We start from the raw sequence: 144,179 nt of genomic DNA on the forward strand, positions 1-144,179 counted from the left end.
TATGAGAGGGAAACCTGAAAGGTAGCTAGAGGACACGAAGCGTCTGGCATTGGGGGAAAAGGCGGCAGTCAAAAGAGCTACATTAGGGGACAGTGAGCTGAGAGGAAACCACTGATGGCGGACAACCTGGTGTGCCAAAAGTTGAGGCCGAGGAGAACTGAAAGAAACCTTCTAGGCACCCAAGTCCCTACTAAGGGAAGATTGATCTTCATGTGACTTAAGCATGCAGCAAAGTGAGTCTAACAGGCAACCACAAAGCCCCAAACCACTACTTAACCGCACTGCCTCAACCTGCATGCAGACAACCCGACAAAAGAAACTGGCCCTTTTGTGAGCATCCATATCATGAGCTTCTGCTTCATATCTGGGATTTAAATAAAAATGATCACACATATGAAAATTTAGAAAGTATGACTCTCATCAAGGAAGATATTGTCAAGTTTTTTATGCATCTATCTATTGGATGATTATGTTTTTGTGTCCTTATTCTATTAAAACAGTCTATTGCATTAATTGATTTTCAAATGTTAAAATAATCTTGTGTTCCCGAGATAAATCTCACCTGGTCATAGTGTATAATCCTTTTTATATGTTTCTGGTTTTGGTTTGCTAATATTTCAGAGGATTTTTGCGTCTGTCTTCATGAGGGCAATGGTCTGTAGACACGTGGGATGGCTTTGTTTAGCCTTATATTTTGGTATTAGTATTGACCTCATAATTAGTAAGTATTCCCTCCTCTCTCTTTTTAAAGAGTGTTTGAATGACTACTATCATTCCCTTTTTAAATGTTTGATAGAATTTCTAGGAAAGCCTGGGCTTTTATTTCTGTGATTTTTGATCACTGATTTAATTTCTTGTTATAGATTTATTTAGATTTTCTATTTCTTCTTGACTTAGTTTGGCAATTTGATTCTTCCCTAAATAACACCTAAGCTATTTAAATTTGTTGGCAAAAAGTTGTTTATATTACTTCCTTCTAATTATTTTCATTTCTATAAGGTTAATAGTGATAATTGCTCTTTCAGTCTTAATTTTCATAACTCATATTTTCCGTTTAGATATTTCCAGTGAATTTTTAAATATTTTTTTAATTTTTTATTAACATATAATGTATTATTAACCCCAGGGGTACAGGTCTGTGAATCGCCAGGTTTACACATTTCGCAGCACTCACCATAGCACATACCTTCCCAATGTCCATAACCGAACCACCCTCTCCCTATCTCTCTCCTCACTCCAGTGAATTTTTCACTGTAATTTTTTTTTTCATTTTTCAACACCAGAATTTCTATTGGCTTCTATAATTTCTACCTTTTTATTGGTATCCACTCTTTAAGGAGTCATTCTCAGACTTCCCTTTAATTCTTTAAAAGGTTTCTTTTAGTTCCTTCAACATATTTGTAATGGTTTCTTTGAAGTCTTTGTGATGTTCAACATTTGGACTTGTGCAAGCAGTTTATATTGGGTCTGAAAAACAAGAGGTAAAAGTAGCAGTGGCCCCATGATAGGGCTGCTATTTAAAAAAAAAATGCTATAGACCAGCTGACTTAAATACAGATATTTATTTGTTACAGTTCTGAAAGCTAGAAGTCCAAGATCAAGGTTTTGGCAACTTTAGTTTCTTCTGAGGTCTCTCTCCTTGGCTTGCAAATGACCACCTTCTTGCTCTGTCCTCATATAATTTTTCTTTGGCCACACACAATTTTGGGATCTCTTTTTGTGTCTAAATTTCTTCTCCTTATAAAAATACCAGTATTATTGGGTTAGGGCCCATCGTAACAGCCTCATTTTAACTTAATTGCTTCTTTAAAGGTCTTATGCCCAATAATGTAACATTCTGAGGTACTGGAGGTTAGGACTTCAACATATGGATTTTGGGGGGTACAATTTAGCCTCTACTACAACCCCACTTACCAATTCCTCTGACTATCCACTTTAGGAATTCATGGATCTCTTCCCTAAAATCCTAGTATCTGTTAGTTCAGAGGTGCTCATTTTCCAAACGATGATCCTTCTAACAGGAGACACAGTAAGACTAAATCTAGGGCCGAAGGAGGGTCACTTTGGACTCTTTCTGCATGTATACAATCTCACAGGGATAACCGACCCTGATTGTAATCAAAAGGTAGGACTTCTGCTTTGTAATTAGGGAAGGAAGAAATATAAGTGATACTCAAACAATCCATTGAGGCAATTGGTGGTACTTACATGCCCAGTATTAACTGTAAATGAGCAAGTACAACATCCACATCTGATAAGTACGTGGTATCCTGAGGCCCAGACACCAGCATTCTCCAACATCTGGTCTGGGTCATTCTACATTGCAAGCCTCCAGTCCAGCAGAAGTGCTACACAAGGGTGAGGGCAAGTTACAGTGGTAGTTCCAACTTTGGTGCTAACTGCAGTATCCATGCTGGTGGGCTGCAGGTTCTCCAAGGAACTCTCTTCTTGTAAATTTTCTCAGGAATTTTGACCATAGAATTCTGGAAAAGCTACGTCTGAATGATGTCCCCACCCATCCACTCCAGATTCCCTGTCCTGGTTCTGCAGTCACGATCCATTTTTGAGCTGCTGTGAATGTTGACTGCTACTAGTAGTAGATGCCGCACTTTCTATGGAATTAGTCATTGGCTGATTGGAACTACCTTATAACAGAAGTATACACACCTGCACAAACCCTAAGGGATGCTCACAGCCCATGATACCCTGATACAGGGTTTTAAATGCTGATCTTTTGCCTCTTTTTGTTAACAAAGCAACAGAGCAGTATATGTAAGTCAGGTAAAGCCTAGGCTTAAACTGAACTCAAATTCTTGTCATGTTTCCCACTTTTATTATCCTATTCTACTCCCTTAAGTTTTTCTTGAAAAGTCCTTCATTAATAACTAATGGCACCCAGACCTCTGTGGCAGGCCTTGTGCTTCAGAAATGTGATCTAAGACATTTACACCTGGGATGGAGGCAATAGATGAAGGAAAGTAGAGGGCTTCTGTTTTCAATGATGGGAAAACATCAAGTAGTATATGGGCTCAGGTGAGAGAAACATGCACAATTTGTAGCAGATTGTCTTAATGAATACTTACTATTTATTATATCAAACTCAGTGTTGATCAGAAAGTTTTACAACTACTACTTGTCAAAAAATATAATAGATATTAAAGTAACTTCTTATTATCTTTTGCTCATTCTATGACTGCATATCTTATTACATCAGCTCTGTGGACATTTATGCAAACTGTCTACCACGTGCATCAGAGCAACTAAGAGTGAGTCATAGGCCTTTCTTAGGCAGTGCAAAAGGAGCAGAGTGGTAGAATGCAGAGCAACAAAATGTGGAATGGCTAAAATCCATGAACAATCAGGAAATTAGTAGATGGGGCCAATGTTGACACTTCAGTTCTTAATTATCCTAATTAGAGGCCATCAGAACAGCAAAATAATGTTTATTGAGCCTGGCAAAGTGAAACACTTTCATTGTGCTTATTGCTGATTTTGGCAGCCATATTACATTGTTGACTCACAGGCTGTGTAGTTAACAAAATCTCATAAGCCATTTTATATGAACTGTAGTTAAGCTAGGCCTATTCTTCCTGTCCTTGTAAAATTGCTATTTTGAACCCAAATATAAGAATTTACATTTTCCATCTACTCTTTATCTTACTAGTTTTATTTTATTTTTTTATTCTTTTTTTAATTTTTTTATTATTTTTTTCTCACCATACCACATACTCTCCCCAATATCCATCATCCAGCCACCCCATCCCTCCCACTCTCCCTCCAGCAGCCCTCAGTTTGTTTCCTGAGATTATAGTACATAATCAAGTCCATCTCTTAGTTGATTTAATTATGAATAGTATTTCTTTATAAATAACATCAAAGGATGAACCTCTTGTCTTCAAGGTTTCCACAGTCTAGAAGGAGAAGGTAACATTTAGATAGATTCTCATAAAAATCTCGTAAAATTTCATAATTCTCATACTCATAAAATGAAGCATGGAGGGGTGCCTGGGTGGCTCAGTGGGTTAAGCCTCTGCCTTCGGCTCAGGTCATGATCTCAGTTCCTGGGATCGAGCCCCACATTAGCCCTCTCTGCTAAGCAGGGGGCCTGCTTCTGCCTACTTCTCTGTCTACTTGTGATCTCTCTCTCCGTCAAATAAATAAATAAGATCTTTAAAAAAAAATGAAGCATGACAGAATTCTATGGGAGAAGGAAATATTTAAATTGAGTCTTACAGGATGAGAAATATATATATTTCTATGTAGTATTATCTTTTCTTAATAACCAATTCAGCCAAATTATTTGACTCAACATCCTATACTGAATTACAGATTTTGCAGTTTCTTCCATAATTATTATTTTTATTAGGAAAACAATAATAAAAAATAACTTACATATCATTACGGCCCTAGAGATATATTGATGTGAACGATTTGGGTTTGTAAAGCATCTCTGCTCCTCAGAGTTCATGAGAGACTCAGGTTTCTCTTAAATTCATTTTGGCATTGAGTTTACTAAGTGGTAGGAACTGGGGAAGGAAAGGGTATGGTGAACAAGGCATATCTAAATGTTGTAGGCCACAGACCAGTACACATCACATCTATTCCTAACTCACTATCAAGAACTTAGTCACATGGCTTCAGCTAACCCCAGCAGTGGGGAAGTATGTTGTGGCTAAGCAGACATTGGGCCAGATACAAACCTGATACCATAGTAGAACCTAGCAGTCTCCATCACAAATAGGGGATTCCATGGGTTGCTTTTGTTTCCCTCACAAACGCATACACAGTGTGCTAGAAACACAGTTGTTTCTATTAAATAAGTCCATAAACATTATTAAGTGTATTTTAAATTTCAGTTTTGAAAAAAATGGTCATCTCGTTCTCATTCTTGGCAAGTAACCTATTATGTCTGACAAGTTTCTAGAACTTTACCTTTATTGCTGTAGTCTATTCATTTATTTTACTCAGGCATTTTCTGTGCACTCTTAATCTAAAAAAAAAATTGGAAAGCATTCTCTACTTTTTTTTTTTTCTTCACCTGGCTTTTTTCTTTTCCATTGAACTTTTATTGTTTAGTTATAAGATTCTCTATATTTGTCTTTCACATATTTTTTATTTTCACTGACAATTCCCAATCTCCTGTATTTTTGTTTTGAATTATCGAGCACTCTCTTAAGTATTAAGTGTAGGGCAATGAGCAAAAATTTTTCCACTCCCACAAAATGATGCACTTTCTTTTTAAGATTTTTTATTTATTTATTTGATAGAGACCACAAGTAGGCAGAGAGGCAAGCAGAGAGGGGTGGGGGGGGAAGCAGGCTCCCCACTGAGTAAAGAGCCCAATGTGGGGCTCAATCCCAGGACCCCGGGATCATGACCTGAGCTGAAGGCAGAGGCTTTAACCCACTGAGCCACCCAGGCACCCCAAGGATGCACTTTCTTATAACTTATAGTAGGGTACTATAAATAACAGATATGAAAAATATGTTTGATGTCAGATAATCATAAATGCTCTGAAGAAATACAAAGTAGGGGAGGGAGGAGGGAGTGCGGAACAGAAGCAGTTACTACTTTAGGGCAGTCAAGAAAGGCATGACTGTGAAGATGACATTTGGTCCAAGGCTGAGGTAGGTGAGGGAGCCACTCAGGGATTTCTGGAGAAGCCAGCAAAGGAAACGCCAAGGACCTGGAACTAGGAGCGTGGCCAGCAGGTGTGAGGATGGGAATGAGCCATGAGAGAAGAGCAAAAAGGTAGTGGTGAGATAAGTAACATGGGCCAATGCATGAGATACTTTGGATGATTAGTAACAATGAGTTTATAGCGTGTAGTGTTTAAAAAAAAAAAAAAAAAACACTAAAGACTTTTGAAAAGAGCAGTGATTTGATCTGCCTGATATTTTAAATGGATCACTCTTACCCAACGTTGAAGATACACTGCCGGGCACATAGGGGAAACCAAAGGGGCATTTAAGGAAGTATGTTAATGCCAAGTGAAAGAAAAACACTGTCTGGCCTGGCTTATTAGCAGTGGGGAGGATGGTTAACTTTCTATGCATTTGGAAGGCAAGGCCCAAGTGGATTTGCTGAATAATTAAGTAGAAAATGTGAGAGAAAGAAGTATTCAACCATTAAGATTCAGCAACTGTTTGAGTACCCATTAGCATTTGGGAAAGGGTAGGGTCATTTCCCACAAGATGGAGTCTATTTTATTTTGTTTTTGTGGGATCTTTTTCCTCTTGATTTCTTTACATTTTGCATCTTATCCTGGTTTGTTTTTATTACTTCCAAAAATTGTTGTAAAATTCTCAAATCTCACATTGCAATATTTATTTGAATCATCACAATTTGTATCAAAAAATGGTAAATTCTCTCTGGTGTCTTCAATTATTTTAAATGTCCTATGAGTAACATATTCTGATTCTGTGGCTGGGTTTTTCTCCTTTGAACCACTAAGACCCCTTAAATAGTCAGTTTTCTTTACTTATTTATTTTTGCCTACACTTTTTTTTATTTTTCTTGGAAATACGTGGTTACAATCTAATATGTTTGAGTGACAATTTTGGCCTCATCTTTTAATTATGGATGAAATTATTATTTATATATTAGCTATAACAATGCTATTTATAGTCATAGTTATAGCAATGATATTATTGTCTATGTATGTAAGAAAGCTAACATAAAATCATCTTTGTGGGGCACCTGGGTGGCTGTTGGTAAGTCCATCTGCCTTTGGCTCAGGTCATGATCCCAGGGTTCTGGGATTGGGCCCAGTCTTGCAGTTTGCTCTCTGCTCAGCAGGGAGCCTGCTTCTTCCTCTTTCTCTGTTGACCCACCTGCTTGTGCTCTCTCTTTCTCTATATCTCTCTGTCAAAGATGATTTAAAAAATCATCTTTGTTGGTGTCCATTTTAATGATAACCACCAGCACTGCCAGTAAGTGTGATTTCCCTCAACATACATGCGGATCAGGCTTTCGATCATGATCATGTAGTCAACAGCTGAGCCAATAAGCAGTGAGGGGTCGGGAGATTTGGTTTTGTTTTTCCTCCAACCTCTCAAATGGGCTAGAATCCTGTTACTTCTCCATTTTGGAGTAGTTATAAGCTAGAATTCCAGATTGGTGTTTTTCAGGTTGTGTTCCTAGATCATCAGCCTCGATGTAACCTGAGGATGATTTAGAAATTCAAAGGGGGCACCTGGGTGGCTCAGTGGGTTAAGCCTCTGCCTTCAGCTCAGGTCATGATCTTAGGGTCCTGGGATCGAGCCCCGCATTGGGCTCTCTGCTTAGCAGGGAGCCTGTTTCCTCCTCTCTCTCTCTCTGCCTGCCTCTCTGCCTATTTGTGATCTCTGTCAAATAAATAAATAAAATTAAAAAAAAAAAAAAAAAGAAATTCAAAGGACCCTTCCCAGACCTAATGAATCAGAAATTCTGGAGATGAAGCCCAACAATCTGTATATTAACAAACAGCCCAAGTCACTCTGTGCATGCTAAAGTTTGAGAAGAAGCTTCTCTGGCTCTCTGCTACTCAAAGTGTAGTTTGTATAAATGGCAGCAGCATCACTCAAGAGCTTGTTAGATGTACAAAATCACGGCCCACCCCAAACGTATTGAATCAGAATATATATTTCAACAATATCCTTTGGTGATTTTTACGTATAATAATATCAAAATGCACTCCCTAGGTTTTCAAGCTTCTCCGGGTGTGAGCCAACAGCACACATCAGGAACAGAAGAGGGTAATACTTCAGTGACCAACGTAGTCTCTGTCAGCAGAAGCAGAAGCTCTTCACTAGAAGGCATCCCGCATGGTCCTCTCCCTGACTTCATATCTGAGACATGGAGGGTTAGGAAAGTCCCTCCTGCCTTTTTCTCTTAAAAGGCAAAAGTTTCTGTCTTATAGCTGAGTCACTCAGACAAGAAAGCTATGGTAGCCACTGATAGAGAGCAAGGCCAATAATTTGCTCTTTTAGTTACGATTGCTGAAATTTTCAAGAAATCCTGTCATGTACTTGGGTAAATTTACCTCATTCTATAGTTCACATTGAAAAACAAAACAGCTAGAATAGCCAACACAATACTAAAGGGCAAAAAGTTAGAGGACTCTCACAAGCTGATTTCAAAACTTTTTTCAAAGATACAGTAGTTAGGACAGCACAGTACTGGTGAAAGACTAGATATAAAGAACAAGGGAACAGAAGAGAGGGCCCAAAAATGCCCACGCAAGTATAGTCAGCGAATCTTTGACAAAGGAACGTTCAGTGAAGAAAGTCTAATCTTTTCAACAAGTGGTAATGTAATAACTGCAACTCCACATGCAAAAAAATATGAATTAACCTGGACACTAATCTTCCAACTTTCAAAAAAGTCAATCAAAATGGATCACAGACCTTAATGTAAAATGCAATTCTACTAAACTTATGGAATACAGCATAGGAGAACATCTATGTGACAAAGAGTTTGGTGATGAGTTTTATGGCTGTTATGGGTTAAATTGGGTTCTCCAAAATATGTATGTTGAACTCCTAGTTCTTAGTACCTCAGAATATGGCCTTACTTGGAAATAGGATTACAGAAATGTAATGAGTTAAGTCAAGATGAGGATATACTGTGGTAAGAGAGACCTCTAATCCAATATGATTGGTGTCCTTATATCAAGAGGGAATTTGGACATAGAGGGAGTGCTTGAAATGAAAATTGGAATTTAGCTGTCACAAACCAAAGAACTACCAGAAGCCAGGAGAAAAGCTTTGCACAGAGCCCTCCCTAGCACTTAGAAAACACAGCCCTACTGACATCATAATCTTGGAATTCTAGACTTCAAAACTATGAGAGGATAAGTTTTTGTTGTTTAAACTCCTCAGGTCGTGGTACATTGTAACAACAGCCCTAGCAAACTAATACAAACACAACACCCAAAACACAACTGAGGAAAGAAAAAATTGATCACTGTGCTTTATTGAAATTAAAAACTTCTCAGCAAAGACATTATTAAGAGAAACAAAATATAATCACAGACTGTGAGAAAATATTTCAAAATCACATATTAGATGAAGAACTATATACACAAATTATATAACAAGCTGTCAAACTCAACAATAAAAAGCAAACAACTCGGTTTAAAAATAAGGCAACAGCTCTAATAGATACCTCACCAAAGAAGATATATAGATGGCAAGTAAGTATACAAAAATATGTTCATATAGTTTGTTGTAATAACTGCAAATTAAGACAACTATGAGATACTCCTGAATACCCTTTCAATGACTAAATCCAAAAATCTGCAATTCCAATTGTTGATAATCATGTGAAGCAGAAGGAACTCATTTTTATTACTGATGAGAACACAAAATGGTAGAACCACTCCAGAACACAGAGTGTCAGTTTCTTATAAAAGAATTATAGTCTCACCACACACTCTAGCAATCACAAATCTAGATATTTACTCAACAGATCTGATAACATACCCACACAAAAATCTTCATACAACTGCACATAGTGCTTTACACATAATTGCTCAAAAAAAAAAAAAAATTCACAATACCCAGGATGTCTAAGAGACATAGGAGCCCACTGAAAGAGCTTCCAATGGTTAAAGATGAAACACTTTGAGCAACAAAATATAGTATTAGAACAATACTGAAATTATAAAATAATTATCCATAAGGTCATACTGATAGAAATAAATGACTGAATAAAGAAGTGGGGGGAAACAGATATACCTACTACACAGAAGAATTCCAAATAATTTATATAGATATTCTGCCCTCAAGGAGATTGAACATAGCTTCCCTATACCTAAGTGTAGGATGTGGATTTTGATATCTTTCCAAGAGTACAACGTGGAAAGACAGAAGAAAGAATAATTTTACAGATAAGAACTGACAAACACTGTCTTACCCAGGCAGTCAAGATTAACAGTAATAGTTAGAAATCATACTTATTTTATGTACTCGTGATATAATCTGATCTTATTAGCACCTCAATGTGTTCTACTTCTCCAAAATGCATATTTGCAGTCCAATCATAAGAAAAGCATTCAATGAAACCCAACTGAGAGATATTCTACAAATGCTTAAAGCAATATTCCTCAAAAACTGTGAAGGTCATAAAAAACAAGGGAAGTCTGAGAAACTGTCCCAACCAAGAGGTATACTATATTAATACAAGATGTTACTAATAGAAATTGGATGTATAAAGTATGTGGAAACTCCATACTACCTTTATTATTTTCCTATAACTCTAATATTGCTCTAAATTACAATGCTTATTTTTATAAAGTTAAAAAAGTATGGGTGAGTAACATCATTAAGATGGCAAAATAGGGGGGCACCTGGGTGGCTCAGTGGGTTAAGCCTCTGCCTTTGGCTCAGGTCATGATCTCAGGGTCCTGGGATCAAGCCCCACATCAGGCTCTTTGCTCGGCAAGGAGCCTGATTTCCCCTCTTTCTGCCTACTTGTGATCTCTCTCTCTCTCTCTCTCTGTAAAATAAATAAATAAAATCTTAAAAAAAAAAATGGCAAAATAGGTTGTTCCTGACTACACTCCTGCCTCTCCCAAGAACATCCAGCAACTATTACAGAACAAGATACCACTGAGAGAATCCCAGAACACAAGAGTGAGGCTGAAGTTCTCCCTGCACCACTGATACTGGGACAGACAACATTAGAAGGGTAAGGGACGTAGCTACCCATTGACCACATTGTTCCTTCCTCAGAGCATACAGCACCATGCAGAGAGGACTCCTCTGAGCCTCTGGTTCCTTTAGTGGGAAAAGAGAACCCATGGATACAACCATCCCTGTCCCCCCCAGTGTTGGGGTCACTTTATGGGAGCTCTTACTCTGATCTCATGCCACAGAGATTGCAGAAAAATCTATCGGACTAATCCACTGGGGCTCTGGCTGTGACAAAGAAAAGGGGAGGGCCTTGCAACAATTAGCATATGGATCCTGGCAGAGCAAATACATACCTACAGTGCCCAGGTAATAATCCTGACCAGTAGTTTTGCTCATCTGCAGAACCAGCTTGGCGGCACATTCTGACCATGGATTTGGCCAGGTGCAGCTCTACCTTATTTGAATCTTCAAATGAGGAATTTTGCTGGTCCTAGAGCCAGTTTGTCTACTCCTTAGCAAGGAGCAGAGCCACCACCTTCCACTCTGTAGAGAATGTCTTCTGGCCCCATCTGACCAGAAGAACTTGCTACAAGTCCTAGAAGCTATGCAGCCCCATGGTGCTCCAGCCAAGAGGTGGGTGGCCAGAGCAGTTATCACCAAAGCAGAGCCATTGCCAAGCATGAGGAGTCCCCATGCTATGTATAGGCAAGGGGACTATTTGATATCATCTCCCAAGCAGAGATACTGTTTTGGAAATTAAGAGTAACCTGGAGCAGCCTCTCCCCGCTCTTGCCCAGGCAAAGGAGCTGAGACAAAGTACTACCCACTGTGGAAAGAGTCTTCCTACCCCATCTGACCAGAAGGGCTGAGGGCAACTCCTGAAATCGGTGTGGCCCCACAATGCCTCTGCATGCTGCAGTGAGCCCTGAGGAGGACAGGCTGAGCCTATAGTTTGCAAATCAGAGATAGTGACCCTATTCACCCAGAGAACTTGGGCTGTGGGTCAGCCTGAGTTAAAACAACAAACGAAGAGTTTTACCAGCATTAGAGCTGCTTCTCCTCTTGCACCAGGGCAGACAATCTAAATCAGAGCCCCACTTATCTCTGAATACAGACATTAGCATGCACAACCAGGGAACCTAAGAAGAGCACATGAGAAGATGCACAGCCATTCAAAGCCCTACATACAGTGACACTTGAACAGAGAGCATAGCCTGTGGCTTCCCTCATCTGTAGAGCAAAACCCATGGCCTCACCTGGCCAGGGAACCCGGTGCACACCCTGGCGTATTTAAATCATACCAAGTATCTTCTCTGACCACAATGGCATGAAATAGAAATCAATAGCAAGAGGTAAACTGGAAAATTCATAAACACATGAACCACTAATTTGAATACAGTAATTCAAAACACCAACTCGAAAAGATATTATCTGCACCTCCATGTTCATAGCAGCATTATTTGCAATAACCAAGATATTAAAAACAACCTAGGTGTGGATTAGTAGATGAAGAAGTTGTGGTATATATACAAAGGAATATTATTCAGCCATTAAAAAATGAGAAAAACCCTACCATTTGCAACAACTTGGATGGACCTTGGAGACATTATGCCAGGAGAAATAAGTCAGACAGAGAAAGACACATACTGAAGGTTCTCACTTACCTGTGTCAGTTAAAAACAAAACAAAACAAAACAAAAAAACAAAAGCCCACATAAGCCCACATAAAAGAGATCACACTGTGATTCCCAAAGGCAAAGGGTTGGGGGGAGGGGAATTGTAAGAAGCTGGTCAAGATAAAAACTTCCAAATACAAGATGAATAAGCAGTAGAGATATGATGTACAGCGTGATGACTATAGCTAACACTGCTGTACGATATACAGGAAACTTGCTAAGAAAGAAAATCCTAAGAGGAGAATGAGAATTTTTTCCCTTTTTCTTTTCTCTTTTCTTTTCTTTTTATTGTACTATATGGTAAGGTAGATGTTAGATGAACCCACTGCTGTAATCATTGCACAATAAATGTAAATCAATCCATCATGCTGTATACCTTAATTTTTTACAGTGATGTATGTCAATTATTTCCCAGTAAAACTGGGGAAATTAGAGTATGGATAAATACAAGAAAATAGTGATACATTTTATTCTGTAAGTATGGATATTTTTAAGTATTATTTTCACTTTAGTTCTTGAGTTACTATTCTGGTCAAAAATTTTTTTCTTCAAATATTTTTAAAAACCTCAACTTCAGAGCTTCAATTAAAAATATACAACCATAGTAAACAGAATGATGTACAGAATAATCAGCTATCTTGGAGATATCAAATTATGTCCTGTGCTTAAGGCTAACTGAGTACCATAACTTTTTTTAATTAATAAACTTTATTTTTTAGAGCAGTTTTAGGTTCACTCCAATAACTTTAAAATATAATTTTGCAACTGAAAAGAGACAATAACAGTTGCTTGCTTCGTTGATTACATGATAAATATTTTGTTCCCTACTATGTAACACTTACCAATAAATGTCAATAATAATTGCAACAAAATCTTTTGCTTTTAAAGCTGTGTAAAAGGCAGAAATAATCATGTAATCATCTTGTAATTATATGGTACTTACTATGCAATTACATAGTAAATACATTGTAAATTCAAAATAATTACATGGTTATTTGCATTATGCATAGTTTCTAATCCAATTTTGACACATAAAACAGTGGTAGCATCCAAAGGGTTACCCAAATTTCTCCCACCTACACCACAGGATCAGGAATAATGGAAGTAATTAAAGGAAGTCCTTGAACAAATGCTTGATAGTATATGTTAGAAACTATCTATTCATATTTATGACATAGGTAGAATTATAAATTAGGGCAGAATGGGATTAGCAATTAGACTATAAATTATCAATTAAAATTTATGCTAACAATGACTTTGGTGTTGGTGATATCAAATGGTACTTTATCAAGAACAATTAAATACTGTTCAGGATTATAAAATTAACAATAATGGCATTATATGTGTTTCTTTTGGTTGATAAAATGCTGTCATTTTGCATTTTTAGTCAAGATATTCATTTTGACAGAAACATTTGAATTTAATAATATTTACAAAAGCTTGTAATATATTTGAGTACTTAAAATGTTTATGCCCTCAAATGAATATTTTGTTTTTTGAAAACAGAAACAAAATATTGATCTTTAAAAGTAAGTTCTTTAAGAGACTGATTTCTTCTGAAATGGCAGAGTAAGCTCGGTCAACTCTCTCCAACAAAGTGACCGTTCATTTGCAGAAAATTATTTTTAAAAACACAGCTATTTTAAGTCTTTGTTAGTTGTTCTGAGGTCATAGAGCAAATTAAAAAAAATTATTCAGTAAAATCTACTGAATTTTAGTAAGAACAGTGAGGGTCTGTGGCATTTAAGCTACAACCCATTGCCTTCCCACACTCAAAAGCTTCATCTTACAGGGTTTTTCCTCTTCTAGTTCCCAGTCTAAGAAACTGTATTACCATGAGATTTGCAGACCACTGGTATCACATTTCCCCAACTCCACATTGCTGAAGCAGTGTTTTGGGCCAACATAGCCAAGAGAGCCAAGGCTCCCTTCTGTCACCCAGTCCCTACTCACAAGGCAAAATCTTTATTCCGGACTTTACAAGACCAGAACACAGCACCCTAATCCCCAACCCATCTTGCTTCTAGGGTGGAGGTTCTAAGGAAGGGAAAACCAATAAGGTGGGAACACTCCTACCTTCTGCACAGCCCCTAGTCATAAGGCAAGCAAGTCACTCCAAGAAAAATGGGTCATTGTCTCTGGCTCCAGATTTTGTGTGTTACACAAAGGTTATACTCAATGGGAAGGATGCAACATAGAGACAAAAGGATTTAACAGTTTTGCCTGAGAAAACTGACTTTGTTTGGGAAAGAGTCTGAAGAACTCCATGCCTCTGGGAGAAAGGGGAGATGTCATAAACAATGGTGATCTTGGTAGAGAGCAACTAAAAGGGTATACACAGCTTTACCAGTAGCAAAAAAAAAAAAAAAAAAGAAAGAAAAAGAAAAAAGAAAAAAAAATTGAGATGACAGAGCAATCATATACTTTAACAGAGATAACCAGATAAAGATATCTGTAAGAAGAACTACTGGGATCACATTTGACCCTGGGACACAGAAAGGTTCTGCACAAGCTGAATGAACTGCAGAGCAATTAAAGCAGAAAAGGGGACAGAAATGAAAACTTTCTCCCAGTTACATACAGATCTAAAGCAAAGAGCAAAAGCTTCACGGAAACTAGGAGCTTAAGCATAATGTCTATCCAAATATTGGCTGAAAAATAAGCTATGACTCAAAAGCAATTACTAATAAGCCAGTTTTAACAATAAGATCAAACCCAATGCAGGCAATCTGTTCCAAGCAAAAGGGTTGGAGAATAGGGGGCAAAAATGTAAACTCCTTGAACTACGATGACAGCAGTCATCAACCAAACACACATGGAATTGCAAAGGGTAAATATCCAGCAGGCCAAGGGAACTTTCGCACAACTTTTGCCCAATAAGTGGCTTATGCTGACCTGGGACAATTCCTAGTAGTCAGGCAAAGAGATAAAAACAAGAAAAGCAACTGCATATTGCAAAGGAAATAAACTTCACAGAGTTAGTTCAGTAAGCTCACTAAACAGATAAATGATAACTAAGCAAACCATAGCATCAGCTCTGAGGAGGTAGGTAGAGTTAAGATCCTGAGTTGTTATATTACCTAAAATGTCCAACTTTCAAGAAAAAGTTAGGAGACATGCAAAAAACAAAAAACAAAACAGAAACAAAATGGGAAAAAAAGGAAAATCTGATGTGGGGAGAAAAGGCAATTCAATGAGGGAAAATACAGTCTTTTCAACAAATGGTGCTGAGACAATATCCACGTGCAAAAGAATGAACTTGGACTTCTTCTTCACACTATAAAAAAAATTCACTCAAAATGGATCATTGATCTAAATGTAAAAGCTAACATTATAAAACCCTAACAGGAATACATAAAAATAACTCCTTATGACCTTGGGTTAGATAATGATTTCTTACATATAATACCAAAAACGAACAAACAATAAGACAGATAATCTAATTTTAAAAACAGCAAAGGACTTGAATACCCATGCCTTGATAAGCTTACAAAAAGATGTACAACATCATTAGTCATCAGGGAAATGCAAATCAAAACCACAATGACTTACTACTTCACATCTACTAGGATAGCTATAGTCAAACAAAAATAAAAAACATATTGTCAAGAACGTAGCAAAACTGGAACCATCATATGCTGTAGGTAGGAATAGAAAATGGCTCAGCCAATTTTGAAAAGAGTTTAGCAGTTTCTTAAAAAGTTAAGTACAAATTTACCATATACCAGCTTCTTAAAAGTTAAGCCCAATTTACCACACGATCAAGCAATGCCATGTTTAGAGTAGACAAGAGAAGTGAAAAGATATGTCCACAAGAAGATTTCTGCATGAATGATCACAGCAAAAATATCTGTAATAGCTAAACAGTGGGCATGTGTCCATAAACTGGTGAATGTGGTTATCCATACAATGGAAGATTATTTGGTAATAGAAATGAATGAAATGCTGATACATGCTACGACATGGATCAACCTCTAAAATATTATGCTAAATGAAAGAAGCTGGATGCAAAGACCATATTTTGGATGATTTTATTTGTGAAATGTCCAGAAAAGTCAATCTTAGAAGCGTAAGTAGATCAGTGGTTGTTGGAGGCTAAGTTTAGGAACAGAGGATGACTACAGTGGGCACCATGTATCTTTCTGAGGTAACAAAAATTTCCTAAAATTAGGCTGTGGGAATGTTTGTAAAAGTCTGTCAATTTAAAAACCATTTAATTGTACTCTAAAACCAAGTGAATTTATGATATGTGCATGATACCTCAATAAACTTGTTTTTAAAAAAGTAGGTTCCTTTGTAAACAACTCTAGTATTCATGTCTAACATCTCAAGTCACAGATATTCATGCTAAATAAAAAATGACATAAAACATATACACCCTCTCTTCACTTCCCAAGTCATCATACCTTGTCTCATTTATTTGGAAAGTATTGGGTATCACTCAGTTGCCATAAAAAACTGAAATATAATCCTATATTATCTGTTTTAAGCAATGGGAACAAATCAATTTTAAGCATATTATAATGGTACTCAAATTTTATATTTTAGTTTCATAGATCCTAGTTTTCCTCCTAGATGTTAGATATATTTCCAAATTATATGAGAATTGCTACCTGAAAATTTAAAATACTCTGTTATCCTTGGGAAGAATTTTGCACTTAACTCTAGTAAGCAAGGTGATCTAATATCAACTTTCAGTTGGATTTTTGCTGCTAACTTAAAAATACATCTTGCATAATGTATTATAATATGGATTGAATCAAAAGATAGAATGTTAACATCCAACCCTGATGTTTATTCAAGTCAATCTACTTATATATACAAATCTGATATTTACCTCTTAAAATATTTAACAGGCATAAGTGCCCATAAATCAGTTATGACAATCATTGTTAAAGCAATCAATAGTAGGGAATATGCATTAATTCAAATAATATTGATAGGCTCATGAACCTGCATCAGTCTTCTGTGAAGTAAGAAAAATGAGACATCTTCCAAAAAATCAATATCTTCCTTTTTATGTCATTCACTTGAAGATTATCAATAATACATTACTTTTTTACCTTAAGTGTCAATGGTCTAATTTTTAAATACAGGCATCTCTACATTTTAATGTAAAATGATAATCTACAAAGAACTGAGAGACTAAAATTATATGATGGAAATATTTTTTGAAGTTTAGGGCTTAAAAACACATATACATGGATATAAACGCATACACACCTATATTCACTTAAACATATATTTGTACATGTACTGTTGATATATTTTTGTGTGCAGTAGTCTAAGAAAGCTTTGTCTTTTAAACTGCACACAAAAAATGCTTGTTTCATTCTGAAGGTGTATTGCATGAAAGAAATAACAGAAATCTCTGTACCCATCTTTTTTAGCCCTTGTGAACTGGGATGTTATACAGGTATATACCTAGGTAAAAATACAAAATGTGAAATTACAACACCCATTCATCAAAAAAGAAACATTTTAATTGGTTATAGGTGGAAAATATCTACTTGACAGTCAGTTTCTCACTTTTCACGTAAGTACTTTGCTGCTTGGATGCCTAATCTTGTTTAGTGTAGGAAAAGTAATTTGACATGAAAGTACCTAGATGGCTGCCGAAAATTAATTGCCAATTAAAAAAGAAAAATGTTTGTGCTACTCTATAAACAAGCCAACATATAAACCTTTCAGTCTTGTTGCTTTATTTATGTCTTTATAGATCTGGTTTCAAGCTATTTGCATACAATTTACAAATTCATATTATAATTCTCCTGTATATTTATGATTTTATAGTTGTATATATTTTACCTCCATGAGAAATATTTATTTCTGTATGCTTCCGTTGCTTATTATTTAACAAAAACATCACATTGCATTTGATAGTTTATGTATCTTCTTTAGAATAAGACATTTTTATTGTAAAGGAGAAAGAAAATATTTTACAACCACCAATGGGCATAGACGAGCACACGTGTGTGTGCACACACCATACACACATGTATATGCACATGTTCACACACACACACACATATGCCACAGAAACCTTATTTTAGGAAATGCTTCATATCCTTCATCTCTATGTTGGTCTCCAAAATATTGATAATAATTTTTTAGAGGCAAGAGGAAGAGATTTCCCATTTAAAAGAAACTTTGAGAAATCAGTGGATTCTGAGAGGTTTCAGTACTTGAATACCGTGTAAACTAATATTCATTGGGGAATCTAACCTGGGGAAAAGGAAGCCATTCAATTTCTATCTCTTTCAAAGGAAAATTTGAGGTTGAAGGTAAAATCTAGAGTCATTCTATCAAATCAAATGAAGAGTAAAATATCAGTATTCTAAAAATGTCAGAAGGGAATACAGTATAATATATATAAGATGTATATGTATTATAAAAAGGATAAGAACTATTGAAGAATATAATGATGTTTGAACCCACATGTTTCATACTTCCCATTTGAAATTTTGGCAGCTCTTTCCAGCTATGTAAAATTGCCAGTGAGATGAAAGGTAGTCATTTATTCCACATCAAGTATTCATCAAAGCTATCATACTGCAGCTGGGGGGGGGGTGATGAAAATGATTTTTCCAAAATTTTTTCAAATGGTTTCCAAAAATAATAACAGAAACTGCAACATTTTACTTTGTTACTTAGAAACAAAAGCAAGTTTCCTATTTGGACTTGAATGAACAACATGTCTTTTTTCACCTTTACCAGCAATCCAGATCTAATTTTTGGACATATTGTTCTATTCATTTAAATATCTTTCCTCACAACCATCGTTTCCAAACTACGGATTATCGTTTACTTGTCTCCTATATTGTATCAGGACTTGCTATATTTCAAAGCACAATGCTTGACTCACGTTAACTTTCACTATATATTAACTGACTAAACAGAATTCTGTAAATAATATATTTGTTCCATCTCTAGCAATCTGTTCTGTCTTTTTTCCCCCAATATCTCTGGTTGTGGAGGCTTTGGCAACTAAGATGGCTATACTGATATGGTGACAGAAATGATGACTTTGATGTAGGACTGAGAGTTGGTATGGTGGCCATGGCTAGGTGGAACTGGTGTTGTAAGTTCAGGGTTTTTTGGTGGTCATTTGTATATTGTCAGCCAAAAATGACATGGCTAGTTTTTTACCACTAAACCCAATACTAATTAATATCGATATTTTGAATCAAATAAGAGCTTGAGACAAATCTCCAGCTTCAGTTGTCATTTCCTAGGTAGTAGAAAGGGCAGTGAGATGGTTAATTGTTCACAGAACTCTGCTTTCAGATGGATCAAGTTGTGTGCTCTACCTGTAGAATGTGTGGTGTCCTGGTTGTACCACTTCATAGCTGTGCAATTGTATTTATGTTTTCATAGTCCTATCTGCAGTTTCTCATTCACAAATGTTTCATAAGTATTAGCTGAATGAATGAATGAATGAATACATGAATGGAAAATGATTATTTGATTAGTAGCAGTCTCCTTTCCTAAACTGTAAGCTTTTTCAATGTAGGAGTAGAGCTTTCTGTAATGATCATTGTTTGATTGCATTTCCAAGATTCAACTGGAATTTGGCATGTCAGGTACCATATATATTGAAAAAAATGTATTCATATGCACACACTTACAGAAACACTTAGATCTTTGTACTTTGCCTGTTCACTTTTGCTTTTAGAACATTTCCCTAGAATGTTTGTTACAATGCTTCAGGTTATCCTACCCATATATATGGTTTATCATACGAATAACTCAATTATCACCCAAGTAGGAAGCCTATTGTATACTCATTTTACCCCATCAAGCCCTGAAAAATAGATACTTCCTGACGTTGATTAACCTAAGAGCAAATAAGTTCATAGCCAGGTTGAATTTATCTAGAAGAATTTTCACATACTTAACCTTTAATGAAATTATGACATACATTAAACCTTTATGAAATGTATCCTTTCAACGTTCTCACAAGAGCACAGGTGATAGAAAGAAGTTTGTAATTAGAATCAGAAAACTTTGGTCTAGGTCCTGGATCTGCTACCAGAAGATGTGTGTTCATGTATGAATCAGTTAAATTCTTTCACTCAGCCTTTACCTTTGACCTTGCAGAATAGACTGTTTGACCTACCAATATATCTGCATTGTTGTGAGGAACAAATGAGATCATGTGTGACAAAATGCTATGCAAATTATAAAGCGAAATATATATATGTTTTCCTGTCACTTGGTGGTTCCTCGCCAGGCATACTCCAGATAGTTTGACCAGTTATTTTGGAACATTTGACAAGTTCAACTTCAAACAAAAGATATAAATCTAAAATGGGCCCCTTTAGACATCTGTACATTTCTTCTTTCTAACTACTGCCATATTTGCTAATGTAGCAGTGGGAGCAAAGTCTCCCTTTGTCATCAATTCCCACATTTTTCTTTCTGAAAAGAGAAGAGAAATTTTCTCCAAAGGTGCTCCACTTCTCCTCTCTAGATACACCTACCAGCTGGAATGTTAGATTAGCGAGCATAGATTTGTGCTGACGATGAATTAATCACATGCTCATCTAACAGTCTCTTTTTTGCAAATTATCGATCTATATTTTGCTGCTATTCTATGTTCATGGTTGATACCATGAATAAACAGGTCGTAACAAATTGTTTTCAACATTTTCAAGTTATAATTGTTTTAATACAAAAGAAATTTACTATTGTGACGATGGCAGACACTTTAAAGTTGCTTATTGCTTAGCTCCTAAGAATAATGCATATATGCTAGGGAATCTTAACAATCTTTGAAAACCAGAGAATTAGATGGCAAGGCTCTACTTCCAAAAATAGTATTGAGGTTGTTCTGAGTTTTCTCTATTTTTAAAAGTGTTTCATAATTGATTCTGATGGCTCAGTGTCAAATATAGATTCAGTGTGTGTATAGTATCTGAGAACCATGATCATATACGGCACATATTATTTCAAAGCACATTATTACAAATATACTTTTGTAGATTTTTTCCCTTAGATATATGAATTTGGTGTATGCAACCTGATATTAAGAAGATAAAACACTTTAAATCTATGGAAGTACAAATGATATATAACTTTAAAATATTATATACTTAAATTTTACTTCATGAAAATGTAGTAATTTTATTTACATGTATCAATAATGTATTTAACTGATCACATGCCCTTTAACAAGCAGTTCGGACTGAGGTAGTGGAAGACACTAAAATATTTCAAACAATGTTGTATTTCTCAGATATCAACCATTAACGGGCACTTGAATATTTTAAATATGCTATTTTAACTATCTTAGAGAGTAAAATTCAATTTAGAACATTAAAACTATCTCTCCCTACTAAATAAACCATAGGTGTCCCCTACACTTCTGACACTAATGTAATTATTATTAGCTTGCAATTCTTATCTGAGACAGTTATATAGATAAAGTAAGCCCTAAGTAACATTAAATCGGCCAACTTGACATTCTTCTCAGTAATGACCCTTATATGGCTGTTTTGCTGTAGAATGCGGGTATGATTAAGTAATAGCAGGTGGGTCTTTACTGACATTAGTTATTTACAAGTCACTTATTCTTACTTTATCTGAGCTCATTAGGTCATACATAATGAACATTTATTAAACTCTTGAAAATTCTAAAGATTATCTATAGATACAAAATATTTGTAGACTCCATTCTATCACAAAAAATACTTGACAATGAGGATATTTCACAAAATTGAAGTCTTATATAACCAAAATATGTAAATCTGTTCCAATCAGAGACATTTTTCTTAAATTGTCATTTAGAAATTAAAGTTTTCTATTGACAGGGTGTTTTTTTAAAGAAATTATTTCCTCGTTATCTAAAGGAACATTTCCCACATTCTCACTGGCCAAAACCTTAACATGTTCCTTTTCTTATTTGCTTATGGTCTGACTCCTCATTGTTCTTGATCTATAAAATGGAGTTATTAATAATATTTTCCTGATTATTTTATAATATTCTTGTAAACAATAAAATAATAAAGGCATATGAAAATACTTTGGAAACAAAAAAAGTTTCTACTATAAATTAGGATTAGAAGATTTCCACTGTAGAACTTTAAGCATAATCACCCAGAAACTGGATTAGCAATAAAAAAGCTTCACTTTAATAGATATTGTTAGTGAGTTCCCTTTTAATTTGGAGGTCTTGAGGTTGGAATGTAATTTCCCTGCTTAGTGAACCACATTGTGGACACCGAGGTATCTGTCCTCATATAATACATGTATGGCTGAGGTGAAGAGAAATGTCACACAGCATCCTGAAGAAGGAACCAGATTTGAACACTGAAAATCACACCCAGTTTGGGGAAAAAAGCTTCTGAAAAATTCCTTATTCAGAATAATTTAGAAACTAGCTCCCATGAAAACTCAGACATCTGCACCTAAGTACATTGTTTATTTGTCCTGTGGTCTGGGGCACAAAGTCTCCACCCATGTATTAGTCAACCTGTGTTGCAAGAATTCTATATAAAACTGGTTCTAAAATCATAATGACTTACAACACATGCATTTGCTTTGCTTGCACATAGATACGTGGAGTGGGTGTAGTGTCGGTTTCAGGCTGTAGTTCGAGCTCCAACCAGCTCTGCAGGTTTTCACTTCAGGACCAAAGCTAAAGAAGCAGTCATTATTTAGAGTGCTTTTATAACTTACGGTGCAGAACAGGATAGCTAGAATGCATGTTAAACCAGACACATCCATACTAGCACATTTAAAAACAACTCAGCTTCCACTGAACAAAGCAAGTTATACCGCCAAGTCCAAAGTCAACGAGGCTGGGCATTATATTTTTCCTGCTGTGAACTATGGCAGGGGTGAAGGTAAAGAGAAAAATCACCTTCGCCTCCCCCTCCTCCCCCTCCTCCTCCTCCCCCTCCTCATTCTTCTTCTTCTTCTTTTTTCTAAGACAGAGAAAGAGAGCACAATGGGGAGGGCAGCCAGGGGCAGAGAAAGAGGGGAAGAATCTTAAGCAGTCTCCACCCCAACACGGAGCCACGGAGGGGCTTGATCTCACAACCCTGAGAGCATGACCTGAGCCAAAATCCAGAATCAGTGTCTTAACCGACTGAGCCACCAAGCACCCCAAGAAAGAATTCCAAATAAATAATACAATCTGTTAAACCCTCCAAGCTGAAAGACACGTTAATGCATCTGTGTATCCCTTACAGTAAAGAAAAATTCAAACTTGTGGTATGACTTTCAGGATTGAAGAGGCAACGTAAGTTACATTTGATGATAAGATTTTAAAACAATTTAGTGAGTAATCTGAAACGGTTATCTTTCAGGGGAGTCATTGGTGGGGGACAAATCTCTACTGGTCTTTTGAATTTCTTTATATCATGTAAACAAAACACTGACTGCCCTTTGTCCAGAAGTTCATTTTAAAGAACTTTTGTAGAGCAAACAATGTTGGAAGAGCAAACAATGTTGGAAGATAGAGATAGTGTCTCTCTCTTACATAAGTCTTATAATAACATAATATCCTTATTATTTATTACTTTTCAGGATTATATGTATAAATAAAGCTTATTAATTATGTTGTCCAAATTATTTATATCCTTACGGATTTTTGTCTGCATAATCCACTGAGAGAGGTATATTAAAATCATCCATTCTGATGGTATATTTGTCTACTTTTCCCTGTGATTATATCTCTTCTTGTGCTCTATATTTTAAGTTCTAAACAAAAGTTTAGAACTGTAATATTTTCCTGTTGAAATCAATGTTTTGATATTATTTAAAGACTTTCTTTAACTATAATAAAGCTTTTTATATTGGTCTTTTTTTCCTTCTTTTTCTTGTTAGCCCTGCATCTGAATTTCTGTAGCATCTATTTACAAATGTACTTGTCTGGTTCTAAACTTGCTGTTGTTGTTGAGTGGTTCAACAGTCCTCCCTTATCTATGGGGGATGCATTCCAAGAGCCCCTTGGATGCCTAAAACCAAATATAGTACTGAACCCTCTATATGCTGTTTTTTCCTACACATATATGCCTATGATAAAGTTTAATTTATAAATTAAGCACAGTTAGAGATCAACAATAACAAATAATAAAATAGAATAAGTATAACAATATACTGTAATAAAAGTCATGTGAATGTGGTCAGTCTCTCCCAAAACATGTTATTGTAATGCCCACACCCTTCTCTTCTTGAGATGATGGGAGATGATAAAATGTCTATGTGTTATATTAAATGAAGTGAGGTGAATGACAAAGACACTGTGACATAGCATTAGGCTACTACTGACCTTCTGTCCATAGATCAGAGGAGGATCATCAGCTTCCTGACCATAGCTGATCACGGGTAACTGAAACTGGCAAGGGAAACCATGGGTAAGGATGAACTACCATGTAAAACAATACCGCAGATGGTCAGAAAACATCAGGCAAATATTTATTTTTCTGGCAGAGGTCATGACAGTGACAATATAATCCAGAAGCCTGAAGTTGTGATGATAGTTTTGATTCTTCAGATTTCAGAAGTCATGGAGCTTCCTCTGGCCTCATGCCTGGATTCTATACTACAACAAACAACAGTTTTAAACAATTTCATCTATTAAATCCTTTTTGTAAAACTATCAGAGTGTATTCCTCCTGTCCCTGAAACTCACACAATACAGTAATCGATAACACCATTTTAGTGATTGGAGCCTGGGCTGTATGCTGGGTTGCTCCTGATAGCAGTATATGAATTGATTGCCAAATAGAAAAGCAATAATACCTACCTGCAAATTGAAAAAGAGTTGCCTAAGTTATCCCTCTTGATGCCCCTTCAGCAGACCAAATGGATGCTGCCATACCACAGCACTAAGAGAATAAGGAATAAAAGATCATAAGAGTGAATGACTATTTTCATGCATTGGAGAGTTTCAGCTGTTACAACATGATAGGCTTTAAGTCTTAAGCTCTTGAATAAAGATATGATAGAAAAAAGAAACTTTATATGATCGCCCTAAAAGAAAATCAGAGCTGGATGTTCTGGGTTAAGAAAATACAAAATACATTAAATTCTGAGAGTCTTCTGGTATCTTATGTACTAATTGGAGCACACACTGAGAAAGGATTGAAGACTGATACTGAGAATAATGATATTTGAAAGGATTTATTTGCTTCGAATTACCCTCCATCTCCCACTCCCATTGAGCTTCCCTTGCCAATAGAAACAGGCCTTGTGTACAGATCCTGGAGGGATATTACCTCATGTCCATTCTCCTCTACCTCTCAGAGACTCAAGGGCCCTTCACCAGAGGCAGATTCCAGAGGACAAGATGCTCCCACACCAAGAGAAATGCAAGCCTGCGGTAAGTTATATTGGCAAAACAACTCAAAATATCTTGTGAGAGTAATTTCTGAAATGCAAGGCCAAACAAGCAAATGAACAAAAACAAAAACACAAAAACAAAACAAAAAAAGCCAAAGCATATGTCTCTGGATTGATTTAAGTTATCATGAATATATATATTAGACCTTGTCCTGTCCATTAGAAATGTAATAAGAATTATATATGTGATTTTTATATTTTAGCTCCTACATAAAAAGTAAAACACAATAAATGAAATGAATTTTAGTATTATATTTTATTTACCCAGTATGTCCAAAATATTGTCATTTCCAAACAAAATCTATATAAAATATTAAGCATATATTTTACTTTACTACCTTTTCAAAATCCAGCATGATTTTACACCTTAGAGTATATCTCAATTCAGATGCCAAGTTTTATTTCATCAGAAATATCTGATTTATTTAAATATAATAAAACTTACAGTTGAGAAAGTCAATTTACATCCTCAAGATTTATCGAACATACTTTAAAATTTTTAAATAACAGGGACGCCTGGGTGGCTCAGTTGGTTAAGCAGCTGCCTTCGGCTCAGGTCATGATCCCAGCGTCCTGGGATCGAGTCCCACATCGGGCTCCTTGCTCAGCAGGGAGCCTGCTTCTCCCTCTGCCTCTGCCTGCCACTCTGTCTGCCTGTGCTCGCTCTCTCTCCCTCTCTCTCTGACAAATAAATAAATAAAATCTTTAAAAAAAAATTTTAAATAACAAAATATAATTTTCTATAAATATTTACATCAACTTTAACAATATTGGTCCATCAAAACTACAAGAATTATTTTGACCTAGAAGAAAAAGCATATGATTTTCAAAAGTATTACTATCCAAGTTAGATAAATTCAATAATTCTTGTGCCAATATAACATATTTTTATTGATTTGCATAATGAAAAGTTTCAATTTCAGCATAAATTTGTGTACCTGTCTAGCTAAGACACAAATAAACTCTTCCTTTCCTTGAAGCTTTAAATTTAACTTGTTCATAAGCAGTATGATTTCATGAGTGAAAATGTAAATCACACTGCCATTTTTTTATTATTGAATATTTAATAAGCATTCCTTTTGTTTCAAGAAAATCTTGAATTGGAATGAACAGTATAATAAAACTTTGTAAATAAGTCTTCTATGACATCAAATAAAGAGCATTGGTAAAGAGCACAAGATTGTTAAATTAATCACCACCTATTTTTTTAATTCCATAAACTAATGATGATTCAGAACATTTGCATGTATATGTATGCAACCTAATAATTTTTTTTTTAAAGATTTCATTTATTTGACAGACAGAGATCACAAGTAGGCAGAGAGAGAGAGAGGAGGAAGCAGGCTCCCCGCTGAGCAGAGAGCCGATGCGGGGCTTGATCCCAGGACCCTGGGATCATGACCTGAGCTGAAGGCAGAGGCTTTAACCCACTGAGCCACCCAGGTGCCCCTGCAACCTAATAATTTTGACAATTGTATCCATTTGCACCTTTCATAAAGGTGGCTTCAGAAAACTGAATACAGATATTTCTAATATGTAACATGCAGAACAATGAAACAAAAAAGAGAATGTCAGTCTCTTGTACAGAATTACAATGAATCTAGATTTTGACCAAATATAGATAGAGTACTGTGTGTAAAACTATTTTTTATATATAGCTAAAATTCTTCCTTGAAAAATAAAAAGATTAAAATGTATGTGTATGTATATAGAAGTATATAATACCTATTCATATGTGTGTATATGTATTCACAAGTTTTACTTTTTTATGCCACAAATTGATTGATAGTTTTATAAATCTGGAAGTCTTTGAGATAAAACATACCAAAATATTAATTAAGAGTCTCTTTTCTACCTTGTGACTATTCTTAAGTTAATTAAAAGCCTTTGGAAATTTTCCAATTTTGATTCAATTGATTTTTAATATTTTTAGAAATCTTTGATTCTATGGATAATTTTTCCTAAGTTTCTAACATATACAAAATTTCAAAGTTTATAAAAAATAATTTCTTACAATTTTTCCCACTAAAAACATATTTCCTGGTGCATGTATATAAATCATTTTATAGTTGAGTAAATTTTCCAGTTCATATTCTTTTAAAAGCTCTTCAAATATTTTTGTTGGACATTCCATTCAAATTTCAGGAGAATAATTTTATTAATTAATTATTTTTTGAGCATTAAGAAAAAGAAAAAAAACCCTTTTATCAAATGAACTACGCTTTTGGTAAGTATATTTCTTAATATTGCTCACATGATTCCTTTGATGTTTGGTTTTTGTTTTTTTTTACAGGACAAAGAGCTTTCTCATTTTGTTCTACAGCATCAAATTGTAATTGTCATTTGTAGCAAAATTCACAACATGTTTTTTTTCCAGTGTCTTTTTCTCTTTACTGTTTGTGGCACTAGTTTCTGCATCTCCACCTAATTCTGCACCAGGAACCTATATCTATTTCAAATTTATAAATTTGTTCATAGCAATTATTTAGAAAAATAGTTAATGGCATAACAGTTAAATAATAATAAATTTTACATATTACAAATACTACAAATAAATTAACTTAGCAATTATGATTTACCTAGATATCACCAGCTTGTATAAAATATTTACATAAGTATATTCACTGTTACATCAATGTGTTAAAAAAAAAAAATTATTCAACTAAATCAGTTGACACTAACTTGACCAGTGACGGATTTCTGCGTAATACTAGGAACTAAGCCCAAAAGAGGTATACTACCATATCTTATAGAATGCAACAGTTAAAGCAAAACATAATCCTCTCTAAACAGTGAAATTGTTTTTTACACAGAAAAATATCTTATAGTTTGTGCTTTGACATTTAAATTGAAATTAAACAAAACTAAATAAAATTAGACATTTAGTCCCTCTGTCATACTAGCAGAGTCTCTAGCACTTAATAAACTCATGTAGCCAGTGGCTACAAAACTGAATAGTACAATTTTAGATTCAAGTTGGTTTGAGCAAATGACAGAGTCTCAGTCACTTTATCATTTGTTTGACTAAAACCTGGTTTTGTGGTGACAGATGGCAATGAAGTTGTGATAGGCAAAGCAATCTAAAGAGTTTAAGAGGTGAGGACATTGGATTAAATTTATGTCATGTCTCAAAGAGGAGAAAAGAAGATACCCCCTTCATTATGGCAATGGAAAATATATTGATTAAAGGAGTGTGTCTGTACTTTTTAAGTCAGGAATGACAGTGAGACATAATGCCATTGAAATGGACTCCCTGATCTGAATGGAGATATGGGATCCTGGGTCTAGAGGACAAGCAAAGCTTATAATTAAAAAAGGTAAAGTGGACAGGATTATCATGATAGACAAGTGTGTAAGTGTGGCATTCAGAACTTGGTGAAATTCATTCATCTTTGGCAGTAATTAATTGCTTATAGGCCTCTTTGAACTAAAAGAGTTGGACATCCCCCAAATGACCAAAATAACCATAGGTCTACAGAACAGAGAGGCCTGACTTAAAGTCCCCTCCCTTTTAAAGAAGCATGGCCCTTCACCCAGTTCCTAGACCTAAGTCTTAGACCTCCCCCATAGAAACACACAAGCATTTAGAATAATCGTTGTGCTCTAGACAATGGGAGATATCATTATTTCTCTGGCATATTAGAAATTTGCTATTTGATGATATGAATTTCTAGGGAACCAAAACACCACTGTGGGACTCCTATCACCGTCAAATCCTATGCTCAATGGAGTTTATGTCAGTCTGTCTCACAGGGCACTCAGTGGTTTCTTATGGATTTATTCTGTGATTATTTGTACAGTTCCTGTATTGTTCAGTTGGAACAGATAAACTCAGCACCAAGAAGAACTTCACCATTGCCTCTCCAGAGAAATGCTTCATGGTAAGAACAGAAAAGTAAAATCTGCCTATGGAAATCTCCCTCTGTACAAAAACAAACAAACAAACAAACAAAATTATATCCTTGAAAGAATAGCAGACATTAGTGCTAGCATCAAAGATCAGAAAGATTCACAGGGAGTATTTGATATTGCCTCCCAAATAACTCATCCCCTTGACCTTTGTGGTAGACAGTGGGGCCTTGGAGAATGATAATAGTTACCGTAATCAGATAGTAATTCCAAATGCAGCTTCCATTGCAGAGATAGAATGGGGAAAAGCAACTGGGGCCTTGGCATCTGAATTGCTTATACTGCTACATCAAAAGCATTTTTATCTCTTCCAATGAACAGAGAACAGCAGAGGCAATTTACTTTCACTTGAAAGAACAAGTAATACTTGTGTATACTGAATTGCCATCATTGACTACCAGCCATGCATCTACCTGCAGCACCAATCACAGACTTGGAAGATGACTGATTTTCTTTTTTTTTTTTTTTAAGATTTTATTTATTTATTTGACAGAGAGAGATCACAAGTAGAGAGGCAGGCAGAGAGAGAGGGGGAAGCAGGCTCCCCGCCGAGCAGAGAGAACCCGATGCGGGGCTCGATCCCAGGATCCTGAGACCATGACCCGAGCCGAAGGCAGAGGCTTTAAGCCACTGAGCCACCCAGGCGCCCCGATGACTGATTTTCTACCATGCTTCTCATACCTCATCAATTTTGATCAGATATTTTATTTTTGAGCAAAAGATATTAATCAGTGGGGCTGATGATACTCGTGGGATTCACCTGTATTACAAGGCATCCTATCACTAGAAGCCAGGGGTCTCTCGCAGGGGCAGAATAAATAGCCTTTTAAAGACTCATAGTCCCAGATGGGAGATAAGATTTCAGGGTTTGTGGTACAGTCCTGTAGCATGAAGTATATGCTCTAACCAGCAGTCAGTATTTGGAACTATTTCTCCCACAACCAGAACACATGTGTCTAAGAATCAAGGGACTCTTCTTACTATTAATTCCTAATGACCACCATGCGAAACTTTTTGTTGCTTATACTTCTGACTTTGAGTTCTGTCTGCTGAGGTGTTCAGGATTAGGAGAGAAGTGCCTACTAGGAGACCCAAAAGTCATTGTGTTGAATGAGAAGTCGAGGCTTCCACATTACTTATCTCATATAAAAAAACAAATACTTGTATAGTATAAATATATATTATATAAATATAGATTATACATATAATTATGTATTCTATATTATATAGATTCCTTAGAATGAATAAATATATAATCTATACTATAATATAGAAATATAAAATAGAAATATAATATATAAATATAAAATATATATATTATAAATTTTTATTAAAATATATATTTTATAAATATAAATATATAAAATAGAAATATGATGTATTTCTTATTTGTATTTATAAATATATTTATATTATTTATAATAAATATAATATATACTTACTCATTCTAAGGAATCAGCCCACACATTCATGAAGGTTGAGAAGTCCCACAATCCACAGTTAGCAAGCTAGAAACCCCGGAGTATAGGGCCAGTATGAATCTGAAGGCCTATCAATCAGGAATACTACGTTTAGAAAGGCTAACCAAATGGTGAGACAGGAGACAGAGAGTGAATTCTTTCTTTCTCCACCTTTTTTTCTATTGAGCCCTGCCACAGATTGAATAATGCCGATCTACATTGGGGTGGACAATCTGCTTTTCTAAATCTACTTGATTCAAATGTTCCTCTCAGCCAGAAACATGTCACAGACACACCTGGAAATAATGCTTAACAAAATATCTGGGCAGCTCATGATACAGCCAAGTTGACACAAAATTAACCAGCACAATGTCAAAGTTGAAATGTATACAAACATACAAACAAAAACCCCCAAGTATTATTTAATATATTATCATATACTTACCATAAGAAAACCTTATACTTTGGTTCCTCTTGTCTAGAATTCATTTTGAATTAAAAAAAAAAATCATGTTTTCTATGTCCTAATTTTTGTATTTTATATACATAATACATTTTTAATGGATTTCAAAAGTTCTATTTTTCTTTCCCCTCTGTTTTGTTTGTCCTAGAAAAACAGAAGTAACAACATACATTTGAAATTAATGGCAAAGTACCTTCACATATTTTTACAAAGCAACAATAATTTTAAAAGCTCTCATGTGAGAATCTTCTCTTCAAGTGAGAAACTTTAAAAAAAGAGAGAAAAAATGGGGTAGGAGGGACAACCAAACCACCCAGAAAACAAAGACAGTTAAGTTGAAAACTGATATTACATAGCAGAACTTCCCCAAGTGTTCAGAATTCTAGTGTATTTTACCTAAAGAAGCACAATGGAGTCAACAAGTCCCAAATCAGTCTTTCTATATTAAAAAGAGACAAAAGGGAGAGTCTAATGAGCTTCGACTCATAGCCACGTGGATAATGAGAGCAAGAGACCTTGGTCTGTTAGCAACAACTCCCTTTGTTTCATGTTGAATACCCTTATCTAGTTATTCGTTCTTCCTCTGGTAATCTGTCAAATAATGAGGGACTCGAATTGTAAAAGGTGCATCTCCACAGAAAGCAAACTAGTGCTGAGCCAGTGAAAAGGGGGAGATGATGAGATTGACATTGCTGACACTGGAAATCTGGTGATATAAAGATTAGTTTACAATCAAATTACTCTCATATTCACTTATAGCCAAATAAGTAAAGAGGCCACCTGTGAAGTATTTTCCCCACGAGTAATGGTGTGGAGACTATTATAATAAACACATGTTTTAGGCAGAAAGGAATTCAGTGGAAGTTGCTAGACATCCAGGTTGTTTAAGATGAGGCAAGATCCTCCTAAATGAATGATTCATCCATAGTAATGACACTAATTCATTATCGAGTTTCAGTTTATATCTATTTTCATTTTTTCCAATCTGTTGCAGTGCAATTGAAGTGGTGGTTTGTTGTGTTGTTGTTCTAAAATGTTGTTTTAAGTACATAATTTTACCCCATTTGTGCCAGGAAAATGCCCAAACACCTTCATTAGGAATAAAGGAAATCTGTTCCACAGTACTCTGAACAGCAGGCACTCTATGCTTTATTGAACAGAAAAGCTTTAACAAACCTTATCTTGTACAATGTTCATTCTGCCTGGGTCTGTTTATGTTCTCGAACTTCTGAAAATGTGGGTGCGACAGCAAAGTAGTGTTTAGCTACCCTACTCTCTCGGCCAGGTGGCTGATTGTATGGTTTGGCATATTTTTTGCAGGTGGTATACAAAATCATATATACCAGCTGTTCAACCCACTGAGTAATACTCCGCTAAATGACACAGCCCCAGCCATACATAACAACATATAATGATGCTCAAATGATATCTTCACTAGATTCATTTAGCTCTGAAAAGAATTCTCTAAGAAAGACATTTCCTTGCCTTCATTTCTGTCTCATGCTGGGTAATGTTGGCAAGAGTTATTCATGGCACATGTGAGCAATTAAAAAAAAATATATTGTAGAAAAACAACAAGGCAGCTTTGCAGAGGTGCGCTATCTGCTTGATGACTTGGCAGGCCGCCCCTGGTGCTTGGCACGGCACCCTGGCAGCTGGCACGGGGGATGTTATATATACTTGCCATTGGGCCTCTCCTATGCTACTCGCTGTGCACGATCAATATCGACCAACTGCATAAACAACCGGATGAACCTTGTATCTGAGGAATGGCAAATAGCATTTGAATTATTTTACATAAATCTGAAAATGTAATCGCAGTTGACATTCCTATTAGTATTATATCTGAGTGCGATGATCATAATTGAGTAACATTAAATTTAGTTTATTGAACAGCAGTCCACTGCCTGCTTTACTGTGACTATGATCTGTGTAATGAAACCAGCAGTATGAAAAATTCTCTCAGTTGGTACACTTCCTGGACAGCAGCCAAAGTATTTATTGCTATTTATGCAATTAATGGCTATATTGATTCCTTTTTTTTCCCTAGTAAATAGCAGATAAGTTGTGCTATGTTTTCTTAGCTCTTCAAGGTTTGTTTCAGCTGTAATTAATGTGACTATAAGAATAATACTCAATTGTTCTTAGTAACTGGTTTTCATGTCTGCGGCATTTGCAACGTACACATTGCTTTCTGGTTTGAGATGATTAAATTGATAGCAGCTCTATTGCCAAAATAGTCCCATATGCTGAAGTATGATTTATTAATGTTCAAAAATCAGAAGGTAAAACTTCACTAGCCAAAAGGCTGTGGTGGTTAATCATCTGTTCTTCCAGCTAATTCCATAATCCTCAACGTGACAATCAATTCATCATGCTGAAATAGCAAATTCATATAAATCATATTTCCAAGTTCTACATGCAGTCAATAAAATATATTGCACATTTCCCATAAATTATGTGATATAATGTTAATTTATTTTTCAAATTAAAATCCTTAACTACCCTATGTGTTTTTCCTTTGTGCCTGTAAAGGGATGAGCCTCATTCTGGCACATCTAGAAGATCACACCATGCACAGGGAAGAAGGGTTGAAGGCTTCTGACTTTGGAGGAATTCGTAGGAATATGGGACTTTCTGTATCCTCTAAGACAAACAAATGTTCTAACATTTTTTTTTTTACTTTGTTCCCACTGCTTACTGGCAAGAATTCAAAGATATTTTCTTCGTATATTTTCCAACAAGGAGGAGGTGGGTAGAAGGAAGGGTCAGAGTTGGCATGATTTTTGGATCGTTGCTACTGAAAAATCCATCCCATCCTAGCATATATGCTCCTCTTTTCTTTTCCTTTATTTCAGATCCACACATCTGTTCTATTTTCATGAGGGTAAACTCTACAACTCCTTCCCTACATTTGGTGTCCATAATAAGAATGGAAATATAGTTAATAGAGACCTCCTAGCCACTTTAACAGATCACATGATTCATATCCTTGGTTTATGTCCATAAGTAACAGAAGTGTGAAGGGAAGGAGCTTTCTGCCTTGAGTAGGTACAATCCTTAAATTCCTAAATATGAAGTTGGCATGGCAAGATAAGTCAGTCTAAATTTATTTGATAAATAAAACTAAGTGTATTAAATTATGCAGCATTTCATGATCCTGAATCCTCTCTAAAGGAGAATCTGTCTGAACATAGTTAGGGCTCGGAGAATCAGCAGAAAGAACATTACATTTAAGGAAAACAGTCTGGACCATAGATTTATTCCCCTCCTTCTTCTGTCTTTTGTCTGCTTCTGATAAGCCCTCTGTACTATAGGACTTTGCTTCTGAATTTTAGATCAATTTTTGTCCTTCTAAACACAGTTCATCATTTGATCTATCTGATCCTAATTCATCCTCTGCTTCAATGTTCTGGTGGTCCTTGGATCTGATATGTAATCCCTCTTCATGTGAGGACAGCCCATGACTCAGTTTCTGCCAAGTTCCTTTATGGAAAAAGCAATGCAGCATCTGTCATACACAGCCTCATTTTGTTGACAATAAAAAAGAGGAAGACATTATTTTAGACCTGTATGTCCATCATTGACTGTGCAATGAACATTTTGGTGGGAGCACATTGCCATTCAAAAAATGGTGCTTTAATACTAATGTTTATACATAAGAAATATTTTTTTCTGGAAAAGAAAACTTGTCTTAAAGATGCATTGCCTTTAAGGCTCAAAACCATTCTGTTGCAAGAGTAACATTTACTTCAGTCAGTTCCTACAATGTATACAAACTGGTAAAGGAAGACGGTTCAGAGGCAAGAGTCAGGCAGAGGCTGATAGAGCAGTTAGCATTCGCCTGGGCACACTGGGTTATGGGCACTAACCTCTGTGATGAACAGAAGGATGGAGACGTTTTATCTCAGCCCCAACTGGAGTATAAGCTGATTCTTGGTAGCACTGACTGAACTAGAAAAGGTCATGGACACAAGCTCCTTACTGCAGGAGAGATTAACTCTATAACAGGACATGATTTTGGCAATATCAGAGATGAGGCGAAACCATATGCTTCATTCACGGATTCGTTTCAGAAAGGCAAGGTTTTCATAAATATAGTTTCCTATGGATATGGTTAGGAAAGGCCAGGTACACGTGTGTGAACCTCTTTCTCTCTTGCTGAAAATATTCCGGTGGCTCTGATATCATTTGTCCTAAACTGTAAAGACCTGCAATTTCTTTTTTCTTTCTCCCCTCCACTCCCGCAGGGATTTCAATCATAGCAGAAACGAAGGGGCAGGAAATAAAACTATATTGGGCTCAAGGTTCTAAAATTTACCAGAATTAAGTTAATATTATTCTGAGGTGTGTGCATGGCTCAATTGGTGAAGCATCGTCTTTGGCTCAGGTCATGATCCTGGGGTCCTGGGATGGAGTCCTGCATTGGAATTTCTCTGCTCAGCAGGGAGTCTGCTTCTCCCTCCCCTTCCGTCCCTCCCCCTGCTCGTACTCTCTCTTGCTCATGCTCTCTTTCAAACAAATAAAGTCTTTTTAAAAAATGTTAATATTATTCCGAAATAGATCGTGATAACATAAAATGAAGATTGTATTCTCAAGAGCAACTATTAAGAAAATAAGTCAAAATTATATAGTTTAACATTCAACAGAAGAATAAATTGTTACAATAAAAATATATTTGCTATAAAACAAGGCAGTAAAGAAGCTGTAGAAGAACAACAAAGATATACCAATTGAAAACAAATACTGAAATGGCAGATGTAAATTCAACAATATAAATTCAACAATATAAATTAAAAAGCAGAGATGGTCAGACTGGTTTAAAAAAAAGACTTAACTAGATGATATTTGCAAAGAACACACCACAGTTTCAGAAACACAAAGAAGTTGAAAGTAAAAGGACAGCAAAAGATATATATTCAAGGTAAAGAACATCCATAGGAGAGCTGGACTGGCTGTATTAATATGAGATAAAATAGACTCTAAGACAAGAAATATGACTATAGACAAAGAATGACATTTTGTAACGATAAAGGGATAAAACCCATAAGGAAGATATGCTTATGCATTTAATAACCGAGCCCAAAATATTTGAAGCAAACACTGACAGTTAAAAAGTACAAATAGGAAATTCATCAGTAATCCCTCAGTGAGTTCAAGTTCCTTACTCTAAATAGTTTATAAAACAACTAGACATAGATCATCAAAATATAAAAGATCTGAACATTATTAGGGGCGCCTGGGTGGCTCAGTGGTTAAAGCCTCTGCCTTCGGCTCAGGTCATGATCTCAGGGTCCTGGGATCGAGTCCCACATCAGGCTCTCTGCTCAGCAGGGAGCCTGCCTCCTCCTCCTGTCTCTCTCTGCCTGCCTCTCTGCCTACTTGTGATCTGTCAAATAAATTAAAAAAAAAAAGATCTGAACATTATTAACCCAAATTGATAAATTATAAAAATTGATATTTTTAAAACAATTCACCCAAAGCCTATAGGATACTAATTATTTTAATTGTGCATGAAACATGTTCCTGGATGGACTACATGCTGGGCCACAAAACAAGTCTGAATAAATTTTTAAAGATTGAAATTGTACAAAGTATTTTTTCTGACCAAGCAGGACTGAATTAGAAATCTACAAAAAGAGAAAGTAAAAGTGTATGATTCTATTTTGATTCCCACCAAAAACCTGTATCTGTGAGCAAATCACAAGCCAGCCTGCTGAAACTGGATTTCCGTATTACCTTATTGAAGTACTAGAGGGAAATCTAAAAAGGCAGGCTGCTTAGAAAAAGAGAAACAATTTCTATGTAGAGCAGTATGGCAAGATTCAGTGGCATAATTTTGAAATTTGGGCTCCAGGGAATATTGTGCTGATGCTCCTTACCTAACCAATCTGCACCCAGAATTGTCCTTCAGTTGCCCTTTGCACCCTGGAAATTTCCTGAATTCTGCAGGGAACATTGACCAATACAGTAAAATTTTTGATCAGAATAAATAAAGGAGACAAGTTTATCTCTGTTAACGAGAAGTCCTGTTGATTTACAGGTACGTTGTATGTAATGCTAGGAACTCAAAGGATTTTTCTAAAGATCCAGTATACACCAACAACTATTTGTAAAGTTTCTGGTTGAGTATTTTTTTTTTTTTTTTTTAAAGATTTTTATTTATTTATTTATTTGACAGACAAAGATCACAAGTAGGCAGAGAGGCAGGCAGAGAGAGAGGAGGAAGCAGGCTCCCTGCTGAGCAGAGAGCCCAATGTGGGGCTCGATCCCAGGATCCTGGGATCATGACCCGAGCTGAAGGCAGAGGCTTTAACCCACTGAGCCACCCAGGCGCCCCTTGGTTGAGTATTTTTTAAAATATATGACTATATCGATTGAAAATTAGGAAGCTGCTGGACAGATGCTAAGTATTTGCTAACATTAAAAAATAAAATAGGCCCATGTGAGGAAAAGGTTAATGCAGCAGCCCTGTGTGACTCTAGTCTTGCTTATCCTGGTAGCCATAGTGATTACATGTGGTCAAATTCAGAGGACTGAACAAGTGGAATTTTCCCGGTTGCTGGGAGACGATGCTATTTCATACACCCAAAATGGTGCCTTAAGATGGACCAGGTTGTTAGCATGTTCAGAGTAGACGTGAAGATTCAGGGCTGCGCACCTGACGCCCGCATTGGGGTCTGCGCCACAGCTGGTCATGTGGCATGTATGTGCCTGGCTCTCTCTAAGAAATTTTAACTCAAAGACCAAGCGGGCTTTTTTGGGGAAGGACACTTAACACAAGTTCCTGCACTTTGCTGGTGGAGGAAAAGGCGTATCTGCGGCGGAAGGGCAAAAAAGTCTTTTTGACTGCTTACTCCAACCCTTCCCTATGTATCTTTTTCTCTGGAAGTTCCTGTACTGTCATAAGTATAACTTTCTGCTGAGTCACATGAGCCCTGTGACCCTGAGCCCATGAGTCCAGTGAATCACTAAGCTAGTATTGTGAGAGCACTAACAGAGCCAATGTCATAACAATTGAATGAATTGGTTTATTATAACCAAAGTGGTATACTAAATACACACACACACACACACACACACACACACACACACACACACACACCCATAGAATGATTCATGACTATTTCTTTTTTTTCTCCCATACCATTAAAACACTCATATGTTGGGGCGCCTGGGTGGCTCAGTGGGTTAAGCCTCTGCCTTCAGCTCGGGTCATGGTCTCCGGGTCCTGGGATCGAGCCCCACATCGGGCTCTCTGCTTGGCAGGGAGCTTACTTCCTCCCTCTCACTCTGCCTGCCTCTCTGCCTACTTGTGATTTCTCTGTCAAATAAATAAACAAAATATTAAAAAAAAAAAACAACACTCCTATGAGGCACTCCATCAAATTTAGATACAGGAAGTAGAATGCTGCTTGATAGGGGTTGGGGAGAGGAGTTCATGCAGAGTTGTATAATGGGTACAGAGTTTTAGTTTTGCAAGAAAAAACAAAACAAAAAGCAGTTCTATGAGTGTACGGGGATGACAGTTGCACAATAGAGTGAATGAATGTACTTAATGCCATGAAGCTGTACAGGAAAAATGGTTACAGTGGTCAATTTCATGCTATGTATATTTTATCACAGTTCTTTTTTTAAAGTAAGTGATTTGTAACTTAAAAAAGGTCCTGATGTTTTAATACTTAACACTTAAAGTTGGTTGGAGTCGCTCAATAAATGTCTTTTCTTCCCTGTATTTAATCACTTTTACCTCAATTTCAGTGACAGACTAGCAATGTTAACTAAGGTGTCTGAACAAATCACAACTTCCCAAGAAGAAATGTTCAGTCTTGCCTATCCCAACTGTTTCTTCCCTATTTCAGAACTCTATCTTCTTCCTGAGTTTACTGTCTCATTGGTCATTACTTCATGTGTCCCTGGGAGACCAGAGGGATCTGCTTATAGCTCAATTCCCTTTCCTGTTTAAATATATCCTTTGACACCTCAAAGCCAGTTATAATATATTTCCATTCCCATAGTCTAGTCTTCAAGATATTTTATTATCTGACCTCAAGTCACTACATTTCCCCTTCTGCAAAATATATTTCCAGTCCTGAACTTCTTACTCGTACCCAAGCATGCTATTCTCCTTTCTACCTCCAAGCCTTCCTCTGAATCTCTATAGAAATTACTTTCTCCCCTTTTAATTTATTTGACAGACAGATCACAAGTAGGCAGAGAGGCAGGCAGAGAGAGACAGGAGGAGGAGGCAGGCTCCCTGCTGAGCAGAGAGCCCGATGTGGGACTCGATCCCAGGACCCTGAGATCATGACCTGAGCCGAAGGCAGAGGCTTTAACCACTGAGCCACCCAGGCGCCCCTAATAATGTTCAGATCTTTTATATTTTGAAGTCCTCCCCACACGAGATTTTCCCAGAATTAGTCCAGATTTGCACATTATCTCACAAAAGCACTGGGTCTACTCTTCCTTTATAGGACCATAAGAGTTGCCTGATTATTTCCACTTTTTCCTGCTCCTTGCAAAGGAAGGATTATGTTCTTCTACCAGGGTGATGTCAATCTTGGCCATGTTATTTGGTCTGGCTGGTGAAATATGAGTGGAATTGACATATGTCTCTTCCAGGCAGAAAATGAGAAGTCTGAAATATTTCACAGAGAGGCTATCCCGTTAGCTTGGGTTCTATAGTGAAAGTGACAAAGAGGAGGACCGCAGCCCAACTACGATGACAACCTTAGCTGTTATAAAGCACTGTGATTTGGGGGACATTTGTTATGACCTAGATTATCCTTACTGATACAGGCACTAACAGTGTTCTGTTTTATTAATTTGCCTATATAGCCTATATAGCTGGCTCTTCCATGAGCTTCAGGGTATCAGAAATTGCTATTTATCTTTATTATTTCAATGCCTCGCAGTTTGTAGATACTCAATACACTTTTTGTATGAATGGACAAATAGATCAAAGAAGGATAAAGCTTTAGAGCTACTCCAGTCATTATTGTTCTGCTCAATTATGGAGAGTTATTTTTCACTGCATCAGAAATGTTGCTTACTCAGTATTCATACATATGAGTGTTTTCATCAACTGGTTTGTTGGGTTAATGATTTGGTCATTCCTTGAAGAGACAGTGATTTAACCTAATAGAGATCAAAGCTACTGATGTTGCCTGAATTTAGATTAGATAAGTATTGCACCTTTCTAGTGTGTGTTTCACCATTTTGTTTATGGAGTGTGAAATATATAGCCTTGTGCTGTTTCTGCACCCTTCATCCATGCATAGCCAACAATATACTGTACGCCCCATTTCTGCTAACCTTGGCAAATTAGCAGAGGTATTTGGGTAATCAGGCAGTTGAGTGTTTGTGTAGTTTATCACTTTTTATGAAAAGAGAAATGTGTTAAGGAGGATTAAGCAGAAGAATAACTATCAGTGGCTTATATTTAGAATATTGCTGTAGTAAAATAAAAAGAAAAAGGTGATGTCAAGCACCTCATTAAAAAATATTGAATTTCATTAGTAAGGTGATCTGACAAAACCAAAACCATACAGTTGATTTTTTTTTTTCCTTGTCTGTGAGAGAGGAGAGAAACGTTTATTTTCCTTTTGTCTTTTATATTTGAGAGCACGGGTCCACCTTTCATTCCGTGTGACTAGCTACCTGTGTGTTTTTTTTTTTTTTAAGCTGAGATTGCAGTCCTTTGAGAACAATGTTGACAGCTTTGAGCTGACAAAGAATCATTATAATCAGTGCTGAAGATATGAAATCACACGAGAAAGAATTCATGTTTACAGTAGTGGGGACCACACACTGTGATAGTTTGCATTAAAAACTCAGCAGGTATGGTATGCAAACCTGAATCACAGTGGAGGATTCAAAGACCTTATGATATGAAAAGGTCATTTTTGTTCAACTACCTGTCTACTGTGTTAAAATAAAAATAAAATATTTTCCATCAAATTCTGCAGAAGGTAAGAAACTGTGTACAGAGGAACTCAAAGCTTTCATAGTATTTATGCAAAACTATATTATCTGCCTTCATGTCAACATCATTTGAGTGCCAGATACAAAAGAAGTTGATTCAAAGGATTACAGATGACATTATACAGGTGCAGAAAAGAAAATAATAAGAAAGAAAAAGAAAATAAAGGGTAGGTCTTACAAGTATCTAAGAAAACGAAATTGACTGTTCCGTTGTTAAGAAGTGGACCAAGCTGTAAAGACAAAGGTGTGACAAAGAATTAAAGACGAGGGTGAAACTATGTTTAAGTCATGACATTCACGACAACCACTGAACATAATGGCATCATTTCAATTCTACTCTTCATATAGGGCCGGGGGAAGGTGGTTATACTAGGATAGTTAGACTAGCTGCCCCTGAAAAAATTGTCAAGCAAATGAATTTTCATACTTATAACCTCCTCATTCATCTCTGTTTTGAATGTTTGACATCTCAGTAATATTTCTCTGCCTTATCTTTCACTTATTCATTCTTCATTAATGATTTATAAAACACCTGTTATATCGAGGCACTAGAGAATCATGGAGGTATAGAATATGATTTCTCCTTTCGAGGAACTGATGGAGGAATGGAAGAAATGAACATATAAACGTAACTACAACAATGTCATTAGAGCCATGGGAGCCACTTAACCCTGCCTGAGCCGGCAAAGATTCACAGAGGAGCTGGCATAGGAGTTGAAGTTTTTTTCTATGGGTACTTGCTCGCTGGGTAAATAAATGGGTCATTTCCAGCAGAGAGACATTTCATAAAATGCACACAGAAAGCAGTAAGCAGTTGTCTGAAACCTGTTTCCACAGTATGAGAAATGGCTAAATGGAAACAAGAGAATATACATAATCCAAATGACTACATTCTGAGAAGCATAGGTTTTATCCTGTTTAATAAGAAGCCATAGAAGGGCATTAAGCAGGGAAACAATATAAGTGGTTTACATTTTTTTTAAGAATTTGGGAGGTTTTGGGGGCAACTGGGTGGCTCAGTGGGTTAAGCCTCTGCCTTTGGCTGAGGTCATGATCCCAGGGTCCTAGGATACAGCCCCACATCAGGCTCTCTGCTCAGTGGGGAGCCTGCTTCCTCCTCTCTCTCTGCCTGCCTCTCTGCCTACTTGTGATCTCTGTCTATCAAATAAATAAATTTTTTTAAAAATAAAAAAAAAAGAATTTGGAAGGTTTTTCAGGGGAAACTAAAAACTGCAGATAAAAAGATTGCTAACTAGGCACCTGGCTGGCTCAGTAGATTAAGCATCCAGCTTGATTTTGGCTCAGGTCATGAACTCAGGGTCGTGATCTCAGGGTCATTGGATCAAGCCCTGCGTGGAGATCTGCATCAAGCTCTGAGCTCAGCATGGAGTCTGCTTGCTCCTCTCCCTCTGCCCATCCCCCTGCTTGTGCTCTCTCTTCTTTCAAATAAATAAATAGGTAAGTAAGCAAACAAAGAAATAAATGAAATCTAAAAAATGAAAAAAAAAATCACTAAAAATCTTACTCTCATTTTCTCCACCATTGATATTTTCAGTCTTGAAAGTACTTTAAAGATACTCCCTTTTTAAAAAAGATACTCCTTTTAAAGTTCAAATGCCTAACAACAGCTTAAAAGTATTATTATGCTTTCAGTTATATATCTTGCATAATAATTATCCAAGTCAAGGTAAAGCCCATAGTGAAATTTCTAGTACCAGCCTTTTGGGAAGGTTGGTAATATTCAGATAACTAACATCCAGAAACTGCCACCCGTGGGTAGCTTTGGTGATCTTTAGGACACTTAACTCTTTAGTCTTGGTGGAAAAATGAGGAAGTGAAGTGGGATGATCACCTGGAATTATTCCTGGGCTGTCCTAATTTCTTACTTAGCCGATGGCCCCTAAAAAGCTACATTCCATGCTGTAGTATTACGCTCTCAGGGATCTTTTACTATCTTCCCTCTAGCACTTGTTGCTTCAGATTTTTAGGTTAAATTCCAAGTTTTGTTAACCATGATTATCAGGTAGACTCCCAAGTCTATTTAAGCAGTCTCCACTGGCCAAATGATGTCTGTAAATGTCTGTAGGATTATTCTAGTGCTGTTTTTTTGTATCGTGTATAAAATAGTGATTTGCCTCCTTCACTCATTCATTAGTGAGTTTAAGCTCTCATTCTGACTACTTTCCAGAATTTATAGTATTCACATAGATAACCCAACACAGCACTCTCTCCAATCCTACCTATTGGATATCAGGTGATTTAGTCTCCTGGGCCAATGATGCATATCCCTATGCAAGAATTTGGCAGATAAAAAAAATCTAATGAGGGGCGCCTGGGTGGCTCAGTGGGTTAAGCCTCTGCCTTCAACTCAGGTCATGATCTCAGGGTCCTGGGATCGAGCCCCGCATCAGGCTCTCTGCTCAGCAGGGAGCCTGCTTCTCTCTCTCTCTGCCTGCCTCTCTGCCTACTTGTGATCTCTCTCTCACTGTCAAATAAATAAATAAAATCTTTAAAAAAAATCTAATGAATAATAAAAAATCTGAAGATTTTTACAACTTGATTGGGAAATATTTAAAACCAAGAAAATATGAACATGTATAACAGTAATAACATAATTATTAAAATTTGAGAGTTTTAATATATTGAAGATGTTAATTTAAAATGTCAATGAAATCACAAATTAGTTCTTCAAGCTTCTCCATGAAAGATGGTTGCAAAGTGATTTAGTGTTTTTATCCTGATTTTGTTAATATATGTGACTCTCACACACGTTTTTATTCCTTCATTTAATATCCATAGATTCTTATTCAGGAATCAAATCTATACCAGGTACTACTTGAGGAGAGTTCATTCTTTAGTGAAAGGAGATACAGATGAACACAAGCAAATATAATGGAACTTACAAGGGAATATTAGGGTGTTGTGGGAACACTAAGATGGTTCCTTTATTCTTTAAATTCAAGTAGAGAATAAAGACTTAAAAAAAAAACAGAAATTAATCATCACACTTTTGGTAATGCAAACAGCAAGAAACACAAAGTGTTGAATCATTAAAAAGGAGGGCAATTAAATAGCATAACATAGTACTTTATAATTCACAACATAGTTTTACATATAACCTCTCTCTTTCTTAACTATTCATACTACTAAGTATCAAACACTATGAGCACGAACAATCACTGATTCTAGGTGTTAATACACATTATTGCCTTAATTCCTACTTCAGCTCTCTTTGCTAGCCATTACTATTTCCATGTTACTCATGGCCAATGGAGATTGGATACATTAAACAATTTGTCAAAAGTCACATAACTATTGATATCAAAACAGAGATCTAAATCCAAAATTATCTGACTCCAAAACTCATTTTCTTCCCACTGATTGTAAAGTGAGCAAGGCAGACATCATTCTTCTATTTACAAATAAGGAAACAGATTTAGAGTAATTAATTTGTCCAACATAAATTAGAAGGTAAATATTTGAAAAGAGGCTTTCTGACCTGGCATTTAAAAGACTTTCATTTCAACTCCTTGGCTCTACTGTTTTGGTGTGTGTGCCATATGCTAGCACTTTAAGTAAATTAATGAGGTGAATAAAAATTCATAGAACATTTTCTTACTGAATTTTTCAGAATGCAAAACTATGACATTTCCTAGCATTTAATGTTTTCATCATATTAGAACACTTAAAATTTTCTGTTCTTTGGCCCTATAGTATAAACGAACAAATCTAAGAACAACTTCCCCTCCACAAAAAACTGAGTAATTAATAATCCAGTTCCTACCCATTCACTTCACAATTCATACCATGCTATCATGAAACCATGTTCCAATAATTGATAAATTCTCAAACTCAAATTACTGGCTTTCATGAAGAACAAATGAAGTTTTAAGCTAGGTTTAAAAATTGTGAATATCAGAATAACATAGTAAAGTGGGCATCCATGTGAAGGGTCAGCCTGGTGAAAAGCATCAGAGCCCAACGAGAATGAAAAGGGTGTCCACAAGGGGTGTTGGGTGCCCAAGTGATATGACGAGAGTGTCCTCACAGCTAGACAATCCAAGTCAGAATCCAAGAATAGAAATAAGAGCATCCATTGAAGAGATAAGGTGGCATTTAAGGAAAAAACAAATAGGATTGTAACCTTTGAATAAAAAGGAAACCAAGAGTCCGCACTTAAATAAGTAGATAAATAAAGAGAGAGCTTGCTGACAGATGTGATAATTACATAATTCAAAGCATTCTCTACAAAAGTCTTATGAATTGCCAAGGGAAAAACTAACTTCACAGTTCAAGAAGCCTAGAAGACAGGACATTATTCATATTATTCATGTGGTCAGAGTAAATATTATCAGTAATGGGAAAATTAAAATCATCTTCCATCTGATAAAGTGCAATGAAAGAACCACCATATCACTTCTGTGGTATTCTGCCAAATGCACATAACCTAGATCAAACTATGCAGGCACTGAAGACAGACCCATATTGAAGGACATTCTAATCTGCTTGCAATCTTCAAAAGTGTTAAGGTGATGAAAGTCGGTGGAAGACTGAACAACTTGCAAAATGAGGGAGACTAAAAAGATATGGCAGTTAAATGGGGCATGTGATTCTGAATTGTATTAGGTCTCATCAGCTGTTGTAATAAATTACCACAAACTTAGTGGCCTAGAGTAACTTAAATTTATTATCTTCTATGAGTCAGAATTCCAGCACGGACTCACCTCAGCCAAAATCAAGGTATTGGCACTGCTGCATCCCTTTCTGAAAGCTCTAGGGGAGGATCCACTTCCATGCCCATTTAGCTTGTTGGCAGAATTCAGTTCCTTGCACACAGCCCTCTGCATCTAGGGACCCACAGCTAGACATGATCAAAGTCGAATCCTTCTCCTGCTGCCATCTCTTACTCTTTGACCACAGCTGGAAAAGGTTCTTCACTTGTAAGAATTTGTGTGATTAGATTGGGTTCACCTGGATAATTCAGGTTAATCTTCTCAGCTTGGGGTCCCTAACCTTAATCACATTTTGCCAAGTAAGAAAACATATTCACAGGATCCAGCCACTAGGATGGAAAATCTTTGAAGACGGGTGTGTGTGTTGGGGGTGGGAAGATTTCTGCCCACCACATGCATCTTTTGCTCTAAAGGAATTTTTGGGGTAACTTGGCAAAAATATAAACAGTTTTCATTTTTAAGCAAGTGCCACTGATATTGTGTGACTTTGGGCAAATGTACAGCCATCTGAGAGATATACCACGATAACCTGATCTTTGAAAGGGACAGGAGTACAGAAATCCATTTTGCCTTATGCTCAGTATTTTTGTAGTACAGGTTTAAGCAGCATGAGGTAGCTAAGCTGTTTGTTGACACTGTTTGCTTATATTTTTAGAACTTTTTGAATTCATCCTATTCAACTGTTGTGCAATAATTTGATTGTTAAAAGGTAAGGTAAGAAAAACTATAAGCACTCATTCTTATCTCCCACCCTTACATTTCAATTAAAACTCTGTACGTCAATTAGTGCAGTTTACATAATAAACTTGCATGCAAAATTCTTGCATAAAGGTATATTAAATCAGGAAAAAAGTTTGCTTGCCTTCTACTTAATATTTTATTTAATTTATCTATATAAGAGAATAGTAACTACCTTTGCGTAGTCAGTCTTTTTGTTTTTTTACAATTTGTGTTCACTATTTACATTGAAAATTCATTTACGGGCAGGAACAGTTTGACTAATCCCAATTTTCACTGTATTTTGCCTCCTGAAATAGAAATCAGGTCAAAAACCCCAGAAGAATAAAGTAATTAACCTGAATATCACATTGGATCAGTTTTGCTAATACAGGTGCCCTGTAAATAATGCATGCTTTCTTTAAAGTGATCAAACCAATAATGAATAAAGTAGAATATTATCCATTTATAGGCATGTAAATTGGTGGCTGTGTCTGGGAGTGTTTCATGTGTGGGGTGTGTGTGTATACCAAAACTCATGGAAAGACAATTATATCCTGACAAACACTATAAATGTCTAATTTCTGAACCTGGAAAGGTTTATTCTTAATTGCTTCAAATTATTAACAAAAATAAATTGAATAAAACATTTATTGTCATAAAAATAGCATGCTATTCACCAGGAAAAGGTAAGTGATTAGTACAATTTACTTTCCATACTCTAATTTGAATCGAAATTTTTGCATTAAGTACAGATAATATATAAATCATTCATTAATATTTTATACTTTGTCTTTTTTAGCTTTTAAATATTTAGAAGATATTTTATTCTGAAAATAATAATTTCAAAAGTCATATTAGAATCACAGGAAAATAGAAAAATAAATTTCAAAAGATTAAATTATTTACTTGATGTTATACAGTCAATAAACAACTGCATCGACACAAGTATTGTTCAGAATTCTACCCCAATCTTTTTTCCACTAAATCATAAAATGATGAATTAAAATCTGAATGCAGAAACTTTTCAACCAAATTTTTATACAAATAGTAATTATGCTCATTTAGAAAATGTATTTTCTTGGGGGCATTTTGGTGGCTCCGTGGTTTAAGCGGCCGCCTCGAGCTCAGGTCATGGTCATAGGGTCCTGAGAACGAGCCCCCTGCTCCCTGCTCAGCAGGAAAGTCTACTTCCTCCCTCTCCATCCACCTCTCCTTTTACTCAGGCTCTCTCTCGCTCTCTCAAAGAAAATTTTTATTAAAAAAAAGAAAATGTATTTTCTTTTAAAATATTCAAATGTTTGGGATAATTTTTTCCTAGCATGGTTTTATTGAAATTTTAATTATAGTATATTTTAATTGTTTTAAAAAAAATTGTCCTCTCATTTACTCTCTGTGATTGAAATCATAAAGAATTATAAAATCACAAATTTTTAAAGAATAGTGGAAAACCTAGTTACATTTTGTTCCCATTTTATGATCTCATTGTCAATTGGCACTAAGGTAATTACATTAGTATGAGACCTTTGTTGGCTTTTTCATTCTAGATAATGAGCTCATGTGTATTTACTTGTGTTTTATTTAATGACACTTTCGCTTTATATCACTCGGGTGATTCTTATCATATATGACAATCTGTAGTAGCAAATAACGGAGTTACTGCATTCTACTGGGACACAAAGGCCTTAAAGAATGAATACACTACTATCTGGCTTACATATTGCTGGATCAACTATATAACAAATTTAGTAAACATTTGCAAAACATAAACAAGTTATTACCAAGGAAATAATTTCAGAGTGTTGCAATTCCTTTTTGTCATTTCTCCTCAGATATTTTATGATTCAGAAGTAAGAGAATTAGAGGGAAAACTTGGAAAAAAAAAAAAAGAAGGGGGGAAAGGAAGAGGAACTTTAAAATGACTTGATCGATAGATACACACAGAGAGAAACTGGGAGTAGTGAGAGAGTTATAAACAATTTGGCTCAATATCAGTATAAAAGATCAGCCAAATACAGTAAAGAACTGGGAAGTATCAGAAGAGGTTGCAAGAAATATTTCTGGAGATTCTGAATTGAATTCCTTATTTTTTTTTTTTAAGTATTGAGCATACACATTGGGTTTTCTTTAAGACTAGAAGCTCTCTTAATCACCTTCCACTTCCCTGATTCATTTTTTTCTTAATACACTCCGTGAAACAAACCAATGGATAGTAATGGCACAGTGGACCATTTTAGGATATCACTCTCCCTAGTTAACACACATAATTTTGCCACAAATGTTAAGTAATGAGCTCAATATGTTAGTTGTATTTGTCCTTGAAGGTATAACAATTATTATGTAAACAGCAATACCAACAAATAAGAGGAAAAATTTTTTTTGTTTTTATGGAAATTATGTTGAGTGATCTGAATTAATCCCCAAAATGTTAAGTTTCCTAAAATAATTGCACTTGAATTAGGTGTAGACAAGCTAATTGTAAAAATTGGAAGTTCCAATAATCTTCTCTTTATAATGCTTTGCAGGTGTACTTAAGTTATTGCTTCACTTGAAAGAAATGGAAACTGGAAATCTAAGGTGATGAATTATGGGTACCTTCCATGCATGAAAGATGACAAGGAAATCCAATCAGCAGACTTATGTGAAAATAAAATACTTTGGCCTTGGACCAACGATAGGCGAAAGGATTAACATTTATGTTTTTAATTAAGATAAAATGTAGAAGTTGTTAATATATGATTTTTTGACATAACCAAAGGTATTGATGAAAGGCCTCATACTGGTTCAGTACTGATACTAATGATATACAATAAGCCATGAAAGGGTTTCTATTTTTATTATTGTCACTGTTCTTATTATTTTATCATTATTCGGTGGCTGAGTGAATGGGAACCTTTGCAAAGATTAAGGCAAGTAGAAACTACCATTTTGGGGGTGTGGATATTTTTAGCATTTTATGAATGACCCCCTCATCATGCTTCACAATAAAAGATTCCTAAAGATACATGTCTATCCTTATAATTGAAGTGTAACTATTCACCAACAGCCTTGCATCACTAGAGAGTCAGGTTCAAGCCTCAACTTATGGAATCAAATCTGCATTCTAAAAAGATCCCCAGGTGATCTGTCTTCTGTTAAAGTTTGAAAAGTAGAGCCAGAGTTTTCTGAGTGAGCATAAATAACTGATACCATTTCAGTTATAAAAGGACAATTTTGAAAAGATTTGAAGGCTAGACTGGAATAATGAATCTGTGAGAACATAATTAATGCATGTTGTGTAAATTGTACGAGACCGTGGTGACTGATTCTAAAGAAAAAGGTGAATTCTAAGGAAAAGAAACTATTTACAGGGCTTGTCTTTTGGCTTAATGCATATATCTCTAAAAATTGTAATTGAGAGTAAACATTGATAAAGATATTAAATTGTTGGTAATTTTCCTGCTTTTTAGAGAATCAATTTGAATATATGGTACGGTCACAACCTAGTATGTGCATATTTATTTGTTGAAATAATAGAAGTACAATTGCAATATTTATTTGCAACAACAGAAACATTAATATTTAAAGCCATTGTTTGCCTCTGTCTCCTGCTGATAACTGTTTTCCTTAAAAGCACTACAAAAGACATTTTGAACAGATGGTGGCTGGTTTTCTCTATCCTACATCCCTTCACAACTGCCACTGAGCCTCACCATTCATTAATCTTCCATAGACTTCCAGTAGCACAGCTACTAAATTACACACATGCACACACTGAGGCCAGCATTTCTGTCAGGCTTAAAATTAAACCGAAGAGCGCTATGCCAAGTCTTTTAACTGAACTTCACTATAAAACAGTTTGAAAAATAAACACTTAACTTGGAGGCCGACCCAGGAACATCCAATCTTAAATAGGAAATTCTGGCTGGACCTTACATCTTAGACATTCTCTAGCGTGTGCATCAAAAATTTTAGAGTAAAATTAAATCCTCAAAACATCTGGTTTGAATTCACCTGGACTCATAACTGTTTTTAAAATGAACTGTTTCCTTGATCTTGGAATTGACAAAAAGAACAACAACAACAAAATACAAACAACGTTTTCATCAAAATTATCACTTGCTGAGAAAAGCAAATAAAATAATACCACATATTTTTAAATTAGTCCAGACGACAAATTTTCTAACAAATGAAGTGGGTTTATCAAATATTCAAAACACCCTCTATATTTTAAATTGAAACAATGACCTTGTAAAGATAAATAATGTACACTTCCCAAGTACAGGTTTTGTAATTTTCAAATTTTGATACAGTTTTAAATTTAGAGAAAAGTTGTAAGACTAATAGTTTCTGCCCTCGTTACCCAAATTCACGTAATTGTTTAAATTTTGCCCTAATTGCTTTATTATTTTTTGTTTGTTTTTAATATATGTATTTAAATTTTTAATACTATTTGATCAAGTTGGACACGTGGTGTCCAATATCCCTAAATTCTCCCACATACATTTCCTAAGATTGAGGACACTTTTTTACATGACCATAGTTGAATTATCAAAATTAAGAATATAACATTAATATAATGCTTGGTCTAACCTTTACTCCACATCAAATTTAATGTCATCAGTTTAAATATCCTAGTAATGTCCTAATAATGTCCTTTAGAGCTATATTTTTCTCCCAATTTAAGATTAGATTCAACACCTCACATTTTTGCCTTTACTGCGAGGTGTCTGATTTCATTCACTCCAGAAGAGTTTCTCAGTTGTTCCTTCAGTGTTCATGACTTTGACACTTTTGAAGCCTGCAGGCAGTTATTACACAGAATGCCTCCTGCTTTGGGTTTGTGTAATATTTCCTCATTCGGGTTATGAATTTGGGGGCCAGAATATCACAAAAGTGACCAAGTGTCCTCAGTGTACCACATCTGTGGACATATGTTGGTGATTTTTTCCTATTAGTGTTGATGTTAATAACTTTGATCACTTGGTTAAGGTGATGTCCACCAATTTTCTCTGTTGAAGTGTGACTTTTTATTCTTTTTGTGATTAATTTCAGGTACCTTTTGAAACATATTTAATAAGTCATTGAAAAGAGTAGGGAAAATTGCTATCATGTTTAAAAAAACACCAACTTTTGATATTTATGTCCAGGGCATAGGCATTATATTTTTACAAAGATCATGTTTCATCAAGCTAGAATATAAAAATCAAATGCTATATATGCCAACATTTTTTTTTGACTGTGAGTTTTTGTTGTTGTTGTTTAAGTCAAATGACAAATTACAAAAGAGAATCAACAGTTTCAAATTAAATAAAACTTTCATATCTCCTAATATGAGAGATATGGGACCACTTCTAAAATACCATAATGCTTTTGACTTAAGGAAAAAAACAAAAAAACAAGCCCTTAAATAAACAAACCCATTGTCTTCTTCTTAGAAAACAGAGTTTAAATATTGATTAGAGAAATTTTGACTAATTTAATTGTTAGCCTCAAACACAAAACTTGAGATTGTAATTTAGAGCCAAAGTTATCTTTTAATTGTACCAGCTTTAGAAGAAAATTAGCATTAAGGATAATCTCCCAATCTCCATAATTATGGAGATTTCTCCAATAGAACTAAAAAGCTCAGGATATTACGTGTTGACATTCTTCTACTGTTCTTTATATACTTTGTTCAGTACATATTAACTGCGAGTCTGTTGTAAAATCATGTTAAATAGTTGTCTCATCAGGTTTATGGGCTTTAACTATTCAAAATATTTTGTTCTTCATATTAATCTAAGTGCTCCTTTTTTTTCCTGTAGGGATGTATTTCATGGTTCTTAATAGGAAGGGGCAGGTAAATTAACATTTATTAAGTGTCTATTTAGTATTAGTCTCTGCGTTAAAGACTTTTTATATTACAAATATTTTTAAAGGTTACTTGAGGGAAATCATGCATACATTTGAAGCTAAAGCAATGGGGGGTTAGTTTGCACCTAAACTGTGTTTATAATCTGATTTTACTCCGTATATTGATATATTAGAGAGCTAGTGGGATAAGTTCAAAAGAAATATGCTAAGATGAGGAGCTGAATAAGTCGTTTTTAAAAAAAAAATTATCTTAAATTAGAGAGGATGTAGTTATGAGTATAGTATCAAACCAGGTACTGGTCAGATTCATGGCCGTGTTTTAGGTGAGGATGCTCAGAAAGGGATGGAGGAAAACTGAAAGAGCTATTTCACAGAAACCTTCAGCCAAGGAGGATTTAAGTATCTGAATAGCTCTTATCCCAGCAAAAAGTGAAAAAGGGAACATTTGCACAGGCTTGAATGCTTCTGAAATTGGTTGTGGACAGCCAAGGAAGGGAGGGTCTTTAGTGCTCTGCTGGTGCCTTCACAAAAGAGGCCTCCAAGAGTTCTTCAGTGCTCTCTGCGATGGTTATCTCCATTCACTTCGTCCATAAAGATTTCAGCTACACAGTCATATGGCAGGCATTACTTGAGGCACTGATATTATGGCACCAAAAACAACCTCTAAGAAGAGATATCAGGGGGCACCTGGGTGGCTCAGCCGGTTAAGTGTCTGACCCTTGATTTCAGTTTGGGTCATGATCTCAGGGTCATGAGATTGAGTCCTGTTTTTGACTCTGCACTGAGCCTGGAGCCTGCTGAAGATTCTCTCTCTTCCTGTCCCTCTGGTCCTCCCCCTGCTCATCCTCTCTCTCTCAAAATAAATAAATAAATGTATAAGTATTTTTTTAAAAAGAAGAAATATTAGGTTTTGATTATTTATTGCAAAGTTCAGAGTGAAGAATACTAAAAGCTGATTGTGTATTTATTGGATAGTGTATAAGCATGCCTAATGACCGATGTGTTTGGCCGTGAGTTGATGGAGCAGGGAGTTGACCATGTAAAATATAAATTGTGAAAATCCATAATCTGAAGTTATTTGAGATTTACTGAGTGCACTTGTATATATACATTGATAGATATTGATTTTGAAAAAGGGCAGTCATGTTTCATGCTTACCTATGTGGCAAAATGTCCATCTCTAAAATTTACAAAGTAAAAATAGAAAAGCAAAAAAGATAAATTGATCTTTCTATAGGATTCCCAGCTTCAAACTAGATGGCTCTGTCTTTAGCCAAAGGACACACATTCAACAACAATATTATGCAGTAGTTTGGAGTGTTACCCAGTGTATTAGTTTCCTATTGCTGCTGTAACAACCGCCACAAATTTAGTGGCTCAAACCAATGCAAATTTATAATTTTACAGTTCCAGAGATATGAATCTGAAATGGGTCTCAGTGGGCTAAACTTTAGGTGTTTATAGGATAGTGCTCCTTTCTGGAAGCCCTAGGAGCAATCTGTTTTCTTTTCCAGCTTCTAGAAGCCACTCAGATTCTTTGACTTGTGGTTCACTTTCATCTTCAAAATTGGCAATGGCCTGTTGAATCTTTCTCACACTGCATCACTCAGACACACTTCTGCCTCCCCTTTTCCTTTTAAGGACCCTTATAATTACGCTGGGCCCACATGGAGAACACAGGGTAATCATCCTCTTTCAAGGTCTGATGATTAATAATCTTAAGTCTATCTACTACTTTAATTCCCTTTAGCCATGAAACCTAACAAATACACAGGTTCTGGGGATTAGGATGTAAACATCTTTGGGTTGGTGTGGGGAGTCATTGCTCTTCCTGTGAAACATACATTGCTTAGTTGGCATAGAGATGTCTGATTTGCCAAGACATTCAGAATGAAAGCTTCATTCCACCATTAAAAAAACCAAATGGAGGAGTCAAGATGGCAGAGAAGTAGCAGGCTGAGACTACTTCAGGTAGCGGGAGATCAGCTAGATAGCTTATCTAAAGATTGCAAACACCTACAAATCCAACGGGAGATCGAAGAGAAGAAGAACAGCAATTCTAGAAATAGAAAATCAACCACTTTCTGAAAGATAGGACTGGCAGAAAGTGAATCCAAAGCGATGGGAAGATGGACCGTGGGGGGAGGGGCCAGCTCCCGGGAAGCGGTGGAGCAACGGAGCACAAAATCAGGACTTTTAAAAGTCTGTTCCACTGAGGGACATCGCTCCAGAGGCTAAACTGGGGTGAAGCCCACGCGGGGTCAGTGTGGCCCCAGGTCCCGCAGGGTCACAAAGGATCGGGGGTGTCTGAGTGTCGCAGAGCTTGCAGGTTATTAGAATGGGGAAGCCGGCTACAGAGACAGAGCAGAGGAGTGAACTCTCAGCTCGGGGTTACCTTGAACCAGTCGAAGCCTTGGTGAGCTTGGAGTGCAGCCAGAGGCCAGGGAGACGGGAGATATTGGGCACTATTCTCTGAAGGCACACTGAGGAGTGGGGCCCCGAGCTCTTGGCTCCTCTGGGCCAGAGACTGGGAGGCCGACATCTTAATTCCCGTCCTCCAGAACTCTACGGAAAGCGCTCAGGGAACAAAAGCTCCGAAAGCAAACCCGAGCGGATTACTCAGCCCGGACCCTGGTAAGGACGGTGCAATTCCGCCTGGGGCAAAGACACTTGAGAATCACTACAACAGGCCCCTCCCCCAGAAGATCAACAAGAAATACAGCCAGGACCAAGTTCACCTACCAAGGAGTGCAGGTTCAATACCAAGGAGAGCAGCGGAATTCCAGAGGAGGAGAAAGCAAAGCACTGAACTCATGGCTCTCTCCCCATGATTCATTAGTCTTTGCAGTTAATTTAATTTGGTTTTTGTTGTTGTTGTTGTTGTTGTTTTTCAATTTTTTTTCTTTTACTTGCTCTGCTACATTTTTTTTAACTTTTACCCTTTTCTTTTTTAACATTTTTTAACTAGTTTAATATATATATAATTTTTTTCTTTTTTATAATTTTTCTTTATTCGTTTTCTTTTTTTAATTGTTGCTTTTTTTTTTCTGAACCTCTTTTTATCCCCTTTCTCCCCCCAACGATTTGGGGTCTCTCCTTATTTGTTTAAAGTGTATTTCCCTGGGGTCTTTGCCACCCTTTTAGTATTTTACTTGCTCCTTCATATACTCTTATCTGGACAAAATGACAAGGCGGAAAAATTCACCACAAAAAAAAAGAACAAGAGGCAGTACCGAAGGCTAGGGACCTAATCAATACAGACATTGGTAATATGTCAGATCTAGAGTTCAGAATGACGATTCTCAAGGTTCTAGCCGGGCTCGAAAAAGGCATGGAAGATATTAGAGAAACTCTCTCAGGAGATATAAAAGCCCTTTCTGGAGAAATAAAAGAACTAAAATCTAACCAAGTTGAAATCAAAAAAGCTATTAATGAGGTGCAATCAAAAATGGAGGCTCTCACTGCTAGGATAAATGAGGCAGAAGAAAGAATTAGCGATATAGAAGACCAAATGACAGAGAATAAAGAAGCTGAGCAAAAGAGGGACAAACAGCTACTGGAACATGAGGGGAGAATTCGAGAGATAAGTGACACCATAAGACGAAACAACATAAGAATAATTGGGATTCCAGAAGAAGAAGAAAGAGAGAGGGGAGCAGAAGATATATTGGAGATAATTATTGGAGAGAATTTCCCTAATATGGCAAAGGGAACAAGCATCAAAATCCAGGAGGTTCAGAGAAGCCCCCTCTAAATCAATAAGAATAGGTCCACACCCCGTCACCTAATAGTAAAATTTACAAGTCTTAGTGACAAAGAGAAAATCCTGAAAGCAGCCTGGGAAAAGAAGTCTATAACATACAATGGTAAAAATATTAGATTGGCAGCAGACTTATCCACAGAGACCTGGCAGGCCAGAAAGAACTGGCATGATATATTCAGAGCACTAAATGAGATGCAGCCAAGAATACTATATCCAGCTAGGCTATCATTGAAAATAGAAGGAGAGATTAAAAGCTTCCAGGACAAACAAAAACTGAAAGAATTTGCAAACACCAAACGAGCTTTACAGGAAATATTGAAAGGGGTCCTCTAAGCAAAGAGAGACCCCAAAAGTAGTAGATCAGAAAGGAACAGAGACAATATACAGTAACAGTCACCTTACAGGCAATACAATGGCACTAAATTCATATCTCTCAATAGTTACCCTGAATGTTAATGGGCTAAATGCCCCAATCAAAAGACATGTGGTATCAGAATGGATAAAAAAACAAAACCCATCTATATGTTGCCTACAAGAAACTCATTTTAGACCCGAAGACACCTCCAGATTTAAAGTGAAGGGGTGGAAAAGAATTTACCATGCTAATGGACATCAGAAGAAAGCAGGAGTGGCAATCCTTATATCAGATCAGTTAGATTTTAAGCCAAAGACTATAATAAGAGATGAGGAAAGACACTATATCATACTCAAAGGAACTGTCCAACAAGAAGATCTAACAATTTTAAATATCTATGCCCCTAACATGGGAGCAGCCAACTATATAAACCAATTAATAACAAAATCAAAGAAACACATCAACAATCATACAATAATAGTAGGGGACTTTAACACTCCCCTCACTGAAATGGACAGATCATCCAAGCAAAAGATCAACAAGGAAATAAAGGCCTTAAATGACACACTGGACCAGATGGACATCACAGATATATCCAGAACATTTCATCCCAAAGCAACAGAATACACATTCTTCTCTGGTGCACATGGAACATTCTCCAGAATAGATCACATCCTGGGTCCTAAATCAGGTCTCAGCCAGTATCAAAAGATTGGGATCATTCCCTGCATATTTTCAGACCACAATGCTCTGAAGCTAGAACTCAATCACAAGAGGAAATTTGGAAAGAACCCAAATACATGGAGACTAAACAGCATCCTTCTAAAGAATGAATGGGTCAACCAGGAAATTAAAGAAGAATTGAAAAAATTCATGGAAACAAATGATAATGAAAACACAACTGTTCAAAATCTGTGAGACACAGCAAAGGCAGTCCTGAGAAGAAAATATATAGCGGTACAAGCCTTTCTCAAGAAACAAGAAAGGTCTCAAGTACACAACCTAACCCTAAACCTAAAGGAGCTGGAGAAAGAACAAGAAAGAAATCCTAAACCCAGCAGGAGAAGAGAAATCATAAAGATCAGAGCAGAAATCAATGAAATAGAAACCAAAAAAACCAATAGAACAAATCAATGAAACTATGAGCTGGTTCTTTGAAAGAATTAATAAGATTGATAAACCCCTGGCCAGACTTATCAAAAAGAAAAGAGAAAGGACCCAAATAAATAAAATCATGAATGAAAGAGGAGAGATCACAACTAACACCAAAGAAATACAAACAATTATAAGAACATACTATGAGCAACTCTAGGCCAACAAATTTGACAATCTGGAAGAAATGGATGCATTTCTAGAGACATATAAACTACCACAAACGAACCAGGAAGAAATAGAAAACCTGAACAGACGCATAACCAGTAAGGAGATTGAAACAGTCATCAAAAATCTCCAAACAAAAGCCCAGGGCCAGATGGCTTCCCGGGGGAATTCTACCAAACATTTAAAGAAGAACTAATTCCTATTCTCCTGAAACTGTTCCAACAAATAGAAATGGAAGGAAAACTTCCAAACTCGTTTTATGAGGCCAGCATCCCCTTGATCCCAGAACCAGACAAGGATCCCATCAAAAAAGAGAACTACAGACCAATATCCTTGATGAACACAGATGCAAAAATTCTCACCAAAATACTAGCCAATAGGATTCAACAGTACATTAAAAGGATTATTCACCAAGACAAAGTGCGATTTATTCCAGGGCTGCAAGGTTGGTTCAACATCCACAAATCAATCAATGTGATACAACACACTAATAAAAGAAAGAACAAGAACCATATGATACTCTCCATAGATGCTGAAAAAGCATTTGACAAAGTACAGCATCCCTTCCTGATCAAAACTCTTCAAAGTGTAGGGATAGACGGCACATACCTCAATATTATCAAAGCCATCTATGAAAAACCCACCGCAAATATCATTCTCAATGGAGAAAAACTGAAAGCTTTTCTGCTAAGGTCAGGAACACGGCAGGGATGTCCGTTATCACCACTGCTATTCAACATAGTACTAGAAGTCCTAGCCTCAGCAATCAGACAACAAAAGGAAATTAAAGGCATCCATATCAGCAAAGAAGAAGTCAAACTATCACTCTTCGCAGATGATATGATACTATATGTGGGAAACCCAAAAGACTCCACTCCAAAACTGCTAGAACTTGTACAGGATTCAGTAAAGTGTCAGGATATAAAATCAATGCACAGAAATCAGTTGCTTTTCTCTACACCAACAAGACGGAAGAAAGAGAAATTAAGGAGTTAATCCCATTTACAATTGCACCCAAAACTATAAGATACCTAGGAATAAACCTAACCAAAGAGGCTAAGAATCTATACTCAGAAAACTATAAAGTACTCATGAAAGAAATTGAGGAAGACACAAAGAAATGGAAAAATGTTCCATGCTCCTGGATTGGAAGAACAAATATTGTGAAAATGCCTTTGCTACCTAAAACAATCTACACATTTAGTGCAATTCCTATAAAAATACCATCCATTTTTTTCAAAGAAATGGAAAAAATAATCCTAAAATTTATATGGAACCAGAAAAGACCTCGAATAGCCAAAGGAATATTGAAAAAGAAAGCCAAAGTTGGTGGCATCACAATTCCGGACTTCAAGCTCTATTACAAAGCTGTCATCATTAAGACAGCATGGTACTGGCACAAAAACAGACACATAGATCAATGGAACAGAATAGAGAGCCCAGAAATAGGCCCTCAACTCTATGGTCAACTAATCTTTGACAAAGCAGGAAAGAATGTCCAATGGAAAAAAGACGGCCTCTTCAATAAATGGTGTTGGGAAAACTGGACAGCCACATGCAGAAAAATGAAACTGGACTATTTCCTTACACCACACACAAAAATAGACTCAAAATGGATAAAGAGCCTCAATGTGAGAAAGGAATCCATCAAAATCCTTGAGGAGAACACAGGCAGCAACCTCTTCGACCTCAGCCGCAGCAACATCTTCCTAGGAACATCACCAAAGGCAAAGGAAGCAAGGACAAAAATGAGCTATTGGGATTTCATCAAGATCAAAAGCTTTTGCACAGCAAAGGAAACAGTTAACAAATCCAAAAGACAACTGACAGAATGGGAGAAGATATTTGCAAACACCATATCAGATAAAGGGCTAGTGTCCAAAATCTATAAAGAACTTAGCAAACTCGACACCCAAAGAACAAATAATCCAATCAAGAAATGGGCAGAAGACATGAACAGACATTTCTGCAAAGAAGACATCCAGATGGCCAACAGACACATGAAAAAGTGCTCCACATCACTCGGCATCAGGGAAATACAAATCAAAACCACAATGAGATGTCACTTCACTCCAGTTAGAATGGCTAAAATGAACAAGTCAGGAAATGACAGATGCTGGCGAGGATGCGGAGAAAGGGGAACCCTCCTACACTGTTGGTGGGAATACAAGCTGGTGCAACCACTCTGGAAAACAGCTTGGAGGTTCCTCGAAATGTTGAAAATAGAACTACCCTATGACCCAGCAATTGCACTACTGGGTATTTACCCTAAAGATACAAACGTAGTGATCCGAAGGGGCACGTGCACCCAAATGTTTATAGCAGCAATGTCTACAATAGCCAAACTATGGAAAGAACCTAGATGTCTATCAACAGATGAATGGATAAAGAAGAGGTGGTATATATACACAATGGAATACTATGCAGCCGTCAACAGAAATGAAATCTTGCCATTTGCGACGACGTGGATGGAACTAGAGGGTATCATGCTTAGCGAAATAAGTCAATCAGAGAAAGACAACTATCATATGATCTCCCTGATATGAGGAAGTGGAGATGCAACATGGGGAGTTAAGTGGGTAGGAGAAGAATGAATGAAACAAGATGGGATTGGGAGGGAGACAAACCATAAGTGACCCTTAATCTCACAAAACAAACTGAGGGTTGCTGGGGGGAGGGGGGTTGGGAGGAAGGGGGTGGGGTTATGGACATTGGGGAGGGTATGTGCTATGGTGAGTGCTGTGAAGTGTGTAAACCTGGCAATTCACAGGCTTATACCCCTGGGGATAAAAATACATTATATATTTATAAAAAATAAAATAAACAAAAAAACAAATGATCCCATTTGTTATTTTTAAAATCATTTACTTAAATTACAATATTACAAAATTTTATATTGTCTGTAGAGTTCCTTTCAGGTATTCCTACAGATTCTTTTTCCCTTTAGAACAGAATTATGTTCAAATGAAGTGAAGCCTATGGAAAATTTTATTTATTGCAACAGAAAGTATCATAATAATGCATTAATGAATCCTGATTAAATTGCAGGTTAACAGGTGATATACACATAGCATTCAAGCTGCTATAATAGAATGCCTTAGGCAGGATGGCTTTCTTTCCAGTATCTTGGAGGCTAGGATTCAGTGTGTGGTGAGAGCTCACTTCTGTTTTAGACACAGTCATTTTTCTGCACCCTCACATGGCATAAGTTGTGTGAGTGGTTCTGTGGGATCTCTTTTTTAAGAGCAGGAACTCCATTCACATGGGCTCCAGCCTTATGACAGAATCATCTCCCAAAGGCCACACATCCAAATGCTAACACTTCAGGAATTAGGTTTCAACATATGAATTTTTTTGGGGGGGATACATTCTTTCTATAGCAGCAAACCATATTAAATATTTTCCAAAAACTGACATGTTTCTGTATTTATAATTAAGATGTTAGTTTGAACACCTTATTCCTCAAGGTCTACTTAAAATTGAACAAAATATTAACTCCAAACATTGTGGTAAGCCCGTAGCCATTCCATTACTTATTCAAATTCTTAGAAGCTGGGAGATGGGGCCACGGGCAATTGTCTATGATTTCTTAGTTATCACAGTTCCTGCCTCCAGATTCAATCAAGAAGTGTAGTTTGAAAGTTTCATTCTATATTATACAGGTATATAATAAAAATATATAATTATTCTGTATTATATTATATATATATGCATATATACACATACGTACTTTGCTGAAGATTGAGAAGGGAAGAATAGTATCAATATGTATAATGGTCTATCATAACTCTTGGTTCATAGCATGTTGTTGATAATTACCTTTATGATTTATTAAAAATCTGAAAGAGCATTACTTTGATAAGTAATTTCATTTTTAGTCAATCAAATGGTTTTATGCTACAATGGTTGTGTTTGAAGCAAGATGGATCTGGTCTGACTCTCAAGCTCTGATTCTTACAGGTCCGTAATTGTTCTGGCCCCTCCCACTGGATAGTGTCCAACTAACTGCCTTCTGGGAAACTCAAGCCCGACTCAGAACGTGTCCATCACTGGATGGACATGCAGCAGGCTGGCACAGGAGTATCAATAGGCCACTGGAGCATCCACCCCTATAGGTTCTGACTGATTAGAGGAATCTGGAGTAATTTTTCCTCATCTATAAAATAGGAATACTAGGTTGTATGGGTTTTCTGAGGTATAAATGAAATGGCTCATGGAAAGTGACTAGCAGATACATAATTCTTGCTCTAAAGTCTGTCTCTTCTTTATCAAAAGGTTGTGGGTACTGTTTTTTGTGTCTGTTCCAAATAACCCCACATATTATTTTTCATATTGTAAGCCATTCGACTATGAACCAAATGCTTTATTCATCATTCTTAAAAAAAAAAAAAATGAGTTGTCAAATCATTTAAATTACACTGTAGTCTATAAAGAGAGTAGTTGTAAATAGTACAAATCAAGTCTAAGATCACACAAATTTTTGGAGCTGGAAGGCAGAGATTGTTAATTGGGAAAAATATCATTATTGTTACTGATTTTTTTAGATACACACCTGATGGGAAACTCATGGTTTACCTGCCTTGCCAACCTAACAGTTACCTGACTAATGAAGTTCCAGGAATCTCACAGATAGGCTGGGTACAGATGGTACAAAAGAATTCTTATGACAAATAGGTCTTTGGGATCTACAAACAGGGCAATACACTCCCTAAAATTATGAGATCCCTTGGGGCAGTTGTTCACAGCTGCAATGCATACATGCATGGGCTAATTGACAATTAAATGACGCATATTGGGTGGTACAGAAAGACTGGGAGAAAGATCACACCCCACTGAGCTGTTTTGGTGTCTTATATAGTAAACTACCCTTCATTTTATGAAATACATTAGAATATGCCTAATAATTCAACATAACTTTCAATGAAATTTTTACCATGAAAAAGCTAGAATGTTTCCATTATTGTGGAAAAAAAAAAGTACTGGTCAAAAATAGTAATAATCTTTCATTTAAAATGATCTACCCAGTTACTATCCTAAGTTTGACTATTTGGGTCAATGACCTTCTTAGCATTCTAAGTAATGAATTACATTGTTGGTGTGTGTATTTGTGATAAGACAACACTTCAATTAGTTCCTTCAGTTTTTAAGAACTATAAGGCTATTCTTTTTTTAAAAAGCTATTTTCAGGGGTGCCTGGGTGGCTCAGTTGGTTAAGTATCTGCCTACAGTTCAGGTCATGATCCAGGGTCCTGGGATGGAGTTCTGCATTGGGCTCCCTGCTCAGTGGGGAGTCTGCTTCTCTCTCTCTCTCCCTCTGCCCCTCCCCTTGCTCATGCTCTCTCTTTGTCTCTCAGATAGATCAATAAAATTTTTTAAAAAAAGCTATTTTGAATATAATTTTAGAATGTTACTTTTTAGTTTGTAATGTTACTTATCAATTCTATAATTTGAACAACTGTTAGTTTGTTGTGGATGTAGGTACCCTGAATAGCAGAATCTCCATTCCCTGGAAGAAGTGGTGTAAAAGTGGTGTTTATAGAAGATTTAGGAAAGCTTAGCTTGAGACGCTGCAGAAAGAAGTAATGGGTTCAGCAGGATTGGATCCACTTTACAACTGTCATATGCTCTCCTGCTTTGGGGAGGACTTAATTGTTCTATTACTCAGATACTCATAGGTATTATTTAAAAGAATCAAAGAATATGACCAGAAGAAAAAAGAATATAAATAAAATCTTATCTCACATAGAGCATATTGATATTATTGTCCCAAGCCAACATATATACATGTAAAGGCTTAGCCAGAAAGGCTGCATGAGTAAGACACATGAAATAAATTGTTAAATTTTAAGGTCAACCAGTTTCAGTATTCAACTGAGTGTTAGAAAAAAATCATAGGCTACAAATTTCAAGAAACTGAAAATCATATTATTAAAATATTATACTGAAAACAAATGGTATTACCTACTTGACAAAAAATTAAAAGCAAGAGGCTAATTGTAAACAAGACCAAAATCTGTTTAATTGTGGAAAAATAAAGAAAATTTAAAAGGCAAGTCAGGAATGCTCACCACACTGATCACACTCCAGGAGCCCAGTGATTATCACCATCAAGGCATTTTCAAACAGTGCACAGTAATGGAAAACATTGCAGGCAAGTCACAAACAGAGATCAAGCCTGTAAACAAATAGAAATACAACTTGAAGAAAAATGTGTTAGAAAAGGTTTTAATTATTTAAAAACCTTTAGAGGTGGTTAATCAAACCTATAAAATATTACATTGTAAAGACATTTGCTGAGAAAAAGAATAATTGGGAACTTATTATAGAACTTTTTATTTACACCATCAATGTTAACAAAAACAATTATACTTTACTTAAGTAAATTTGCTTTGCAATATATTTACTTCTTAACAATTTTATTTACACCATCAATGTTAACAAAAACAGTTACACTTAAGCAAATTTGCTTTGCTTAAGTGTATATTTGCTTATAAGTATATTTACTTCTTAACAATTGCTAAAACAGGACACTAGTTACATATTTAGAATTAGATATCTCAGTTTCAATACATTTGCATTTCTGGGTAATATTAAATGCAGATATCAGACACTGAATATGGCCACACAAAGTAGGAAGAAAAGATGTAAGGATGGGTCACAAGGATGGGAGCACACAGTCTAGTCCCAGGAGGAGAAAGGTATAAACTAGGAAAGAAAACTAAGAACACAGTTCAAAATGTGCTTTGAAAGAAGATAAATTTCTCAGGGGAAAGCTACCAAGAGAAAAATATTACTTCCCTCAAAACTGATTACAAATGTAAATGAAACCTTCAAGTTTATGGTTGTAAAACAACATTATGTAGGTTAAAATGCAAATGAGAATTGATATTCATATATAATTTGGAATGCAAATAAATAGAATCTTTTTTGCTTTAAAATATAAAGATGATTTTTACCCTCAGAATGGAGATAATAAAATTTTATATGTAAGAGAAAGAAAGTTATTGCCCTTCTCCATCCACTTCTCATTCCTGTAGATCTTTTTAGATATACTTCCATCTTTCTTGGAAATGAGCCACAGATAGTTTGGAGAAGGAGTGTGGTGACCAATATTGAAAGGTTCTGCCTCTCTCTCTCCCTTTGCACTTCTTTGCTGTTTCCTTGGTAAACCACTGTCTCCTGATTTAAAAAGATGACTGGTGAATAATGTTTTATTCACATGGTACTGGAAATCCTAGCCACAGCAGTTAGACAATGTAAAGAAAAAAAAAAAAGGCATCCAAATGGGTAAGGAAGAAGTAAAACTCTCACTATATGCAGATGACATGATGCTATATATAGAAAACTGTAAGGACTCCACCAAAAAACTAGAACTGATAAAAGAATTCACCAAAATTGCGCTATACAAAATCAATGCATTGCATTTCTATACACTAATAATGAAGCAGCAGAAAGTGAGATTAAGAAAACAACCCCATTTACAACTTTATCAAAAACAATAAAATATCTAGGAATAAATTTAACCAAGGAGGTATAAAACCTATTCTCTGAAAACTGTAAAACACTGATGAAAGAGATTTAAGATAATGCAAAGAAATGGAAAGACATTCCATGCTCATAGGTTGGAAGAACAAATACTGTTAAAATATCTATACTACCCAAAGCAATCTGTAATTTAATGCAATGTGTAATTTAATGCAATCTCTATCAAAATGCCAACAGCATTTTTCACACAACTAGAACAAATGATCTTAAAATTTGTATGGAAGCACAAAAGACCTTGAATAGTCAAAACAATTGTGAAAAAGCAAAACAAAACTAAAGGTTTCACAATTTCAGATTTCCAGGTATGTTATAAAGCAGTAGTAATCAAAACAGTATGGTACTAGCATAAAATTAGACGCATAGATCAATGAAATACAACAGAAAACCCAGAAATCAATCCACAATTATACAGTCAACTAATCTTTGACAAAGAAGGAATGAATATACAATGGGAAAATGATAGTCTCTTCAATGAATGGTGTTGGGGAAAACTGAGCAGCCACATACAAAAGAACAAAACTGGACCATTTCTTTCACTATACACAAAAATAAAGTGGATTAAAGAGTTAAATAAGAGACCTAAAACTGTAAAAACCCTAGAAGAAAGCACATCCAGTAATATCTCTGACATCAGCCATAGCAACACTTCTGAATGTGTCTAACTGAAGCAAGAGAAATAAAAGTAAGAAGAAACTATTGGGACTACATCAAAGTAAAAAGTTTCTGCACAGTGAAGGAAACAATCAACAAAACTAAAAGGTAACTTACTGAATGGAAGAACGTATTTGCAAATGACATACGTGATAAAAGATTAGTATCCAAAAATATATAAATGACTGATACAACTCAATATCCAAAAAACAATCAAATTAAAAACTGACCTAAAGACATGAACAGACATTTCTCCAAAGAACACATTTCTCCAAAGAGGACATTCAGATAGCCCAAAGACACAAAAACACATGAAAAGATGTTCAACATCAGTCATGTTCAGGAAAATAGAATCAAAATGACAATGAAGTATCACCTCATACCCATCAGAGTAGCTAAAATAAAAAACACAAGAAACAAGTGTTGATGAGGATGTGGAGAAAAGGGAACCCTCTTTCACTGTTGGTAAGAATGCAAATTGGTGCAGCCCCTGTGTAAAATGGTATAAAAAGTCCTCTAAAAATTAAAAATAGAACCACACTATGATCCAGGAATTGCACTACTTGGTATTTACCACCAAAATGCAAAAACACTAATTCAAAGGGATACATACACTTTTATGTTTGTTGCAGTATTAATTACAATAGCCAGACCAAGTGTCCACTGATCCATGAATGGATAAAGAAGAGGTAGCATATATACACAGTGAAATATTATTGAGTCCCCAAAAGAATGAAATTTTGCCATTTGCAACAACATAAAAAGAGCTAGAGAATATAATGCTAAGCAAAGTCAATTAGTCAGAGACAAATGCTACATGATCTGACTCAGAAGTACAATTTAAGAAGCAAAACAAATGAACAAAGGAAAAAAAGAAAAAGACAGAGACAAACCAAGAAATAGACTGTTACCTATAGAGAACAAACTGATGGTTACCAGAGGGAAGGTCGGTGGGGGAATGGGGAAAACAGGGATGTGGATTAAAGAGTACACTTATCATGATGAAAAAAAAAATAAAATGAAATGAAATAAAAAAATTAAAAATAAGAAAGTTTATTAGACTTACAACTTGGGGGAATTGGAAGGTTATAAGAGAAGGGATCTATCTAAATGTTAAAGTTCTATTTTCTGTGCTAGAAAGAGAGAGTAGAATGGTGGTAAATGAGTATTCAGTTACTCAATCTGCTCAGGGAAGCAAATATTGATGCTGGTGGTCAAGTAAACTGTGAAGAGTTTACACAAGTGATGACAGCAAAAATCAGGACATTGTACAGAATGTGTTAAATTTCTTGCACAGAATCACTTGCCTTTTCTTTGTTTGTAACTTATCTGTTAGAAGATCCCTCTACTGTCAACAAATACCCATGTATAGCAATTAGGACTTCAGTCCTCCATTTTTCTTCCCTTATCTTACTGTCATTCTCCTGAAAACTTATTTTAGAAAATTGACCAACTAACAGGTTGCATGCGGCTTACTTAATCTGGATACATCTAAGCCCCTCCGCACACCTAAACTTAGATAGAGTTGGTCAAATCAAGGAACATCTGGCTTATGCCTTTATTTTTTTAAAGTAGTTTTCTGTAGAAACTGTCAATATGTTTTCGTTGAAGTGTGGAGTTATAACTGGGTGGACTACGGACAGTCAACAATTTGTACTTCAAGTTTACACTATTGCAAAATGGGTGTATTATGCTGGTTCCTGTACACTATGTTTTTGTACTGCTGGTCTTGTACCAGAAGCATTTTCTTTTATTGTTACTTGCTTTTAAAACATTGTTTAGGGGCATCTGGGTGGCTCAATCTGTTAAGTGTCTGCCTTCAGCTCAGGTCCTGATCTCCAGGTCCTGAGATGGAGTCCTCATCAGGCTCCCTGCTCAGTAGGGAGTCTGCTTCTCCCTCACCCTCTGTGTGCTTTCTTCCTCTGTGTTCCCTCACTCGTTTGCTAGCTGTCAAATAAAATAAAATCTTCAAACAAACAAACAAAAAACATTGTTTAGCCACTTAAGGAAAATCTGGTTATGACACAATTTGCCTCCAATATATTCCAAACTATTTGTTTTCTAATAAAAAATTACAATTTATACCCCTGCCAGTTTTTATTTTAGCAATATTTCTGGAGTTTCTTTTAAGTGCCTGGCAATGTTGTCAACACTGCAATCACCAAGCAGAGCAAGATAGGTAGCAGCTCTGATCTTATGAAGATATTTCAGAGCAAAAGACAAACAATAGCCAGGAAATTAATAAACTGCTAACATATTTAAAGTGGAAGTAAATATGATGAAGAAAACTGGAGTAGATTAAGTGATAAAGTAGGGCAGTGATATAAGACTCTGACATACTAAAAATTGTCCAGTTTGGCCTAACCATGACCTTTGTTCTCCTAACTGTTCTTCCTGTTCCTCTTGATAATCCTGAATTGCCCAGTAAGTGGCTACTAAGCCACAAGAATAATTCCTCCCTCTTTGAGGATGATCTTTTGATAGTTATTTCCGAAACATGTAAAACTTCAGCTGACCACTGACATGCTAAAGTTCTATGATAATCCTGCCCATCGAGGCACCTGGGTGGCTCAGTCTTTAAGGGTCTGCCTTCCTCTCAGGTCATGATCCCAGAGTCCTGGGATCAAGCCCACATCAGGCTCTCTATTCACCAGGAAGCCTGCTTCTCCCTCTCCCACTCCCCTTGCTTGTGTTCCCTATCTCGCTGTGTCTTTCTGTTAAATAATAAATAAAATCTTGAAAAAAAAAATCCTACCCATCTTCCTCAGTTCAAATACCCCTTTGAAATTGTTCTTATGCTACACAATTTTAAATAAAGGATTATGTCTAATAGTATAACTAAAAGTAAAGAGAGAAAACAGAACTCCAAAAGCATTCAAATAATTCAACTGAAGTCAGAAAATGGGAAACAGGACTTAAAAAAAAAAATCAGAGAAGAGAGAAAAGGGCAATAAAATGGTAGACCTAAATCCAACTTGTAAGAATCTACATTTAGTGTTATCATTTAAACCCTTAAATAAAAAGCAAAGATTACCAGAAAGCTTAAGAAAATAAGACCCAACTGTATGCAGTATACAAGAGCCACTTTAATTTTAAAATTACACAGAAGTTGGAAATAAGTGGATAGAATAAATATATACTTTGCAAACAGTAAGTTAGAAAGACTGTAGTGGCAACATTATTAGAAAATATATTTCAAGATAAAAATTACTACCAGAAATAAAGAGAAATATTTTACAAAACAAAAGGGTTAATTTGTAAGAGTGAGTTAAAAATTATGAATATATGTGCCTAATAACAGAGCATGAAAACAGATGAAACAAAAATTTATAAAATAGATAATTTCTTGATTACAACAGGATAGTTTTAACACAACTTTCTCAGCAACTAACAGAACAAGTAGATAAAAAAAACAGTAAATACATAAATTTTCTAAACCACACTATTAAACACTATATACTAACTGATATTTGTGGAATGTGGTTCAATAACCAAAAACTGCAAAATACAGATTATTTTCAGGTAAATATGTGCACATGGTTCTTTTACCAATAAAACTATATGCTGAACCTTACAATAAGTTGCAGTAAATGGAGAATTACTGGTATCATATAGAGTATATTCTCTGATTGAAATGGAACTAAATTAGAAACAAATATCAATGACTATAAAAACTCCCTTCCAAAAATTTTTTGAAAATAAATGACACATGTTAAAATAACGCATAAGTTAAAAAAAAAGAAGTTATAGGTAAAAATAAAAAATAAAAATAATGTCAAAATTCAGGGGCTGCAGCTAGAACAGTACCTAAAGGGAAATTTATAGCTTGCGGTGACAATATGAAAGGCAAACAAACAAATACGGAATACCTCAGCTCAATAATCTAACACTACCTTAAACTAAAAACAAACACAGTAGAGTAAAAATAAAGTCAAAGTAAGTAAACAAAGCTAAAATACTTAAAGCGGGATTTGGCAGAACATGAGCGAAAAATATAGAGGAAATCAAGGATGCAAAGAACTAACTTTTTTAAAAAGTAATAAAATTGACCAACTCCTGACTAGACTGATTTTTAAAAAGCTCAAAATGATAATATCAATATTAAAAGAGGATTTACTACTGCAGATCTTAAAAACATGAAAATGATAACACAATAGTGCAAATAAGTTTAAGCCAACATATTTAACAACTTAGAAGACATGTACAATTCCTTGAAAAATAAAACTTACTAAGACCAGCAAAGATAAACAGACTCTCTGAATATCTCTATTTTTTTGAAGAACTGAATTCATTACCATTCTGCATAAAAACACAACAAAAACACATGCAAAAAACAAAAACAAAGCAAGATAACATCTAGGTTTTGATAGCTTTACAGTTAAATTCTATTAAATATTCATAGAAAAAATAATATCAATCTTACAATTTCACATTAAAGAAGGAGGCTATTTCTCAAATTTGTGTATGAAACTGACATAAACCTAAAAATAAAATTCAAGAAGAACACTGCAAAACAATAGTCAAATACAGACTAATCCCACATAATGTAGTCATAAACATCCCTTAACAAAATATTATCAATTTGAATGTAAAAACATATGAATAAGATAATATATCAAGACAAAATAGGGTTTATTCCAGGAATGCAATTTTGATGTAGTAGTTAAAATTCAAATAATATAACTTACCACATTTATAGTAGTTTTAAAACTCACAAGTTCATTTCTATAGATGAAGAAAAAGAAGTTGACAAATTTCAGCAAAAATTTTGATAAAAACTTTTGGCAAACAATAATAAAAGAGACTTTCATGTCTCTTATTCAGAGCATTTATGGAAAACCTATAGCTAATATGCTACTTCAGAGAAAATATTGCATGCTTTCCCCATAAAATTGGAAACAATACAAGAATAGCTACCCTCACTGCTTCTATCCAGTAGTCTACTAGTGGTCTTAGTCATTGCAGTAAGACAAATAATGAAATAAATGGCAGAAATATTGGAAAAGAAGTAAGATTGTCTCTATAAAATCTACAAGATAGTTATAGAACAAATAAATGAACTTACCAAAATTTCAGTTAATAAAGTTAACATAAAAATTTGAATTTTTACATCCTAGTAGCAGGAAAAAAAAAAGAGGAAGAGGAAATTTTAAATTCTATTTAAAATGCTGTTCTTATATACTATTATGTGACCCCCATAAATATGCAGAAATCTAATCCAAAAGGAGTGAGGGAAACAAGCCATAAGAGACTCTTAAGGATAGAGAACAAACTGAGGATTGATGGATGGACTAGATGGGTGATAGGTATTAAAGAGGGCACTTGTTGTGATGAGCACTGGGTGTTGTATGTAAGTGATAAATCACGTAATTCTACTCCAGAAACCAATATTGTACTGTATGTTAACTAACTACAATTTAAATTAGAAAAGGAAGGAGGAAAGGAAGGAAGGAAGGAAGGAAGGAAGGAAGGAAGGAGGCTAATCCAATGTAATGGTATTTGGACTTGGGGCCTTTGAAAGCTAATTGGGTCATGTGGGTAGAGACCTCATGAATGGAATTAGTGTTCTTTCAAGAAGAGGCCTCTTCTTTCAAGAAGAGGCTTTCTTCTTTCCCTCTTTCTCCACCAGGTAAGGATACAATGAAAAGGCAGCAGTCTGCAACTTGGAGGAGGGCCCTCAATGGAACTCAGCCATGCTGGCACCCTGATGTTGGACCGTGAGACTCCAGAATTGCAAAAAATAGAAGTAAGAAATGAAGAAACAATGCTATTTATAAGTCACCCAGTCTAACATACTTTGTTACTGCAACCTGATCTAAGACAACAACCAAACAAAGAATATTTTCAAATGAATATTTAAAAGACAGATATCTATACTAAAAACTACAGAACATTGCTGAACTAAATCAAAGAAGACTAAAATAAATGAGAAGATACATTATGAATATAGATTATCCATATGTCGGTTCTTCCTAATTTGACCTATATTCAACATAATCCTAATTAAAATACCAGCAGGCTTTCCTTACATGAACTAATAAATTATATCTGAATTTTACAGGGAAATGTAAATAATCTAGAGAAAAACAAATATTTGGAAAATTAACAAAGACAAGTGACTTAAAATGCCAAATTTCAATAATTAACAAAAAGCTAGATTTTCAAAAACAATGTGATAATGGTAAAAGAAATAAGTATGTAAATCAATAAAACAAATTAGAGTTAAAAATCAGATTCACCCATATACGTTTTGAGAAAAATGTCAAGGCAGTTGGACAGCAAAAAGAAAATCTTAACAACATATGGTATTGGCACGCTGAATATTTGTATGAAATAAAATAAACACCAATCCTTCCATTACATAACACACAAAATTTAGCCAGCAATAGATCATACATAAAAGCTGAAATTATTAAAAATACATATTGAAGTGAGCAAATATTTCTCAGATAAGATGTAGAAAGTACCAACCATAAAAATTAACAACTAGAAATTTCCAGAAGACTTTTTTTTTTTTTTCAAAAAACACATTTAGGAAATAAAAAGTTCATCACAAAATGGAAACAAAATGCATATCAAATCCCCCCAAAAATGTATCTAAAATATGTAAGGAATGTCTACAACATGCCATGAGATTTGAAAAGGAAAAAAAAAATTGGCCAAAAGCAATGCAAGACACATCCACAATGATATACTAGGGCACTCCAGCTACAATGGCTAGAGAAAAGGAAATGAAATATCCAACTGTTAGTGAGAAAGTAAAGCAACTGAAACTTATAATCACTTTGAAAAACTGTGTGGGAGTTAATTCAGTTACCATATAACTTGGCCATTTCACTGCTAGGTATTTACTGAAGGTAAATACAATAATTTTTACATGAATGTTCAGAAGAGCAGCTTTATTTTAACTGGTTCAAACTGAGGAACCAATGCCTATCTATATAGGTATATCCCTACAATAGGATACTACTTAGCAATACACAGAATGAATAGCAATGTACACAACATGGGTAAACATCATTATGTCAAGTGAAAGAAGACAGACACAAAGAATATGTATTCATGTATATAAGTCCATTAATGTAAAATTCTGCGAAAGTCAAAGTAATCTTTAGTGTCTAATAGCTTGAATAGTGGTTTCTTTGGGCTAGGAGTGCGGAGAGGCATGAATTACAAAGGAACACAAGAAAATCTTTGAGGTTGATAAAAATATTCTGTATCTTGACTGTGGCAGTGGTTTCATGATTGTATAAATGTGTATTCACAAAACTGTATACTTTAAATGGATAGATTTTGTATACAATTTTTACCAAAATAAAGTTTATAAAAGACATAGGCTAGATAAACTGACCTAGGATTATCATAGAACATATTTAAGAAGATTGTCTAGAGAATGTGCCAGAAGGTGCCAGAAATTGAAAGTGACTAACCAGAGGCTATGTATCCCTTGGGTCAGGGAAGAGAAGGTAAGGTATCTCTAGAAATGTACAGGTCTGAAAGACAGAGTCACCTTTGATACCAGACAGAGAACCAATGCTAGCTCATAGTAGTAAAAGTTAAAAAAAATCCTTTACTTCTTTATTTTTCTACCCTCCCCTGGAGGACTCAGAAACTCATGTATCCAGCAAATATCTGGAGAAAAGGGGAGGTCCTGGCAGCTACTAAAGAGAAGAATCTGGCAGTGGACCCTCTTCCATATGAATTCTTCTTACCTAAAAGAGGCACATGGTAAGAGAGAATCATGACATGAGAAAAGTGTAAGGAATCTGGATTATGAATTCAGTTGAACATTCAGAGGACTCCAACCCCAGCCATTATCTAATTGAACTATAGAAGAGACTCTATGGACCAACTGTTCTGTCAAGCCATAAAAGCATGAAAGCCACTAATTAGTTGTTTTAGATCTTTGTTCTCCTTTCTTGGAAAAAAGAAATTTGGAACAGAATTTCTTATCAGGAAGAGGACTATTTCCATCACAAAAACCTAAAATACATAGCATTATCCTTGGGACCTTGTCAAGAGTGTAGGCCTGAAATCCTTCTGGAAGGGTATAAATTGTAGATTGAAGGACAGTTAGGAAATTGTTACTGAAGTCTATAACATATATACATATACATATGTTATATGGTGGTCAAAAATTGGTAAGCTTTGGAAAATAGAAATATAACGAATGAACTAGTGAATATGGTCAAGGAAAGTTTCACTCGGTGTGTTGAAAGATCCAATGGAGTTGTTTTAGTTGTATATGATTAAGGGAAGTTTAGAGAACCATGAACTAAAGAAGGAGCTACTGTTTCCCATCATACCCAGAGGAAACACTTCTGAGTCAAAACTCGGTAGGTTCAAAATTAAAGCTGTTTCTCATCTCTAACCTATCCTAAAAAAGAAACCTCATCTTAAGAAATGACCTCAGCCTGCAAAACCCTTTGTTAATACATCAAAAAAATTTATGGCAATGCCTAGCGTATCTGGAAAATGAGACAAAACAATTCCCAAGCATCTTAAGGACATTGTTACACAAACCCTAATTCTCAACCCAAGGTAAAGAGAGCTCTGTCCTCAAAGAAGTTTTCTGGTTATGGCTTTTGTCTAAGTGAGTAGATTAAAATGTAATACTTAGAAGATTCAAGAAAAGTTAAAGGAATTATACTGGCTTGGTCTGAAAGTGAAAGAGACAGTTTAAAAACGAAAAGAGGCCCTTTAGGTTCTAAAACTTCTATAACCAGAAAATAGGATAAGAAAGCTACTCAATAGAAAACATGGTTACTTTTTTATGCAAAAAGAATAATGACTCAGAAGATGGAGCCAAGAGCCCAGTGTGTCCAAGGGCCACAGAGAACCATTTCAAAGAAACAAGGCTATACCTTTATCAAGGAACCAGGGATGTGGATGTGGCAGGATTTCAGAAATGTTATGGACTAGTAACAGCTGTGTGGTCCTATTGTCCCCCTTTTTGAATAGAAACATCTATTGAATTGTCCTATGCAAATGTTAAAATTGCACGTTGTGTGTGAAAAGCTAACAACTTTATTTCACAGTTTTCTGGTCATGAGGAGTCATATCCAAAGACTACACCAGAAGAATTTAACACACACTTGGAATGACGTAAATTGTTAAGTTTCCAGAGTAGAATCTGAAGACATACTGGGTTGAGACTGGGGTATCATGAGAGGCTGAGTGCAGTCAGAAAGTAAGAATAATGTAAATAATTTGCAGCCAGGGAGTAGCTACAAATTCTTAACCAATCTTTCCTCTAAGAGGAAGACTATGGGCTGGGCTTATTCATGTTTAAGCCAGTAAAACATGGTGAAACTGATGATGTGTTTGTTTCTGGCTTACACTTCTATTTTTTTTAAGATTTTATTTATTTATTTATTCATTTATTTATTTATTCATTTATTTATTTATTCACTTATTTATCTGACAGAGAGAGCTTGAGCACAAGCAGGCAGAGTGAGAGGGAGAAGCAGGCTCCCAGCTAGGCCTCGATCCAAGAAGCCTGAGATCATGACTTGAGCCAAAGGCAGATGCTTAACTGACTGAGCCACCAAGGTGCTCCCTGGCTTACACTTCTAAAAGGACAGTTTCTTTTCCTTCCTCTTGGAAGATGATGAACTACCTTGAGACCTCCATACTGAGAAGACTACATGGAAACAAAAAGATTGCAAGAACACTCTCAGATATCAGACGTGTGAGTGGAAGTTTCCCACACCTTCCAATCAGTACAACTGAAATTAAGAACCAAGTCAAGCCCCCAGAGGCAAAACCCCAATTATTTGAACAACCCCAGTTAGTCTCTAGGCATCATGCAACTGAGACAAAAAAAAAATCCCCATATGCCCTTTCTGAATTCTGGACAGAATTACTTGGTTCTTCCTTTAGAAAATGAATACATTTCTCCAAATGTCTAGCAGGCCAGAGAAAGCCAGTCCTACCTGAAAGTTATGGTCTGACAGTGGGTAGATTGATCTCAGGACATCGGAAATAAAGATACATTTTGATTGGACTTTGGTGACCAATAAAGATGAACACTAGAAAATGTTTCAAGACCAAGTATTAAGAATATGTCGGGAAGGGGTGCCTGGGTGGCTCAGTGGGTTAAAGCCTCTGCCTTCAGCTCAGGTCATGATCCCAGGGTCCTGGGATTGAGCCCCACATCGGGCTCTCTGCCTCCCTTCCTTCTCTCTCTGCCTGCCTCTCTGCCTGCTTGTGATCTCTGTCTATCAAATAAATAAATAAAAATCTTAAAAAAAAAAAAAAGAATATGTCAGGAAGACCCCAGTTGGACAAGTGAGAAGTGGCAATTTATGAGGAGACACGTACCTGAAGGAAATCAGAATTGTCACTAAATAGAACCTTTTTCAACATCAGAATTTATTCATTGCATTTCTTGTATTTTACTTTCAGGTTTTTAATTTTCAATAAATAATTTGGAAATGTTTAGTTCGATTATTGTACCCAAAATGTACTGTATCTATTTCTTGAAGGGAAGGAAATGAAATTGCAACCATATTTCTTCTATCAAATGTCTTTTAGTTCTAATAATTTTTGTGTAATGCAGGCAAAGATTCCATTTTAAAATGACCCTTTCTAATTACCACATTAAAGAAAAAAAAAAAAACTCTACTGAGGTTGGTTTAAGATTCATTATATCTGGCTCCAATAGTCCACTCAATCATTACAACATGGTCAGATATTCTTTTTCATGTTACAACTGCTTCTAAGCATTGGTAGTTTGTCATGCAGTGGTGATGGAAAAGCATCACACTCATTTCTAGCACATGAGTTTTCATGGAGCTCTTGGAACTGTGCAAGTGTTTTAATTATGTATGTTTGTTCATGGGAAAACATGATAAAGAAATGCAAAATACTCATAGATTACATGAAGAGTACTCATGAAGGGTACAATATATAAATATGAAGAAAGGTTACAAGGGATCAACAATTTCTCAGTAATTGGTTTTCTAATAATCATAAAGGGAATTCTAGAGGAAATTTACAAATCGTGTCATGAAGAAGTGAATAGGCATGCTTTTCTAGGAATAGGAAACCAGTAAGTTCTGGAAAATAACCACAGCTATTCAGTACCACTGGTGGAATTTCAGATAAATGTTTGCCTATCTGGATAAATGGTTTGCAGTGTAATAGTAGTTGCTGGAATTGTTGTTGTTATTGTTTTACTGAAATCATACTTTCTTTAAGTTTTCCTATTTTCTGAAATTATTCAAAACACAATATTACATGTAAAAATTGTCAAAATATCTTTGTCAAAAATTAATTAACTACTACAAAATTAGAAAAATAAAATCACTATATCTTATTAACAACAAGTTAGGTGAAGTTAAAATAATCTGGAAAAGTATGCATTCACACGTCTGCTCATACTTTCTACTTGCTGTCTCAAAAACCCATTCTACTTGAGTTAATTACAACACACTTTATCCTAGTGTGTCTATCATATCAGATGATGTATTTAATGTTTTCCCTTAAAAATTCTGTTTTTTCTTTACTGAATTATTATTCCTCCTTACATCTTACAGGTAAGATTTAGTTATCTTTTCGATAATTAAATAAGTAGGATTTAAATATTTATTAGTGCTTTAATAAATAAATTATTTAATGTAAGTCTTTTATTTTTTATGACACATCTAAATTCAATTCAGGTAAAGGATACTTATAACATTCAATTTTATAAAAAGCTATAGCAAACAGATTTCTACATTGAGGCTTTTGACTTCATTTACTGCCATGTCATAAGTTGTTTTATACCTTCATTAATTAATCATAATATACAATACCTATAAATTATATTATTGGAGAAGAGAATAAAATATCAACAAATTCAGAGGTATATGCCATTTTTTAAAATTTTGAACATTCCTAAGCCTTTATTTGTTGGATTTAAATATATCTGATTATGTAATTTAGGCAGGATGACTATTTTTCAAATAATGGTCAATAATATTTCTAATTGTCTGAAGAATGGGTGCTTCCCATGATTCTACAGTCTTCATTCCTCTAACAAATAATACATAGACTGAGGAGATTCTATCAAGTTGGCTAGAATAAGTTATGAAGATCCAATTATTTCTTAATTAGAGTCTCTCAAAAATGTACAATGGAATGAGAAGGCCTGGGAAGAAAAATTAAAACCAACATAATTTTAACATGGACTTCCTTCTCTCAGAAAAATGTAGTACCTGAGAATGCCTTTGAGCCACAGAAGATCAGAAAACTGGGCTATGTAAGTTGTGCTTTTTTTTTTTTTTTTTTTTAATGCCGATATATCCCAGCTATTCAAAGATAACTCAAGGAAGAGAGAACTTGTCAATACCTGGCTTCCAGTTGTAAAGGAGAGTGCACTTTGGGGGGGATTTAGGTTAATAATGAAAATGAAATTTTATTTGTATTATTCCTAAATGAATAAGGAAATGAAACCTGCATTCTTTGTGCAAAAACTTTAGCTATTTATAAATATGTTTTATGAAGGGAAGATATTGTCTCAATACATTATATTTTTACATACTTATATCATATTTTCTCCTATAATCTTATAATCCTATTCAGTAGCAACATTTTTCACAAAGAATTTCCTAAAAGATCAACTGGATGAATTTCTTCCCATGACAAATCATTGAAAACACATACATTTTTATTTAAGTTATTTTCTACATGAAGTAAATGCTTATCTTCCTTTGACTTCTATGCATTCCTTATACCTCCTGGAATCAGAGTGAGTTTTAAGGCCTCTTCCATGTTGTTGAAAATTTTAGTGTTTAAATGTTTAAATATCGAAGACACTTATGATTTCTGTTGCTTTCTAAGTATAACATGGTCAATTCCTTTGACCGCTTTCCAAGTGATATGTATTTTTGCTACCTCTACCATTCATAAACAACTATGTAGTCAATAAATACTTGTTGAACAAAAGAGAGAATGAATTCCTATCCTGTGTTTTGGAGGTGGGGAGAAGACAGGGAATAGAAACATTGAAAGTATTGCCAAACACCGTTAGCTTTGAAGAAGACAGAACATAGATGTACACTCAGATCTTGCTTATATTATGCTGGCTTCTCTCTCTATCTAAACACAAGACAGATTTTAAATCATATTCATATAAGAAGAGTGGGACTGTGTTCATGAGGAGTCTACTGAATCATAGCAGTGATATCTTTTCTTTGTCCCAGGAAACTATGCTATGTTTATTGCCATTTAGATTTTAAAAAGTGCTTTTTCATACAGTATTCCATTCATAGTAGATATTCTAGAGCATCAGCATTTGATTCGGTCCTACTTTTTGAAGTATACACAGGTATATATCTCTATACCAGCATGCATATACTGTGTTAACAAAGAACATATTCACTTTTTTTTTTCAACAGCAGTGTGAATAATCATATGTATTGAGATCCAGATGGTAGTTTAGAGAATTATCTGTTACTGTATGTGACCTCATTTTTAGGCACTTCTTTTAAAAGAAGGCATTGAAGCATGACACCCCCTTTTTCTGCCTTTGCTTTCTTTATGGGATACGTATGCAAAGAGTGCTTAACAGAGCAGTGGCTTGCTCACAGGGGAATAGGGAGTTTAATGAATCATACATACTTTATTTGAAAAATATCAATAACCATTCACTGGTCTATTCTTGCATAAACTGAATAAAAATCCCCATGTAAATGGTGCATAGCTTTTTTTATGAATCATGCTCTATTTTTTAGTACAATGCTAAATCATCTTAAAACGTGTAGTTTTACCTGCCAAGCCTAAGATAAATTTCCATCCATGATTAAAGACTAGTTCCATTCCCTATAATCCTTGTCAATTATATGAATAGGCCGTAATGGAACACTTTATTTTCTTTGGTTATTAAAACACAAAATAGTAATGCAAATGCACTGTACAATGTCTCCTTACTAGATTGGCAGTATAATTTATTTAATCAAATTCAGAAGTCAAAGACAGAGAAGCAGGAGTTAGTCTCTTAAAAAGTCTACGCAGGACAAAAATGTGTTTAGCTACGAAATGCCCACAAAAGATCAGAATGCAAATTTTAAGTCTCATCAGAACAGTTGCACGTAATGTCTAGTGACTAACATTTCAATTTCACTTGTAAGGCTACAACTTTTTAATTTCTCCTTCAATATAGATCATTCATATTCATTCTGAAGGAAGAAAGTGGATCCTTCATGTCTATGGCTATATAGGGACCATTCATTTTAAGTTTTTTTTAAGTCACAAAGCATAGAAATGAGCCAGATTTGAATTCACAATAAAAGTAAAATAAAATGCATATAGCAGCGTCACAAATAGAGGAAACAGAGCCCTTCCTTTTTGTATGGGGCTATGAGGAAGAAGCTGGTGAATCAGGTTTTGGTAAAAAAGTGTCATGTTGCTAGCATTCTCTCTATGATACTCATGACCAGAGCTTTGAGTGAAAATTTAATAAAATTAACACTACTTTCTTGATTTATTTTTTTTCTTTTCTTCTTAATCTTCCCTTCAAGATTAAACTCATCAGCACTTGACAAAAACTGCAAATAACAGCCAGATGCAGGAGTTGGTTTTATCTTTTTATGCAAGTATGTGGTGCTAATTAGTGCAAATTGATTAAACTTTAATTGCCTGATCCATGGCTAATTAATATTTATAAGATGAATGAGCAGGAAAACCAGACATTTATTAAAACACTTTAATGATTTTTCATATGTTTTGACAAAGCAAAGCAAATAGATGTTATGAGTATGGATGTGCTAGACTAGGGGACTGTACTGTTGCCTTCTACATGTGAGTGCCCTGAAAATGTACATTAACTTTTAAACACATAGGTTATAAACTTATTTTTCTTTAGGGTGACTTTTTAGATTATTTTCAAATGTTGTTATTAGGTCAGCTCATCATATACGACATTAATTATTGCAGTGGTAAATATTATTAACCCATGTAAAATTATGTATTTTAGTATTAGAATATATATATGCCTTCCTGTATTATAATAACAATATGCTATTGCAGTATAAAAGTGTGGGTTTTGTAAGCAATGAAATATAAGTCAGTATTCTTAAGCTTTTAAGAGTTTAATAATTTGAAAACATAATTAGATATCAATTAGGAATAATAAGTATTTGAGGGGCGCCTGGGTGGCTCAGTGGTTAAAGTCTCTGCTTTCGGCTCAGGTCATGATCCCAGGGTCCTGAGATCGAGCCCCGCATCGGGCTCTCTGCTCAGCAGGGAGCCTGCTTTCCTTCCTGTCTCTCTGCCTGCCTCTCTGCCTACTTGTGATCTCTGTCTGTCAAATAAATTAAAAAAAAAATAAAAATAAAATAAAAAAATAAAAGGTATCTTGAAAAAAAAAGTATTTGAATTTTTCAAATTAGATAGACCTAATATGTTTCTACTTTACTAATCCTGATGTCTAATGTCAAAATCTAGGATACATTCTTAGCTTGCAAAACTATTTTTATACTGTGCAAGTTTACACATTAAATGTATATTATTTTAAGGTAGAATATAGATATTCACTTCTAAAAAATTACTTTTATGCATAACTACAAAAAGAATTTACGTAATAATTTATAAAAATGGAGGCTTATTTTACAATGTAAATGTCTTTGGTTGTTATTTTGATAATATTTTGCAACTAATTCAAACAACTCGCATGTTTCTATTGAAAAGCTTTTTCCAAAGAAAAATATTTTGAAAAACTGGTATGAATCTATATGTTTATTTCCTATACCCTACATTTAAATTCTGTTTAATTGTCTAGCAGACCAAACAAGACAATATTACATACTTTCTTGCCTATATGCCTCTACACATTCCACTAATTCCACAAATTTTAAACAATTTTTATGAACACAATATTTCATAAAATGCTATTTACTGTAGTCTTTGCAAAAATGATTCAATGATTTTCTAAGTTAATACCACATAATCAATTACATAATTGTTACTGATTTTAAAATTAAGATGTGATCTATTCTAATCTAAAAGTTAGTCCTCTTCCTGTTTTTAGTTCTCCCATACTAAAATATTGCAGGTTGTATTAAAGTTATGTTTGCAGTTGCGATGATCTTTTGATGTACTAACTTGGCAAATCTATGTTCCACAGTTCCTCAATTAAACTGTTGTAGGTTTTGCTATGAAGGTATTTTGTAGATATGGTTAAAGTTGACAATTAGTTGATTACTAGAAATTACAGTCATAATTGCAAATGTTATTATCATAGGTAACCTGGGTGGACTTTATTCAATCTGTTGAAAAGCTTAAAAAAACAGAGCTTAGGCTTCCAGGTTTAAGAAATTCCAGCAGCTTCAGCTCATATCCGAGAATTCCAGACTGCCCTTCTTTTCTCTTTTTTCTAACCTCAAAAATTTTTCCAAATTTACTTTATTTTTCTCCCTATGTTCATCTGTATCATTCTCAAATCTTATGTATAAGTGAAATCATATGGTATTTTTCTATGACTGACTTATTTTGCTTAGCATGATACACTCTAAGCTCCACATGTGTCCTTACAAATGGCAAGATTTCATTCTTTTTTACGGCTGAGTAGTATTCTACTGTACTGTATCTTCTTTATCAATTCATCAGTTGGCAGGCATTTGGGCTCTTTCCGTAATTTGGCTATTATTGATAATGCTGCTACAAACATCAGGGGACACATGTCCTTTCAAATCAGTATTTTTGTATCCTTTGGGTAAATACTTAGTAGTGCAATTGTTAGATTATAGGGTAGTTCTACTTTTAACTTTTTGAGGAACCTCCACTATTTTCCACAGTGGCTGCATCAGTCACTTGATGAAGTCCCAACAGTTCATTTTCGCTTTTGTTTTCCTCGCCTCCAGAGATGTGTACGGTAAGAAGTTGCTATGGCCAATGTCAAAGAGGTTGCTGCTTGTGCTCCCCTCAGGACTTCCATGGCTTCCTGTCTCACCTTTAGGTTTTTCAGCCATTTTGAATTTATTTTGTCTATGGTGTAGGAAAGTGGTCCAGTTTCATTATTTTGCATGTTGCTCTCCTCTTTTCCCAACACCATTCGTTGAAGAGACTGTCTTTTTTCCCATGGCTATGCTTTCCTGTTTTGTCAAAGATCAGTTGACCATATAGTTGCGGGTCCATTTCTGGGTTTTCTGTTCGTCCCATTGATCTATGTGTCTGTACCATACTGTCTTGACCACTACAATCTGGCAGTATAACTTGAAGTCCAGAATTGTGATGCTGCCAGCTTTGCTTATCCTTTTCAAAACTGCTTTGGCTATTCAGGGTCCTTTGTGGTCCAATACAAATTTTAGGATTGTTTGTTCTAGCTCTGTGACAGCCTGCTTTCTTGATAGCAGTCCAGATTTTGGACTGGCTTAGCCAGTCCCCACAATTGTACATGCTAATTCCTCACCATAAATCTCTTAATATATATACTTCCCATTGGTTCTGTTTCTCTGGTAGAACTTTGACTGATACAGCAATCCATATACTTTCCAACTTCAATAAGAAATCATGAGGACACATATGTGCATAAATAATCACAAAACAATGAGATGAGTGAGTACTAAGCAGGTATGGACCATTTTGTGAAAGGTTATAAAGAAAGGAAGAACTAAGCAGGGAGAAGGGCAGTGAAAGTGAAGTTTATACTGTCATTTATACTTAAAGAATGAGTGATGAACAGAGTTGAGTAGAGCATTTCTGGCAAAGCCAACAATGTTGTTAGCGCCTGAGACATATGCAGAACATGCAAATACATATAAGGCATATACAAGGCTTATAGAAGAGGTATGTCTATTGCTGTTATATGCGTATTCTTAGAGGAAAAAAGTATTTTTCTACCTACAGGCTTGGTTCAGATGAGAAAGTGCCTATATAGTAAGATATGTTTGTGGACTTATTTCTAGAAAGATTACAATGATTAGTTATATTTGGAAAGACACAATCAGATTTAGGCTTATTTATTTGCTTTTAAGATTTTATTTATTTAATTATTTGAGGAAGACAGAAAATGGTCAGGGGGAAGGACAGAGGGAGAAGAAGACTCCTTTCTGAGCAAGGAGCCTGACATAGGGGCTCAATCCTAGGACCCTGGGATCATGACCTGGGTTTAACCGACTGAGCTACCCAGGCACCCCTAGGTTTAGAAATACCAGTCTGGCAGAACTTGAAGGAAGCACTGACTAGGTAAAGAATGATGAGTTAAGGGGTTGTTGCATGTGTTTGTTTTCCTTAAAAAGAAAAAAAAAACTATAGAGATAATGAAGTTTCAAACCAAGATGATGTCCATAAGGGATAGATGGAAGAGAATGAATCTGATAGATAAAAAGTAGTAGGAGTTATTAAATGTGGGCCATGATGATAGTGAGAGAAACTTAGACTTCTAGTTTTGTGATTTGGGCAATTATATGGAGGATATCATTGGGCATCAAGACAGAAAATATTGAGGAATAAGACAACTTTATAGAAAAAACATAAGTTCACTCCTGAAAGTTTTAAATTTGATCTGACTAGAGATTTTCAACCAGCTATTTCTAATACAAAATTCAAGAACCAAAAAAATAAAGGCTATGTTGGTACATAAACTTGAGAAACCTCATGCTACAGATGGTAGCTGAAGATATGAGCATGACTATGATTTCCAGTGGGATAAGTATATGTTAGGAAAATAAACTGACAGAAGAATTTGACTCCAAAGTAAGTATTCATGCTAAATACAATTTCAGGTGTATTGCGTTGCTCTCAGGCTGTGTATAGAGATTGAAACCAATTTTATTTTACTCCCTTGAAAGTGTAAACCAATTCCTTTTTATCTATTCAATAATCCATCTATTATTTAGTTAATAAATTCACTCATTTATATATTCAAACTAATATTTAGCATCTAACACACACTATATACTACACACTAAGCATAAAATAGAGAGGAAAAACTTGTGGAGACTTTTCCTACATATTTGAAAAAAAAATCAAGCTTTGATTGAAGAAAATAGAAAATTTTTTATTTGTGAGTACTGTGAAAGCAGAATATTGCTGTGTCCATTTTGAAAAAACATTAACTTCATGAGGCCCACTTTCATCTCATACTCAGCAGAAGTAAAGCCTTTTACAAAAGGGTTTAATTTCCTTCCTTTATGTGATAACAGGAGAAAATTCACACACACACACACACACACACACCCTGAATCTCAAAGACATTCTTCATTAAAGACACTAAACTTGTAGCATAGACTCACAACCTTTCATAATCAGTAATAATAAGGTTTCTAAGGTAGTTTGTGATATTAATGACTTCCAGTGTGTAGAATGTAGACTTCACCCACATTGACTATGGGGTTGGGCCTGTAACTTGCTTTATCAATGGGGTATTACAGTTGTGATATAAACACAGACTTGACACTACTTGTATTTTGTACCTTGGGTCCTTTCCTTCCTGTTGGGAAATTGTCTGTCACAATTAAAAAAAAAAAAGGGATGGGCTATTTCAGAGGATGAAAGAGGATATATAAGAGAGTTCCCAGACATCTTCTCCAATTGGTGACCCAATTGGTGACCCACAGAATCATGAGCAAATAAGTCATTGTTGTTTCAAGCTGTTATGTTAAACAATATATTATACTAGAACAGATGATTCCACATATTGTGTGACAAAAGCAACATCAAATGCACACAAGAGGATTCCTTTGCTATTCAACTAATATTTGGTGGTGTTTCTACCTTGTGGTGTGCTAGGAAATGATAGTTAAAAATAATTTCAAAAATACTAAAAGAATTCAGATTATTTCCCTAATCAATCATTTTTTAAAGATTTTATTTATTTATTTGAGAGAGAGAGAGAGAGCACAAACGGAGTGAGGGACGGAGAGTAGAGGGAGAAGGAGAAACAGACTCCCCATAGAGCAGGGAGCCTGATTTGGGGCTTGATATGGGGCTCAATATGGGGCTGGATCCCAGGACCTGAGGATCATGACCTGAGCTGAAGGCAGATGCTTAATTGACTAAGCCACCTGAGATCGCCTATTTCCCAAATCAATCTATAGAGATATTGACATTAGAAACTTTATTCCCAGAAGTCAGTTATGACTTCTTGCTTTTCAGAGATTTAGAGAGATTTAGGCTAGCTTTGATAAACCTCAAGTTTAAAGCCTGGGAGGATCCAGAGTCAAGCCTACCATTTTGAAAATTGCATGTAGTTTGTACATTCCATGTACTCTTTGAAGATCTCCTCATCACACATACGTGCCACCTAAGCTTCCCTCCATCTAGATGCAAAATCCAGTTCCTTATTTTTTTATCTCCACAAAGTCCACATATTCTGATCATTTCCTGATTTTAATATCTTTAGTAAATATCTGGGGGGGTCATAGAAAGAGATTTTTATTTAGGAGAACAAAATCTTTAAGAATCAAGGTGGTTCCACTGCCTCCTTGCACCTTGCCCCTCTGTTTCCCATTCTTTCTCTCCTTCCTCCTGGTAAGTGCCAAAGACCTCTCTTACTCTAATCCCCCAAGATCTCACTTTCAATTGCCAAACACTTATAATCCTTTTATAAACATATTATCCTTATACAAGAAATCCAGTGACAGTTATTATTATGGACATTTTCTCTCTTATTTTATAAGCCCAGAAACTAGCTTGAAACTATTCTTGTCACCTCCAACTAAAAGTAGCTTTAGCTAGAGAAAATCATTTAGCAAAGGAAAATAAATAAAAGGACTTGGGCTTGGATAAAGGCATGAATCCCAGGGGCCAGAGTCATTGATGCTCAAAGAAAGAAAATTGGGGGGGGAAAGGCAAGATCTGTGTTAGCTCCTTCTTAGATATGAGCTACTTAAATGTTTGGATATGGGCCTGTACTGGACAGAAGTAAATTAAAATTTTGTCAACTCAGCTTTTTAAAAATCTCTATTCTTCTGGTTCCTTTGTAGAAATCCTTAATCCTTCTTTGTGTTTTTACTGGGACAGTCAATCAAGGCAAACAACACAGTGAGTCACACTGGGACAGATAATCCAGACTGAGCCAATCAGAGATTTCCCTGGGATAAGATACACAGGCTGAGCTAACCAGAACTCCTGAGAACGCTTCTATAAAACTAGCAAGTAAGACTCTCTTAATTTTGGAATGTGAGCCTGCACCTGTAGACTCTGACTCTGCAGCTGTCTTTTACATTTCATGGAGAGGGAGTTAACTTGGCAAGGAGGAATGAGACCAGCACGCAAAAAGCAGCAGAGATAAGGAAAGCTAAAATTTAGAAAAGCCATAAAGTAGGACTGTGTTGGACCGGCGGGAGGTGGGGGGTGGGGGGTAGGAGGAGGCAGTCATTACATGCGTATCTGGATTTTCCAAGTATGTGATCCACAGAAATGTGTCTTTTGTAAAGACTAGAATGATTTGGTTCTGTAACTTACTATCAGAAGAGTACTGACTCATAGCCATAAACAATTCACACAGAATGAACTGAATCAAGGAAAGAGTCTCTGGGCAAGGAAAAAGAAATACAAAAGGTCTTCCTACTGAGTGTAGTACCAAAGAAGTGGATTCTGAATACATAGGGAGCACACCAAGCTTCAAAGACATGATCTGATGACTTATGTAACGCTGGTCGTTTGTAAACTCACATACACCTCAAGGCAAAATATGCATAACTTGGTGTTGCTTTCAATTTGACCAGTATCAGGTAGGTTCACCTTTATTTAGACTCACAGTTCTCCACTGAATTTTCTAAGAATAAATTTAGGAAACAAAACTGGGACATTAAACTTGAGTTAATTCATATTTGAATGAAAACTAAAGGCAATAAATTTTGATGGTTTTAAAAAATCAATATGTCTCTCCGTTGATCCCTATCCCCAACTCATTTTTTTCTAATTCTGTAAAACCTTATTTTCCTGTATCAACCATCAACATTTACAAAAATAGCCATGTAAAATAGTCAGCATCGCTGTACCAACAAACAGCCCCAACTTTTCAGTGGCTTATAACAGTAAACATTTGTTCCTTACTCATGTCACACTAGAGCTGTGCTTTTTAGGAGACTGGAGAGCTGCTGTTGGGTTTGGCTGTGCTCCACTAGGCTTGACTGGACTTGGCTGGATGTGGCTGTACTCTCCTGAGCTCTCCTGGTCTTGGTTTGGCTTCACGTTGCTCACATTCCATTAGCCAAGGCAAGTCAGATGACCAAGCCCAATGCCAGTGAGATAGCATTCTGTGCCTAGAGGTAAGGCACTGCAAAGTTCCATGGCAAAGAATGTGGGTATATAAACCACTTCCAAACAGGAACAGAAATGATTGGAACAATAATCTAATCGACAACATAAGTTGAAAGTTTTCTGGAATTGCATCCACTTTTACAGACCTAAGGGATATATCAAGAGTTGGCAACTAGAATTCTAACCAAAGTTTTGATACACAGACAGAAAGAGCAAATGAATAGGAAAGTACCAAGGAAATACAAAATAGCAGGGTCATTGCAACTGGAAGATGACCCCAAGTTCTCCAAGAGTCCAGGATATTCCAGATTAGTCACTGAGAGGAAATCTTTAATTGCATTAATTCATCCATGTTTATAATCCTACATATGTTTATAATCTGTCTTTCCTCTTACACTTTTCAGTGTCTTAAACAAATCACTCTACTCCCCTGCTATTCACTTAACACTACCGTCAGATTGAGTACACCAGTGGATTATAAGCACAGTAAAATAAACATTTAAGAAAGCAGATATTTTAAAGCAGACAAGTCGCCTTCTGTGGAATCAGAACAGCCACTTTGCTTTACTTTTTTTTAAGTGTGTTAAAATTATTTGGAAAGAACATCAAATATTTCAAAATTTTTACTTTTGAAGAAAAGTAAAAGTTCCTTCTAGGGATTTGAATAATTCTGAGCCTTACACAAAGAGTTTTATTCACTAAATTTTCTTTTCTTCTTCTAAATTCAGATTTACTTATAAGTACCTGTAGAAAATGTCATAATAGTCTTCAAGTTCACTCAGATGAAACATGCAAATAAAGGCTTCCTTTCTCTCCTGATCTTATGTCCCAGCCCTACTTTATTCTCTTTTCCATCCTTGACTCAGACTTCAATGGAGAAGTTCATCGAGGATCAAACAATCCAGCTGTTGTTTTCAACTTTTGCTATTTTAATGTTTATTTTCCAAATCGTTCCCTATTTTTCTACTAAAAATATACTGCCAAATCATTATTTTTTTTGGAGCAACTCTAATGCTTTCTGTTGCTAGATATCTGATCCAAATCCAATATTTTTTTTGGCAGTTGGTGAACATAATAAGTAGAGATTTTTTTTTCTCTCTACATTTAGAGCTAGGGAAAAAAGACACAATTCAAAATTAAAAGAAATTTGAATATTGAGGCAAATTCTCACCTTAACAAAAATGCACAAACATTGCTCAAAGGGAGAACAACATGTTAAAAGGAGTTTCTATGCTCTTAGTGTGTATTTGTCCTTAGGTTTCCACTTCTCAATACATATTTTTTGAACCCGTATTGCAAGTGTGATTTAGGTAATGATGTGCTTTCCACAGCTTTTCTTCTTTATCTTTAAGATATCTGTTAAAATGATAGCATGCGATTAGAAAAAAAAAAAAAAGTTTAAGAAGACCTAATGATGAAAAGCAAAAGAAAATTATTTTATACCACTCTGCCATTTCAATCCTTAAGCCCATTTTTAATGATGCCTAGTTTTATTATTTTTCTTGGTTTTCATCATATTATACAATATTCTTATATAACTATTCATTGACTTTTCAAGTTTACATCATATATTTATGGCTTAAACAAGGGAAGACTTAGATCACTTAAACCATCCCCACCATCTTCTTCTAATTTCTAACAGATCTATTAATTTTTTTGTCTGGAATACTGATTTTTTTTAAGACTCAAAAATATTTTTTTGCTCCCTCCAAAATAAAACCTCTTCTCTCCCTCAAGCTAAATATCTTAAGGATGGTTATAATCCTACACTTCCTTCAACCTTTTCTTTCTTTTTCATTTCCCAACTTCTGTCCACTAGCCATTTACATATATATTATCAAGACTGGTATTTCACCTTACTTTTATCCATAATCAACTACCAAACTTTGTTTACAACTCTGTGTCTAAAAAGGAAACATAAGATAAATTTATTTTTAAAGAATATAACCGTTCTGAAAGGGAACCCTCCTACACTGTTGGTGGGAATGCAAGCTAGGGCAGCCACTCTGATAAACAGTATGGAGGTTCCTCAAAAAGTTGAAAATAGAACTATCTTATGACCCAGCAATTGCACTACTGGGTATTTACCCTAAAGATACAAATTTAGTGATCCAAAGGGCACATGCACCCAAATGTTTATAGCAGCAATGTCCACAGTAGCCAAACTATGGAAACAACCTAGATGTCCATCAACAGATGAATGGATAAAGAAAATATGGTATATCTATCCAACAGAATACTATGCAGCCATCAAAATAAATGAAATATTGCCATTTGCAATAATGTAGATGGAACTAGAGGGTATTATGCTGAGCAAAATAAGTCAGAGAAAGACAATTATTATATAATATCTCTGATATGAGGAATTTGAGAGGCAGGGCAGGGGGTCGTGGGGGGTAGGGAGGGAAAAAATGAAACCAGATGGGACCTGGGAGGGAGACAAACCATAAGAGACTCTTAATCTAGGAAACAAACTGAGGCTTGCTGGGGAGTGGTGTGGGGAGGAATAGGGTAGCTGGGTTATGGACATTGGTGAGGGTATGTGCCTTGGTAAGTGCTGTGAATTGTGTAAGACTGATGATCCACAGACCTGTACACTTGAAGTAAATAATACATTATGTGTTAATTAAAAAAAAAAAAGAATATTATCAGTTCTTTTTTCAAAAATGTGTCCAATATACTGATATTCAACACTTTGGCATTTTTTCAGGAGAAGTATCTCTGCATTTAAAACAATGGCTCTTCATTGAACACTATAGCAAAAACTAATGATGTACTATATGTTAGCTAATTGAACTTAAGAAAAAAAACAAAGCAATGGCTGTCATTGTTAACTACTAAAAACTCAAGAAGTTAGGAAATGCAGGACAGTATTTTTGTCGCAATTTTATTTTGAGGTTAACAGTATTGTCATTTTTGGTCACTGTTTTAAACATAAAGCTACTTCACCTGCAAACTTTAGATGAATTTTTTATTTTGGAGCCCAATACTTAGATGCCTTAAATCTCAACTCCCAACAACTAATGAAAGTGCATCCAAAACAACCAATGAAACATAAAGCCCTTAGTAAAATTAATAGTCAATTGAAACTGATAAAAAATATATTTTTAAATATTTTCTATATAAATTTGGTGACCAATGGTTTATCAGAAAAAACCTGAGCTACCAAAATGTAGTTTTCTGCCAAATTGGAAAGATATTTTATTCTAAGCCCACATATAAGTTGATTCTCCATATCAAACTACATTTATGATAGAGAATTCAAATATATGTTTAAGTAAAAATATTAGAGAAAGAAATAATTTCTAGATTAACATATCAATTTTAGCAGGCATTTGTTGATCACATGAGAAGAAAAAAATCCCCAAAGAAATTAAAATGAAAAAATTTGTAATTGGAAGTAAACATTGAACAATTATCTTAGTCACAAATATGAATAATCTGCAAGTAGTAATAAAACTCTTAAATCAGAGATAGATATCAAACTTTTCTCTTTCAACAAATATTCACCCCAAAGATAAAAAGTACCAATCTCCGCTCTCATGTACTGTATACTTAGTGAAGCAAGACAAATAACTATGAAACAAATAAGTAAAATTTATAATGTGTCAGATATGGTAAGGGTTATAAAGAAAATATAAAGCGAGGAAATGGATAGGGAGATTTTGAGAAAGGGGTGCACTTTGAATAGGGTAGTCAGAAAAGGTATTAAGTGGGAAGAGACACTTGAAAAAGTCCTTCATGAAATGAGGCACTGATTAAGGCAGGTGAGGAAAATGCATTCAAGACAGAGAGAACAACCGGTGTCAAGGCACCAAAGAAAAGTTATGTCAAACTTGCTTGAAGGAAGACAAGTTTGGGGTAGGAGGTAGCAGGAACAGGGCAAGGAGAATGGCCAAATGCATAATGTGGCAGGTTGGGTTTTTCTCTCATTATTTGCCCAAATCCCTCTCACGCTATTAATGTGAGCTATACACAGTGTGATCAAGAGCAATCGGAGGGCATTGTAAGGGTGTGGTTTTCACTCTAAACAAGATGGAAAGCTCTTGGCAGTTTTGGGCAGAAGATCAACCTGGTCTCCTTTACATATTAAAAGGTTTGCTCTGGAGGCGCCTGGGTGGCTCAGTGGGTTAAAACCTCTGCCTTGGCTCAGGTCATGATCCCAGGGTCCTGGAATCGAGCCCCACATCAGGTTCTCTGCTAGGTGGGGAGTCTGCTTCCCCCTCTCTCTCTGGCTACTTGTGATCTCTGTCTGTCAAAAAAATAAATAGAATCTTTAAAAAAAAAAAAAGGTTTGCTCTGGAAGCTCTATAGAGAATAGGTAGTGTAGGGCAGGAGGGGAACAGTGACACCAATTAGATTATTGCAGGAGTCAAGTTGAGAGATGTTGATAACTTGCATCAGAGGAGCAGTATTCAAGGCGGCAATAAATGGTGGCATTCTGCATATATTTTGAAGATTGAAACAGCATGATTTCCTGATTGATTAAATGTGGGGTGAAAAGGAAACCCCAAGATGACTAAATTCATTCATGTAGAGAACTGTTAAGAATGGAGTTACCATTTCCTTAAACATGATAGTTTGTAGAAGAGGCCCCTCACCCCTAGATCAGGTGTTTTATATATACATATATATATAGTGTTATATATATATTATAAAACATATATATGTTTTATAATATTTATATATATATATATATGTTGTGTTAATATAGAGATAATATAGAGATATCAAATGCATAGCAATTTAGAGATAGCAAAATGCACAGCAATAGCATGTAAGAAATTAGATATCTAATTCTGGAGTTCAGGGGAGTAGTCTAGGTTGGGAACATCTATGTATGGAGAATACTTTAAACCATGAGACATAATGAGATCACCAAAGAAATATATCTAAATAAAGGAGAGGGAAGCTCTGAGCCATGCCATATGTCCAAGGTCAGGGAAAAGTGGTTAGTCAGGAAGAATGAATGAGGAGTATGTTATACCTGGGAAGCCATGGGGGTGAGAAATGTATTAATGAAGAAGGAGCAATCAACTCTGTCAAACAGAGTTTGATGGTCAGGAATATAAATTTGACCACTGGGTTTAGCACCACCATTTATTACCACGAAGAGTGTTTTCCATTGAGTAGTTAGGACAAAAACTGGCTTGGAATGGGTTTAAAAAGAAAATAGGACAAAAGAGATTAGTTATGGAAATTATAAATAAAATGTTTGACGAACTTTGCTCTAGGAAGAGCAGAGACATAGGACAGTAGATGGGGGTATGTGCAGGGTCAAGGATTTTGGGTTGGGGTTGAAATTTCAGTATGTTTTAAATCTGTTTGAAAAAATCCAATAAAGATGGAAAATGTGCAATGACTCAGGATAGAGATGAGAAGGTTGGTAGAGATATGTCTCTAGAAAAGTCAGGAGAGTATGGGATTTGCTGCATCGAGGATGCCTTCATGTGAAGGAATACTATCAAACACTTTTCAAATCCTTCTAACTGAACTTCTCACGGTCAGGTTAATATACTAAAAATAGGTATATAACTGTCATGCAAGGTGCAAGTGTGGTCCTCTTAGCCGATCCTCTTTAAACTTATAAAATTCAATTTGTAAATGACTCTTTAAAAACTATTCTCTGGACAGCTAAATATGCCTCATGAAATACAATAAAAGGTTGTAACCTGTGACACCATGGAAGTCATCATAGTGACATGCTATGCCTTGCTGTTATCATGGAGAGCAAGGAGCCTCCCACCTACTGATAGTCTACATTGTTGAATGTTGGACAGGAAAATGACTTTCAGTATAAGCAAATCAAAGACCATTATTCCAAAGTGTACATGTATGTGCACAGACATGTGCATGTATGTGCATTTATGTTATGCTAGATATTAACATGCAGAAGGCAAAACATTTTTCTCCTTGCTTTTCCCAACTGTCATATGTAGTAGGGAGATATCCTAAAGATTCTTGCTTTCCCAGAATTGTCAGAAGAATGAAGAAAATTTTATATACATTCTCTGTGTCATTGACTGAGTGGAGAATTCTCTCAGAGCAAGGCAAATAGAGATTCTCTCTATACGTGTGTCAATGAATTTCAATGCATATAGACATCAGACCAATATCCTGAAATTCTAGAAGTTAGGGAAATCTCAAATTAGGAGGATTTCTGAGAGAATACTGAACAGTTTTTGGAATATAATCATTGTCTACATTAGGAAGTTTCTAGGAAAATTTCCTTACTAAATTACTTTACCAAAAAAAATCCAGCTTGACAATTCAAGCATGGGAGCCCCGAGTTGTTAAAATTAGCCAGTGGTGTTTTAATTACACAATTTGCCTTTCTTTTTCTGCTACTTCTCATATAACTCAGTATTTCGTCAAACACTTATGGAGCCCTTATCCTGTGTCATACCCTGGAAACAGATAAATGAAACGAAGCACCTTCTGTCCTTAAGTCATCTACATTTCAGTGAGGAAAGTGTGTAAATAGACTCACACTTGTGGCTGACTACAATAGTTGGACAAAGTAGATGGTTAGGGTCAAGAGGAAACAGAAAAGTAAGAAATGTGATCTTTGAAAAACTTCTGATCAGAATGAAGACTCAAGTCTTCCTTTGAGAAATGCCCCCAATCTTTTCCACTCCCCACTTCCCCAGAAAAGCAAGGCAGTGGTGTAATCAGGTGTTACTGCAGAGAAAATCGCATGTAATCAGAGGAACGCCAGAATGGAAGCAGCGGACAGTGGCTTTCCACTTCTCTCGTGGATGGGAGCCAGAGCTCCTGCGGTGGCTCTACAGGGCGCTCCGGGATTTGATTTCAGTTCATCTCTGACCTAAACTCTCAGCCTCATTCACTCGGCTCCAGCTACACTGGTTTCTTTCTGCCAAGTCTACCAAACACACTCCTTGGTTAGAGCCCTTGGCAGTCTGCTTCTTCCTCCTGGAAGGCTCTTGTCTCAGATTATCAACAGAACTCCCTTCCTCATCTACTCCAAGGCTTTGTTCAAATACATTCTGAGAGTCCTTTCTGACTAGCCTTCTTTAAATAGCAGTCTCTCCCCTGCGAGGCTCCAGAACCCCCTTACTCTGCTCTATTTACTTTTTAACCTACTACATCATCTTTAATCTCCAAATGACTTAACCTACTGTATCACTTTCTAAAGTACGGTTGCACGGGATGTGTTTCTGCCCATTGAACTGTAAGCTCCCCAAGAAGAGGGCTTTCTGTCTTGCTTCTATGTTGGTGTATCACAAATACATAGAACAGTGCCAAGCACATAACAGGATACAGTAAATTTGTTTAAAAATATCATAAAAAAATGTCTTCTGCATTCTGATGTTTGTTGGTGAGAAACTCATGCTCCCCTTAGGCACATGACTAATGCTGCCATGAGGTGTTATTTTAATCATGGTACAAATTAAAAGTACATTTAAAAATGCAATACCCAGAGGTGAGGAGCCAACCTCCAAACTTTAGCATAATGCTAGGGAAAATACGTTGTTGTTTTTTTTCTTTTAAAGATTTTATTGCTTTATTTGTTTGAAAGAGAGAGAGATCAAGAGAGCAAGCACAAACAGGGAGAATAGCAGGCAGAGGCAGAAGCAGGCACTCTGCTGAACAAGGAGCCCTATGTGGGACTCGATCCCAGGACCTTGGGATCATGACCTGAGCCGAAGGCAGATGCTTACCCAACTGAGCCACCCAAGTGTCCCAGAAAATATGCTTTTAATAATGGTGACTGATAGCTACTCTGTTACAACAGTCAATTCCAAAGTGCATTTATTATATTTACTACAAATATTTTGTCTCCCTGTATTAACTCATAACCGGTTGTAGGGAAGAAAAGTCAAGAGAGGACCCACAGTGTATTTCATACACTGAACAGATTTTTGAGTACCAAGGAGGTACCAAGGACTGCTTTGGCATAAGGAATAGAGGGGTGAGTGAAAAATGCCTGTAAAGATCATGCTGTCATGCCATTTGTATTCTGGGAGTTCTATGTTCTTTTTTGCTTTGGATTATTATAAAAGAGATTGTTGTACCAATAGTCAAAGACAGATCTGAGACCATGCATTTGGACAGTTATGTAAAAGACAATGCATAGCAAAATCACAAGGGGTGTGAGTAATAAGCAATATGGTGTTTAGTAAAAAATAAAACAATGCTTTGAGCTCAGGATTTCCTTCCATACCTGCTATTCACATCAGGACTGATCTCAGAACAGGACTTGAGCCTATAAGACAAAGGAAAGTAGAGACACCTGCTGGAGTGACAGGGTGAGGAAACAGGAAGGAGACGATGACAAAGACTATGGCATTTCGTCTAAGGTCACAGTGAGAAAACGATCAGCAGTGTGAATAGACTAGAAAGTTCTGACTGCTAATCAAGTGCTTTAATAATTGGATATTCCTAGTCCTTTTATTATAAAATATAAAAGGGTAATAAAGAACAGTTTAATATTTAGAGTATTTAATTCAAAATTAGTAAGTGTTAATTGAAAAACCATTATTTTTAGCTACTAATAATTCAAGCAATTATAGGAGAGTTCAATCTCCATTACAACATATTTTTGAGGGAAAATACACTGAGAAGGTATTTTCTTCTTTTAAGAAATTAAATCTCTTATGTGAATTAGAAAACAAATATTTGGGCTTCAAGAATCCCTATCATTTCAGATAGACTGAATTTATTTATTTTCCAGGAGATGTAACAATTAGATAAATCTATGAGGAATGGAGGATGAGGCCCCCGAGGTCATGGTGGATGTGTTTTCTCAGTTTGCCCATGCTGTGCTAAAAAGCTGTTGTCTAAGGCAAAGGCAGCAGAAGAAAATGCATTAAAAAAAAAAAAAAGGCTCCTGTGAATTTATGAGAAGTGCATCACAAAGACAAATATTTCAGCCATGCAATTCCATTCGGCCTTTTCAGCTGTGTGTCCATAGCAAGTCAACGGCTAAATTGAAAAATCAATTCCAATTTAAATTATTGGAATAAAGAACACCAGGAGTCAGAGATAAAATGGCTTTGTTCTCTGAGATCCTTTTTAATTGGAAAGTTATTTCTTCAGGGTATTCTAATGGTTCTGAGGGAAGATTGCAAAATAAAGTTGATCGGCTGGGGGAAGGTTAATAGCTAATGTGCTTTCCTTGCTGCTCAGCAGCCTCCTGTCTTTATGACATCCCCCATCATATCTGGAAGGACTGAAGATTCTAAATCATTTGATACATGCAAGGACTGTATTTTCTCTTAGTCTTTCAAAAATCATCCTGAGGCTTGAACCTTGGCAGAGCCTTATTCCTTTTTGTAGCCTTTCCAACTGGACTCGTTTTTGCTAACAAATGTCACAGGACCCATTTCTTCTTTCTTTTCTTTCTCTCCTTCTTTCCTTCTCCTTCTTTTCTTTTTAAGTTTTCCTGACAGGTATGTTTCCCTAACAATGAAGCAGTAATTAATGGAAAGAAAAGCTACCTGAAGAAGGTGTTAGCAAAAGGCTCTTCTTTTTAATGACAGAAATAGAAACAAAAAACTTTGTTGGCTTGTATTAAATGGAGGGAAAAAAAATATATATAGACTTAGTAGATGGAGAACAAAGGTACAAAGATAGGACAAAGGAAAAAATATAGAATGTACAGAAAATGTTAATAAATATTATCAAAAAGGTAATATTGATTATAGTGAGAAACCAAAAGTCGTATTTAGATAGGTTCAGCCCAAGTTTAAAAACTAAAGTTTAATTAAACATATAATAACCTTTGCTCTGCCTGTAGAAGATTGTTTGGGGGCAGCTGTTGATTAAAAACCTTAAATGAGCATTTAATTTGAAATTAATAAAACAGTTATGGTATGTGTTAGGAAAAGTTACTGAGGTTTGCTTAGTAATATTTAATTACTATAAAAGAGATAAATCTCATTGCCATGTAATGAACTCAGAAGTGCAGATACAGTAAATATGTACTTACGTTCTTGTTATTAATGCATTAAATTTGTAAGAATATTTAGGAATTTAATTAGCATTTAATAAGATAGCTATAGCAAATTACAGTAGTTAGACGTTAAATGTAAATTAATATTTTTAGTATTTAATTGATATTAACTAATTAATTACTGTTTATTACATGGTGGCTAGATTTATCTTTTATGGAGTTATTAAATCTCAATTAAAATGCTCTTTTAAGAGGGCACATTCAATTAAAAATAATATTCTGTAAGAATTTCATAACTCCCTTCTCCTCGGGACTTGGGTACATAAGTGTATCAAATCAAATAACCAAGGTGGTTTAGAAAGGAGCCCAACTGGGATTATGCCTGAGTTGTTCAAGCAATTCCAGACCTGTCCCATGCAAGGACTTACTTATTGAGAGTCATATTTTTTTTCTATTAAGGTTATAAGCATATATAGGCTTAGAAAGATCCTGACTCAAAACTCTCTCTCCACAGTTGATGATACTGGGTTTAGGAATTATTTTTTGAGAAATGGGGCTACAGGCAATTAAAATCAAAATGCTATTTATTATTTGTTATTTCCCCCTTGGTGCAACTTAATATTTCAGATACATATGGCAATTAATTGAGACCAAATTTTGCTAGAGGGACATGTAGTAAGATCATGAATTCAGTAAGGGGACAATAATCCAAATGCATTAGACTTCAAAAGAAAGAGAAGGAAATACACATGTTGCAATTTTATTTTTCTCTCAAGGTCTCTGTTGCTCCTGTCAGTTCCTAGAATGTAGTATTTGCTCAATAACAAATACCATTTGATGGAGTGTATTAAATCCCCATATTTGACACCAAAGAGGTCTTGCAGCTACTTTATAGCTATTTGGAAATATAATCGGAGACAGTACAGAGTAGAAGTTAATTATCTCCACAATGGAGTAGACCTGCCTCATTTTAAGTCCTGACTCTACCCAGTTCAAGGTGTGTCACTTTTAAAAAGTCCTATTACTATGACTATGTATTACTATTTTGTGCCTTAGTGTCTTCTGTAGTTACAAATAACAGTAACTGTCTCAGGATTATCCTGAGTTAATGAATGTTAACTGAGTTAATAACAGTAAGCCATTTTAGAACAACACCTAGCACATGGCAAGAACTCAACAAATGCTTGTGTTTTTATAATCTCCAATTCTAAAGTAATGGTGTTCTCTACAATACGGAGCTAGGGAAGATATGTTATGTCCTGGCACGCTAAAAACAATTGGAAAAGAAATTAGTTTATTTTTATTTAGTTTTATCTCCTTGAATAATTAATCATAATCATTGTAAATATTCATCATTATCCTCGAGTCATTTTTTGGCAAAGCTATAAGTACTATGTGATTTTAATCTTTTCTCATGAATCAATCTTTGAAAATCCTTTATCATTTTTGTTCCTACAATTTTCAAGTGTAATGAAGATATTAAACAAAACCTATCTTACATTGATTCTTTTTTTACTCTACTAGATCTAGCATCTCAGCTCAATGAGTAGGCATTCATCATTATTTTTTTTAGTCAGTCTTAGGTCTTGTGGTAATATTCTTACCAGAATTAAATGAAATTAATTTTCAGTTAATATTGCCTGAAATAATTTTTGAAACATAAGCATTCCACTTTATATAGCTATATCATGTTTACCTCTATATGTGGGATGAGTTCATAAAATTTCTTTCTTCAAAAATTACCACATACATAAAGTATATGTATATGCACATTCAATTTCTGTTGTTAATTTTCTGAAGTAAAGAGCTTAAAATGAGAACAGATTCTCATACTAGCCACCTTAGGCATACCATTTACATTAGCTTAGCTTTTACTCTTTTGTAAGAAAGTTTTTAATAGAATAATCTTAAAAAAAAACTTCCAAATCTAGAATGCTATTCAATTATACTCAAACAAACAACAAAATTCTTCTCTATTACTTGTGTTTGGCTTAGCATTTTCCTTTTGCTTGGCACTTTATAAAGCTTTTTTCCCCCTGAAATAAACAAGAAAAAGGAATAAACTTTTAATGTCAAACCATTAGCCAAAAATTTAAAGTAAATGGACGATGCTGTCTTCTATGAGTAATAACAATGAGGATATTAATATATTCATGTTTAGAAGAATAAAAAGCAGTAAAAACAATGGATGGAAAAGACAAGCCCATGGAAGTATGGTGTCTTGTTTCTTTGATTCTTCCTTGGTCTCAGCTGATTCAACCTTGGTCTTTAGATGTCTGAGACTAAGCTCTGTGGCAGGAAAGAACTAAAGGAGAAATGACAGGGCATTTGACAGATATGCAGAAAAAAATGATTTACTCAAGAGGAAAAAGAATAAAGACGAGAAGGGGGAAAAAAGGAAACATTTGATCAGAGAAGTTACTAGAGGGAAAAAAGGGGGGGGAATGGATACAGGATTATAAGGGTGCTTTGGATGTTGCCACATGGGTTTGAAATTGACTGAAAGTCACAAGTCGGAGGAAATTGATTTCCATCAGTAATATTTTGAATGGATCAAACCAGAGTTTGACAGAAGAAAAACAGAACAAAAAACAATGAGCTTGTTGCTTTGAAAATCACCTAAAGTGTCTGCAAGGAGAAGGGCTTAGTAGACAAGGAGAAACTGAAGTCACCAGTAATGACAGAAATGTCTGAAAGGGGACAAAATTGAATGTCTAATTTAACATGGCTTCTTGACTACATGGTCTTACTCCCACAGAACGGGAAGTAAACAGCTGCTCCTGTATTCACATGAGCTTACAAAATAGGTCAACTTATTATTAGATGCATTCCTTAAATCTGTTCATTCTACTCTTGCCTTTTGTAGGTACCTCTTCCCCTATTTCTATCCTTATTCTGTCCTGTATGTTCAATGCATGATATTGTTATAACTGCTTCAACCTCAAATTCTCCCAGTCTTCTAGATCGTCACCTTAGCCCTACCGGTTCAGTGACCCTTGAATGATATTCTCCAATTTTTACCCAATTCTTCGATTCCTTTCATGGTAACACATCCAAGTGATATAAAAATACTTTTATTATGCCCTGATTTGCCAGTCACAAAAAGACTTCCATATGCCAAATGGGAATGCTGGGGCACCAGGGGAATAAATTTAAGGTTGCTAAAACTCTGTACTTCAAGTATACATAATATCCTTCTAAGTATTTGGAGAAACTGGGGAAGAGTTTTACCCTACCTCAAACCTTAACCTCAAATGATCTCTGGAGAGATCATTCTCTAAAGGGAAACAATATGGAAAGCCACCTTCCTTTTCAGTGAGACACTAGCAGGAGACAGAAAATGAGAAATTAGATAAGGGAACTTCAACTTGAAATCTAAATTAAACCTTAAATGTCTATTAACATAATTTAAGGAAAAATTACATTTTCACCAAGTCCACCTACTTTATAACTCTTCAATAACCCAGTGGTTGTATAGTTTGTCACTGTAAAAAGGCACTGGGCAACAAAGAGTTTGGAGGATAAAATCTAGGTAGCATTTCCATCACCAAGATCTGAAGTCTAGCCTGAGGACAATATACAAAGCAGGTTAAAGAGTAGTGGTTCTGTTTCCTCGGGTTTTCCCCGTATTCTAAATTCTCATGCTCCACTGATTATATAGAATGCATAATTGGTTTGAAAATACTCGGGACAGAGGAAAAAAAATAGAAAAGTTGTTTCTCTGAATTTTATTTATATTATTGTACACTTTCAACTCAACATTTATGCAACTATCCATCCTGTTGGACTGGTCATTTTGTTTGGAAACCAAGTTTCCAGGTATATGAATATATACTGTGCTTCACTTCAGTTGTGAGATATTAGGTAGCACAAAGCATCATATTAACTCTAACCAGGATAGTTATAAAATTTAAAAAGTCTTTGTCAAAACTCTAAATATCTTAAGGTAATTTAAAAATTTTTTTTAATTTTAATTTTTTCCATTTATGTATTTATATATTTTATTGAGGTATAATTAAATACAGTGATATTAGTTTCAGGTGTACAACATAATGATTCAATAATTCTCTGAGCTCATCAGGATACATGTACTCTTATTCCTCTTCATCTATTTCATCCATCCCCCGTTCACTTTCCCTCTGGCAACCACCAGCTTGTTCTCTGTATTTAAGAGTCTGTTTTTTAATTTGTCACTTTTCTTCTTAGGTATGATAATCTTTAATAATTTACGTATTAAAACTCTGCCAGGTCATTTCATCTTTTAATCCTCTTAAAAAAATTAATGATGAATCTTTATCTAGTATCTCTTTATAAGATTTTTTTCTATACTTGACACATACAAGTAAGTAAGTTACCCACTAATATTAGCGAAAACAATAATTTATGTGCATTCATTGTTAGAATAAAATTCTTTGTCTCTTATTTTCAAATGTAGGATTATCACTTCTGGGGATGTATTTGATCAGAGCAGAAAAGCAGCTTGATGAGTAACATTTTGATTGATAATACATTATAATTCATAATTGATATAATCTTAGATCTGTCAATTCAACAAAAGGTCACTTCAAAATTTGATGGGGGCTAGGGCTTGAGATATGTTGGAAATGATATTGTATCATGTAAAGAAAGAAGACACTGACACAAATCTACTAATTCTTAAATTAAGAATATCTTGGAAAGCATAGTAATTAACAGCAAGTTCCTAGAACTTGACATTCTACACAAATGTCACTCCCCAGGGTATGACACAGGAATTAGAGTGTCCTTTCACTGTCAGACTGATATATACCACTGAAGGAGTGCTGGAGAAAAAGTCAGATCTTGGTGACATTTGGGATTTAAATAGTAGATTATCCCATTTATTTCTGTTTCTGTCTTAGGAAAATAATTCTAAATCTTATGATCTTTTTATATCTTGAAGATACTATGTATTCATGTATATTCCTTTGCACTAAAAAGAAACTGAAGTATTGGAAAACAGCTGAAAATGTCTTTGCAAATCTCCATGGGAAATGAGGGGGGCATTAACATGGTATTTTTTATCCTATTTGATTGAAATATTTCATCCTACAGGAAAGAAAAAATTTTCTCCCGAATTAGCACCAACACTGTCCCAATAACCCTCCAACCTTCTTCCAATCTAAAGCTACATCCACTTGTATACAGAGAGCAGAGCATCAATCACCAGCCAGCCCCAACAGTCCCATCAAAACCAGTCTCAAAGATGAAGGTTGGATCTGTTACAACTATCTGTTAATACCTGATTCCTCATGATCATGCTCAGTGTTTATCATTCTCAATCCTCTTTCTCTCACACATATACTATTAGTGAGGAACTCTTGACCACACACAAACACACATACATAAATACATACATACATATATACATAAAAACCCCCATGTTTGAAACAAACATGCAGGTAAGGAAGTCATAGTTCTAAGACATTATCTCCACTGAATTTATTGGGCCTCACAGACATATTTGCTCTGTTTGCTGCCAAAACAAAGGCCTCTGTATCCTCACTAACCTATTTTCCATCCCATAATTCTTTGTGCATTGGTTTTTTTGACCCAAGTTCTGCACACTTCCCTCCCTCTTGTACACTCCTCCTGTGTTCCCTGAACTCGGGATCTGAGTGCTTCACACTCTTCCCACTTTAAAACTCTTCTCTGAACACTGCCTTGTGTCAGCAAAAATAAAACTGGCTTCCCTGTATGCTTCTTGAATGAATGTTTTCTTTACATTTGGTCTGAAAATGGCATTCGTGTTATTTTTTTTTTTCCTATTCATTGTCCCAGACCACTAAGTCTCCTTCAGTTTTGTGCAAATTCTTGTTCTTTTGAACTTCATTAGGCTCTTTCACAGTATTCCCCTTCTTGCTGCTATCATCTATGGACTATGTTATTTGCATCTTATTCACTGAAGACAATTATAATTGTTTTCTTCTACCCTCATGAAGTTCCTTGATACCATCATGAAGGTCCTCCAGGGACTTTACTTCCATTCCACCTATTTACTCCTAAGGATTCATTCACTATGACTCATTAATACAGTCTAAGTTCTCTTTACACTAGTAGTCCCTATCCCTTTCCCCCCAACTCAATCTGTCTTTCACTGAGAAACCAGCAGAAGGAAAGTTCCCCATCTTACACCAGTCATCTTCAAAGCCACCTATGATCACACTAGTTTTCTATGCTTTCCCTCTTCCCCCACCCCACCAATATGAGAACTATCTCTCTTCCTAATAAAGGCAAGACCCTTTTTATTTGTTCTGGATGCCAGAACTTCCCATCTCCTGAAGGTACTATGTTCTTCTTTATCTCCTCATTCTTTTACATTTTCAATTTCTAATTTTTATGCATCTTTACCACCAGCATTTACACATCACCTTGTATATCCCACATAAAGCTCTTACCACTGCTCAACTTCTTTTATAAAAAACAACTTTTTGTTGACCATATATACTGCTTTCTCTTCCTTATCTCTCATTTATTCTTCAATAAACTTTTATCTTGATTTGATTGCCAACATTTCGTGAAAACCTGCCGTGACTAAAGTTCCTATACACTTTTTTTTATGCTATGATCAATGACCAATATTTTTTATATCTCATCTCATTTGACTACTCAGAAATATTCTATATAGTTAATTCTCTCTTTCTTGGAAATACTCTTATCCTGACTTCCCAGGTACATCATTCTTCTAACTTACCATTTGCCCTACCTTTGTCAGTCTCTTTCATTGCTCATTTTCTTTTGCCTATTCTCTTAGAATAACTCAGGTTTGATCTCATGACTCTCTTCCTTCTTAGTTTTAATAAGAAACTTTAATATACATTTCTCCGTCTCTTTAATCTGTATCTCTCTCTTAATGCTTCTAATACATACAACTACCTAATTTAGCATATAGATCTAGATAGACAGGTATATATACCCCTTTACTTATATGTATAGAATGTGAAAATATAATTCTGCCACTTATGAATTCACAAACTGAACTTGCTCATTTAATAAATAACCATATCAAGAAAGTAAATATTATGAATTCATGGGACACCCTCTTTGAGCTAGCTTTCCACCACTGTCCTCTCTCCTAACTTCTAATAGCATGAAAATAATCTTGCCTGTTTATACTGTACCATTATTTTATACAGTAATTCATTGCTATACATGAATAGCAATCCTTTTCCCCCAAAATGAAGTTTCAAAACCTAAAGTTTTTAATTCCTGAACAAAAACCCCAACGATACAACTTCTAGATGTTCTCCACTATCACATATTATCTATTTATGAATAAAGAATTGTAAACCAATGAGAGTGAGAAGTAAACAAAAGAAATATCCAAAATAAACCAAAATAATGACTCAATAATTGGAAAGCCCTTCTTATACAGAAAGCTACACTTTAAGTCTTATTGGGCCTTATGGTTTCTTTTTATTTTTAATTAATTAATTAATTAATTAATTAGACAGACAGAGATCACAAGTAGGCAGAGAGAGAGAGGGGGGAAGCATGCTCCCTGCTGAGCAGAGAGCCCAGTGCAGGGCTCGATCCCAGGACCCTGAGACCATGACCTGAGCTGAAAGCGGAGGCTTAACCCACTGAGCCATGCAGGTGCCCCTTGCTGGTTCTTGTTGTATCATTTATTGTATTAAATTTTAAGGCAGAAAACAAAAATCAGTTTCTCCCATGTCATCCACATCTACTATGGCATTAGTATCTGTATCATTTTCATATTAATTTAATTTGTAAGAATGTTTAAGCTTTTTTTTATAGTGACAATCAAAGAAGTTATATATAAAATAGCTTTTGAAAGAGGGGATTGAACAAAATTCGCAATTCTGGGACAGTGATATGGATAAAAATGATGACAAAGCCTAAATGGAGAACTAACATGGGCCAACTACGGATTTCCTGTCTATTTCCTTACATACTTGTACATATGTATCTCTTTGCTCAGACTTCTTCTGCTGGGATGGTTTAACATATTCTCCAATGACGAAATTGTTTGGGATCATCTCCAGTTATACTTAAAACCTAGAGTAGACTATAAATATCTATTTATACAATTTAGGAGCCTCTTAATTGATATAAAATTTATCCAATTCAGGATAATTTCACTTTATTAAGCCTTTACTAATCAAATAGATTTTTAGTTTGGCCCAGCAAGAAGATCTTGGACAAAAAGGCGAGTCAGATCTGAAATTCAGTTAGCATGTCATTACCAACGCAAACCCTGGGTTGAATACTGAAATGTATTTGCAAATCTTTCTGTGATAAGTAACTGCTGAAAAACTATATGAAATGAGCAATGTCAGTGCCGCCTACCACGAGAAAGACAGATTCTGGAATGTGAGCCTACCCAAGTAAACTGTCAGTTTTTAAAAAACCCCAAAACTGCTTAGAGAAAGTTTTTCTTTCTTCAATGTATAATTTCTACATTTTCTATAGTACATTTTCTTCTGCCTCTTTTCTTAGAATTACTCAGGTCTGATCTCATGACTCCCTCCTCCTCCTCCTCCTCTTCCTCCTCCTTTTTCTTCTTCTTCTTTTTCTTCTCCTCCTCCTCCTCCTCCTTCTTCTACTTCTTCTTTTTTAATAGTGTATTATTAGTTTCAGGGTTAGAATTTAGTGATTCATCAATTGCATATAATACCCAGCGTCCATTATTACATCAAGTGCCCTCCTTAGTACCTGTCACCAGATAACCCTATTCCCCTACCCACTTCCCCTCCAGCCACCCTGTCTCCTCCTTACAGTTAAGAGTCTCTTATGCTTTGCCTTCTTCTCTGTTTTTATCTTATTTTATTAGATTTTCTACAGTGTATCACTCAGAGTGCCCAAAATATATTTTAAAAATTACTGAAGACTTGAAGAAATGGAAAAATGTGATCCAAAGGCAAGAAAAAAGTAGAGAAAACAACCCAAAGAAGACCCAGATATTAGGTCTTGTATAAAAGATGTTAAATTATCTATTTACTATATATAATAGCATAAGGAAAAATTTAACAATAATTAATGAATATAAAGATTCTCAGTCTACAAATAGATCACTAAAAACAAACCAAATAGGAATTCTAGGGGAAAAAAACAATAAAATATTTGAAATTATATATTAACTAATGGACTTAACATCATGCAGAAAATAAAAACAAATGCCCAATTAACCTAAAATAGGTCAAGGAAGTTATCTAATCTTTAGTATAGAAAGGAAATATATTGAGAAAAAATGAACAGAACCTCATTGTGGTATCAAGCAGTCTATAAAATGTATGTAATTAAAGTCACAGAGGGAGAAGAGAGAGAGAGAAGCACAGAAAAGATTTTAAATCATGATGAAAATTCCTAAATTTCATGAAACTATAAACTGTTAAAGCTCAATGAACCCCAAGCCGGGTAAGTACAAAGAAAACTATACTTAATATATTCTAATAAAACGTTTTAAAACCAATGCTAAAAAGAGAGTTTTGAAAGCAGTGATTGAGAAGAATAAAATATCACCTAATGAGGGAAAATATATAATATTTGTTACATTAAATAGGTTTAGTTGTTTATCAAATCCTTTTCATAAAGAAAACTCCAAAACTAGATTGTTATACTGAGAACTATATCAAACATTCAAAGAAAAAAAAAAAACTGTAGAATTTTTCCCCCAGAACATATTGTATGAGGCCACCATAATCTTTTTAAGATTATTTATTTTTTTTATTTGAGAGAAAGTGAGTGAGAGAGAGAGCATGAGCATAGGCGAGAAGCAGAGAGAGAGGGAGAATCAGACTCCCAGTTTAGTAGGGATCCTGATCTGAGGCTGGATCCCAGGACACTGGGACCATAACCCAAGCCAAAGGCAGACGCTTAACTGACTGAGCCACCCAGGTACCCCAAGGCCACTATAATCTTAAGGCTAAATTCTAAAATTAATATTGTAAAAATACATATATAGATGATCATCTGTCATGAACCATGAAGCAAAAATCTTTAACAAAATATCAACAAGTTGAATCCAGCAGTATATATAAGGAATAATACTTGATGGCCCAGGAGATTTACTCTTATAATAAAAAGTTGGGTTATTTTTTGAAATCTAATCAAAGTAAGTCATGATATCAACAAATCAGAAAACATGTAATCATTCTAATAGATAAAAAAGCATTCTGATAAAATGTTTTCATGATAAAAGTTCTCAGTAATCTAAGATTATAAAGGGTCTTCATCAATTTGATAAACAAATTGTAGATAAACCTACAAAAATCTGGGGGTAAATGTCAAAATTACGTAATATTGAACGCTCCTCACTTAAATCTAGAAACACTGAAATGATGTTCTCCCAACTCTTCTATTCAATATTATAACAAAGTATCTAGCCATTACAATAAGGCAGAGAAGAGAAGTAAAAACCATGAAGATTAAAGGGCGAAGTCAAAGGTTCTCCCTTTGGAGATAATATGAATGCTTACATAGAAAATCCTAAGACACGTACAAAAGAATTATTAATATGATTAAGAGTATTTAGTAAGATTGTAAGCTAGGTTTGCAAATCCAGTTTTCTACAATCAAAAATACAATACACAAAATTTAAAAATTATATTAAGTTACATAAAAATATAAACAATTAGAAATAATTTAACAAAAGACATGAAAGAACTCTACATTAATAACTATAATACTTTGTAAAGGGTAATAAAGAAAGACTAACTAAATGTAGATATAGATACCATATTCATGAATTAGAAGACTTTATATTATTAAAAAATAAATTCTCAGGGTACCTGAGTGGCTCAGTCTGATAAGCATCTGCCTTTAGCTCAAGTCATGATCTTGAGGTTCTGGGATCATTGGGCTCCTTGATCAGTGGGGAATCTGCTTTACACTCTCCCTCTGTCTCTCTGTCTGCTTGTGCTCTCTCTCTCTCTCTCTCAAATAAATAAATAAAATCTATAAAAAATGAAATAAGTTCTCTACCAATTGATACATAAATTCAATTTTATTTAAATCATAATCTGAGCAGACATGTTTGGAGAAATAGACCAGCTATATATTAAAATTCATATGTGATTCAAAGAACATAGAATAGAGAGAGCCATCTTTAATAAAATAGTAAAGTTGGGATATTACACTGCCCATCTTACTGTGACATTACACTAATTGAGACTGTATAATATTGGCATAAAAATTGACCAGTAGAGGGGCGCCTGGGTGGCTCAGTGGGTTAAGCCGCTGCCTTCGGCTCAGGTCATGATCTCAGGGTCCTGGGATCGAGTCCCGCGTCGGGCTCTCTGCTCAGCGGGGAGCCTGCTTCCCTCTCTCTCTGCCTGCCTGTCTACTGTGATCTCTCTCTGTCAAATAAATTAAAAAAAAAAAAATTGACCAGTAGAACACTGGAATGGGATTAAGAGTCCAGATATAGTATTATATTTGGTTTTTGACAAAGGAATCAAAGGAAAGAAACCCATTGGAAAGAAAACTTTTTTCTAAAGGTGATCTGGAACAACTAGATACCCATACAAGGAAGAAGAAAGAGAAGGAAAATAAGAAAGACAAGATGCAAGGAGGAGTAATAGAAGTAGAGGAGGGGACTAGAAGAAATAAATGTGAAAGAAGGAAGAGGAGAAGAGGTGGGGGAGGGGGAGAGGATGGGAATGGCTGATGTAGAGGCAAAGAAGTGAAGGGGGAAGACAGAGCTTTGATCTTTGTGTAACAATACATAAAAAATGGTTTGAGATGTGTTCTGGACCTAGATTTAAAAGCAAAAACAATAAAGAAAACATGAAAATATTTTATTTATTCAGAGCACTCTAAGGAAATTTAGAAAAGAAGCAAAACACAATAATTGTTAAAGAAAAAAGAATAAATTAGGCTAAATCAAAATTTAAAGTTTCCATTCACAATAACTAAAAGGCAGAAAAAGCCCATGTATACAGCAACAGATGAAGGGATAAATAAAACGTGGTATATATAATACAATGAAATATTAGCCAAAGAAAAGATTGAAGTACTTATACATGCAACAACATGGATGAAACTCAAAGACATTATGCTAAGTAAAAGAAGCCAAGCACAAAGAGAAAAATAACAAGAATGTTATATTAAATATCCAGAAGAGATAAATCCATGGAGACGAAGGCAGATTTTTGGCTGCCAGGAGCTACAGAGGGTGAGGAATGGGGGTAACTGTTTAATGGGCATGAGGGTTTCTTTTTGCATGATGAAAATGTTTTGGAACTAGATAAAAGCATAACATTGTGAATATACTGAATGCCACCCAATTGCACCCTTTAAAATGGATAATTTTATGTTATGTAAACCTCATCTCAGTTTAAAAAAAAAGATGTAAAAAAATTAATGTAATGTAATGTAAATTAAGGTAAAAAAATTCTGTTCATCATGATCACATCATTTGGAAAATCAAAACATTAAGTCATAGTATTTCTATCCCAGATATATAATGAACTTCTACAACAATTAGTATTATTGTTATAAGAAGACAGACAACCTCCCCCCAGAAAAAAACCTGGTAAAACATGTGAATAGATGTTTCAGAAAAGTAAATGTACCATAGCAAAAAATTGTATTAAGAAATGGTCAAGTGATTGCTTACCAGATAATTGCAAATTCAAACTGCAGTGAGTTACCACAACATGTCAATAAGCATGGGTAGAATTTTAGAAAAAGAAAACACCAAATACTGGCAAGAACATGAAGTAATGTAACTTTCCATACACTTTCAATAAGAGTAAAAATGAACTAATACTATGCAAAATAGCTAGTTATTTTGTAAAAAAATAAATATATACTCCCTATGTCTCACCCATTCCATGCCTAGGTTGCAATCTCAGAAAATTAAATGCAGCCCACATAAAGAATGAGTAAGCAAGCAAGCAAACAAGCAAGCGAGCAAGCAAACAAACAAAAACACTTGACCAAGAATGTTCATAGAAACTTTATTCATGTCCTCAAACTGAAAAGAGTCCTAATACCTCTTGGGAAGAAAATGGGTAACGTAACCATATATAAATATTGTATATTCATAAAATGGAATATGACCAAGCAATAAAACCAGTCTCCTAATACACAAAATAACATGGATGAATCTCCAAATGATACACCATGTAAAAGAAAAAAAAAAAAAAACTTTACCTAAAACAACATATACCATAGGATTCCACTTCTATGAATTTCTTTTTTTTTTTTTTAAGATTTTCTTTATTTGACAGAGAGAAAGCACAAGCAGGGAGAGCTGCAGAGGGAGAGGGAGAAGCAGGTTTCCCACTGAGCAGGAAGCCTGATTGATGGACATGGGCTCAATCCCAGGGACCTGGCATCATGACCTGAGCCAAAGACAGACACTTAACCAATGAAGCCACCCAGACACCCCCACTTATATGAATTTCTAAAGCACACACAACTAATCTATGGCAAAGAAAAATTATACCAATGGCTGCCTCTGCAGTGGTGGAGGTAACAGGAAAGAGGCAAGAGGGAACTTTGGGGGTAATAATAAGAGTTTGAACCTAGACCAGAAAAGACACCAAATCAACAAGGAAATATTGAAAAAGAAAAACAAAACTGGAGGCATCATGTTTTCTGATTTCAAGATATATTACAAAGCTGTGATCACCAAGACAGCATGGTACTGGCACAAAAACAGACACATAGATCAATGGAACAGAATAGAGAGCCCAAGTATGGCCCCTCAACTCTATTCAACTAATTTTCGACAAAGCAGGAAAAAGCATCCAATGAAGAAAAGTCTCTTCAATAAATGGTGCTGGGAAAATTGGACAGCTATATACAGAAGAATGAAACTCAACCATTCTCTTACACCATACACAAAGATAAACTCAAAATGGATCAAAGACCTCAATGTGAGACAGGAATCCATCAAAATCCTAGAGGAGAACATAGGCAGTAACCTCTTCGATACTGACCACAGCAACTTCATTCATGACACCTCTCCAAAGGTAAGGGAAACAAAAGCAAAAGTAAACTTTTGGGACTTCATCAAGATAAAAAGCTTCTGAACAGCAAAGGAAACAGCCAACAAAGAGGTGACCTATGGACTGGAAGAAGATATTTGCAAATGACACTACTCATAAGGGGTTGGTACCCAAGATCTATAAAGAACTTCTGAAACTCAACAACCAAAAAAAAAAAAAAAAAAAAAAAAAACCAAGTCAAAAAATGGGCAGAAGACATGAACCTCTCCAAAGTAGATATACAAATGGCTAACAGACACATGAAAAAATGTTCATCATCATTAGCCATCAGAGAAATTAAAATCAAAACCACACTGAGGGGCGCCTGGGTAGCTCAGTGGGTTAAGCCCCTGCCCTCAGCTCAGGTCGTGATCGAGCCGTGCATTGGGCTGTCTGCTCAGGAGGGAGCCTGCTTCCCGCTCTCTCTCTGCCTGCCTCTCTGCCTACTTGTGATCTCTCTCTGTATCAAATAAATAAAACCTTTAAAAAAAAACAAAAACACCACATTGAGATACCACCTTACACCAGTTAGAACAGCAAAAATTGACAAGGCAAAAAACAACAAATGTTGGAGAGTTGTGGAGAAAGAGGAATCCTCTTATACTGTTGGTAAGACGGCAAGTTGGTGCAGCCACTTTGGAAAACAGAGTGGAGGTTCCTCAAAAATTTAAAAATAGAGCTACCCTATGACCCAGCAATTGCACTACTGGGTATTTACCTCAAAGATACAAATGTAGTGAAAAGAAGGAGCACATGCACCACAATGTTCATAGCAGCAGTGTCCACAATAGCCAAACTGTAGAAGGAGCTGAGATGCCACTCAACATATGAATGGATAAAGAATATGTGGGCCATATATACAACGGAATATTACTGAGCCATCAGAAAAGATGAATACCCAACATTTGCATCAACATGGATGGAACTAGAGGAGATCATGCTAAGTGAAATAAGTCAAGAAGAGAAAGACAATTATATGGTTTCACTTATTTGTGTAACATAAAGAATAACATGGAGGACATTAGGAGAAGGAAGGGAAAAATGAAAGGAGGGGAAATCAGAGGGAGAGATGACCATGAGAGACTATGGACTCTGGGACACAATCTGAGGGTTTCAGGGGGGTGGTTAGCCCAGTGATGGATATTAAGGAGGGCACATATTGCATGGAGTACTGGGTGTTACATGCAAACAATGAATCATGGAACACTCCATCAAAAACTTATGATGTACTGTATGGTGACTAACATAACATAATAATAAAAAAATAATACACACAGTTTTAAATTAAAAAAGAAAGACTTTGTACTTAGAAGAGATTTGGGTTACACAGATTTATGTGTTAACCTCAGACCTCAAAGCTAGTAAGAACTTAAATAGTCATAAACACTTTAAAATCCATAAATAGGGGTACCTGTGTGCCTCAGTGGGTTGAGCATCTGCCTTAGGCTCAGGTCACGAACCTGGAGTCCCAGGATTGAGCCCCAGATTAGGCTCCCTGCTCAGCTAGGCTCTCCCTCTGTCCCTCACCCTGCTGTGTTCTCACTCTGTTTCTCTCTCAAATAAATAAACAAAATCTTTTAAAAATTCCATATATATTATTTCATACTATTGAAGAGATGTGTATGCTATGGCCCACTAATTAATTGCATCCCCAAATATGTAACCATAATAAATACATCTTACATGCACCAGGATACACACACACACACACACACACACACGTGTGTGTGTGTGTGTGTGTGTATAAAATCATTCAAAAAAGCATTGTTTACAATTACCTTAAATTGGAAACAACCTAGATGGCCATCAGTAGTAGAACAGACAAATAAATTGTGGCATACAGTGAAATACATAACAATGTAAATGAATCAACTAGAGCTACACCCAACGATGTTGATGAGTCTCACAAATAAAATTTTGAAAAGGAAAAGCAAGACACAAAATCCAATTACAGTGTGATTTCAATTTTACAAGTTCTGAAAACAAGCAAAACTAAACCCTATTATTTGAGGATACATTCATAAATTCTAAACTTACTTTAAAGAAAGCAAGAACATTATTGTCAAAATCATCACGTTGGTGGGAGGGGATTAATTGAGAAACAATATGACTTGTGCAGTACTGAAGTGCAAGTAATATCTTAATTATTTACCTTCTTGATATTTACTTTGGATTGGTGTTATGTGTATAAACTTTTAATCTTTAACACCCATTTTAAAGTGAAAATCCTTGGTAAAATCTCTTATTATAGGGGTGCCTGGGTGGCTCAGTGGGTTAAATCCTCTGCCTTCAGCTCAGGTCATGATCCCAGGGTCCTGGGATGGAACACCACATCGGGCTCGCTGCTCAGCAGGAAGCCTGCTTCTCCCTCTCTCTCTCTCTGCCTGCCTCTCTGCCTACTTGTGATCTCTGTCTGTCGAATAAATAAATAAAATCTTTAAAAAAAATCTCTTATTATACCCTTTCATTACTTCAACAAATCTGTCTTAACTTACTGCCTAACGGAAATTGAATTGATATAATGTCAACATATTTATTTTTTAAAAAGCATAATTAAGTAATAGCAATAAAGTTATACCTATATATTATATATATATATATATATATATATATATATATATATATATATGCTTACATATACTCCAGGGATCTATATCAATTGCTGAAATACAAATCACTATACAAACTATAGAATCATACTTAAATAAAAAATCAAATAAATATTTTACTATTCAGTGTGCTAATCTATGAATCTTTTGTGAATGAGAGGAAAGATAGCTATTTTTGCTTTCTCAGCAAATTCGTTTCCTCAGGTTATATACTAGTTATCATTTTATTCAAAATTAGCTGATAATTTTTAACACTTCTTTATGTATGTGTCTTAAAGCTCCTTTTCATATAACTTTGTTGCCAAGTTTTGAATACATGCCAGATAAATACTTTTAAATGTTAAATGGAAGAAATCAAGCATGTTTTGAATCCTTCTGACTCCAACACCAATGCTAAAATTGTAAAGGGGGTGGACTAAGGAGTTCTCTCCAATGTTGTTCTCTTTTCATAGGAAGAGGGCTTGAAAATAAACTACTTTCATATCTACTAGTTTGGCACCTCAATTCCATTCTTGAACTGATGGCTGTTTGACATTCCATGATGAATGGTATGTGGTCAGCTATTTCAGATTTTTCCGTTACTAGAATTACATTTCTAATGTAAGGATGGGTTATTATTAGCTAAAGCTTTTATTTCCTGGGATTAGGTAAAATGAAAAGGGTTATTTCTGTTGCTACACCCCATTTCACATTGCAATGCAACTATTCAACTGAAAACGTCCTTAGATTTCTATTTGAATGGTCAAGGAATAGCTGATTATGTGTTATTGGCCTTTAAAGGGCCAGTGTCACCAGTAGTGAAAAAAAAAGGTATTCACTAAATAACTCTATAATCTTAAAAGCTATTTAAATTTTTCTTTTCTCAGATTTTTCTCGAGGAGTATTGAAAGATTTCAAGATACTTTGTAAAAATATGTGAGCTAGAAACACTATATTATCTTTGGATAATGTCACATGAAATTTTATATTCATATGTAAAAACAGTGCTTGCTTAACTATTCAATAATCCTAAATTTTCTGACAATAGCAATAAATTATGCAATAATAGCTAATCTGCATGTATAATGAATATAAAATAAAGCTCAACTGCTGTACTACTTCTCATATTCAAAGTCATTAAAAATTAAATCAGGAAATATGCATCAATAATAGAAATTTAATGATACAAAAGTAACTTTTGAAACATCATCCTAAATAATTGTAAGAGAAAGGGAGAAGCCCAAGCCTTCCTAAACCCGGGGACCATCTCAAGATTCTTTCCTTTTGTCTATTCTCATGTTAATCTGGCTTCTGAAAGTGAGAGTTTAACATGATAACAAGAGGGAGAAGTCTTCACAGGGACCAGGAGGACGACATTTCTAAAGTGCCTGTCCGGTGCACTAGGTATCCTCCCACTCCCAGATAACACGTGCTGGTTTCCAGCAGCTAGTTGCAAAGTGTGCTCTTTTAGCTCATGCAGAGGAAGAAAGGAAGAAAAAATCCCTTTTTAAGAAATGCCAACATCCCAGTCATTTTAGTTAGTCTACGTTGATAACATGACTCCTCTGTTTTCCTTTTCAATTTCTCCATATGAGCATGGCAGCCTCAAGAAATCTGGAGAGGGTTTAGGTTTCAGCTAACCCACAGCAGAGTGAGGGAGGGACACAGCATCCTCCTTCAGAAATCTTTCTCTGTCTCTCTGTTCCCCATCAACCTCTATGTGCCTCTCTCTTTGCCTCTCTCATTTCTTTCCTGAGTAGAAATTTGCTGGCCCAGGATTTTAAAGACAGAAAGGAGCATTTTTACAACACGACTTTTATGTTTCCTGGTGTTTTTTTTTTTAAAGATACGCTAATTTGAAGCTCCTGTATTACTTTGAAGGAGGAGCTCTAGCTTTAATGCTGATCCCTATTCTTCTAATCTGTTCTTTAACTGAAGCCCAAACCCAAAAAAACCAAACCAAACCAAAACAAAACAAAACACCCTATGTGGATGCCGAGGCAGCCCAGGAAAGGGAATTTCTCCTTTCTTTACATGGTGTTAATTTATACATAGATTTAGACAGTACCTAGTCAATAAGCGCATATGGGCTACTTTTTGAACATTATTTGGTAGTCTCTAGAGCTGATGGAGACTCCCCCCTCTGCAAAAAAAAGAAAAAAAAACTGATTTAAGGACACCATCTCTACTTCCCTTGACAACAACATGGGACCAAAGCCAGATAATAACTTTAAAGATGCCTCCTCACAACAAAAATGAAGGGATTCCAGGAATGGAGAAAAACAGAAGGGTATAGAGGGTTACACAGGGGGTAATTCTATTTTTCTTAATGTCTTTTTAATTTCTTCTTACTTTTTAAATGAGATCATGTAAAGATTTAGCAATGGACAAAAACCATGTGCCTAATTGGCCTTCTCCGTAGCTGACTGTATACCCCAACGGCTAGACCATTATCCATCGCTTTGCCGCAAGTATTATAAAAGAGATATTTCCCCTATAATTATTACTCCACAACTTCGTGCTGTCAAAAGTTATCTAATAAACTAAATGAGTTATATGAAATTAAAACATACTGTTTCAAACTATGTTCAATATCGTTCTATTTTTATTATATGTTGTTATTTTAAGGCTCCTAGCCTTCTCAGAGCTACTTTAGGAAGAGGAAGGGCAATTTAAATGCAAAATGCCTTTTTTTTTTCCAAAGAGGGTGTAAACCTATAAATGCATCATTGCACATGTGGATGAACCTTTCATAAAAATGGAAAGTGAGTAATGAGGTGCATCTATCTCCCCAATATGATTACTTATGAAATTCTACGGCAGGCACATTCCTCTATGATTAAATAATTCTCAACAGTTCTCTGCCAAATTTTTAAAAAAATTTACACTGAGGTTTTATTTGTGAATGTTTTTATACCAGATTCCATGAATTCAAACATTCCTCTTATCTCTCCTGTGAATGAACTAAAATATGTCTCTTATCACTTCTTACTATTTACTTCTACAAATAATAACTAATCTGGAGGCTGACGATACTCAAACATACTTGCTTATTTTGAAAGTGGTAGATGACATTGGATTTTTAACATTCCCACCCCAAAACCAATTTATCATTTAAGGTAACAATATTCTTAAGATGCATATATGCTATACCTGACATCTCTATATTTATTTATCCAGGTAGATCAATCTGTATTCAGAAAGTTCATGGGGATGTTCTTTACTCTTGAGGCATAGACCGGGCATGGGATAGCAAAGTGTCCACTAGGGAGAGCTGCCTTCCAGCAGACAGACCACAGCGACCAGCAATGCCACACTTGCTAGTTCTCCATCATCAGTAGCAGTAATGGAAAACACACCGGTAGTTCCCCCAGCTACGTATGTTTAGTAATACCATCTTCCCAATACCCAATATCATTATGTGACTATATTTGTGATTCACAGGTTTCTGGAAATGAACAAATCATCGATTTTGGATATTATTACCGTTTCACTATGGAATGAGCTATGTTCCAAACCCTTTTTACTTTCCAATTCTTCATGCCTCTTAGCTGTGTAAAAGTAACTTTATAACAATAATATCTTTGATTATAAGAAAAAAATGGCTCTGTGCATCACATTAAATATTATAGAAAGTTCTTTGAAAAATAGATTTAGAGGAAAAGGAACGACTTTTAAAGGCAAAACACTGTCTTCAAATATTAAACATCATTTGATAAAAAGACAACTCCAAAACTACAGAGCTTTAATTGTGGAACAAGGTAAATAAACTCTGCCACGATCATTAAGAAAAGAGGGCATATATTTTAAAGATTATAATATTCTCCTTATAATCAAGGCTGGCACTTTCAAATCACTGTGTCCATGTTAAAGAAGAGAGAAAGTTTGTATTGGATTTTGTGTTTTAAGGCCATTTTAAGCACAAGTTGTTTTATCTCAAAAAGGGACTAACTAAGCCAAATCACTCAGTTTGGCTAGCAAAATGAAAGTCCCCACCTACTTTGCAGAATTTAGACATACCTCGTGAGACTGATGTAGTTAAAAACATAGCATCACTGATTTTATCATATCAAACCTCCTAAACTATATTTAAAAATGTTACAACTTGAAAGTATTTTGGTTGAATATGCTTCTATCACTGGCCTCACTGACATATGCCTGTTGATCTGTGTACATTTGGTCATTCTTTCTCTCTTTCCTTTTCTCCGGTTTTACTCATTACCCCTTCCACATCATTTAGCTTTGGTTCTCGCTTGACAATTTTTCTATTTTGCAATCGAGTTTAAAGAGAAATGTTATTAAATCAGGGAATTCCATAAATATTGGTTAAAAGTTATAAATAGGCTGTCTTCGGTATTTGTCAACATCGAGTTCTTTCAATTAAAATATTTCCTGGCTACCACAGCGTGGAAGCTGAGGAAATTGGCTCCACATCCAGCTGGCTGATTCAGTAAGAAATCAGCTGGCCTCAATTTAGATTTCTTTTCTTTTAAAGCAGTGCCAAATTGAGGATTAGTACATTGTGGAGAGGGAGGCGGGCAACTCCACCCCTGATCGGCCATTCTTCATTCCCTAGAATGGGCTTGCCTTCCCAGCCCCAGCTGTGCACTGAATTAATCTACACAGGGAGCTTCTCTATCCACACCATTTTCAACATGCTCATCAAGGTCCTGCATCACTTCTGACAAAAGTAAAATGTGGTTCTGCTGCCTTGATTCGGGAGACTTGACTCGGGCTTAAATGTACACAGCCACGTGCCCCCACACACACGTGTGCTCACACACACACACACACACACACACAGAACTGTAATTGGGTATTATGAAGATAATCAACAGTTGACACCGAATCTTGGGAAAATCCAGTAAGAGGATAATAGGCAAGAAGAGTTCTGAAGGCGTAGGTCCATCTCAGGGAATAAGTGTGATTTTACTTCCCCAGAAATTGTTCTTTCAAATGAAGTGTGTTATAATAGTTATGACAGCAACTTGCCTGAGAAAGGACACTTATTCTTTCTGTGATCATGTGCAAATGTTTATGTTAGTACTCCATCACTGGTCTCTTCTTACTGTAGCTTATACTCAAATCACCAAATTTCTTTCTGCCTAGAACAGTAACATTTTCATGCTCAGCTTTGCAGCTTTTCAGAACCCATGAATCAACTAAGTGTCTTTTTGAACTAATCTCACTTTTATACCAATAAGGATGATCACCTGTATACAATTTTCTTGCCTGTTGTTCTCATAAACTGTGACATTTTGTACCAAATTCTTAGTTCTTATTTTTAAAGTATTATTGATGATTATGTCTCACAAAATTGTTATGTCCTCACTCAAACTGTGAGCCAGGTAACCCCTCTTTGTTTAAGCTTAGTAATGTCTTATACAACCACCTATCTGTAGACTTTCAAAGTAATTCACTGTCTCTGTTTTTATAAAGAGCCACAAAAGGCATTCTATTCATATGAATTAAGAGATTTTTTAAAAGAAAGGACAATACAAAAAGAATGTGAGCAAGAGTATTTTTATTTCAGCTCATTTTCCTGATAGCTTAGGACTTACTTTTTAATTTGTGTAAGTGAAAAGAAAATCTACATGAAGAGGAACTCTTGATTAATCATCCTATGAGGACCTACAACAATCATACTAGTGGAATTAAAATCCTGATAAAAACATGTTAATATGAAAAGATATTAATAATGAAAAATATTTATAAGTATTTTCAGGCCTTGTTCCTATGTGCCTGTACCTATGAATACATTTCATATATTCCCTCAGTTCTGTTTCTTAATAACCACTGGTTCTTAAACCTGCTCCAGTGCCAACATCTACAGCCACTGTTCTTTACCAGCGAAGCTAAGTCACTGAAAGTTGTTTTAGCTTTCAGGTTTTCCTTGTGATTTCCATAAGTTTTGTAACAATAGACCATAAAGCTAGCAAGACTTCATCTATGAAAAACTTATCTGAAGTGGTTGAAGGACGCCTGGGTGGCTCAGTCAGTTAAGTGTCTGCCTTCTGCTCGGGTCATGATCCCAGGGTCCTGGGATGGAGCCTAACATTGGGCTCCCTGCTCAGTGGGGAGCCTGCTTCTCCCTCTGCCGCTCCCCTTGTTTGTGCTCTCTCTCACTCTCTCTCAAATAAATAAATAAAATCTTTAAAAAAAATTGTTGAGAAAAAAAACAGGAGACGCAGTTGAAAATGTCAGGTTACGTGTATTGACATAAAGTAAGAATTACGTAATGAAAAGTATAATGTTAGTCACGTTGTTGGGTTTCTGCTTATCGTTCCTGGCTGAAATAGAAACTTCAAATAAAAGGACTGGCTCCTAAATGTGAATGTTAACCCAGTTTATAAAAAAGCATATTTGCCTCCCCTCTTTTCAGAGGTGAATTCTAAAGTCTGTATTAGGTTTGTTTTTGGAGAGAAATGGAAACAACAGCAAGAAGAAAACAGGAAAATAAATGTATCTATGGATCAAAAAGCAATTTGGATTGCAGTTGCTTCTGTGGAGATGAAATAGTTTCTGGTGCCAGACAAGTAGTAGAAAAAAGTCATTTGGATCCTTTGCCACTACGGTGTTGTATGTGATCCCATAGGAAAACAAAGGGAAGTGCTTTTCATTTTTGGCCAGAGTGTCTGAAAATATATAAGGAATAAGGAGGAAAACAGGGTGACATCAATGGTCATAAAAATGTGACCTTCATCTTGATAGAATAAGACAAATATAAAAGGTTTCCACAGCACCTGGCATTTAAACATTAGAGAAGTTGTAAGGATAGCCCATTGTTTTATGGTGGGTCCAAGTATTACTGTGTGTTTCCAAATATTCCTGATACTCACATGTTTGAGTTACTGAAAACTCAGTATGCCACTTCAGACAAAGACAAAACCCGCATACGCTGTAATGAACATGAGTCACTTATGCCACTTTGGGTAAAAACACTGTGAATTTGTATTGGAGAACTCTCTCTCCCGTTGGGGACAGTCTGGCCCTTCTGCTGATCCAAATGCCTGCCCCACTAATACGTGGTCCTCAATAAACCAGCCGCCGTCTCCTCTCTGCCTGGATCCGAAACTTGCCCACAGGATAAGACTGGAGATCCTGGGGCTGCTTTAACCTTAAGGAATTGTCCCTTGGTTTCTGCTACTGCAGACTTGGGAACCATATAGCTGTCCTGATTTCAGTACTTTTCAAATCTTTTCCCTCAGTTTTCCCTTCACTCATGTTCATAACTTTCCCAGAAGTTTTTGTTTTCTTAAGCTGTCCAGGGTTAACTTCTAATACCAAAGAAGGAAAAGTGACATGAAGTAGCTAACTTTGTATGCATCGATAAAATTACAAGGACAGCTTTATTAAGTCAAAGAATGAGGTGATAATATACTATGAATTGAATGCATTTATGCTATTTGAATATAGTGATCTCTTACCAAATTAATAATAATAGTAATAGTAATCATAATAATAATAACAACAATAAAAAACTAGGGTGTCCCCACTTTGGAAGAACACTAACCTAATTATGTTCCCCTGACTTTTGAGGCAGAACAGGGTTTTGCTGGAGAAATTAAGAACTAGTAGATTTTGAGGAAAGATGCCTTTATCTGGACATAGACTAGCCCTCAGAATTTTTTTTTATTAAAAGTGGTCTCATTATAATCTTTTCCTTGTACTATATTTGCAATATGAGAAAATATAAAACTTGTTGGATCATGCTTAAGGAGAAAAAAAGGATGCAACAGACAAATATACATACATATGTGCATATTTACATATAATTTAACAATAAAGCTTTTATAAGTTTTGTCATTGGGAACAATGTTACTTATGAGAGAGATGAACACTGAATGTTATATGCAACTAATGAATCATTGAACACTACATCAAAAACTAATGATGTACTATATGTTGTCTAACTGAATTTAAATAAAAAAAAACCACTTTTCCTTCTTTACCAACATACATTTTTAGGGGTGAGCTCACGGCAACATGCCCACGTAAAAAATTTCACTTGATACCCCATCATCGTTGATGGAGTGGCCTTGTGACCAACTTCTTGCTGGTATGATATTGGTGGAGGTTTTAATTGGGGTTTCCAAGTAACTGCTGATAAAGGGATCTGACTCAATTGGTAGGTAGCTTTAGCCCATCGATTCCTATTTTTTGTTTTTGATCTTTCTTATTGCCTGGACTTCAGTAGTCATCTTAGAACCACAGGCTGGGTATGAAACTTTTAAGCATGAAGCATGCCAGGCTTCAAGTTTGCAGGAGAGAAAAGACTGAAGGAGCTGAGAATATTCATGAGGCTCATTCAGAAAAGCTTCCATATATGTCCTGGATTCTCTACTTTTGTGCTTACTTTATGAAAAGAAAAACAACAAAATAAAACAACAATGCTCTATCTTGTTTAAATCATTATTTTTTCAAATATCATGTTTGCAGCTGAATTCAATTTCTAGGAGAGAATGTTATGAACATGTTTTGTTCATTTTTAATACCCTAGAATTAATTTCCCCTGGAATACCTTTTGATAGCACCATTAAAAAATTTTAGATCTGTTTTTGGTAGCCACAGAAATTATCAACACTAGAGAGTCAACCTCAGCAGTTCACAGTTATTCAAATGTGAACCCTGCTAAGGTGGAAGTATTCCAAAAGGGTCTAAAGTAAACAAAAATTTAGGTTAGGACAGGAAAAGAAATGAAATTCTACTTTGGGGGGAACAAGGGAAAACAGGATTTAGTGTACCATATTAGTGTAAGATTTGTTTATTTAAATAGCTTATTATATTTGCATTTTGATGACTCTTATTTCTACACTCTGCTTTCCTAACACTTTCCTACAAATAAGAAAGTGTGTTTTTCTGCACCTCTACACTAATGATTCCTCACTCAGCAAGGCTTGCGTTTATTAAAGCTTTTTATTGCCACTTTGCTTAAAGAGGTGTTTGAACTCTAGCAGGTAGGCAAATCCAGAGGGGAAATTCATTTGAAAGTATTCATAATGGAATATAAGAATGAAAAACAAAATTATTGCTGTGGACTACATTTTTTTTTTTTTTTTGGTCTCTGCAGATACATCAGATTTCTGCACTTTGACTCAAGAGTATGAAATAGAACTTCTCTTAGGTTCAAATATCTAACAGGAGAAATCCCTTCTCATTCATCATTGTGTAAATGTAAAAATTAATCTGCACTAGGATATGACTGACCTATTGAAAACCTAACAGTATAGACTCATTATTACCTTCTCTTCAATAAGAAAGTATTCTGAAGGAAATGCATGGTGCTATACAAATCAATTCTTTTAAATAAATGATTCAATGTATCGCAAATAATATTTTTTTCATAATTATTTCTTATCAAAAAGTATTTTCTTTTTATTTTCTCTCATTTTCTTGATGAAACTTAGTGGGACAATAGAATAATAGTGGATATCCTCATATTTTGCTGAAAGTCTCCCTCTTAAAAATGTTTACCCTTCCTTATCTATGATGCCCTCACAGATGAACAAATATATTTAGATATTTATACAATTGAGGACAACTCAATTTTATTTTTTTTAAACATTTTATTTATTTATTTGAGAGAGAGAGAGACAGTGAGAGAGAGCATGAGTGAGGAGAAGGTCAGAGGGAGAAGCAGACTCCCCGTGGAGCTGGGAGCCCGATGCGGGACTCGATCCCGAGACTCCAGGATCATGACCTGAGCCGAAGGCAGTCGCCCAACCAACTGAGCCACCCAGGCGCCCCTCAATTTTATTTTAAATTGAGTCATGACAGTTCCAAAATCTTTGCATTATCTAAGCAGGAGAAATCGTAAGCCTCAAAATTCCTTTTCTGGTCTGGCTTCCTTAGTTTTAGCATTCAATCATCATTTATTGCATGTGTCTTTTAAATGATAAAATGTTCTGGTATCCTAAAGTGAAAGAAGCATGTATGAAACTCTGTAGGACTACAGATACCACTAACCTGAACAAGAAATGATAATGTTGCATTTTCAGGGAAAAGGGAAAAAAGTACAGCGAGAGCTCTTAGTTTGATAGAGGGTACTAAGAAATTCTTCACCAGGGACATTTTCAAGATGAGCAGGAGATGGAGAAAGAGCACTCAGTTCAAGAATGTGCAGAAAGACAAGGCTCGAATTACATTCTTTCAGGAAATCATGAGCTGTCTCTTTTAGCAATAAGCTAACTTACAAGGTGATGATGAAGCAAAGGAGAAAATAAAAGTTTACAAACAAGTTGTATGTTTTTCTAAATCACTGTTACAAAGTTTTTATTTTTTATTTGTTTGATTTGTATTTAGTCAACACACATTACAGTTAAGATCAGCTCAGGTGGTATTACAAAACCATTTTTCCATTTTAAGAAAGAGGTTCTATTTCTCCTTGTTTTATCTAAGAATGCAAAGGAATGTTTTCCATTCAAATGGGCTATCATCTGCTCAACATCACTCATCATCAGGGAACTGCAAATCAAAACCACAATGAGATTATCACCTCATATCTATCAGAATGGCTAGTATCAAAAAGACAAGAAATAACGAGTGTTGGCAAGAATGTAGAGAAAAGTGAACCCTCATGATCTGTTGGTGGGAATGCAAACAGGTGCAGCCACTGTGGAAAACAGTATGGAGGTTCCTCAAAAAATTGCAAACAGAATTACCACATGAGCTAATAATTCCTTTACTGAGTATTTACCCAAAGAAAATGAAAGCACTAATTCAAAAAGACCTATGCATTTCTATGTTTATTGCAGCATTATTTACAATAGCCACGATATGGAGACCACCCAAGTGTCCATGATAGATGAATGGATAAAGAAGATGTGACATACACACACACACACACACACACACACACACTGGAGCATTGTTTATCCATAAAAATAGGATGAGATTTTACCATTTGTCACAACATGGATGGACCTACAGTGTATTGAGCTAACTCAGGCAGAGAAAGACAAATATCATTTGATTTCACTTATATGTAGAATCTAAAAAAACAAAACAAAACAAGTTGAAAAACAGAAACAGACCCATAAATACAAAGAACAAACTAATGGCTACCAGAAAAGAAGTGGGTGGGAGGATGGCAAATGGGTAAAAGGAAATGGGAGGTACAGGCTTCCAAATAATAGAAAGAAAAAGTCACCAGAATAAAAGATGTAGCATAAGGAATACAATCAGTGATACTGTAATAGCTTTAAATGGTGACAGATGGCAGCTACACTTGTGATGAGCACAGCATAACCTATGGACTCATTGAATCACTATGTTGTACACCTAAATCTAATGTAATATTGTGTGTCAACTATACTTCAGTCTAAAAACATGAGCTATTATCTCCTTATTATATTAATCGAGTATGGCACTTCTTGTCTGGGTTGGGAAGTTGTTACTTCAGGATATTCTAATTCCTGAAAATTTTGGAGTAGCCATTGGAGTGATATTTAGTCATCAGCTAAACAATCCCAAGTCCATACAGGATTTTATATATCAATCTCATATAGAGAGTTGTTCTTGTGTGCAAATACATGGGGAATTGCCCAGGAAAGACAAGCTAATACAACTTAAGTCTCTTTGCTCCATTAGAAAACCATGTAGGCAAGTCAGCTCTTTGGATCTTTGAGATCAGAACCATCCAGAATTTCTACTCTTTGAGTCCTACTAGACCATCTGGGGATTCAGAGTTTTCTTTGCGTCATGAAGTAAAATGTATCAGCTTTTACTTCCACACGGCTTTCCCTACACTATAGTTCCAGTAGATAGCTTACATAAAATAAACAAAAATGGCTAATATCTTCTCTTCCACAAGGAGAGGAACTTTACTCCATCTCTACCCACCTTCACCTTGCCCTATTGTCTTAAATCTGCCTGATTTTATTCCCAAGCACCAAATGATGAGACATAACTCTTTCTCCCATTTTAGGCTTCAGTTGCCACATAGCCTTCTTAATACACTCTTCTAAGCATTATTCCCAATATTTTAGATCTCTGATAGCTTCTGGAAAATGGTAATCTGAATTCCAGTCCTCCCATTTTGTACCTAGTAAACATTTGCTCTCCATTGTTTCCTGTCAACATTCTCAATTGCTCTATTCTTCTTCTGACCCACCAAGGTGCCTTTCAAATGCTAAAAGAAACATCAATCCTTCCCTCTCATCCCAGAAAGCAAGACTACATTCTCTCAATTTTACTTAGAGCTTTCTTCTTTTGCAGAAACCTACCATATGCAGCATGGAATCTTTTGTACAGATAGACTCCTTAATCATAGAAGTAATGCTTCTTTACTTATTTCTTTTTAGAGATTTTGTTTATTATTTAGATTATTTATTAGAGAGAGAGAAAGACAGAGAGAGAGCATGAGTGGGCGGGGTTGGGTCAGAGGGTGAGAAAGAAGTAGACTCCCTGTGGAGCAGAGAGCCAAACTTGGGGCTCGATCCCAGGATCACGACCTGAGCCAAAGTCAGACACTGAACACTGAGCCACCCGGGTACCCACCTGTGTATACTTATTTAAATGTGTATTCCAGCACAATGTCAAACACTTAATAAATGCCCAGTAAATGCTTGCTGATTCAGTGGAAGAAAGAAAGGAAGGCAGGCACGAGGGAATGTGAGAAGAAGGAAGGAAAGGAGGGAGGAAAAAAGGATAGACAGGAATAGTGACCCTACTACATTTTTAGTGCTTAAAGGACAAGTATTTTCTGTTTTTCCCACAATGCCCTGTAGTCAATATATTCTTAATAGATAAATTTATGTCCAACCTAGAAAGCATAGGACATAACATATATATGATAAAATATATTTTGCAGCAATATTTTTAAGAAAAATTGAAAGTTTTTAATGCATCCCATTCCATGGGATTCACCTAAGTTTTTCTAAAGCGAAGAACTTCTCCACATCTAAGATTGGGATAAATCTTGACATTGCCCATTTTTAGATTCTTTTCTTATATTTCCTAAAATTGGAAATTAAAATATCAGAAAATAAATTCTCCTTTCATAAAAGTAAAGAAATGTTGAACAGTCATTGAGCATCACTTTTACTACTGTAATTAGTGAAAGGAATTTAGAACCATTACTCAACTTGTTTGAAAATGTTTCTGGAAACAGAGTGGTTATTTCTGTAGAGTGAAAATATAAAATTCAATTCAGGAACTGTTGTTCTTTCCACACTATTACACTAGACATGCCTGTTATTCTCTGGAAGGCTTGTCACTCTTAAGACTATTTAGAAACACTTTGTTTGAGGTCAGAGAGAGAGGTTGCATTTTGATGATTGTTTTGCCTCCTGTGGCTTCCTCCCTCCTCTTGAAATATATTCCTCCCAACAGTGCCATCACCAAAAGGGGCATTTTCAAATGATGACAATAAGGATAAAACATCTGACGAAATAGCTTTTGGATTCGTCATATCTGTAAAGACAATAATTATTACTCTGACATTAATTTCGGCCCATCGGTGGCTTTTTCCTCCTGCCCTTGCCAATAGGCCCTAAATCCAGAAATTGAAAAATTTCTTTTGCATTAACTCTGCCTCGAATATAATGATTACCATTTAACTCGGTGGTTACATAATCCTAGTGAAATTTTAGTGTGGACATCTTGCATTAACTTTCTTTCCTTTAACAACAACAAAAAAGGAAAAGGTGGCCCCTAACTAAATGAAACTCAATTTCACGGCACATTATCTCTCTCAATTCTTTTCTCACAGCTTTCATTTTCATTAAAATCACAGAGAACCATAAATTAATAATTACTTCAGGTTGACTAAATGCAGGCCATACTATTTAGCTCTTGCTTTCCTACAGTGGCCCTTCTTGTGCATGCTGGAAAAATGTTAATTTAGATAATGTGGCTTGGCCCTTGTCTTATAATTCTGTTTTGCAGTTTCACTGATCTATAATAGTCTGTTCTTATTAGATAGTATTAACTTTATCTTTTGTTCAATCAAGCTTTACACTTTGCTTGGAAGATAACTATTGCACACTCTCAGTTGAAATGTGTCATTATCTACATATCTATTATATTTCAATTCATTCTTCTCAATATGTTTTCTGTATTTACTAACTTGCTTGTAATTCCATGCATTCACAAATGTATTGTCCATTGACTTAAAATGTGTATTGGAGACACTTCAACGGAGAATAGAGAGAAACACACACAAAATGCTAACCTTTTATAATTATGAGAATTTCAAATAAGCTATATTATTTTACATTTCAAAAGATTTAGGCTACAGTAATTTCATTTAAAGAAGTAGTAACTAAAAATTCAACCCAACTGCTTCTCTTGTTTCTCTGATATTTGAAAACTCTGATTAGCCTTAAGACAAGTTATTATATTGTTTACTTAAAACCCTACTTCCTTAGACAGCTTTTAAAGATATGAATCTATTTTTATAGAGGTTCCAGAGGTAAAGCAGTTACACAATTGTCTGTAGTACACTGAGAACAATAAAATACAGGAGCTGCCAGCTGAAATGGAAGTTAACAGTTTAGTCTCTGGCAATATTATTTTAAAGATTGCTTTCACTTTCTTAAGTTTAGGTAAAGCTAGTGGTTGATTGACCTCAATAGAATTCCCTCAATACTTACGAGCTCATGCCACAGTGAACATTGGTTTCATATAAGTTAAATAAGCTTACCAGGTTTAACACGTTTAAATTAGGCTTTTGCAAAAACAAAAACTACTTGCTTAAAAATATACTCATATTTCCCACTTTATTTCAGCCTTTTGGAACATTAAGTAATTAATTGGTTGAAGATGTGATAGAGGGATCCTATTTTTAGCCAAAAATATAAATCATTTACATCATCCAACACAACGGTGCTCTCCATGACATCTTTAAATAAACATTCCCACCTTCTGCCCTATGGGGCAAATATTTCTTCTCTCCTTTGGATTACTATAAATCAAATCCTTATTTCTATCATCTAAATTGAAAACCACATACTGCATGAGTGGAAGACATCATAATCATTTCTGCTCAGTTATTGAAGGATACAATTTTTAAAAACAAATTATTTTTCAAGGAATATACCACCACAATTGATCTGGAGGCTAAACACATTCAAGAAGTACATTTTGACTTCATTCAAGTTATGGCAATTTTAAAAATAATAGCCTGCGTTAACTTTCTTCAGTGTTAATCCGCATATGTAATTGCCACCGAATTATCTAATTTGTACTGACTTTATTAAGTTATAGAGAAACATGGCATTCTCATTATTTGATTTCCCAATGAATATTTTCCTTAACTAATGATAAATCACATAAGCCATGTTTACTAATGATTATATCCTGAAAACGTCCATGTGTATTGAAGGCATAATTACCCTGAACCCCACGATCTAAAACGTCCCAGAGGAGGCATTTGAAATGACTCAAACAATACAATAGTTTGAAATTGATCTGGGAATCTCATTTCCCTCTTTGTACCAAAGCTCAACTCTGTTTGCTATAAATATTATGATACTATTTTGCACGTATTAACATCACTCAGTGCTTTAGCTAAAACATAACTGGCCTAATAATACAAATTAATTTTGCAGGCATTGTACTTTTGACCCCTATATTCTGAAATTTATTTTTTTAGTGGGAATCATAGAAGACACTCAATGTATTAATATTTTTAAACTATTACTCTTTCGATATATTTCAATGTTTAAAGAAAAATGAATTAAGTACATTAGAGTTTCATCATTAAAGACAACTAGATTAAAGGAATGAAGTGTTGGAATATTAACATTTTTTTTTTCCTTTTTAGTCCCAGGCTAAAGATTTATGTGTACATTTTGAATAACCCCTTCCCCCAATGGAGAAATATCACTCTCTAATCATTTCTTGTTGAGTCTATTTTGTAGCCATATGTATTTTTATATTGTAATATATGACATCCACATAAATCTTCAAAAAAAGGAAGAGATGTTTTGTTTAAGGTGTTCATTTAATAGTTGCTTATGTGGAACTGAATGAATAGACTCTATTGTTCAGTAGACTATATATCCCTGATCCAACATGTAGCCTTTCCTCGTGTGTTTTTTTTTTTTTTAAGATTTTATTTATTTATTTGACACAGAGAGAGATCACAAGCAGGCAGAGAGGCAGGCACAGAGAGAGGGGGAAGCAGGCTCCCTCCTGAGCAGAGAGTCTGATGCAGGGCTCCATCGCAGGACCTGAGATCATGACCTGAGCCAAAGGCAGAGGTTTTAACCCACTGAGCCACCCAGGCGCCCCTTCCTTGGTGTTTTGACAAGCTACTTATACTTGAAACTCAATTATTTATTTGGTAAAATGAGCGTGCACTTGCTTCATAGAATTATTTTGAAGATTAAAGAATACTTTAAAATACTTGGCAGAAAAGACCTCTAAATAATACTTACTAATCCTTTAATTTTACTTTTCAAAATTATGAGCTAACTGGAATATAATTTTTTATTAAAGGTAAATTGCAGATGATTATTTTGAAAATAATTGATATATGTTTTTCAATATGGAAGAGCTATTTGTATTTTTTTCTTAAGATTACCATAAGAGAGAAAATATTATGCTACAATGTAGAATTGTAAGAAACATGGTTCAATGCCTGTCAGGCTGTGGCTAATGTAAATACATTTCAAGCAGCTATATTAATGTCTATGAAGAAGAACAGCAAGGGTTGAAGGACAGAAGAATGGTTTGGACAAGTAATTGATTTCTTTCTTTTTTTTTTTAAGATTTTATTTATTTATTTGACAGAGAGAGAGAGAGAGAGAGAGATCATGGTAGGCAGAGAGGCAGGCAGAGAGAGGGGGAAGCAGGCTCCCTGCCGAGCAGAGAGCCTGATGTGGGGCTCGATCCCAGGACCCTGAGATCATGGTCTGAGCCAAAGGCAGAGGCTTAACCCACTGAGCCACCCAGGTGCCCTAAGTAATTGATTTCTTGAAACCAAAGAATGAAAAGGTCTGTATGGGTTTTCAAGAATACAAACCAGCTTCCTGGGAATGCTGCTGGAACACTGATGTCTATGAGTGAACTGGGAACTGGAAAGTCCCCATATCCAAGGGTGAACTTCCACCAGAGTCATTTAGTTGCAAGAGATAAAAAAAAAAAAAAAAAACCCAGGCAAGGAGAATGGATAGACCATAAAACATAAGCTGAAAAACTTATTTTAAGGACACTCCCCAAAATCTGTTGAGATTGGTTTGAGAGGACCAAAGTCTTCCTTCTACTCCTTCTACTTCTATGCCTTCTACTCCTCCTTCTATACCTTCTACTCCAAAACTCACAAATAACAGAAAATACATATTAAAGAAGAATTCATCTGCTTGAAAAATAAGTGCATTTTCAGTGGTCCACAAATACTGAAGAATCCCAACGGTTAGAATATATGTGGGTACAAACATAGAGAGAAATAAAACTGGAGGATATTTGAACCCTAAACACATGCAGGCTGAAATATGACAGAGGTGGAAACATTGGGGACAGATCAGAACTTAAGTCAATCAGCAGTGTCATTGGTTTTAGGAGGTGACAAATCAGGAAGATTCATCGATGTAGCTAGGTGGGGCAGGCTCTCCTTCATTCCCAGATTGACCTAAACATTAGTGATAATGATAATTAAGTGAAAATATAGCAGTGGGCCTAGTGCTTGGAGAGAAAGATGTAGGACCATATTTTAAGTTACTACTAATTCCCAGAAAAGGTAATCCACAATTCTACATTAGAGACTATTGGTCCCTATTAAGAATCTCCAAAATTTTAGAAAAACCAGCCAACAACAATAATGGTTAACAACAACAATAACAAAACAAAACAAAACAAAACAAAAAAGTATGTAACAGGCACTATTACATATCTTTATACATTATCTGACTTAATCTCCAAAATAATTAGTAATAAATATTGGTAGTTCAACTTTATTTTAGCTGGTGAGGAATTTTCTGCTTAAAAAACTAAATGATAACCCCCCAGGTTATACAGCCAAGAAATAAGAGAACTAACTGCTATCTGATCCTAATTAATCTGCTCCCAGAGTGTGTGTTCTTAAAAGTCACGCATGATGGTGTATCTGAATTCTGCATCAGTTCAGAATGATTCTGAAAGATGAATAGAAGGACAGCATGAGAGACCACTTACTCTAATTTACCTCATAAAAGTTCCATGAGAACTCTTTCTATACAGGATCCCTTGGGTGGCTCAGTGGGTTAAGCATCTGACTCTTGATTTTAGCTCAAATCAAGATTTCAGGGTCATGGGATCGAGCTGGGTGTTGGGCCCCACACTGGGCTACGTCCTCAGGGACAGTCTGCTTTTAAAGTATCTCTGACTGTCTTCCTGCTCACACATGCTCTCTCTCTCTCTCTCTTTCTCTCTCGCCCTCTAAAATAAATAAATAAATAAATATTTTTAAAAAGAATTATTGCTATACAATCCAGCAATTACCCAGGCATGCTGAGGAACTTATTTTTTAATTGTATTTTCAAAATATTTTAGGGGTGTCTGGGTGGCTCAGTCTGTTAAGTACCCAACTCTTGATTTCAGCTCAAATCATGATCTGAGGGTTGTGAGAGCAAGCCCCAAGTTGAGCTACAAGCTACACATTGGGCAGGAAGTCTGCTTAAGTTTCTCTCCCTCCTGGGGAACCTGGGTGGCTCAGTCATTAAGCATCTGCCTTTGGCTCAGGTCATGATCCCAGCATCCTGGGGTCCAGCCCCACATTGGGCTCCCTGCTTGGCCGGAAGCCTGCTTCTCCCTCTCCCGCTTCCCCTGCTTGCATTCCCTCTCTCACTGTCTCTCTGTCAAATAAATAAATAAAATCTTAAAAAAAAAAATTCTCTCTCTCCCTTTGCCCCTCCCCCTGCCCACTCTCTTTCTCTAAAATAAATAAATAAAATAAAAATAAATAAAAGTTTCCAAAAGTGGATAAAAGTAGAAGTAATCAAGGAAATAATAGAAGAAAATAATTGAGAACTGACAACATGTCTTCAGATTGAAGGATACATTAAATACTGTGCAGGATAATAGAAAAGGCAAAAAAGCTACACACAAATCTTAACATTTCAACATCAAATAGATAAAGAGAAGATCCTAAAATGTTGTAGAGTGAATAAAACTTTAAAAAAAATCAGGGTTCTCAAAAACCATATAACAAATTTGTAAGAAGTAATAATGTTAAACTATGTTTTATAAATCACTTAAATTCTCATTATGTGTAACAACAACAAAAACAACAAAATAAAGATATTTCAGGTGAAAAAATACTCAAGGATAATATTCCATACATTACTTTGCTTAAACATTATTATAATTCTGTCCTATCTCCCCTGATCTTAAGATGAGTGATGATTGAGACAGGATATAGATGCAAGGTCTCAAAAGAAGATTAACAGCAAATGACTAGAAGACTCTAAATGGGATATATATCCCCTAAGCCATTAGGGAGAAAAAGGGAAGAAAGAAAATGATAAAAACTAAAAACCTTCAGGTTTTGGTAAAGGGTAAAAGATCAAGAAAATGTAAAGAAATGATAGTATAGCATATTAACAAACCGAAATTTATGAGTGATCTTAACAAATGAGGTTAATTTAATACCTTTATTAAGAGGTGTAGATTATCCAACAATGTTAAAAAGAAATCTATGATGAGTTAATAAAAATCTATATATGAGAAATTAAATAGCAGTATTACACACAATATCTCAACATTTAATATAATTGACTTAAGAAAATATATATGTATGTCAAGGAATGTTTACGAATTGAAAGCAATTTAGCATTAGTAATATCAGGCAGAATAGGATTCAAGCCAAAATTGGATGGATTATGCTTTTTTATTTTGCTAAAATTTATAGTTCATCAATATATATTCTGAAATATAAAAAAGAAAAGAAAGGGCAAAATGACAAATGTGGAACATATACAGTGAAATATATAATGACAATTTTCCCTCTGCAACTGACATATCAAATAACAAAATACTAAAATAAAGCTAAGTATAGATATTAAGGTGTCAATATAATATATCCATTGAACATTTTGAATGTACCAAAAGAAAATGCATTTATTCGAAATATATGAAATTGTCCTGGAAATGAAACTTTAAGTACAAAAGAAACCTCAATAATTTTTAAAAGCATATTTTATAGGCTATACTTCAGATGACTATTGAAGAAAATTAGACAATAGTAAAGAAGGATACCATTTCTCTCCTCCCCAATCCACTCATATTGACTATATTGTTTTTTAAGGAATAACTAAATAATTATTGAGTAACAATGAAACAAAAATTGAAATTATTAAGTATTTCAAGTGTATGTACTAATACCTATACATTTTTTAAAAACCCTATATGATATCACCAAACTATTACTTGTAATATATTAAGACATAAGTCTATTAATTTAAAATTAAAATGGACTGAAAATAAAGGAATCCACCTACACTTCCAAAACTTAGAAGAATAACAAGAAGCAAAAGCAATTTTTAGAAATAGACATAAAAACAAAAAGTAATCAAGGTACCTGGGTGTCTCAGTCGGTTGAGCATCTGACTGTGGATTTCGAGTGGGGTCATGGTCTTGGAGTCCTGGGATCAAACCCTGAGTCTGGGTTCTCCACTCAGTGGGGAGTCTGCTGGTCCCCCTCTCCCTCTAAGCCCTCCTCCACTCTCTCTCTATTTCTGAAAAAAGAAATAAATCTTAAAAAAAATTAGCTTGTATTTAAAAAGAAAAAGTAATAGAGCAGAAAATAATAAAGAAATAAGTTTCACAGATATAACCAAAATTGGTTCTTTGAAAAAAATCAATAAAATAGACAAACTTTTGTAAATCTAAATAAGAGAGAATTGTAACAAGGAAAAAGATAGCATTAAAACTAGAAAGGATGTGTAACAGAGGTTAACACTTCAAGATAATATATTTTCATGCTGAAAATATTGGAGCATCTAAATACAGTGTACAAAGTAAGAATAATTCAGAGTTCATCAGAATGAAGAATTAGCCCAACGCCCTACCACAGGAAGGTGAATAAGTGAACACCACTTCAAGCAAATATTCTTTAAGTATTTATTCAAAGTTCATCCTGGGAAGTGAAAAACCACTGAATACTTTCCGCACTGTAGGCACTATTCTAAACCCCTTACGTGGATAATCCAATGTAATCCTTACAAAAAACCTACGGGGCACCCACACTTTATCTAGCTATTACATAGCTAGTGGGAGTGCACAGGCAAGATTCAAATCTAAGCTGTCTGGCTCCAGAGTCCACACTCAGCTTCCATGCCATTCTGCCTTTTGTTAAAAGCATCAACCTGCTTCTTAGGTTGATGACTCATATGCAATAATTCCACAGTCCTTTTCTTTAGGTCTGACCAAAACCAAACTTTACTATTATCAAAGCATAAATGAGCTATTTAAAAGTTACCATATCTGGGGCACCTGGGTGGCTCAGTGGGTTAAGCCGCTGCCTTCGGCTCGGGTCATGATCTCAGAGTCCTGGGATCGAGCCCCGCATCGGGCTCTCTGCTCAGCAGGGAGTCTGCTTCCTCCTCTCTCTGCCTGCCTCTCTGCCTGCTTGTGATCTCTCTGTCAAATAAATAAATAAAATCTTAAAAAAAAAAAGTTACCATATCTTCCAACCTCATGATAGAACAAGGGGTTTATAATATGGGGTACACATTACTTCCTTAGTAAAAACTCCAACTATTCCTTTGGGACTATAGTTCTGCTGTCTCTTGATTCTCTTCCTCTTAGCACTTTACCTTCCCAGGAAGCTCCTGGTATCCTCTTACTGATGTCCTAAAATTCCTACTTGAATCACTATGTATAGCAGAGAGCATCGTGGTTTTCTCAATATTTATCTCAATACCTAGACATCCTATTCTCTTCATTAATAATTTCTTAGAGTATGGCAATAGTCTTCATACCAAGATAAAAAGATAAAAAGTTTGTTTGCTATCATAAAAAAAATTACCTCTTAGGAGGGTCGACACTTTTTGGACATATTGTGTGTATCACATGAATAATTTAAAACAAAGAAATTTATTGCATGCACTGTTTGGAAGTCTAACAAATTCAAATTATATCAGTTGTACAAGAGTCACTCTTGGAACATGGTATTAATAGCATATAAATTTCTATATTTATATTGTGATGTTATATCACCCTAAAGAGATTACAACCCTTGTGGAAATCTTTCTTATTTCACTTTTAATCCTTCTCTCTCTTGGTCACTTCTGCTTAAAAGGATAACAAGAGTAAAATAAGGACTTATGAACAAGGACATAAGTCTTCAACTACATATATTTGCAAAATAAAATATTTTTATTAAAATAAGTTATTGTCCATAACCAAGAAATAGTGAAACATCAAAATTAAAAGTAATCTAGATAAAGACTGCTTGGTGTGAATCTTGACTTCAGCCATCCACAGGCTCTGTGACCAGAGCCCATCAGAGCTCCAAGTTTCTCCTCTATGAAGGGATGATAGCCCCACTTCAGAGGAATGTTGTTGAGATTAAGTGAGATAATATGTAATAGTACTTAAGCATTAAAAAGAGGGAAATACAATTATTTTTCTGATTTTTGAATTCTGCTTATATGTGTTAATGGGTGAAATATGGCTTTTGATTTTTTCCGTTGACTTTTGGTTTGTTTTCTAGATTTCTAAGTGTATAGTACTTTTGAAATTTTTTGTTTCCAATACACTTGATTTTGGGGTCATTCTACCCACTGTGAGAGTTTCAATGATCATTTTTCTGTAAATATTACATAATGAGGTATCTCAAACCTGCCTAGATCTTCACCCGAAACCCAAAAGAATCTCCAGTGTTTTAATAGATAAAAGCACATAGGTGCCCCATTCTCACCTCAAATTAAATGTATCTAATATATAAAATATCATCTTCTTAAAACCACTTATCTTTTTTTTTTTCTTTTTCCTTCATGGCCACCTCTGCTCTTTCAATTATAACAGCCCAAATTGTATTATTTAATTAATGTCTCCCCTGTTCTATCTACAAAAAATACTTGGCAAGTTTTTTTTTTTTTAAGATTTTATTTATTTATTTGACAGAGAGAGATCACACATAGGCAGAGAAGCAGGCAGAGAGAGAGAGGGGGAAGCAGGCTCCCCGCTGAGCAGAGAGCCCGATGCGGGGCTCTATCCCAGGACCCTGATATCATGACCTGAGCTGAAGGCAGAGGCTTTAGCCCACTGAGCCACCCAGACGCCCCAATACTTGGCAAGTTTTAAAGTCCCATAGATTCTACCTCTTCTATTACTCTTCACATCTGTCTCCTTGTTAATATCCTCTTGACTCAACTCTTAAAATAGTATTCTATCTAGATTCTTTTTCTCTAGTCTCTTATATTTTACCTAAGAAATTATGATTTATCTTGATAAATCATGATGACTTCACTCTTCCTGTCAAGTAACTATAGCAGATATTACCTATCTGATGAATGACAAACTCCTTAAATGAAACTTACTTTTTTCTACTCTTTCTATATCACTATCCCACTGTGAATACCCTATGACTCCATTAGCAATTTCTTGAGCAAATCTTTAGCTTTTCTACTTCCAGGTTCTGGATTATTTTCAACATTCTCTATATAGTGCCCTCACCTGCACTCTAAACAAATCCTACCACTATCTAATACCACCACTTCTATGAACTACTTGAGATCAAACAAGTAGTTTTGGGGTTCCCCCCTCAATTCTTGTGGCATTTTGTTTGCAACTATAATGGCAAGTTTCCCCAAAATATTGTTTGAGGCCTCATAGTATATCATAAGCTTCACACTGAATCTATTTTGGAAAACTACTAAACCTTTTGAAGGTTTTTGGAAAATAATTAAACTAAACTCTGTATCTTTCTACTGTTGGGAAAATACTTCATATAAAACAGCATAACAACTTAAAGTGCAGAAAAGAGGACCAGGCATATAGTAAGTTCTCAATAAATAGTAATTTTCTTATATAGCCACTAGTGATTAAAAATATTCTCCTAACTTCTTAATATACTCTTCTAGAATTATAAGTTTCTTGAACACAAGGATATCAATTTTGCTACTTCCGTATATCTCTTATTTTGTAGTCTCTGTGCAGGCCCTTATGCAGAGATGGGATTTAATAGAACTTATTATTATTATTATGAATTCTTTTATTAATCATTGTAATAATTGTCATAAATTCAAATGAGTCACTAAACTTGTCTTTTTTTTTTTACAAGAAGTCTATCAAACTTAATCAAGCTTTGATTTTTACCAGTATTCATGACATGAGAGGATAGGAATGTCTGACCTGTCAGTTCTGAGGTTAACATTGTACATGAGAACTACTGTTCATAGAAAAGTGCAGGATTTTTCTTGAAAACAATTCCAGGAAATATACTGCTATATAGATTGGGTTATATCCATCCAGAATAGTATTGAATGTCTGCTATATCCATTGCTTTGTCCAAATTTAGCTTATGAGTAATAGAGTCATACAAAGTTTACTAACAGGAAAAAGTAATTGTTTAGACAATGTTCCTCCTCATTGTATCAAAATATTTCACACATAGTTACCAAGTGGAGGTAGAATAAAGAAAGGGGGGTTTTGAAAGCATCTTTCAGAATGCTAATAGGCATCAGAAAAATTTTGCAGTAGGATTTTAATTTACTATTAAAAATATTCTCCACGGTATATATTGTATTATCCTACTTTCCTATTTTCTATTTTGTATGGTCCTATGTAGTTTTTGTGCTATGAAATATAATCAGATTTCAAAGAAATATTAGAAAGTTACATGAGTATGAAGTAAGTGTAAAAATAGTCATTAGGTAAATACTTTATTAAATGGCAGAATCTAATGTGCTTTTATCACTGCTGTTTCTTCCAAAAGTTATGAGGTTATTTTTAATTCTATAAAATACATTTTGAGAAGTCAAAGTTGAAAAAAACATATTACTTATGTCAATTTAACATCGAAATGAGATTAATGAGGAATGCAAGATACAGGTACAATGCCACAACCAGCTAGCACAAACCAGTGAAACACTAGTAATTGCCTATTTCACACTCTGTCCCAGAAAATTGGGTATAAAATAATTTAAGCATATAGTAGGCCTAAACTAAGTGAAATCTCTATTAAATTTCCCCATAATTTTCTTCTCTACACCCAAATATTTCAAGTTCCCTTTTCCACTGAAGCTCAAAAAATATACTAGGCAAATTATACACCAAAAATGTAAATCCAAAGGTAGCATGATGAGTAAATCATCAATGATAAAATATTAAAACTTAAGAGTTTCAGGAATGACTAAGATGGAGTAAGCTTATCACAGCCTATCTTCCCCTTTGATCGTAATAAACCTTTGGACAGAATACAAAGATTGACTACATTACTATGGAAAGTAAACAATAGCAGATGATTTGGCAAGGAAGTCAAACCTGAAAAAGAAAGAAAATGCCATGACTTTACTTCTCCCCTCCCTTTATCTCCTGTTTTTTACCCAAGAGTTGAAGAGGTGGACAATGAAAATTGGAAGGAAAATTTCATTTTTCAAGACAGAAGATGGGACAACAGAACATCTATTAGCGAGAGAATGGATTGGGAGGAAAATCATTTTTCCTTTTCTATTTCAACCCTGTCCCAAGAAAGCTCTAGTCATGAAGATTCTATGCTCCCATGGCAGGGTTTATGAAATCTCAGGAAAAACCCTCCCTTTGGAATCAAGAAAGGACCCCAATGCCCCAAAGACTGTGAGGGCGATCAAGGTTATTTTGTTTGTTTTCTCTTAGCCTTGTCTGAAGGTGGCCACAGTATTGCAAAACTGCCCACCAGCGCAAAAGGTTAAACCATGAGAAACTCTGGCTTGCAAACCAGAAGACTGGGGAAAGGGGTCACAGAGAGCCAAAAAGTGGCTGAAGGATTGGGAAAGTGAGAGATGGAGAAGGGGATACTTAAAAACTGTATCTGAACTGCCAAAAACCCAGGCTCACCCCCATATGTGCACTAATAGAACTGACACCAATAAGCATGATAAAAGCTTTGAGAACTGGATTGTTGTTGACACCAACACCTAAATCCTACACAAAGCCTTGAATGAACAGGCACAAGGAAACTCAAAGAGCAGAGTATCGACTTTGAACCCTGAGCTGACTCTTGAAGGACTGCCTACAGAAGTCAAATTGAAACTTTTGATCTTAACCTGTGTCTATTGCCTGCTCAAACAAACAAGAGAAAAGATAATGTATAGTATTCTTCAAAGGGTTTTAACAGGACTCAGATTTTTCAATATTAAAAATATCCAAGAAAGCCAAAAAATCACTTGACATTGAAAGAACTGGGAAAATCTGTGCAACACTGGGAAAAAATAATAATAAAAAGGTTAATCCCAGATGACTCAGATGTTAACATCATCTGACAGACTTAAAGCTCTTCATCACCATGTTCCATGAGCCAAAGTTGGTCACTCTCAAAATTAATGGAAATTTTCAGCAGAGGAATAGAAGGTGTATTATAGAATCAGGCACCAAATGGAAATAAATATAACTGAAAAATACAACATAGGAGATAGAAGCTTCACTGCATGGCTTTCATAATAGATGTGGGAATGGTATAGAAGAGACTCAGTGAACTTTTCCCAATCTTAACAATAAAAGAGAAAAAGACTGAAAATATAAGCAGAGATTAGGCACCTATGGGACAATATCAGAAGGTATAATAATTATTTCATTCTGGAAAGAGAAGCCAAAGTGATTGGTGCAGAATGAGAAAATATTTGAAGAAATGATGGCCTAAAAACCATCTCCCAAAATTTTAACAGAGTTTGATCCTTCTCTTCATTTCACGTAAAACTCTGCTAATTATCCATGCAGGCTTTCCTTATGAATGGAACTCAAATACTGTATATGGCAAAGATGAAGAAATCCTTTATCAGTTACATTGTACCAGATGCAACTATGTGCTGGCCAATGGTGTGTAAATAGACAGGATTTTATTTAGTTTTCCGTGATGTCCTAGTAATAAAATGACATGTGTTTCCTTTCTCCTTTTCTCTTTCTCTTTGCTTGAATATGAACCTTTTACATCTAATATTGAATGCTTATTGACATGAGGATTAAGACAGTGTCCTGGGGGATGGGGGTGATGGAGAAAAGCCAAATACAGGGAAAAAATGGACCACAATCACATGGACTGCAAATCCAAAGACTGTTACATGATTAAGAAAAAATGGTTTAAATTTCAGTTGGGACTTTGTTATAGGAGCTGTATATTTATCCTAAATTATATAAGATGTTAGCTCAATTACAATCCATCCCTATCAAAAATAGCCCCTCCCACACATTTTTTATCATATTATTTTACTTTATTTTCTTCACAGGACCTTATTTGCATCTCAATTACCACTTTAATACATTTATCAATAGATTATTTTCTCTGTATAAAAGAGATTTTCCCAAGCATGTATTACGAATTTCTTTTGTTAATTTTAAATATTGAAGACTGAAGGAATCAGCATGATTTTAAGATTTTCCTTCAATGGAATTATTCTATCAGCTTGCTAAGTCCAAAGAAATGATGGGGAATATCTGAACTTAAATATTAGTCAGTTCCCTTATTAATTAATAGCTTAATTAATTTAAAAACTAAAAAATTTAAATTTAAAATTTTAAAAGTTTAAATACAACACTTAATTCTAATGTTGATATTTATTAAAAAAAAAAAAAAACACATGAACCAAGACCCAAAAAGTCACAATATTTAACTCCAAGAAAACTGGACTAAGGATTTGCATTTGCCATTTCTACAAAGCATAATGGACAACAGCTCATATTTTATTTAATTTTCCAACAGTTGGAAGAAATTAGTGTCACCAAGTGAGAGGTGGGAGACATTCCAAGATTAACTACAAAGAATATAAGCAGTTCATTCTATGTTCTTCCCAACTTAAAAAACAAACAAACAACAACAACAAAGCTTGTATTTTTGAAACTGTAAAGTTGTTAAAATGAGTATGGTCTGGCGTAAATTAGCAATTTGAGGAGTCATTGTGAATGGTGAAAATTGAGCTACTGGTTCTTTGTACTTCATTTCAAAATTGGTATTTTGCTGCCTTTTAAATTTTAATTTAAATTTAAAATTCCATTAGGACAGTGAATTTACCTGTTTTTGTTGTTACTGATGCTTTCTGATTTGCTTTATTTTTTTTATCTATTTGTTAAAGGCAAATATGCATTAGTTTGCCTAAATGACCAGATTTACATAAACAAATTCTTTGCTAACTATAAAACCACTTTTGATCTCTTACTCATAAATGTTCAGAGGAATGAAAGTCTTCTAGAGCAATTGTATTTTATAAATAACCTTAAATCTTTCCTCATGTATAAAACTATTCTTTAAAACCTGGGTATTTTACTTACAAGTAGTAACAAAACAATGAGCCACCTCACATAAAAGTTGGAACACCAATACACTGAGATACCTATTTAGCACTAATAAAATAACTATACATTCCCCAATAAGTATACTTCAGGAGATAATCCTTACAGGTGGGAGAAAGAAGTCTATAGTGAATAACAGAGAGTTGCCCCTTATTATGACTTCATTGACCGCAGGAAATGTGATACCAGACCATATGAGACCAGCAAGTAGTGTTAGAGGTTTCTCATATTACAAGAAGTCCAAAGAGTGATGTCCAAGAATGCCTAATTAATTTAATTGTATCAACCACATCCATATTTCCATCTTTCTCTATCAATCCCTTTAGCTTGTGATATTCATTCTCATGTCTGTGTTCTCCAAGTTTAGCTTAAGCCATTGTAAAAACATGATTGCTCAATATTCCAGACACCATGAAAATATTTTACACAAGAAAAGAAATGTATAAGAAGAAGGGGGCAAAAATTTTTCTAGGAATGTATCAAAGAACATGTTTTGTCTTTAAGTAAAGTTGGGAAATATAATTATTTGGCTGGTTACATTGCACAAAAAACAACACTGCACTTTTATTTTGAATGAAGAAAATTGAAAAGGAAAATTTCATATTATCTAGGCAACTAAATCATGGCTGTATTTTTCCAGATGTCTTTTCCCTGCAGAAAACAAGCCTATAGAGAGTCAGATAATTTGAGAAACACACTCAGCCACTTACATAAGTATTCTTCC

This window comes from Lutra lutra, chromosome 3 (assembly GCF_902655055.1).
Source record: "Lutra lutra chromosome 3, mLutLut1.2, whole genome shotgun sequence".
Lineage (NCBI taxonomy): Eukaryota > Metazoa > Chordata > Mammalia > Carnivora > Mustelidae > Lutra > Lutra lutra.